The 144,179-nt window shown below is 40.8% G+C and overlaps 2 protein-coding genes and 1 long non-coding RNA gene across 5 annotated transcripts; 1 reads left to right on the forward strand and 2 right to left on the reverse strand.

Annotated features, from left to right (window-relative positions):
• Nucleotides 1-1,896: 1,896 nt before the first annotated feature.
• Nucleotides 1,897-3,304, forward strand: LOC306891060 (general transcription factor II-I repeat domain-containing protein 2-like; the record flags this gene model as incomplete). Its single annotated transcript, XM_079451043.1, has 2 exons — nt 1,897-3,216; nt 3,269-3,304. 2 exons carry the CDS (start codon nt 1,897-1,899, stop codon nt 3,302-3,304), a joined length of 1,356 nt encoding a protein of 451 aa, XP_079307169.1.
• Nucleotides 3,305-29,065: 25,761 nt separating this feature from the next.
• On the reverse strand, nt 29,066-88,540 carry smtnb (smoothelin b). 3 transcript variants are annotated; one of them, XM_079451285.1, is made up of 11 exons: nt 88,318-88,540; nt 70,228-70,301; nt 65,923-66,096; nt 59,001-59,076; nt 46,192-46,365; nt 43,120-43,182; nt 42,967-43,030; nt 42,124-42,246; nt 41,921-42,041; nt 41,488-41,639; nt 29,066-30,448 (listed from the first exon to the last, which is right to left on the reverse strand). In XM_079451285.1, the coding sequence occupies exons 1-11, from the start codon at nt 88,535-88,537 to the stop codon at nt 30,286-30,288; spliced, it is 1,404 nt and encodes a 467-aa protein (XP_079307411.1). In that variant the 5' UTR covers nt 88,538-88,540; the 3' UTR covers nt 29,066-30,285. The 3 variants fall into 3 exon arrangements, with proteins under 3 accessions (XP_079307411.1, XP_079307410.1, XP_079307412.1); XM_079451284.1 differs by having other exon boundaries at nt 42,124-42,255; XM_079451286.1 differs by lacking the exon at nt 29,066-30,448 and adding an exon at nt 32,340-32,500 and having other exon boundaries at nt 42,124-42,255.
• A 33,326-nt stretch (nt 88,541-121,866) lies between these two features.
• On the reverse strand, nt 121,867-127,931 carry LOC306891265. The gene is made up of 5 exons (XR_013786336.1): nt 127,801-127,931; nt 127,000-127,100; nt 124,852-124,907; nt 123,562-123,700; nt 121,867-122,480 (listed from the first exon to the last, which is right to left on the reverse strand). It is a non-coding gene; the product is annotated as an uncharacterized lncRNA (long non-coding RNA).
• Between the last annotated feature and the right edge of the window lie 16,248 nt (nt 127,932-144,179).

Raw genomic sequence — 144,179 nt, forward strand, 5'->3', positions numbered from 1 at the left:
AGGGTGCCCTGCTGGTTGTATGAGCATCCAATGACGTAGGCTGTTGGCATGCCTTGGCATACATTCTCTTCAAAGTACCTGTGACAGGTGGATTCTTGCAGCTGGGTGTCCTCTGTCTCCACCATTGTGGTTGGTGTATCATCAGAGCAGCTTTGACATGCAGCAAGTCCATTGCCCAGTGCAGACCTGTGATTTTGAGCATACCGTTCCTCAATATTGCGTCCTTGGAGGGCCATCAACCAGGTGGCTATGCGTGCATTGGTGACGACCCCATCGCTGATGCGTTGACTATTGAGGAATGTGACAGGCTGGTGGCAGGTCTCTATGATCACCTTCACCATTACTGGATTGCCCATACAGTGCAAAGCAGTGCCTTTTGCCTCTCTGAATACTTAAGCTCGGGTGTTATCATGTTTTTCTCTATACACATCATACCACTCTGCCTTTGCCCTCGAGCAGAGGCCAAGATGTTCTGTTTGGAATAACGGCATCACTTCTCCTAAACCAGCTTGGGATTCTTGCTAGGGGGCAAAGGGAGGGGGTGTCACGTTTTAATATATACTCTGTGATGGAGGAAAGAGCGCCTTCTCCCTGCACGATGCTTGTGATGCATTCTGAACGTCAATAAAATATATAATACCTTGCAAGGTAACTCATCCTCTCTGTGTGTTGCATTTGTCTAAATGTATCAAACTCACCATGATTAAGGAATAAGAAAATTCCATGACATGTGTTAATGGGTTGAACCTAAGGTGTCATTTTAATGACCAGAGAAGTTTACTTCATCAACATATCACAGAGAATTCCCTGATGGCTCATGCAGATTCGGTCTTCTAGAAACTAAAAGTAAAACACGACGGATTAAAACCAAAACAATAACAAAACGAAATTATAGAGATATCAGAGGGAAAAGAGAGAGTTTCATTACTTGGCTCAGCTGGTTGTCAACACTAGGGTGATGACAGGGCCTACATGTAGGGGCGCTATGGTTTCATATGGCCTAGGGAGACAGCTGAGCTCAAACAACAGGGACGCTAAACAGTTTAAAATAAAAAGGAAGGGAGCGTTCCTTCTCTGTCTGCATATAGCAACTCATTAGGGCCGTCCCTTATTCAAATAGGCCTGGTAATGAAGTGAGGGCTCTCAAGTGGGTCCCAGTAACGCAGGTCCAACTCTCCAGCCTTTCTGGACACACAGTTTTACTCCTGTGTGTCACAATCTGTGGCCTGTATCACAAATTCCGTTTGGGTTATTTCCCAGGTAAGTTTGCGTTTAGTTTGAGCATGCTCCGAGTTTTTCAGGCTCAAGAAGGTGGGTTGGTTTTGAGCGTGTTTCATCACCATGGTAACTAAGGCCAACCTGCTCCGAAGCAGGATTTATTCTGGGTTGGAAATCGCAAAGTAAAACTGGACCAATCAGCTTTGAGAAAGTGATGTATATCTGATGCCGTGAAGCCACTAACCTTGTGTCTCTCGCTCCAATTAAAAAAAAAGAATTCAAAGCAAATGATTATCACTTTAAAGCAGGGGTGTCAAACATACGGCCCGCGGGCCGGAACCGGCCCCCAAGGAGGTTCGATCAGGCCCGCAGGATAATTTGAAAGTGGAAAAAATGCATAAAAGACATGGAATTAATATTTTTAATTCGCTGCAATTCATGGATTATCCGCTAAGGGGCGCACTCTTTCCATCAGAGTAGAAGACAAGCCGCATCACTGAGACAGACTGAAAACAGCAGACGGTATCAATGTGCTTGTTACGACGTTGTTAATACCTCGGTCTCTACCTCTCCGCCACACCCTCATTAGCCAAAATGTCGTTATCCAAACGGAGAAAAGTAGATAAGGAGTGTAGAATTTTCAAAGAAAAATGGACCACGTCCTATTTATTTACAGAGATGTACGAAAAACCTTTGTGCTTGGTGTGTTTGCAACAAGTTTCGGTATTGAAGGAATATAATATTCGACGCCACTACGAGACTCATCACAGCGAAACATATGACGGCTTGCAAGGACAACTGAGAAGAGATAAGATTAACGAATTGCTGGCGGGTCTGAGGAAACAGCAGTCAACTTTCATCAAGAGCCGAGAAGTCAGTGAAGCAGCGGTAAAAGCCAGCTACCTAATTGCTAGCGAAATAGTATTAGCATCGAAGCCGTATTCCGATGGTGACTTGATTAAACGATGCATGATGAAGGCGGCTGAACTTGTATGTCCCGAGAAGCGACAAGCTTTTGCCAATATTAGCCTGACGAGGAATACTATAGCAGAGAGGATTTCGGAACTATCAGCAGATTTAGACAGTCAATTGAAACAGAGAGTCAAGTCATTTATTGCATTTTCCGTGGCAATTGACGAGAGCACTGACATCACAGACGTGGCCCAACTGGCCATATTTATTCGAGGAGTTGATAAGACATTGACTGTTACTGAAGAGTTTCTTGAGTTGGTGCCAATGATGGACACCACAACAGCCGAGGACATTTTCGGCTCTGTCGTTGCTGCATTGGACAGAGTTGGAGTTGACTGGTCCCGCGCTGTCAGCCTGGCTACAGACGGTGCGCCATCCATGGTCGGAAAGAAAGCAGGTGTCGCGACAAAGTTCAAAGACAAAGTACAAGCCCTTAATGGAGGAGATCGTTTCTGGACATTTCACTGTATTTTGCACCAGGAGGCATTGTGTTGCAAGTCGCTGAAAATGGACCACGTCATGGAGGTGGTTGTTCGCACTGTAAATTTCATCCGGTCCAGAGGTCTGAACCATCGTCAGTTTGACAAACTTCTCAGCGACAGCAACATTACCCACAGCCTGCCATACCACACTGAAGTGAGATGGTTAAGCCGAGGCGCTGTGCTGAGGCATTTCTTTGATCTACGAGAGGAAATCGGACAGTTCATGGAGAAAAAAGGAAAACCGGTGTTTGAATTACAATCTCAGGAATGGCTACGGGACCTTGCATTCTTGGTTGATATTACTGAACACTTGAACAATCTGAACAAAATGTTGCAAGGCCGCAAAAAAGTTGTCACACAGTTTTCTGACAACATACATGCATTTAAGTTGAAGCTGACTTTGTGGGAGATGCAACTGGCAAATGGCAACCCTGCTCATTTCCCCTGTCTGAGAGATGTGTGTGTGACCAGACCTGATGCGGACATGAAACGGTACAAAGACAAAATTGCAGGACTACTGCGGGAGTTTGAGAAACGTTTTCAGGTATTTGGTGAACTTGAGACAGAATTTTCAGTTTTTCGCTCACCTTTCACAGTTAAAGCTTCTGATCTGCCGGTCGAAATTCAGCTAGAGATAATTGATTTGCAGTGTGATGCAGATTTGAAGGGCAAATTTTCCTCTGTAGGTCTGGACAGATTTTATCAGTATCTACTACCAGGGTACCCCAAATTAACAGCCCTGGCTGCTAAAATTTTGTGCATGTTTGGGACAACCTACCTTTGTGAACAAATTTTCTCAGTGATGAATATCAATAAAACAAAAATGCGTTCAAGGCTCACAAACAAGCACTTAAATGTCATTCTGAAAGTGACAGCTAGTCAGGACATGACACCTGGTGTTGATGCACTTGTACAGGCCAAAAGATGCCAAGTTTCAGGAACAAATACAAGTCCAGACTAGACTAACACCTTTAAAATGTTGCCTTAGTTACAATGTTACAAAAGTTGTGTGATGGAATTCTACTGTTCATACTGTTCAACTCCATAAATTTTCAGTATGTTGTCATGATTCTGCTGCATCATGTCATGTTTCTCTTGATTTAGTGGCAGGATCATGACAGAACCTCATGTTAAATGTGGAGAGAGACATTATTGTTCTTATGGCCTTCCATACTCTCTCCGGTCTCGTCATTGTTCCCATCCTCTTGTTACCTCGTTATTGATTAATGCCTACACCTGTTTCCCTCTTGATTTGCTCCCTTATTTAATGCCCTTGTGTCTTCTGTCTTGTGCTGGTTCATTGTGGTTTGTGTGGTGAGTTCCTGTTGTGTCAGTTTAGTTATTTGTAGTTTATTTAAGTCTTGTTTATGTGTAGTTAGTTTTAGTCCAGTTCTGTCTTGTCATTATGTTCCCATGTTTTGTTATGTTACCCCCACGTGGGTCTTTGTTTTATGATTTATTAAATATATGTTAACCCCTTACCCGCACCTTGTCTGCACCTGGGTCCTCTCTCCGTGTCTCACCACTCGAGAATCATGACATATGTATTGTATGTGTATGTATGTTTCATGTATGAAGTTTACAGATTTACAGGACAGGCGAACACTTTCTTCATTACACATTTAAAATCACTCTCCTTAGTTTGTAAGGTGTACGCAGGGATTACATTTAGATTTTATATGCGTATGTGTAAGTGGTTTAAAAATTCCTTTCTTTAAAAGTCTCATTTAATCTTAAAGTGCATTACTGTATTTTTCAGTATCAATTAAAGTTTTGTGCCTTTGTACAATCAGTGGGATCAGTTGCAATGCATATTTGTGAATGATAAAAGTAAATTGCACATTTGTCTAAGGAAATATGAGGTGTTTCATGAAATGTTTTGTAAAAGGATAGTTCATTAAATTTCAATATTTTCCTAATGTTCTTGTGCTTCTTTTCACCAAAACAAAGGAAAGACATGATATTTTGGTTATTTATAGCAGAGTATGGTATAATTTTAATGGTCCGGCCCACTTGACATCTCCCTAGGCCGTATGTGGCCCACGATGCGAAATGAGTTTGACACCCCTGCTTTAAAGTGTTTATTTGTTTTGTATATTTAAATGTATTGTTTATAAATGGTATGGAAAGCCTTTTAAATTAATGAAGTATACATATTATCTTATTTTAAATGTGTTCTGAGTTGATTCTCGTGAGAAGTCAATAAAACTGATGATGCTTTCCATGTTCCATGCGACTGGCTGTTTGCCGCATGTCACACTTTCAGGTGCATGCGCCTCACAAACTCTGGATCAAACCAGAGTTTATAGAGAATGTTTATACCAAGGGTTGTGCTACAGCATAACTCGATCTAAACCAGGTTGGGTTTGTCTGGGTTAAGTCAAGTCAAAACTTACTCTGCAACTCAGTGTTAGATCACCTCGCTTCATGAGACAGGCCACTGGAAGTTTTACATAAATAATCAAAAAATGTAACTGTAAAGGTTTGCCCAGAAAAAGCAAGCTATACAGTAATCGTTGGTATGGATGTTCTGATTATTCAATAAATTTCAGTGTCTGCGTGTGAAAACATTAGGGGCTCCATTTCACATCTATCTCTTTATAGTGGCGTAACTTAATTTTTTTTTATGGAAAAGCTAAGGTTCCCTGTTTAAAAACAGCATATTCAGGATACACAGCTCCTTGGGCAAGAATTCATCCTCTGTTCAGATCACACGCCCCTGCAGTGGCCCCACCGCCTGAAGGAAACCAGCGCACGGATCACTCGTTTGATATATTACTTTGCAACCGTTTCAATTTAAGGTGATCCACAGGCCGGCTGCACAGGTGGCTGCGGCTGACTTCCTTTCCAGGGGGGGTATGTGGCAGGGGGGGGGTTCAGCGAGGTCTGCAGCGGGAGAGAGAGCTGAAAGACGAGTGGTGAGTAATTGGCAATCACCTGTGTCTCATTTCAGTAAGTGGCGTTGGGGAGCAAAAAAAAATGGTGAGAGAGAGAGAGAGAGAGAGAGACTTGACTTTTACCGCTCTTTTATTTACAGTCACATTTACATAATAAACATGAATTAAATATTAAAGGAAAAAGAAAAAGGAAAAAAAGAGACTTAAAATAGTTGGCAACGCATCAGAAAAGTGTAGCTTTACTGAAGTTTGACTCTGAGACAAGAACTTACAAACAACCGTCATAATCTATCTCACAAATACATTGGTTTATACACCATTTGAATCTAAACCCATCCAAATCATCAATGGACTTGTAAAAAGCGTACTCTATATTAATGCGGGATTTTATCAATCCCCTAAAAACCAAGACAACATCTGTTAATCCTGAGCCCAGTAGTTTCCTTTTTCGTGACAACCAAATTGCTAATTTTGCTTGCCCAAATAAAAAATTAATTAAGACATGAGCTAGCATCCTGGTCTTTCTGTATTAAGGTCCATAAATGAAAAGGATAGGCGTAAAAACCTCCCCCAGCGTTTGACAGTATCCTTCCATTTGAAGCAAGAAAAGCTGAAGTCTTAAACAATTGAGAAAAAGGTGAAACACTGTCTCTTGCGACCCACAAAAAGGGCAGCCCTCCCCTACCTGTGGATCAAGGTGTGCTCTGTGTCTGTTTGTGGCAATTATACCGTGCACGATCCTCCACTGAAGGTCTCCGGACCTTTTCTCAAAGGGAGGTTTGTACTGGGTCCTCCAGCAACCTTTAGGGGAAGCACCTGAGCCAAAAATGTCCTGCCACTTGGACTCCCTCAGGTTTTCAAGCTTTCGAAAATAAGTCACTTTGATACACAGAACATAGAGAACCTTTTTTTCCGTGTCACTCAAAAAGCCTAGCTGAGGTGTTGTGAAAGAGAGCAGTCCACCTTCCATTTCCTGCCATTCTCCCGTATCAGCTGAAAGAGTCAGTTCTGGAAAAGCTGTATTATCCACCTCCGATGCCTGTAGAGATAGTCTATAGTCCTCTGGAAAGAAATCTCTTATTTGAGTTATCAGTCTCTCTGCTACTCGAACTGACCTCATTCCCAGTTTTAAGGCTAAGGCCTCTGCAGGTATCCATCCACCTTCAGACATTAAGTGTCCAACTTTGGTGATACTTCCAGACCACAAGGTTTCTCTGAGGGAATCCGATTTTAAAATGTCCAAGTCCAATGAGGGGTTAAAAAACAACGGTTCTTCCTTCAACCAAAATCTCTGTACACCATTGGCTTCTCTAGAGATCTTAAAACATGACCATGTTTTTAGCATTGACCTATAGAAGGATGTTAATCCTGTTAGGTTCATCTTAATTATGTTCAAGAGAAAAAGGTGACGGTCCAGCCACATGTTGCCTGCTCTCCTTAAAAGGGCACAGGCTACTCCAGACCAACTTACATCCTCCCCATAGAGTAGTCTCTGGGCTGTCTGAAGTCTAAAAGCTCTTACTCTGGATCGGACATCAACAAGTCCTTGCCCTCCTTCCTGAGTGGGCAGATATAGCACTGATGCCCTCAGCCAATGCTGTCCTGACCAGAAGAAGTCCACTAGTTCTTTCTGGATCTTTCCCACCAGGTTCTCCGGAGGCTCCAGGATCATCATCTTGTGCCAAAGGGATGAGGCCACCAAATTGTTGCAGATCAGGACTCTCCCCCTGTAGGACAGCTGGGGTAGCAACCATTTCCAGTGAGACAACCGTGCACACACTTTCTCCACTAGACCCTCCCAGTTCTGTCTCTTAAAATCTTCTGTGCCTAAAAACACCCCTAAATACTTAAAGCCCATTCTCCCCCACTGCAAACCACCCGGAAGTATAGGACGATTAATAACCTCACCACACCACAGAGCATTGCTTTTATTCCAGTTCACTTTAGCTGAGGATGCTTTACTAAAAAGTTCTAGAGCTTCTTTTAAAAAAGTAACATCATTATGACTTTTAACTAACACCGTAACATCATCAGCATATGCAGAGATCTTAATAGGCTCTTGAGGCTCCAGTTCAGTGACCCTTAGGCCTGTTAACTGGCTTCTTAGTTTACACAATAGAGGCTCAATAACAATGCTATAGAGTTGCCCTGACAGAGGACAACCTTGCCTAATTCCTCTGTGAACCTTAACAGGAACACTTAGCCCACCAGCTATTTTAATCATACATGTGGCCTCATTGTAAAGAAGCTTGATCATAGAAATAAAGTTGTCCCCAAAGCCAAAAGCCTTTAAGGTTTCAAAAAGAAAGCAATGATCAACACGATCAAAAGCATTTTCCTGGTCTAAGGACAAGAACCCAAGATTAAAATTATTATCGGAAGCAAAGTCATAAACATCTCGCACTAAATGTAAATTGTCTATAAAAGACCTTCCCTTTACACAGTAAGATTGATCCTTGTGAATAATTGTATGTAATCCATTATTAAGCCTATTTGACAAACATTTAGACAGAATCTTGTACTTGGAACACAAAATTGCCACAGGCCTCCAATTCTTTAACAGGGTTAAATCCCCTTTTTTTGGTAACAGGGTTAAAACAGCCCGTTGACAACTCACGGGAAGGAAACCTGTGCCAATGCACTCTTTAAGCACCTCAAAAAAATCTAGTCCTAATATAGTCCAAATTTTTTTATAGAATTCAGAGGACAGTCCGTCTATTCCTGGTGCTTTTCCTGAAGAAAGACCCTCCACAGCAGCAGTAACCTCTTGAAACGTGAGGTCAGTTTCCAGAGGGTTTTTGTAGGTTGACGTTAAAATGGGAATATCCTGTAGCAGTTCATTTCTGCATTTTTCATCAACAGTTTCAGCAGCAAACAACTTTGAATAAAAGTCTACAGCAAGCCTGCGCATCACCACCGGATCGGAAGTGTTTTGACCACCATTGTCTTTCAAACAGTACATCTGCTTTTCTTGTCCCACTTTCCACTCCAGATTGAAAAAAAAAGATGATGGACCGTCCATGTCTTTTAGTGTTAAAAAACGACTCCTTATGAGAGCACCTTTAACTTTCTCATTTAAAACATGACTCAACTGATTCTTTTTCTCAGTCCACAGTTCTTGTAGATTTCCAGTGTCACTGATGGTCATAATCTTCTCAATATCATTTATTTCTTTTTCAAGTAACTCTAATGTCTTTTTTAAAACAAAGGAGGAGTGATTTGCATATTGTTGACAGAATATTCTTGTGTGCACTTTCCCAATTTCCCACCATTGGGTTACACTTTCATACTGACACTTTTCGCTCTTCCAAGTTTCCCAGAAAGACTTAAAACTCTCACAGAAATGTTTATCTTCATTAAAATGCCAGTAATAACTCTTATGAGTCCTTTTCATTAATGTGCACTCAACTGTGATGAATTTGTGGTCAGAAAAAGATGTTGGGATGATAGCTGTATGCACCACCCTGTTGTTCATATTGTTTGATGTATAGAATCTGTCCAACCGTGCTCCAGAAACCCTTCCATTACTACATTTCACCCAAGTGTACTGCTGTGTTGATGGGTTGTGTTCTCTCCACACGTCTGAAAACTTGAGATTTTTTATAACACTGGCCAGACAAGAAGCTGACCGCATGTGAGGTTCTTCACCATTCCTATCACATGTGAAATCTAAAGTGCAGTTCCAATCACCTCCAGCTATGATAGAATCCCCATTGTGCTGCTGCTTTAAAAATTCCTCTAGTTTTGCAAAAAGTTGTAATCTGTCTGCACCGATATTAGGAGCATAGATATTTACAAACAAAAAAGACATATGATAGATTTCAGCTCTAACAGCTACCAGTCTCCCTGGTTCTATTTCAGTTTTCATTAAAATTTTAGCTTTAAGAGCCGGGGAGAAAAGTACAGCCACACCAGCACTAAAAAGGGTCCCGTGACTAAGCACTCGCTCCCCTTCCCACCACAAGCCCCAATCCTTTTCATTACAAAAACTGCTGTGGGTCTCTTGTAAAAATACCACATTCAAATGCTTTATCTTAATAAACTCTGACAATAAGTTCCTCTTTCTTCCATCCCTCAACCCATTTATGTTTAGGGAACCCACACGTAAGACTTCCATAAAGGAGAGAGAGAGAAAAAGGAAACAGTAAAGAAGGAAAAAGGCCACTTAAGCATTATTATTACTTAGTTTTCCCCCTTGCATTAACCATCTTTTTGCCTGACCTTATAGTAGTCAAGTGCTTTTTTAGACGAAAGCGCTTTTGTTGCGACAGTTCAGTATTGTTGCTTCTTTTCCTAGCCACCATTACAGAAGAGACAAATTTTTCAATATCAGGAAAATGAGCACTTATCTCAACACCAGCTTTTCCTTTCGTTTTATCAAGAAAATAGTTAATTTGCTCAAGGGTGTATAGATCATTGTCAGCCATTTTTCCACCATCAGACCATTGTTCATCATCATCTCTTAATCCATCTTCAGTGTACTGTGACAAATCCTCCATTTCATCAACCATATTTTCCTGTGAGCCACCAGCATTTTCTATATCACTGTCCGCACACGCATCATCAACTTTATTCTGAACTTCATATTCCTCAGCCTCATCACTTTCACTCACAGCTGCCTCAATAGCAATACTGCATCCAGGTATCTCCACATCGCCAGTATTAACATTAATATCACTCACCTCCTTCTGTCCCTTCGTTTCATCTGTATCTCCTTTACTCCCTTCTTTAGATCTCGGTGTTACACTTTTGTCGGTTCGCAATGTGGATGCTTGTTGGTCGTCTTTGTGGCATGCAAAGCGTTTATGGCCCAATTCTCCGCAATCAAAGCACCTCATGCCATCAGTACTAGCGTACACCATGAAGGAGTTATCTCCGTGAGTGACACGGAAAGACACTTCCAATGTTCGATCAGGGGAACTCAAAAACATGTAAACCTGCCGTCTAAAAGAAAGAACATGTTTTAGCGCGGCATTTTTACAACCGAGCGGAATTTTTTTTACAGGGCTTGCGATCTTACCAAACCTCTAAAGCTCTTTTAGTATGGCTTCGTTGCAAACAAATGATGGTACATTTGAGATAGTGACTTTAGTTGACGGAGCAGATAGCGGGGTTACCGGTACGAACGTTTCTTTTACCCATATTCCCCTCACAGTCAGTTCATTAACCAGAGAGTCAGAGTTTAAAAATACAACCACGGCTTTGTTCATTCGTGAGGCCGAAACGATGTTGTCAAAGCCAACTTTTTGTCCGATGACGAGAAGCATGAGAGAGAGAGAGAGAAGGCACAAAAGTGATTTGTGAAAAAGTAAGGGTTCTTTTTCCACACTGGGTATACCGTAAAAAACAACTTTAAAATCTCAGGCTTTGTGAGAGTAATTGATATTGTGTTATTTGTCCATGAAATGGCAGACAATTCAAATAGACAACATTTACATTTACTCTGAGTTCCAAAGGAAACCAAATGTAGATATTTTCCTTTAAAGCAAATTGAGGAACATATGTAAAAATGTTTTATTTGACTGGCCAATGGTACAATTTTGGTTTACAAAATGTGGTTTCAATGTGAGTTAAAAATTGTATTTGATGTCCACAGTGTTCTGAGATCGAGGTATCTAGATTAGTTCATTGATCAGTGATTAGGCCTTTAAAGACGAGTCCTATAAGAACCACACCTGATGGTAAACACACCTTATTGGCATACACAGGGATCAAATCCAGTGTGTCGCAATCTGTGGCCTGTATCACAAATTCCGTTTGGGTTATTTCCCAGGTAAGTTTGCGTTTAGTTTGAGCATACTCCGAGTTTTTCGGGCTCAAGAAGGTGGGTTGGTTTTGAGCGTGTTTCATCACCATGGTAACTAAGGCCAACCTGCTCCGAAGCAGGATTTATTTTGGGTTAGAAATCGCAAAGTAAAACTGGACCAATCAGCTTTCCGAAAGTGATGTATATCTGATGCCATGAAGCCACTCACCTCGTGTCTCTCGCTCCAAATAAAAAAAAAGAATTCAAAGCGAATGATTATCACTTTAAGGTGTTTATTTGTTTTGTATATTTAAATGTATTGTTTATAATTCAAAACACGTTTATATCATTTTTATATGAGTTGATAATTCATAATTAATATTAAACATACCATTTAAATTGATAAAAATATATTCGTATAAAAACAAACTTTAATATAGAAAGCATTTTAAATTAATGAAGTATACATATTATCTTATTTTAAATGTGTTCTCAGTTGATTCTCGTGAGAAGTCAATAAAACTGATGATGCTTTCCATGTTCCATGTGACTGGCTGTTTGCCGCCTGTGTCACACTTTCAGGTGCATGCGCCTCACAAACTCTGGATTAAACCAGAGTTTAAAGAGAATGTTTATACCGAGGGTTGTGCTACAGCATAACTCGATCTAAACCAGGTTGGGTTTGTCTGGTTTAGTCAAGTCAAAACTTACTCTGCAACTCAGTGTTAGATCACCTCGCTTCACGAGACAGGCCACTGGACGTGTTCTTCAGTTGTGGAAGTTTTACATAAATAATCAAAAAATTTAACTGTAAAGGTTTGCCCAGAAAAAGCAAGCTTTACAGTAATCGTTGGTATGGATGTTCTGATTATTCAATAAATTTCAGTGTCTGCGTGTGAAAACATTAGGGGCTCCATTTCACATCCATCATTTTATAGTGGCGTAACTGAATTTTTTTTATAGAAAAGTTAAGGTTCCCTGTTTAAAAACAGCATATTCAGGATACGCTGTTTTTAAACAGGGAACCTTAGCTTTTTAAGTTTTGTTTGAAAGCATGGTAGCTGGTTTAAGCTGGTTATGAGCTGGTTCTGCAGCAGGAGTTTGTGGCTAAGGACCAGCATATGCTAGTTTAAACCAGCTCAAACCAGCCACCATGCTTCAAAAGACATCTAACCACCATATGCTGTTTTTCAACAGGGAATATACTGTATAAACTACTTTCTGTAGCTCTCAATGAGACTTCTGCACCTGTTAACAGGTAGTTTGGCCCACTCTTCCTGAGCAAACTGCTCCAGCTGTCTCAGGTGTGATGGGTGCCTTCTCCAGACTGCAAGTTTCAGCTATTTCCATAGATCTTCGATAGGATTCAGATCAGGACTTATAGAAGGCCACTACAGAATACCATTCTTGGGGGATTTCTGCTGTGTGTTTTGGGTCATAATCCTGTTGGAGGACCCATGCCCTGTGACTGAGACAGAACTTTCTGACACTGGCCAGTATGTTTCGCTCCAGAATGCCTTGACAGTCTTGTGTTTATAGTCTTGAATTTGAGCAAATTCCTGTTCAGCATGGGGCACACAATGATACCATACAGTACAGTGACTACTTTTCTGTATTTAAATAGACTGAATTACTGATTACATGTTGGATACATGTGTAGTACTAATTAAATAAACTCATTGGTTTGAAATATCTCTATAGTCCAATGATGTAGTATCTTTTCTAAGGGGTACCAACAAATGTGTTCAGGCCATTTTAGAATATATGTGTATAATATGCAATAATTCATTTCTTTCCACAACTTCTTTGCTTAATTCTATGCAATCCTTCAGGAGGAATGAAGCATTTTTCAATGAGCTGTAAGGGTACCAACAAATTTGAGCACGTCTGTATATATATAACATAATTCTTATAACATATAGTATAATCTAGTCCTGCGACACCTCTGGTGTAGTGCAATCTCTGTCCTTTATTTTGCAGTCTTTCACTATAACACAGAGTATTATTTTATCAGATATATTCACATGTTTTACGGAATGAATTTAAAAAGCCTGATATGTTTATTTTTTTGTAGCAATATGAGGTCTTGAAAAAAGTTTTTTTCTTCAGGCTTCTGATGGGAAGCAAATCAAAGTTTATTTGACTGGTCACACGTACATGACATTTTCTTGTTTGTATCCTGTGTCCTGTGATTGGACTGTGTCACTGTCACTCATCACACTCTTTTGTTATTGGTTGTGTGTCAGTTGAAGTAAGAGAGAATCACAGTTCTATCTTCAAACTCACAAAACCTCTTGACTGAGTAAAGATGAAGACTACAGTCACTGTCCTCCTTATCATCCAGCTCTATGGACTCGCCTCATGTGCCATTAAACAGCATTACAATATAAATCAGATGAAGATATGGGATCGAGCACTAAATCACTGCAGAACCTTCTATCATGACCTGTCCACCTTCACCGATGAGATTGAAAATCAGCAGTTTTTAAAAGAAGTAGTCAATCAAACCTCTCATAACTGGGTTGGACTCTACAAGAAATCTGGAAGCTGGACATGGACAACAGGTGAGGTTGCAACACAAATCAACTGGGATACTGGAGAACCAGATTATGATAACTGTGGTATATTACACAAAGAGAGTAAGAAACTGCATGATAATCACTGCTTGAAAATTCACACCTTCTTCTGTATGAAGATATTTGATATTGTCGTGGTTCAGCACTCTGAAAGCTGGGGGGGAGCTCTAGATTACTGTAGACATCATCATGACGATCTGGCATCTCTGAGCTCAAACAGAAGCATGACTGATGCTCTCAGTGAGATCACAGGAGCTCAAACACAATATGTGTGGATTGGTCTGCGCTTTCTAGCAGGTGGATGGTTCTGGATCAGTGGAGATGATCTTATCTTCAATGTCTGGTCTTCAGCTGGACAGCCTCAATGTCCTGACCAAAACCAACGCTGTGCAGCTCTGGACAAGAACACACAGACCTGGAAACCCAGAGACTGTGAGGAGAAACTTAACTTTCTATGTTTTAGCTTTTTGTAGATGCTACATCACCTGTACAGCGGTCTGGAGCCCTAGATTGTGACTGTAATGAATATGATAGCAGTTGGGAATGGGGGTTGACATGGCTGGTTTCAGTACATTATGAAATTTTTCACATTTGTTGCAGTTTTAGTTGCTTATTTTCTAAATGTATTTAAATTCTTACATAGAAATAAATAAAAATTCGCAAATTGTTGTCAAAGAATGACCTGGAAATGATAATTCATGCTTTCATATCAACAAGACTTGACTACTGTAACTCTCTGTTTACCTGTCTGAATATGTCGGCTTTGAACAAACTGCAAATTGTTCAAAATTCTGCTGCTAGACTTTTAACAGGTGCCCCTCAAAGGTCTTATATCACTCCAGTCTTGTCGGCTCTCCATTGGCTCCCTGTAAAATTCAGGATCGACTTTAAGATTTTAGTGCTGACTTTCAGGGCCTTAAACGGTCAGGCCCCACAGTATATCCGAGACCTTTTGAAGCCGTATTTCCCTAGCCGGACTCTTCGGTCCTCTGACCATTATTTGCTTGCAGTCCCTAAGACTCGTTATAAGACCCGAGGGGACCGGTCTTTCCAGTCTGTTGCTCCCAGACTGTGGAATGCCCTGCCCCTGTCCATGCGTCTGGCTGACTCTGTTGTCTCTTTTAAAAAGGATCTGAAAACTTGTTTATTTAGGAAAGCTTTTGGTTGATGGGTTCTCACTAGCGTCCCTTTCTTTTGATATATGTATATGCATTTTATACTGTTTGTTCTACCTATTCTGTTGTACAGCACTTTGTGATTCTATCTGTGAAAAGCGCTTTATAAATAAATTTTACTTACTTACTTACTTACTTACTAAATAGTAAAGAATATGTTGGATTGGATTCAATTTATTGTCATTACACACATACAAGTACAGTGCAACGAAATGTGTTTCTAAACTTAAATCAGTAAATTGAATACATTGTGGAAGACTATTAATGGAAAAGATCATCACAAGTGTGTGTGTACCAAGATTGTTTGTGAAAGTTTGACCAAATAATAAAGAAAACACCAATTTATGGGGAAATGTAAAGTAGGTTGAGGGATCTCAAAGGCGCTACGCACCGGTTGACTATGTCTCCCTCCGGTTAGTCTCCCTCAGGTAAGTCAAAACTTTAACCATAGTCTGTGCTCCTGAACTGCTATAAATGTTACTGTTTCCAAATATATAGAGACCGTATGTGTCCCCCGAATTATACTACAAAGTAAATATTTTGGCAAAAGTCAGAGAAAAAATCTGATCGTGATTAAACCTGAAGACAATGTAATAAACAACCAAAACCAATTCATAAAGTTCGGCCTACTTAATATTAGATCACTAAATTCAAAGGCAGTTATTGTAAATGAAATGATCACGGACAACAGTTTTGATATACTCTGTCTTACCGAGACCTGGCTTAAACCAAATGATTATTTCGGTCTAAATGAGTGTACCCCACCAAGCTACTGTTATATGCATGAGCCACGTCCGGTTGGTCGGGTCGGCGGCGTTGCTACAATATTTAGAAACTTTCTTACTGTAACTCAGAGAACAGAGCATAAATTTAAATCATTCAAAGTGCTTGCGTTCAACATAATTACTCCTAACAAAAGTAAAAAAACATTGCTTTCTTTTACATTGGCTACGGTGTATAGACCCCCTGGTCCCTGATTTTCTGAAAGAGTTTGCAGACTCCCTATCGGACCTATTGGTTAACGTTGATAAAGTACTAATTGTCGGAGATTTTAATATCCACGTAGATAGCGCTAACGATGCATTAGCACTGGCGTTTACAGTACTACTGTCACGCTGTCGTGCCGGAGAGAGACAGACGAGAATCCAGGTATGCGAAAACGGGTAACTTTTAATAAATTAAACACAGACTGGTACACGTACATGGAGACATTCAATAACCGACAAAGGGAAAACAGAAACACAGAGTATAAATAGTCTTTGGTGATGAAACTGATGGCTGGCAGGTGCGGGAAACGACGTGATTACAAACGACGAACAGGTGCGGGATTGTGAAATTAAGTCCATGGGGAAAAACAGGCAGGGAAACGGACGGAGTGTTACAGTACACCCCCCTCCCCAAAGGCGCGTCCTCGCGCCAACGAAACACCAGGGAGGGGGGGTGGGCAGCTGATAGACTCGTGCGGGACATACAGACTAGGACGGGACGGGGAGTCTCTCAGCTGGCTTCCCCCTGGCTTGGGGTCAGGAGGCTTGGACTCGGGCTGTGGGTCAGGAGGCTTGGGCTGTGGGTCCGGATGCTTGGGCTCGGGCTGAGGGTCCGGAGGCTTGGGCTCGGGCTGAGGGTCCGGAGGCTTGGGCTCGGGCTGTGGGTCCGGAGGCTTGGGCTCGGGCTGTGGGTCCGGAGGCTTGGGCTCGGGCTGTGGGTCCGGAGGCTTGGGCTCGGGCTGTGGGTCCGGAGGCTTGGGCTCGGGCTGTGGGTCCGGAGGCTTGGGCTCGGGCTGTGGGTCCGGAGGCTTGGGCTCGGGCTGTGGGTCCGGAGGCTTGGGCTCGGGCTGTGGGTCCGGAGGCTTGGGCTCGGGCTGTGGGTCCGGAGGCTTGGGCTCGGGCTGTGGGTCCGGAGGCTTGGGCTCGGGCTGAGGGTCCGGAGGCTTGGGCTCGGGCTGTGGGTCCGGAGGCTTGGGCTCGGGCTGAGGGTCCGGAGGCTTGGGCTCGGGCTGAGGGTCCGGAGGCTTGGGTTCGGGCTGTGGGTCCGGAGGCTTGGGCTCGGGCTGACGGTCCGGAGGCTTGGGCTCGGGCTGAGGGTCCGGAGGCTTGGGCTCGGGCTGTGGGTCCGGAGGCGTGGGCTCGGGCTATGGGTCCGGAGGCTTGGGCTCGGGCTATGGGTCCGGAGGCTTGGGCTCGGGCTGTGGGTCCGGAGGCTCGGGCTCGGGCTGTGGGTCCGGAGGCTCGGGCTCGGGCTGTGGGTCCGGAGGCTTGGGTTCGGGCTGTGGGTCCGGAGGCTTGGGTTCGGGCTGTGGGTCCGAAGGCTTGGGCTCGGGCTGAGGGTCCGGAGGCTTGGGCTCGGGCTGAGGGTCCGGAGGCTTGGGCTCGGGCTGTGGGTCCGGAGGCTTGGGCTCGGGCTGTGGGTCCGGAGGCTTGGGCTCTGGGCTATCCCGGGCCATGGAACGACTGGCGGGTCCCGGGCTCCCCGGATAGGTAATGTGCACCCCCCCAAAAAACATTTGGGTTGGCCCCTGGGGTTTCTTGGGCTCTGGAAAGCACTCAGGGACGGGCACGGAGGCCTGGTGAGGCTCGGGGACGGGCACAGAGGCCTGGTGAGGCTCGGGGACGGGCACGGAGGCCTGGTGAGGCTCGGAGACGGGCACGGAGGCCTGGTGAGGCTCGGAGACGGGCAAGGAGGCCTGGTGAGGCTCGGAGACGGGCACGGAGGCCTGGTGAGGCTCGGAGACGGGCACGGAGGCCTGGTGAGGCTCGGAGACGGGCACGGAGGCCTGGTGAGGCTCGGAGACGGGCACGGAGGCCTGGTGAGGCTCGGAGACGGGCACGGAGGCCTGGTGAGGCTCGGAGACGGGCACGGAGGCCTGGTGAGGCTCGGAGACGGGCACGGAGGCCTGGTGAGGCTCGGAGACGGGCACGGAGGCCCTTCGGGGCGCAGGCACGGGAGTGCTTCGGGGCGCAGGCACGGGAGTGCTTCGGGGCGCAGGCACGGGAGTGCTTCGGGGCGCAGGCACGGGAGTGCATCGGGGCGCTGGCACGGGAGTGCTCCGGGGCGCTGGCACGGGAGTGCTTCGGGGCGCAGGCACGGGAGTGCTTCGGGGCGCTGGCACGGGAGTGCATCGGGGCGCAGGCACGGGAGTGCTTCGGGGCGCAGGCACGGGAGTGCTTCGGGGCGCAGGCACGGGAGTGCATCGGGGCGCTGGCACGGGGGTGCATCGGGGCGCTGGCACGGGGGTGCATCGGGGCGCTGGCTCGGAACACCAGAGGGAATCAAACTCCCGGAGTGCCTCTGGTGCAATCAGGACCGGTAGTTGTGCCTGGGAAGGCCGGGGATTTTGACCCTCATGGCTTTCCATATTCCGCTGCGGCGGAATCCCGGGAGCGCACTCGTGCTGCTTGCGCTGTTGTGCCCGCCGACGTGGATGGCGCCGACGGGGCTTCGTGGAGGAGTGGAGCGCGTTCCCGGAGTGAGTCAGAACAACCCCCCCGCGGATGACCGGTACCGGACGCGAACCGCCCAAGCCACCGTCCAGCTCCCCAACGCGGTCCACGGATTCCTCCCCCGGGAGAACCTGATTGATCAACTCCTCCAGGGGAAGGTCGTCCGCGTACGGGAGCAGAACGGCGGCGAGCAGGTCGTCGTCCAGACCGGTCAAAAACACACGGTTAAGTGTGGGATTGTCCCAACCCACCCGGTAACACACCTCAACAAACTCCTCCACGTACCTCTCCAGTGGCCGTCCGTCTTGAAGAAGACCCACGAGCTGGTCCACTGGAGAGATGTAGATGTAATCCATTTTGGTGGTCGGTTATTCTGTCACGCTGTCGTGCCGGAGAGAGACAGACGAGAATCCAGGTATGCGAAAACGGGTAACTTTTAATAAATTAAACACAGACTGGTACACGTACATGGAGACATTCAATAACCGACAAAGGGAAAACAGAAACACAGAGTATAAATAGTCTTTGGTGATGAAACTGATGGCTGGCAGGTGCGGGAAACGACGTGATTACAAACGACGAACAGGTGCGGGATTGTGAAATTAAGTCCATGGGGAAAAACAGGCAGGGAAACGGACGGAGTGTTACAACTACTACAATCTTTTGGGGTAATACAACACATTAAAGGACCCACTCATCGATTTAATCATACACTAGACCTGATTATATCTCACAGAGCCGATCTAACCAATATAGATATCATGCCTCAAAGCGACGATGTCACCGATCACTATCTTATAACGGGTACTTTGCGCACGTCAGGAATGAGCCCTTTAACTCGTTATCGACAGGGTAGAACAATTACCTCCGCTACTAAAGATAGTTTCGCAAAGAGCTTGCCAGATCTGACTCCTTTAATAACCATACCAATAAATAAAGAATCGCTCGATGACATGACCAGCAAATTGGGCACTATTTTCTCTAATACATTAGAAGCTGTCGCACCTACGAAGTCAAAAAAGATTAATGAGAAAAATATTGCACCATGGTACAATAGCACCACTCGCGCCCTTAAAAGAGAAACTTGCAAACTAGAGCGCAAATGGATAAAATCGCAATTAGAGGTCTTTAAAATGGCGTGGAAAGAGAGTGCAAATTGTTATATAAAGGCACTAAAAGCAGCAAAGGCTGAGCACCTTCGTAACCTTATAGAAACCAACAAAAACAATCCAAATCCACAATTTTTATTTAGCACAGTCGCTAAATTAACAAATAAACAGACTCCACCTGACCTGGCTATTCCGCCGCACCTCAGTAGCAATTAATTCATTATATTTTTACCAGAGAAAATAGTAAAAACTCAACCTCCAAATCTGTCCTATGAATGAGCACCAACCATCGCTCCAAAAGAAAGGCTACAGCGTTTTTTACCGATGAAACAGGAAGATTTAATTAAACTTATTGCAACATCTAAACCTACAACTTGCTTCTTAGACCCCATACCAACTAAATTATTAAAAGAGTTACTACCTGTTGAAATTGAGCCCATTTATAACATTATCAACTCGTCAATTAATCTTGGCCATGTCCCAGGACCCTTTAAGATGGCCGTCATTAAGCCTCTAATCAAGAAACCAAACTTAGATCCAAATGAACTTGGAAACTATAGACCGATTTCAAATCTCCCATACCTGTCTAAAATTCTAGAAAAAGTAGTGTGCACTCAATTGTGCTCTTTCTTACAAAATAACGACATACACGGAAAATTTCAGTCAGGCTTTAGACCGCATCATAGCACTGAAACTGCGCTCGTTAAAATTACAAACGACCTGCTAATAGCATCAGATAAAGGTGACATCTCACTCCTAGTCCTGCTTGACCTTAGTGCTGCGTTCGATACCGTAGACCATAACATACTTCTAGATCGCTTACACAATTATACCTGTATTGAGGGACAGGCACTACAATGGTTCAGATCTTACTTGTCAGCAGCGGCGGCGCCAGGGGGGGTCTTGGGGGGTCTCTAGACCCTTCCAAAAAACGCCTCGACCCCCCATTTGACCCCCCTTCCTGATTAGAAAATATTTAATATATATATTAAAATCTATATATATGGGATAAAGATTTAAAAATGGTTCTCTTCAAACTACGCAGAACAATAATAATATAAACATAAGAATCACTGCGACGCCCCATGAACGTTGCTGCCGCTGCGCCTTACGTCATTGCGTTCAAGGCGCTGTCGCGAGCCCGCAAGTGCTGCTACGCGCTTAATATATTGAAGCTAAAAATGGATCGCTTCGTCATACCAAAAAAGAAATTTAAAGCAGACGGAAATAGTGAATATATTGCAGTGGAGGGCGAGCCATGCTTGATACTAGATTTTGAAACAGAGGACACCGAGGAATTGGAGGAATCGGAGGTGGGACCGGAGCAACTTGCAGCCCCCGAGGCGGAGGAGACAGGTGAGCGGATGCAAAAAAATGCCGCCTCATCGAGCGCTACAGCGGGCACGGATGGTGGGAATCCTGACGGCGGAGTGGATTTGGCGGGGGATTTAAGCCAAGGCCCAGCTGAGAAACCAAGACAGCCTCAACTTAAATCCTACCCGCGTCGTTCTTTTGGATCGCAGGGGCAGCTAGCATCCAGGGGTTTTAGTTACTCGTGGTTCAAACAGTACCAGTGGCTTGAATATTCTGTGTCAAAAGACGCGGCTTTTTGTTTTGCCTGTCGTCATTTTTTTCACAGTGTGCATGGATCTGGTGGTCACTCAGAAAAGTGCTTCACACAGGAAGGGTTTAAAAACTGGAGAAAAGGAGCAGAGAAACTGGCGCAACATAACGCCAGCGCTTCTCACAAAGTGGCAATGGAAGGGTGGTGTGAATTTAAGGAGAGAGAGAAAAACGGATCGAGGATTTGTACTCATCTCCATGACGAAGGACATAAGAAAATTGTTAAAGAAAACAGGATCTACATGCGAGCAGTTGTTGAGTCACTGCGCTTTACAGCGTGTCAAACCATTGGTCAGAGAGGCCACCGAGAGAATGAACAGTCCACCAACAGAGGTAATTTCCTTGAAATGTTACATCTGCTGGGGAAGTTTGATAGCACTGTATCCAAAAAATTATCTAGTGGGCCAGGTAATGCAAAATATGTCCATCATGACATTCAGAACGAGTTAATTGATATAATGGCCTGCATTTTGAGAGAACAGGTTAGTAACGAAGTTAAACTAGGGGAGCACTTTACCTTAATGGTGGATGAAACAAAAGATGTGAGCAAAAAAGAGCAGATATCTGTTGTTCTGCGCTACATACACAATGATGACATTCATGAAGAGTTTCTTGATTTTGTCCCAGCTGATGGTTTGGATGCAGAGTCTTTACTTGTGACAGTGAAAGGGGCATTGGCTAAATTCAATATAGACAAAAATGCATGCGTTGGACAATGTTACGATGGGGCATCTGTAATGTCTGGCTGCAACAATGGTGTTCAGGAAAAATTTCGCAGAGAAGTCCCACATGCAGTGTACATCCACTGCCATGCACACAGATTAAACCTGGTTTTAGTTGACTGTGTCCATAATGTAAAACCAGTTGCTGACTGCTTTGCCACAGTTCAGCTACTTTACAACTTTTTTTCTGGTTCAGTAACTCACAAAGTGTTCATGGAGAAACAAACAGAACTTGAGCCCACTAAAAGAGCTGTGGAATTAAAACGTCTGTCAGATACCAGATGGGCATGTCAGTACTATAGTCTTTGGGCAATAAAGCAAACCCTCCCTAGCATCTTAGCCACACTAGAGGAAGTCAGCAATCAAACAAATAGCCATAGAGCTATTGAGGCTAGATCACTAAATGGCTTGATTGATGCACAGTTTGTTTTGCAAATCTACATGCTGGAGAAGATATTTGGGCTCACAAAAACTTTATCTGACCAACTACAGGCCACAGATTTAGATTTGGCATCCGCCATTGATCTGGTCTTTGCACTGGTTGACACACTCCAAGAAGAACACAGTGGTGAAACTTGGACCCATCTGTGGCAGGGCGCAAGTGACATGTGTGAGAGAGTGGGCATTGACATGCAGCGCCAACAGGCAAAAAGAAAAATAATACAGCCCTCCCACCTGCAGCAGTTTCATGTCAGCAATAGCCACACAAGGAAAAAGATACTGCAAACACCAGAAGACTACAAAATCCACTGTTTTTTCCCAGTACTTGACCGTTTAATCAGTGAATTGAATAGGCGCTTCTCTGCTGACAGTTGCCACGTTATGAAAGGAGTTGCAGCTATCAATCCCAAACACAAGACCTTCCTGCACAAAGATGCCCTTCAACCCATGGCTAGGCACTATGGCATATTAGAAGACAACCTTTCAGCAGAACTACATCAACTGAAACGCCTCATTGACAGAAAAAAACAAAATGGGGTCTCTCTCAACACCACACATGACTTGCTGATTCTATTGAGGCCATACAAGGAGGCTTTCATTGATTTATACAAACTTGTGTGCATCTCCATTACACTGCCTGTATCAACAGCTGCTTGTGAGAGGAGCTTTTCCTGCTTACGGCGTTTAAAAACCTACCTCAGAAACAAAAGTGGCGATGTCCGAACCAGTAATCTTGCTGTGTTGGCAATCAGCTCAAGAAGAACAAAAGAGATGGATGTTGATGTTGTTATTGATCGCTTTGCAGCCAATCATAACAACAGGCGAATTATTCTCTTTTAAGTGGTGAGTACACTCCTTACATTATATTTTAACAGGTTTAAATTGCACTGTATTTAATGTGTTTAATGTGTTTGCATTCAATTGTTGCAGAAAACCACACCTGTGGAGCATTGAGAAAAGAGAGGAGGAGACTGGACAAAAGAGGAGCCGAGAAGAAGACAGGAGGGGAAGCAAAGCAAGAGGAGGAGACTGGAGAGTAAGGGGAGCAGAGAAAAGGACAGGAGGAGACTGGAGAGTAAGGGGAGCAGAGAAAAGGACAGGAGGAGACTGGAGAGTAAGAGGAGCAAAAGAGGACAGGAGGAGACTAGAGAGTAAGAGGTGCAGAGAAGAGGACAGGAGGAGACTAGAGAGTAAGAGGAGCAAAAGAGGACAGGAGGAGACTAGAGAGTAAGAGAAGCAGAAGAAGACAGGAGGAGACTGGAGAGTAAGAGCAGCAGAGAAGATGCCAGAGTATGAGAATATATCCTATTTTGTAAATATGTTTTCTGTCATGGGTGTGGCTATGGCAAGTTCGAGCATATTGTTTGCAAACTGCAATTGATTTATTTAATTAAAAACAAGGTAGTTGATATGCTGTGTTGTTTTATTTGTTTAGTAGCAGTAATAAGCAGTTATTAGCCATGGCCACTGTATTTTTTGTTAGTTTTCATGAGACCCCCCTTCAAATGACCAGGACCCCCCATTGACCCCCCAATCAAGATTGTCTGGAGCCGCCGCTGCTTGTCAGACAGACATCAATTTGTCCATTTAAATGGGGAATCATCAAATCTAACACAAGTAAATTATGGATTACCTACGGGATCGGTTCTGGAACCCGTGCTGTTCTCCATATACATGCTGCCCCTCGGAAACATTATTGAAAAACATGGAATTAGCTTCCATTGCTATGCAGATGATACTCAGCTATATATCTCATCAAGACCAGATGATTCCTCCCAGCTATCCAAATTGGCAGAGTGAATTGAAGATATAAAACATTGAATGACCTGTAATTTCCTTCTTTTAAATTCTAATAAAACAGAAATATTACATATCGGACCGAAGACACGCAACCCAAATATTTCTGATTATAAACTGCAAATTGAAGGATGTACTGTTACTCCAACAAATACAGTAAAAGATCTAGGCGTTATATTAGACAGCAACCTGTCATTTCAAAATCACATCTCAAATGTCACAAAAACAGCCTTTTTCCACCTAAGAAATGTTCTATGTGTTGCTGACGCAGAGAAGCTTATTCATGCATTTATGACCTCAAGACTTGACTACTGTAATGGGCTACTTAATGGTTGTCCTGCATCATCAATAAACAAACTACAGTTAGTTCAGAATGCAGCTGCCAGAGTTCTAACCAGGTCCAGAAAATAAGATCACATAACCCCAATTTTATCAACCCTTCACTGGCTACCCATTAGCTTTAAAGTTATTTTAATCACTTATAAAGCCTTAAAGGGTTTATCACACTACAACCCATCACGCTCTCTAAGATCTCAAAACTCAGGACTTTTGATAATACCTAGAATAACTAAATCCACCAAAGGGGGTCAGCTTTCTCAAACGTAGCACCTAAACTCTGGAATAGCCTTCCTGATATTATTCGAGGATCAGACACACTTGCCCAATTTAAATCTAGATTATAGATGCATCTTTTCAGCCAAGCATTCACTTAATGCAACATATGCTAAATAAACCGCCAGGAGATGCTGACATTAGATATTGTGGGTCAGCTGTGGCCTGGTGGTTAGAGAGTTGGGCTTGTGATCAGAAGGTTGCCAGTTCTAATCTCAGTGCCAGGAGGTCATGACTGAAGTGCCCTTGAGCAAGGCACCTTACCCCTGATTGCTCTGCAGTAATGTGTCACTGTAAAAAAAAAAAAAAAATACTTGTAAGTCGCTTTGGATAAAAGCGTCTGCCAAATGAATAAATGTTAAAATGTAAATATTATTTACTAGAATAATTGAATTTATTATATAAAACACCATGTAGCGTGTTTTACCCTTTTTTGGGTTTTAATTTTTTCCCCTGTAAAGCTGCTTTTGAACAATGCAAATTGTGAAAAGCGCTATATAAATAAAGTTGAATTGAATTGAGGGATAGTATGGCTCCTGTGTAATTTTGTGGGTTTGATTTCGAGGTGGTCCCCATTGACTGAATAGCTGCCACACCTCTCTATCATGAAACATGGCCGGTGCCGTGAGTGATAGTTGGAATCAGCTGTGCACACATCGGTCCTGCATATCTCACAGAGGAGATCGGGAGCTTAAGAGGACGAGTGGCAGTTGACGAGAGAGGACCGGGCCCGAACATGGGTTAAGTTTGTGTTTATGTTTTGTGTCACGGTAGTCTACCGTGAGGTGGCTGCCGGTCCTTTAATTCTGTGTTACTGTTTATTTGAGTTGATTGAAGTTACGCCGGTTCCAGCCCTTTCCTTCCCTTTTACGGGGGACGCAGGTTACACAAACATTCTATCTGTTAATATTTGACATTAATGACACTAACATGAATGAATCTGCATGCTGAAAAACTACAGTATATTGCTCATTGTTGTTAACTAATGTTAACAATACAAAGTGTTTTAAAGTTTGAAGTGTTCGGATTACAAATAAATAATTTATTATGAATTATTTTCAATATTTCCATTATTTTCCATATTTTGAAAATTCCAAACAGTGAAATAGGCACTGCATTTACGCAAATGACTTACATAGCATTATCCTTTACATTTATACATAGGTTACTGCAATCCCTTGGGATCAAACCCACAACCTTGCATTGTTAACGCAATGCTCTTACTACTGAGCTACAGGAAAGCTTAGGTAAGGCAACATCATTAGCATCAGGCAATCGGTCCAGAAATAACAATATTTGCACTTGACCTTCACTTCGGTCATACTTTGTGATTAGCTGCTGCCTTCTTCCCCTCTTCCAAATTTGCTAGTCTGAGTAACACATATTTGCATTTTAGTCAAGTTTGCCACAAAGACATATTACAGCACAACAGAGTGCTGCCGTTGGTGAAATCACAGAAACAGAGAATACTACATTCACCAGAGCCATGGACTTTTAATGTGTGCATTTTCTTTAATCAAAAGCAAGAAGCATATTCCTATTGTATTACTTTGTTTCAAATATATATACAGGAGCACTCAAATGCCAATTACTTGCCCTAGCCATTCTATACAAATGTGGAACACCTGGAACAGCAACTTGGCAACACAAAGTTTGAGGTATAAAGAGATAAAGCAACACTTAAAAGTTGTTTTGGCATACATCACAGAAAAAAGTGAAAACGTTTGAAAACTTGAGCAATACTTAAAGAGGTATTCTGTGAAGTTAAAATAGAGATTTGCATACTTGGCAACTCAGCCCACCCACCCCGCCACTGCTGGCAAGTATTTGGTTGAACAGTTTGTTGTTTGCCCTTCATAATGGATGTAATAAAACAACGTGAATTTGAGACTTGTTTATTAATGATATCACAAACAAGTTTGACTAGATGAATGATTCAACTACGGCTATGGGGCGTAAATCAAATTTTACAGTAGGGGACACAAATAATAGTCAAACTTTTACTTACTATGACATAAAGCGAGAATATGCGTTAGGTTCATAGGTTTATCATGCAGACTTGCAGTCATATTAAAACCTGAATTAACGTCTCGGTTACGTATGTAACCTCGGTTCCCTGATGGAGGGAACGAGACGTTGTGTGGAGACTGACAGAAGAATGGGCTTTAACTACATTCTGTCAGTCTCGACACAACGTAGAGAGACCGACAGAAAAGGAACGTCTCGGTTACGTATGTAACCTCGGTTCCCTGATAGAGGGAACGAGACGTTGTGTTGAGACTGACAGAACTCCATTTTGTCAGTCTCGACACAATGTCGAGAGACAGACAGAAAGGAAACTGTCACATACTGAGTGAACACCTTATACATTTCGATTTACATACTTTTTTGTCTCGGTTGTCAAGACAGGAAACAAGTATGAAACATTATTAAGACGTTTACGTCCTATGTTATCCTTTTCAGTTGCTCAGATGTTGATAAATTCCTTAGTTTTTTCACGTATTGACTATTGCAATGGTCTTCTTGCTGGAGTATCAAAAAACTCCATTAACAAATTACAATATGTGCAAAACTCAGCTGCTAGAACTTTATCTGGGGCCAGGTTTTGTGATCATATAGAGTTTCTACACTGGCTCCCTGTAAGACAACGTATTGATTTTAAAATCCTTATGTTAACACTTAAGGCTTTGCATGACCTGGCTCCGCAGTACCTGTCTGACCTGTAATTGCAGTACACACCATGTCGAAATTCCCCATGTAGTGCACTGCCTCCACCAACAAACTATGTGCAAAGATGTACTATGTTCATGTTCTTGTACCCCAACAGTCATTATCAGATGCTTAAATTCTGTGTTGTACTTGTTGATGAATTGCCTGAGGTTCAGTCAACTGAATCTTTAGCTTATCCGCCGCGCTGCACAAAATAGATACTGAGAAAATAACCCTTTCCAAATGAATGAAAGCTGTGCACCCCAAAGGGGTCTGAAATTTGGTAAATATAGTGCCAAAGTCATGAAAATATCACCGGTATGTGTGACTGTGTGTGACACAGGACCTGAATGGTTAGCAGTAAATGGGGATACATTTTGTTTGGTAACTAACATTCTTCCTAAGTATCTAAGTATGTTCATTTGTGTTCAGCAGTAAATGATGACAGAAAAACATTTTTGGGAGAACTTTTGCTTCACGTCTGAGTCTTTTCATGTAGTGTATTATTTAAATGAATTCAAAGTTATAAAAATAAATTAAATCAGTGTACAATATCTTAATGGGGATAACCTAATGAAGCCTGTATTGGAAATCAAACCTGCCAGCCTGGGAATACACCTTGCAAGCTTTGAGTTTTAAGTCTGGCTCTCTAACCATTAGGCCACAACTCTCCTTGACCTTATGCATCAATTTTAACCTAGTAAGTGGACAGGAGTAATGAAATGCAATTGCTCAATATGTTAAAATTATTCACTATTAACATCCTTTAACTGCTGGAAATTGTAAGTTGTGCAATTTGGAGATATTTGGTAACACTTTAGTATAGGGACCAATTCTCACTATTAACTAGTTGTTTATTATCTTGGCTATTATTGGTATATTGGCTGTTTATTAGTACGTATAAAGCATTTATTCTGCATTACCATATTCTACATCCCTAATCCTACCCAATACCTAAACCTAACAACTATCTTACTAACTATAAATAAGTGGTAGTAAATGGTTTGTTAATAGCAAGAATTGGACCTTAAAATAAGGTGTGACCAGATGTTTAACAATAAATATAATTTATATATAAGTATATATATAAGTTAAATATAAGTATTTAACATGTAAATACTTACAGCCTTAAATCCGTTTAATTATTACGATAAAAATTAAGATTTAATAACAAAGTTAATAATAAAATTACGTTGCTGAGGTTAATTTACACCTAATAACTGAACTTAGTTATGGACATAGGTGTCAAGACTCAGGTTTGACTTACCATTTCCAATCACGCTCTCTCGCTTTCACGCACCTTTTCCTTATTTTCTCATTACCTTCCTTTGCTTTATATACTCCTTCAACTGTCCTCTGTACCAACTGTAGTTCGGTAAAAGGCGGATTCGGTATTCATATGTCGCGTCAGAACTACCACACAACCAGAGAAGCTGCAGGCGAAGTGGCATCGTTTTTTCTCTCTAAATATTTTTGGGGGGAGGACCCACTCACATTTGCCCATGGGTAGACCAGATCTGAATTCAGTCATCAATCATAATAAAATATCAGTCAATAAACAAGTTTTTTTATTTAAAAAAAGAAAAAGAAACATGTGTTATGGATGTGACCAAAAAATAAGACATCGTTTTTGTGACATGACAAACTTTGTAGGATTTTTTGTGAATTAAAATGCAGAAACCTGAAGCAGTTATACCCAACAAATGTAGAAGGGATGTCTCGTCATAGAACATAAATGAGTAAATCATTTTATTTTCACGTGCCCATTTATGAGGAATATGTACCATGCACCACAACACAGTCTCATGGGAATTTGTGACATTGTCACAAACTGTAATCTATTCATTCGTGTTTACTGACACGAATTTCCCCCTTTTTTCGTGTCAGCACAACTTCTTTTGAGTCACCCGTGCTGGGTGCTGGGACTTTCAATCTAATGTATTTTAATACGCTGTATCTTTCATATGTATAAATATAAATCAATACAATCTGATGGGAATTCATACCTATTTTACAAGGTGGCTCATTTGTGTGAATTCCTATTTTCTACGATCTCATCGGTATCTTTTGTTTTGATTGGACTTTCCCCTGTGACGTTAGGTTTATGTGCGGGTTAGGGGAACCATTTATCAGTGTTTTTCCACCTTGTGATTTTAGCAAAATTAGCATTTGCAGTTGTGATTTTAGGGTTTGTGGTGAAGTAAGGTGTTGGTTAGCCACATCCTAAAATATGTACGACATATTTTGATTTCAGGTTATGAATATAGAAATGTAAATACACACACAGTCTGTGTATTGAAAGTTGTGCTGAGGAACACAAAAAGAAAGTCGTGCTGAGCGACATTAAAAAAGGTTGTGCTCGTTGACATGAAAAATGGGGATATTTGGGTCCACGAACATGAATTAAAAGATTCCAAAATTTTGTATGTATGCCACGCACTGCCATGAGACTGGGTTGACCATTATGGATGTGACAATCTGGACCGGACTATGAAAAATCATGCACTACAAATAAAACAAATGCTTTAAAAACATGAAGAGATATATCACATGGGTATTTCAACTACCAAATGTTAACATCTGTGGTATCACTACAGTAAGTAACCTTTGGAAAAGCTTTATTTTTTTATTTTAAGGTTGACATTTGACATGGAATTGACAATTTACAGATGACAATATGATCTGAATTAGTATATTTTTATTTTTCATTGAACATTTTTAAATAGAAGTGAGGTGTCTCCTTACAAATTCATCAGAAATGCTGCATCAGAAGTCAGTGTTCTGCTGAGCCCGGGCCTTTGTCATCTCATATTTCCGTAGATGATTGACCAGTGACTGCACATAGGTAAAAACGCATTTGGAGTCTGGTTTCTTACCCATTATCATCATGTCCTCAACCTCCAGTAAAGGCATACAGTTAGCATAGGCCCTAATTTCAAAACAGATAGAGGAAGAAGAATTAAAATAAATTGTGAAACAGTTTATGGGAATTGCATCTGGCATCAGAAGTATGTTTTGAAATCAATATCATGATCATGTCATGGTTCTCGAGTGGTGAGACAAAGATAGAGGACCCAGGTGCAGTACATTTTACATTTATTCATTTTGGCAGACGCTTTTATCAAAGCGACTTTCAAGTAGTTTTTTTACAGTGATACATTACTGCAGAGCAATCAGGGGTAAGGTGCCTTGCTCAAGGGCACTTCAGTCATGACCTGCTGGCCCTGAGATTAGAACCAGCAACCTTTTGATCACAAGCCCAACACTCTAACCACCAGGCCACAGCTGACAGATGGTGACAGATTGGATGTATGTTGTAGTATTTGTGTGCTCAATACACTTCCCCCAGGATTTACGTAACAACATTTATTAGTCGCTTATTGGACAATTCTCCAAAAGAAGCATGCCAGACGTTAATCCAGCGAGAGCGAGAGAAAGAGCACGCCCACACTTAAGCGAGAGAAAATGTATTTGTGTAGGGGGAAAATGCAAGTATTGACTGAAAAAAGTGGCGTAGCACACTTAGCAGGGTTGAACGTACATAAACAACGACCAGGGAAACGTCTCGGAGGGAACGAGACATTGTGTCAAGACTAACAGAAGGGGGTTTGATTTGAGAACCTATTGTCCCCGATTCTACTTTGAAAAGACCAATGAGGCACGCGAGACTGCACCCCGTACATACGTGCCCATTAATTCACCTTTTGGGGCTGAGGAACTTGAGAGGCACTCTCTTTTGCTGATGCGGGCCGGCACAGCGCTCGTGGCATGATGGACACAACGTCTCGTTCCCGAGGTTATATACGTAACGGAGATGTTCCCTTTCTGTCGGCCTCTCGACGTTGTGTCAAGACTGACAGAATGTGGTTCCTGTCGAAAACGCCACGCAACAGTTACTTTGACAACAGTCACTTTGACAACAGTTACCCCCCTAAATCTGAGGTAAGGGTCAGAAAAATCAAACAACTGCGATCATCATATCATGCCACATGCATTGTAATAGTTAGATCAGCCACCCAACAAGAGCGTGCAACTGAAGTCTCATTAAGAGTGGCATGGGTCTTAGGAAAGCACAAGAAACCATTCTCTGACTTGGAGATTGTTAATGAATGCATGAATGAAATAGTAATTGTTCTGTTTGAGTGAACTCATAAAGATGACGTCATACAAAAAATAAACCAAATATCTTTGTCTGACTCCACTGCTGGAAAGCAAACTGAAGTCATGGCTGATGATTTGCTTGATCAAATTAAGTCTGCAATAAAATCCACAAATCCGATTTGGATGAATCCACAGACAACACAGACAACGCACAACTTCTGGTGTTTGTTAGATTTTTTGATGAAGAGAATGTAGAATTCTGTGAAGACACACAAGAGGGGATAATATTTATGAAGCACTGATGCAGATGTCGAGAGACAGAGAGATAGATCTGAAGCATGTTATTTCCATTGCTACAGATGGAGCTCCTTGTATGACTGGAAGAGAGAGAAGATTAGTGGCAAGCTTGAGAGCTCATCACCCTGACCTCATTGCATATCATTGCATTATTCATCAGATGGTTTTGTATGCCAGTCTTGAAGAAAAGTATGCAGAGGTAATGACAACAGTAATGAGACTTGTGAACTTTTTGAGGGCATCGTCTGCTCTGCAGCATCGCTTGTTGCGCTCATTCCTTACAGAGGTGAATGCAGAATTTGATGATTTGCTTCTCCACAACAATGTCCAGTGGCTTAATAAAGGCAAGGTACTGGAGCTCTTCTGGACATTACAGAAGGAGTTGGAAACCTTTGTTGAAAAAACAAAACTGAAGCCCTGAAAATTCGGGCAAACCTTGCACTGCAGGAGTCTCTCTGTGACCCTACCACCTTCTGGACTAAGATGGTCTCTGCAGCAGGTTTCCCTTTCTTGCAGAAGATGGCCCTTCAAATTCTCACTATGTTTCCCTCAACATACTGTTGTCAGTCTGCCCTTTTCAACCCTGAATATGGTGAAAAACAAATACAGGAACAACCTCAGTAATGAACACTTACATCAGTGCCTCCGCCTGGCCCTCACACCTTTTATGCCAAAGTTAAAAGAACTGGTGGCACAAAAAAGGTGTCACTTTTCACACTAATAATGCCAGACCACATCACCTTTTTTACATAATTGAACAGATTTACCGCCTTTTGTGTTAGAGTTCTCTTTTTAGATTTTGACCATCACTTTTCCGGACCCTGAACGTACGGAAAATTTGGTGAGTGGACCGTTTCTAATTGGGTGGACTTAGGTTTCTAATTGGGTACCCCTGCCCTAGGATGACGTAAACGTTGGTAAGTCATGAAATTGAAATATTTCAGTGTGAAATATAACAGTCTGCATAGTGATGGGTTCAGTTATGGTGTTCACGTGCACGTTAAGTTGCTTGGGCTCAGAACCAGGGTCTGCAGGTGATTGTGTGCGATCAGCGCACCGCTGTCCTGCCTTGCGTGCTCGCATAAGATTATCAACCTCTAAAGTGAGTTCAATGAATTGCTCCATGATTTTACCATCATCACGACAAGCTAGATCCGTCTGTAACTCATGAGTTAGTCCTCTCCTGAAGCAAGTCTTCAAAGTGTCACTCACCCAGTTGGTATGAGCCGCTAGTGTAGGGAATGCCAGAGCGTATTCGGCTGCCGTCTTGCTCCTGTGTAAGCTCCAATAACCGTTCGCCAGCTCCCTTTCCATCACTGGGATGATCGAACACTTCTTTAAACTGCTGCAGAAAATAATCATATGTAGGAAATATAGTTCCATCATTATTCCACACAGCTGTAATCCATTCCAGCGCCCTTCCCTTGCATAGAGAGCAAACTAGAGCGATCTTACTCGTATCAGTGGAGTACATAGTGGGTCGCTGATTAATGAAGGAGGAACCTTGGAGAATGAAACCTTAACAGTTCGTAGGATCGCCATCAAACTTCTCTGGCAGAGAGAGACATGGATTCATCTGTGGTGGTGTGCCAACCACGTGGATAATGGTGGCTGGGGCAGGTGGTGAAGACGCCGTGGGCACATGTAAATGAATACCTTGTAGCCCGTTTACCAGTTCCTTCGGGAGACTGAGAGGCGGTTGAGCTGGTGTTGGTGGGCAGCCAGTTGATTGGCTTGAACTGACATAGACGCACATAGGTGAGAGAAAGCAGCTGGATCTAGTGATGGCGAAGTCTTCTGTAATGATTCAACAGGCTGACAGGGATCCATTTGCATGATTTATTAAGAATAGTCGTACAGGCAGGGTCAGACGGGGTAAACATGTGTAACAGGAGTAGACAGACTCGTAAACAGTAGGCAGGCAGAGATCACTCAGAGAACAATGTAACAGACAAGAGTCAGAGGCGGGCAGCAACAGGTCAATAATGAATATCAGACGGGATAATTAACAGACAGTCAGACTAGTAGATAACACAGTCAGACTAGTAGTAATCAAGTAATAGGTAATAGGTAATAGGAAATGTAATTAGTCAGTATTCAGGAGAGGGCTCCCTCCGATGGTCAGAGGTGGGAATAGCGGAGCTCGTCTCTGTTTCAAATTCTACAATAAAGACTACTTCACATGTTGTTCTTGTCCGTAGGTTTATTTCATTATTTTATCAGAAATTAAGCGAATACAGCTGTGCCAGAGTTTCTCGCATTATTAAAGCAATTTAAGCTATGAACAATCCCTTGCCAAAATTAGAGCCTTGAAATCATTATAAATTAAAAAACTAATCATTATTGCAATATCTATGAGAATAGATTCAACTGAAATGAGAATGTCCCTCCGCGGCCACCGTAGGTGGCAATGCCTAATACCAACAAAAAAACCAACAACTGAAAATCACAATAATTATATATTGTGTCTCAACGTTACAGCCAAGGGAAGGATACACAGGATCACACTGTTTACAGCTAAACATTAGAATACAAATCATGAAATGAGAAGTTAGGAAAGGGGGAAGGAGAAGGACAATTTTTATTTAAGCAAGTAATACTGAATTGAGGAATCTTGCATAGTCCCTAATACACTATTATTTATTAGTATTTTAGTATATGTCTGTAATCCAGAAAGGAGCTTGGATGCAGGACTGTTAGATGACTAAGACTTTTTTATTTTTTATTTATTTAATATAATCAACAATTTGATAAATTGTGAAGACTAGTTTCAATTAACTTAACAGAAAGATATGTAAATAAATTATATTTGTTTTCCTAAAAGAACCAATACTTAGCATGAACTAACAAGGTACAATACTTCAGCAACATTAAATGTAATTAACTTTAGTTTCTTTAAAATAATTAACTTCAATTCTTTAAAAAGGTGTTAGCTAATAAATAAACTAATGCCAGTTAATGAGAGTTGCAGGAAATTTTGGATGGCAGGTTAGGCCAGTACGGCGTAGCACCTGGTGCTCCTCTTCCCTGACCTTGCACAGGACCTGTGCAATGAGGCTCACTGGGGGGGAAGGTGTACTTCCGATTGTCCCGTGCGCTAGGGCATCCATGCCGAGGGGGGCCTCGGTCAGGGAGTTCCATAGCGGTTAAAGGGTGGTGTCCAGAGGAGACTAACAGGTCCACCTGTGCCTGCTTGAACTGCACCTAAATGAGCTGCACTGTGCGGGGGTGAAGCCGCCACTCTCTGCGGGGCGTCGACTGACGAGAGAGTGCATCGGCTGTCTGCTTCAGGTCGCCCGGTATGTGTGTGGCTAACATAGACTGAGTCACCTGCTGACTCCAAAGAAGGAGGCGTCAGGCGAGTTGTGATAACTGCCGTGAGCGGATACCGCCCTGGCAGTTGATATACGCCACACCAGTCATGCTGTCCGACCGGTCATGCTGCTTAGCCGTGCTGTCATGGAGACAGAGTCGAGTTCCATGCCGAGATGGATCCATCCTGTGTGTACACAACAGATCTTGCGAGTGTGCCAGTCGTCAAGATAGTGGAGTATGCGCACGCCCTGCTCCCTGATATGCCCATCCCTCGAAACAAACCGCAGGAACGGTCGATGACGAGGGAGGATTGAGACATGAAAGTATGTGTCCTTCAGGTCGATCGCCATGAACCAATACTGATGTGCTTCCCTCGTGCAACATCTTGGCCTGGTGGACCTGCAGGATGACCAAAGGGTGAATAGCCGAGGAAGCCTGACCTGCAGTATTGTAAGCTTTCGACACTAGGGATGCCGAAACCTTACAAGCCTTGGAGGGGAGCCTTGGTCAATCTCTCCAGGTGGCAGCCGTCTGCGGGCACAAATGCACCGCGATGGCATGTTCCACCTGGGGCACATCGACGTAGACCCTAGCTACCCCGTCTTCGAGGGAAGTGAAGGCAACCAAGCTAGTCTGACATGCACACACCGAAAAGGGGGCGTTTTTCAGATCCTATTAAACTGTTCATGCACTTCCGGTAAAAATAGCACCAGGGCAACAAGGCATAGCGTATTCAACCGCGAGCGTTGGGGGAGGGGCGGTGCGTTGTACTGCAGCCCAATACTCATGGCGGCCTGGGAGAGCATGGTTTACATCTCAACGTCCGCTTTATCTTGAGCTCAACCTCCCAGGGGAGGGTGCTCTAAGAAAACATCGGGGACAGATGCCAAGAGGTCGCCTTCCGATGCTGCAGGCAACATATCATCTTCACACACAGTTTCCGAATGCTTGGCTGAGGACGGGTAGGACCGCCTTTTGAGCAACAGTCAGATGAGCGAGTCGGGGATTGAACGGTCCGCAAGCCGGGGGTGACGGATTGAGGCTCACGATTATCCCCATATCACCCTCGCTGCTCGCCGTAGCAGACAAGGTGGTGGCTGATTCCTGAAAGAACGTCTGGATCGCCAATCACCCACAGTGCGGGCATTATGTATCCAAGAACGCCACCTCAACGTGCCCAAGGCCCAGAGACTTGAGGCAGGTCATGTCCATCCCCCACCTCGATGAGTGCGTTTCACCCACGAGCACAGTGGGACATGCTGCGCTGAAGAAATTTGCTCTTTTAGAAAAAAAACACACACTCTGGTTTACTGCCGAGATCGGCATGCAAATTTAATTCGCCAATTTAATTCTCCCATTCTGTTGATACAACGTCGGGAGACAGACAGAAAGGGAACCTCAGTTTACTCCTCGTTGCTATTCATTCTCACAACACATGCACACATCCCATAACCACATAACCTAGGGGCAGAACACAGGACATGCAGGATATAACATCTTCTCCCCCCAGTTTTTAGAACTAAATAAACTTCATGTATAGGAACCAAGTAGTTCCAAGAGATGGTTAACATCAGAGCATGAAAGTCACTAACAAAGTCCTTCAGATTATGTTCCGAGATTCAGCTCGGACCAGCAAACCCTCCGATGGTACCGACTATGGCACATCCTGGTCATTCTGGTTATCAGCAATATCTGGCCGAAGGGGCCACCCTACTGCTGGGAGAGATAGTTGTGGGACCTTCCTGACAGGGGAACCTTGCAAATGCCCAGAAGCCTGGGTTGTGGTGTGCTGAGTAGCTCTGTAATGAACCACCATGTACCCCTGGACCATGTGTGCACGAATGCCATTCTTGAGACTCTGATTGAACCTTTCAACCCCGCTATTTGCCTGGGGATGGTAAAATGCAGCTCAGATATGCTTCTCCCTGGCATGAATTTGAGTTGATAGTCATACTGCCTCAGATGCTCACTCCATCTGTGCAGATGCAAGGCCTCATGTCCTAGAGCTTGATTTTCCGTACGGAGGGTGAAACATCAACCATGCATGCGAGGGCCTCACGTTCACCCACAGAGTAGCGCTGTTCCGTGGGGTCTAAGCTCTGGAGCTTAGGCGAATGCTATTGATTTCTACACCCCATCCTGCGACAGCTATGCTCCCAGGCCCTCTTGCTTTAGTTACTGGCTTAGTGGCACTGTGGCTTGGGAGTACTGAGCCAGGAACCAGAGGTAATAGGCCGTCATGCCCAGGAACGAGGCCACTTGGGAGGCAGAACTGGGCTCTGGGATCCTATGTATCGCCTGGATGTTTTGCAAATGTGCATTTCTCTCCATTTTGCTTGAGGTTACGCGCCATTAGAGCATTGGTTACCCTGCTGAGACGGTCGTTCTGGGTCTGCTTGTTCAACGCACGAAGTCATCCCGATATATTGCCACTCCAGGAATGCCAGCGAAGATTGTGTTCATCACCTTTTGAAAACATCTGGGGCAGAGTTTAGACCAAACGGCATGCTTGTATAACGAAATACCACAGCATGAGTGAGTAACGCAGTAAGGTCTCTGCTAGATGGGTGGAGAGGCACTTGGAGAAAACCTTGGCGCAGAACCAGTTGCGTAAACAACGTAGAACCGTAAAAGTGAGCTGTCAGTTCCTCGACTGGGTAAGGGGTACTTCTCAGGGGTTACCGCCTTATTTACAGAGTGCATACACATACTCATATCACTCCCAATTTATTTTTCGCAAAGACCAGGTTAGAGATCCAGGGAGATCCATTGATTGGCTCGATAATCCCCTTGTCCTGCATCACTTCAAGCTCTGCTGTAACTACCTCCCACAGAGCTAGGGGATTTCTGTGCAGTGTTTGTATGACTGTCAGCACACTGGGGTCAACAAAGGGCCTGTGGGTAAAAGTGCTGAGGCAGCCAAGTCCAATAGTCATTGGGAGTGTTGGCCGCTATAATGGCTTCATCATACAGTATGTCCATTGGATTGGACAGACGAAGAGGGACTCTGTAATAGTGGGTTCCCCTGAGGGTTCTTCATCGGGTGGGCTGCACACACGAGACATGGATCCTGGGCAGTATGATATTTGAAAATGGAATCTGTAAAATAGCATCACCCATTGGGCCAAGGGGGTTCAGACATTTGGCTTTGCTCTAACCAGTGCCACCATTCTTCAAGGGTGAGTTTGAGGGCCAACAATTAATTTCGGCTTGCTGTCTGTGAGGGGATTGACAATGGTACTGAAGTCCTTAATCAATCTACAGTAAAAGCAGTGTTGGGCAGTAGCGTCGCTACAAGTAGTATTTTTCTGAATCATATAGCTTTTCAGTAGCGAAGCTCTTTCGTTGATCAAGTAGTGCGGTAGCGTCCACACAAGCTAAATTTACATATTCCCAAACATTTCTGAAGAACAAGCTCAAATCGGAACACAACTGCTAAGGATCACCGATCCTGGATCAGTAAGAAAGCCACCACCATACATGGACCGGCCGGTGACTTCTTCGTGTTTTACGGCAAACAGCTTTTTGGTGCATACCACCCCCTCCTGCTCCGGATGGTGACATCACAAAATTTTAATTTTAATTATACAGTTTGTCCTACAAATGTACCCGTCTAAATTGAGCATACCCACGCAAACACAGGTGCGTACGCATATGATCACACAATAACGTTTTTTTGTCTGTTTGTTTTTGTTGCCAAATTGGTTTGGAACAGTTATAATAAACAATTATAATTGTTTATTGAATAAACTATTGAACTGAACATGGATATAACACTAATTACACTGGGACTGTTTTGACTGTCAACTTTGTGGTGTAGAAGAATAAAAAACAAATTTTCAAGTCCTCTGGTTTTGGAAATAATTTAAAAGTTGCCTTATTTGTTTGTTATCTGATGCTGGGAAAATGTCTGACAATCTGTTTGAACGAAAGTTTTATTGATTACTGAGATAGCATTGATTTGGAATGAAGTTCATTCATTCATTCATTCATTCATTCAGTTAAATTAAAAAAAAGATTTAAAAAAAGCTTTGATGTAGTAAACTCCTTTTGCCATGTTGCTGTAGCTTAGCTTGCTACATTTCCCAGGGGGGTAGCTTCAGTGCAGTGAAGCCTTATTTAATGTAGAGTAACTGGTAGCTTAGCATTTTTCAAGTAGCTTGCCCAACACGGAGTAAAAGTTTGCAAACCCAAGGAAGCGTTGGAGTTCTTTAATGGTGTTTGGGATGGGCCAGGTTCAAACTGCGGTCACTTTCACCCTCGTCCATTGAAATCCCTTCTTGGGAGATGTTATACCAAAGGAATTGCATGGAGGCCTGGTGAAAGCTGTTTTTCTCTGCTTTTAAGAAGAGTTTATGTTCCCACAGACGCTGGAGGACCTCTGCAACTTGATTGTGTTCTTGGGGATCTGCTGGGGGACTTCAACGTGCACATGGGCGATGATGGAGACACATGGAGAGGCTTTAATTGGGAAGAACGGCCTCCCTGATCTAAACCAGAGTGGTTGTTTGTTGTTGGACTTCTGTGCTAGTCATGGATTGTCTATAACAAACACCATGTTCGAACATAGGGATGCTCATAAGTGTACTTGGTACCAGAGCACCCTTGGCCAAAGGTCAATGATCGATTTTACAATAATTTCATCTGATCTGAGGCCGTATGTTTTGGACACTCGGGTGAAGAGAGAGGCGGAGCTGTCAACTGATCACCATCTGGTGGTGAGTTGGGTCAGGGGTGGGGGAAGATTCTGGACAGACCTGGTAAGCCCAAACGGGTAGTGCAGGGAAATGAGGGAACGTCTGGAGGAGGCCCCTGTCCGACAGACTTTCAACTCACACCTCCGGCGGAGTATGTGCATCCCTGTGGAGGCATTGAACCCGAGTGGATAATGTTCAAAGTTTCCATTGCTGAAGCTGCGGCGAGGAGCTGTGGTCTTAGGGTCTTAGGTGCCTCAAGGGGCAGTAACCCACGAACACCGTGGTGGACACCGGTGGTCAGGGAAGCCGTCCGACTGAAGGAGTTGTTCTGGGATATGTTATCACAGAGGACTCCGGAGGCAGTTGCAGAGTATCGAAGGGCCCGAGGGGCTACAGCCGGGTGTGGGAGAAAGACGTTCGGTCAGCACCAAGGTGCTTCTGGAAAACTGTTAGCCACATCAGGAGGGGGAAGCGGGGAACCATCCAAGCTGTGTACAGTAAGGATGGGACACTGTTGAACTGAGGAGATAACTGAGGAGGCGGTGGAAGGAGCACTTTGAGGAATCCGACTTATACGCCCTCTATGATAGAGGCAGAGCTGGAGGATGATGGGGGATCGTTGTCAATTTTCCAGGTGTTCCTAAGTCCCTGGGATTGATGAGATTCGTCCGGAAATGCTCAAGGCCCTAGGTGTGGAGGGGCTGTCTTACCAGGTGCTTGTAATGGCCAGTGGGAGTGAAGGAAGCCGTCTTCAATTAATTTCCTCTACGAATCCGCACTAGATTATAGGTGCTGCGGCGGTCCAGTTTGGTAAATACCAAGGCTCCTCTCAGCTGTTACAAGGCGGATGGGACGAGGGGAAGTGAGAAGCGAAACTTCACAATGATGGGGTTGAGAGCTCAGAAGTCAATGCAAGGCCGCAAACCCCAGTCCTTCTTGGCCACGAAGAAGGAGCAAGAAACAGCAGGAGAACGAAAAGGGCAAATGTTACCTTGCTTAAGGGCTTTGGAAATATACTCCTTCATGGCCTTCTGTTCGGAGAGTGAGAGAGAAAAGATTTTCCCATGGGGCACTGACAGAAGAGATCCCGGACCTGGTAATATTCCCTTGGAACGTTGGCTGATAGCTTTTCTGGGGTACTTTCAATGGTGGTGGCGCCAATTTCAACCGGTGTTGGCACATTAGATCGTAGCGTAGCCAGGGTTTGGAAAAATGACAGTGAGAAATGAGAAGTCATTAAGACTTTTCTGCTTATTGTTTTTAAGATGTATAAGTAGAAACACTTTTAACCATTGCATATTTTATGCAATAACTTTGTGTTGCTGCACTCTTTTCCTATTGCGTTTTAGACTTTGTTGCCTGGTTTGAATACACTCTGAGTCTCTTTGGGTAAAAGCATCTATTGTACATGTAAAAAAAAACGGAAGCGTATTAAGGCAAATTCAAATTTTTTGTCTGTAATCAACAGCATGCCACAGGGTGGTAGATATATTTCTCATTGTAAAAACAGGATTGGAAACACATGTGCAGAAATGTCTGTAAATTAAACTATACTCACTCTGCTGTGCTAAAGGCCACCTCAAAGTTCTGTCTACGGTTACTGGGACTAAGGCTGGTGTAGTCAAAGGCCTCTGGAAAGAAGTTGTGCACTAGAGCACAGAATGCCATGCCATCACTCCAGCTAGATGAGAAGTTCTGAATGTCCACATTCTTCATGATGTGTGGGAGACGAAGACAAGCAACAGGCATGTTATTGTATAAATATAGAATTTCTTAAAAGGACAGTTCACCCAAAAGTGTCACGTTTGTGTTAAAATCAATGCATTTAAAGGCATTGTTTGGGTTTGGCTATGCAATTTGCAAGTTCCAATGACAATTTTTGTAATTGAGATACTTTTCACTTTGGATTATGCCATGTTTTTGTCAGAGAATAATAATAAATCATAAAGATCATTAAGGTTTGGAGGATTTGATTCTCCAGTAATGCTTACCTCATAGCAATACGTCTTGGATCTGCACCAGTCTAGAAGCATCTGTTTGATGGAGTTTGCACTGGGGACACCATAGCTTGTGGAACGCTGCACCTTGTTTACTTTTGTATTTCCAGAGTTGCTACGTGAACATGACAAAACAGTGAAAAGGTAGTACTGACAACTTAATGTGACCAAATCTTATTAGAAAACCTTGGGCTTACCTTACAGCGTCTTTCTGAAACGTCTCAGCGATGGCCTTTTGTGCATGGGCTGCAGATGTCTTGGGTAGAGTCTGAGCCCTTATTAGCTGAGTTCGTTCTGCCTGTCTGTCAAGAGTTGATGTCCTATTTTCACTATAAGAGTCATTACACTGACAAATGTTATTCTCATGGTCAAAATCACTAGCTGTACTACAAAATACATTTTAAACACAAAAACATATCTCCCAACAAAGCGGTTTTCAATTACTTTAATTATGTATATTCTAAAAGCCAAACATGAAAAATATTAAAAAGCATTCAAATCCCTTTTTAAACCCCATTTTATTTCATATGACAGACACGTGTAAAAAATTTAAGGGAAAGCTAACAGGAATCGGTGCAAGGTGCATCACATGACATAGCAAAATGCAACAGCACAGGGCATTGAATAGGGAAACTAACAAGGGATAATTACACTAGGCAGGTTTGGGGGAACGAAACACTGGTGGGAAGCTAAACAATGAAACGAGAGGGTGGGGCCAAGAGACAAGACAGGAGAATGCATGGCCATCATAAACAAACTATTACAATGCGCTTCAACACAAAACACATGGGGCAGTCATGACCTTGCCACAAGGCTAGAATATCAAAACAAGAAGAGACAGGATCATATCACCCTCCAGGAATTGAAGAAGGTGATTGACAAGCTTAACTTAAACATTCTATTCTAGTCATATCTTTTATCAGAGATTAGTTTTTCTCTTTAGAAGAATATACAACTAAAATATAAAACTCAATTGTAAATTAAATCAATTTGCAATTAGTTATAAAAAGGTTGTCTGGAAAATACTTCCATACACTCACCTTCCAATCTTTTTAGTTGATGTGCTGCTGGAGTAACAGTAGGACTTCGTTTTCACTGTGCCTTCTGATTAGGAAAAAAACAGAAAACAGTGGTTTTAATATGGGGACTGATATATTATTATAGAAAATAACACTTTGAGTGCATAAACCTACTGTCTGACTTTTGAACATAGCTGACTTCCATTATAGTGCTTTGGGAAGTCCTGACAGGGTCATCTAAAAAAAAGACAAACCATGTTACTTTGGCTATAGTTTAGAGCATAGATGCTCTGAGAGTTCAATGTAATAGTGAATTCAAAATGTTTTGGTCAATTTGTAATGTATTATTATTCCATTTTATTTTCGTGTAATTACTTCTGGCTTCGCTACTGTTACTTGCCCTCTGTGCTTTGCACTTCTGCTTTTATGCTTTATCTCATTTAATCACCAGTAGTTCAGCCCAGACTAAACAATTAGGTACCAAAAGTAAAGAATCTTGGAATCACTTCAAAACTTTTGGAATACTAAGCAACCAGTAATTTTTGGGATAGTGGTCTAGCAACCTATTGCTCGTCCTGGCTACCGGTTTAAAACTATGCTTTAGCTCAGTGGTTAGAGCATAGCACTAGCAATGCCAAGGTTGTATGTTCTATTCCACGGGATTGCACATACTTAGAATTTGTATTTGGATAAAAGTGTCTGCCAAATGTGTAAGCCCATATCAGATTCAGGTCACTGATGCTTGCCTACAGGACTATCACTGGTGCTGCACTGGCATACTTTCACACACTCCTACCACCCCATCAAGTACCTGGCATTCAGCAAATGAGCTGCGCCTTGTATTGCTTTCTCATTAGGGCAGTAAATTGCTTTCCCGCTCATTCTCACAACTTCCTGGTGGAACATTCTTCCTAACTCGGTCCGGTCAACCACATCTCTCACAACCTTCAAAAAACGACTTTAAACCCATATCTACTTTGAATACTTGACAGACAAATTAAAAGCACTAACCCTCTCTTTCTCTAAACAGAAGTGGTCTAGCTTTTGTTGAAACTAGTAACTTTGTATTAGCACCTATTGTACTATTGCTCTTGTATGACATATCGCTTATTGCTCCTTGAATTCTTTGTAAGTCGCTTCGTATAAAAGCTTCTGCTAAATAACTTAATGTAAATGTGTCAAACAGGCTAAGGCACTCCCCTCAGAAAGCAGCTGAGCCAAACATAATAAGAATTAGAAATATTCATAGCAGGGCTAACTTGCATACTATTTTCCTCAAGCAATGATTGTTGATGTAAACAAGGAACTGTCCAACATCCTGACTCAACATAAGTCTGTGAATTGGATCATCATAAAGTAAGGAAAAAGCAGTCAGTGCTCCTAAAAAGTGATTTTAATTAACTTTTTAAAAAGCTTGGAAAGCTGAAAGGTTCAGTCAATCCAACATTTATTATTGAATCCTGTCACTGCGGCGCTCTAGCCAGTGAGATGCCTATTAGCATAAAAGGATACGAAAAGAAGTACGGAGTAGGAAGTATGTTTTTACCACATGGAGAAGCTTTCTGACCAATGCTGTCTTGCTTTTTTCCCTCATTTGAGGAACCTGAGGTTCTTAAACTCAAATGTAAGTACTCTAGTTAGTACTTTATTTGTATATATGATGTTGAGGAATGTTTATGTAAATATGGGATAAGTAAATGTGTTAATAGAGGCACTAAGTTTATCTGTTTGTTTGATGCAAAGGTTTCAGCTTACAGCTAGAAGCTCAACTATTGATAGGACCTTGACCAAAAAAAGATTAACAGTCTTCGTTTTGTCCACAACATATTTTTGCCATTTGTGGTTCATTCACAAACTACAGTTCACATTACTGACAGTTACTTGGAAACTCAGATGTGGCCTCATCAACAAGGCACCAAAGTTCTGTTTCATCTTGCTTCTACGTCACTTAAGACTGAACCTTGAGTAATCAAAGACACTGCTACAAAAGTTTGAACCGAACTGTTTGATATTTCCCATGCAACTGAGTGACCCTAAGTACTTTGAAAGTTACTGACTGTATGTTAATTTGGGTTGTAATACACGTGGCTCATTGAAATGTGAAACTCGCTGGTCCCTTAATTATGTAGCATCAAAAACATAATTTTAAAAGCAGGTCTTACAAACAGATTAAAATATGAGCTTGGTATCCTTGACGCTGCATTATTTTGGCATAATAATTTCCTTTCAGTGACTTGGAGACAGTTATTCATGCATTTATCTCCTCAATGCTTGATAACTGCAATGGCTTGTATGCTGGAATGCTCATCGCACTCAGGACTACAGTTGGTACAAACCCTGCAGCTTGATTTTTGACTGGTACAAAAAAGCGGGACCTCATTTCACCCATCAGAGCTTCCCTCCAATGGCTTCTGGTGAAGCAAAGAATTGCGTTTAAGGTCTTAACATTTGTTTTTAAAGCTTTACTTGGACTTGCTCCTTCATATACAGTATATATCAGAACTTTCAAGTTTTTATCCACCTCAGAGATCTCTCAGATCTTCAGACCAGCTATTGTTGAATGTCCTGAAATCTTGTTTGAAATCAATGGGTGACAGGTCTTTTTCAGTCTATGCTCCTAAACTCTGGAATACATTTCCGGTAATGATCAGAGCCTCTCCTACATTAACGTTTTTTAAACAATCTTTTAAGACAGTTCTTTTTTCCCATGCTTATTGATAAGTAGCTTTTTATTTATCTCTGTACTAGGAGGTTATAGTTTGCATTGTAAAATTAATTTTTGTAAAATATCATGTAATGTATGTTGTATGATTGTTTTTACTTTAACTACTCCTTGTTTAAATCCTATTTATCCTTATGCAACCACTTTGTTCATGTAATTTATGAAATGTCACATAAATCTCGGGTTAAATTTGGAGTGCCACAGGGATCCATTTTAATGGACCATCATATTTTTCACATTACATGCTTCCCTTAGGAGACATTATCGGAAAACATAAATTAAATTTCTATGCAGATGATACCTAGTTTTACATTTCCTCAAAACTGGGTGATACCGCCCAGTTTTCAAAGCTAACAGACTGTGTTAATGATATTTATATATATTATTATTCTTAAACTGTTAAGTGTCTGTGTTTAACTGGGCAGATGGCAGTGAATGTGCTTGGGTAACTTGGTTTATATAGCAGTCAAACTGTCACGGCAAGGGTGAATGTACTGACACATTTTACAAGAATGCTGTGGTACCTGACTGGGAAAGACAGTTGCTGATCTGACGAATGGTGGAGCAACCTGCAGTTCTGTCAATCTTCTTAATAACTACTTCACTGGTATCTCCACTCATTCGAACTTTCTGAACTTTTTGCTCCCTCTGCTGTCTGAGCTCTTGCAGATGGAGATTTCGCTCTTTCTCTCTCTGATCTGCAGACAAAATTAATGAAGGACATCAGAATAGAAACATGAAGAATAGAAAAGATATTGGGATAAAGGTGGAGAAGGTAAGATTTCTGGTCTTATTTATGAGAAGGCTCGCTTGAGCTGATAGCTGTCGTGATTGCTGATAGCGAACCAGCCGAGTTTGATTATGTGCTCCGGCTTCTCCCGAACTTTGTTAATTAAACATAATTTTTTATGACACCACAGGACATGATACTGGTAAATTTCCACGTCCTTGGACTGAGGATTACATATACAACCATGCAGAACCAGGGTGTGATTTGCTGGGGGATCCCCCCTTCTTGCCTTTATATCTGTGCATCTGCTCTAATATATTTATCCCCTGTGGGGACAAAATGTATCCCAGTACCACCGTTATGATTTGATATTTAACAAATAAACTATATAAAATACAGATGTTTTTTAAAGTATAAACAAAAAGTGTTGAAAACAACGATAAAATAAGAATTAGATTTTCACTGTCAGCAACTTGTAGATAACAGTAGGTCACATCAAGATTCTAGAATCCAGGCAGAGCTTTCCATAGTGTCACAAAGTGCCAAACTCTGAAATTTGATTGACCACAAACTGTTGTCATGATGATGCAGTAAGCTTTTTCCCATAGAAACTAATGTAGGGCCCAATTTATAATTTTGCAGAAAAGGAAATTATTTTAGTTTTAACAGCTGGTTACCAATGTGTAAGCGTGATGTAATTAATATTTTCCTCCATATTGGTAATAATTGGGTTTGACTCAGGGCCGGCGCTAGCCATTTTGGTGCCCTAAGCATAATTCCATTATGATGACCCTCCCTCCTCTTAAAGGTGCAAACTTTTCTTCAGTAAACAGAATAGCAAAAAAAAAAACTATCAATGTTTAACAGTAAAAACTCAATTCAGATTGCAAGCTGCACCGAAATTAAAGTTACTCGCCCCGCTCGGCACGGGCTTCAAACCGACGTCGGTCCGAATGGGAGACGAGCGCTCTAACGAGGAGGCTAAAGCGTCTTTGTTGGATGAGTAGTGAGGTTTTCACACTGCATAGCTCTTCACTAGCTGGCCTCCGTTACACAAGTTCGACACACATTACGATCAGTAGCAGCACATCATGCGCATTTCCCGAATTTAATTTGATTTAACATGGACTTACCTGCAAGTGATGCACGGGCATCATCTCGCAGTTTCTTCTTTTTTTTCTCTGATCCTGACTCCTGCTGTCTTTTCGGGTCCATTTCCAAATAAGTTGCCTAGGCTACCGTCTGTCAAACTGCGTCAGGCGCACGCGTGATCAACCGGCACTGCCGTGCGGACCGTACATGGGCGGGTGGTGGTGTGGATGGGGTGATATGGGATTGTTCGGCCGTTTTTTTTTACATATACATGGCTAAAATATGTCTGCCTAATAATTTTTCTATAGCCTAATGAAATAATATTAGATTAAAAGGCTATTTTTGGTGCCCCCTCAGCACTTGATTCGCATGGTGGGAGCGGTGGCGCTGGTTTGACTGCAAATTAAAGAAAGCTTAAAATGCAGTGGCGGCTGATGGGGAAATTATCTGAGGCTGAGGTACAAACAGAGATTTATCACCATTAAACTCTTCTTTTTGCTAAATATGCTCCTGTGCATGGATAAAGACGTGATGATGTTGTATATTTCTGACAAAAATGCTTGTCAAAGTTGAAAATTATTAGAACAAAGTCCACATTGGGCCTCCTTAATCAATCTAATGTAGAAACGAGCACAGATTCGTGCTTAGAAATCATCTTACTACAGGGTTTATGTGCGATTCATCAAACATTTGTATGCCGCCAATCTCATCGAATGATCACCCCTTGATAAATGCGGCGGGTGAAATCGATTGTAATTTATATCACACCCCTATAAAGGTAGGCGCATAAACTCTAGATTTTGTAAAACTTTTCAGATTTAGAAATTTAATTAAGTTTAACTAAATTATTCTGACATCAGTCTTTGAGTTACATTCATGTGTTAATGTAAAAACTAATGTAGACGCATATTACTGATAATTTTAGCAGCACAATTATAGAATAGTATTTATTGTTTTTATACAGTTTTCTTCATTGGTGCAAACAGTTTAACATCTTGGTTATGTATGTAACCTCGGTTCCCTGATGGAGGGAACGAGACGTTATGTCGAGCTTGACAGAATGGGGTTTGACTTGAGAACCTATCATCTCTGATAATACTTCTGAAAAGGCCAATGAACTTGGCGAATTGGACGGTGTGCCCATTCGGTCACCTTTTTGGGCTGAGGAAACTGAGAGGCACTCTCTTTCGCTGCAGCGGGCCAGTCCAGCACCTGTGGCATGATGGACACAATGTCTCGTTCCGTCCATCATGGAACCGAGGTTACATATGTAACCAAGACGTTCCCTTTCTGTTGGTCTCTCGACGTTGTGTCAAGACTGACAGAATGGGGTTCCTATTGAAAATGGCACTTTGGTGTGTCACCATTTCCAGCGGAACGACACTGACCAGCCGTCAAAATGGATTAATTTGTGTGGTCCCGACGAGAAGGTCTTACTATCATCCGTCCAGGCGGTGGACTTGTTACTCTAGAGGCGAGATGGCCGCCTGACACCATAAGAAGCACTAGGAAGCACTATTCTCTCACCGAGGAAACGTACTAAGACCACTTCCTACCAAAGGGAGGAGTTTTAGTGGAGACCTACATGGTCTCGCCCGCAGGCGACAACTCATGGGAACAATGTGCGGTTGTACCACGAGAGGTGGAGGCCCACCTAGGGGAGGTAATGGGCTGCCAACACGGGAGCCACCTCATGAGGATACATCAGACGGAACCGCCCTGGTTACTACGCGTGGAGCACGTCCGGTTAGAGCTGTATTTATCCAAAGCGACATACATTGCATTATCCTATTCAGTTTACATAGGTATCTGCAATCCCCTGAGATCGAACCCACAACCTTGTGTTGTTAACACCACTGAGCTACAGGGATTGCCCTTTCCACGAGGGGAATCCGCCAGGGGGGAGTGGCGTACTTTCACTTGTCCAGCGGCCAGAAGTGCACAAAGGCATTCATTACAAGGGGACCTCGGTCAGTAAGCGCCAATTCGGGCAATGGGAAGGGGACACGAACAGGACCACCTGTGCCTGCCCCGAACTGTTCCCAACTGGGCTGGCGGGGGGATGTAGTCACCACTCTCTGCGGAGCAAGACCTGTCAAGAGAGCACATCAGCTGTCTGATTTAGGTCGCTCGGGATGAAAGTGTGCAATTTAGTTGTGCATTTTAACTGTGGTAAATTATCTAAGGAGTAGCCTAAAATCTCATGAAAGTTATTTTACACAAAAGCACCTTACCTTAGTTAAGTTAACCTTTTAATTTCAAACAATTAAATGATCATGTAATTAGGCTAGAAAAGAAATACTTTATTAGTGTAATGAAAATAAGAAATCACATCGGAATGTCTATTTTATATTTGTTTAAACGAAAAAAAACCTCAATCATTCTATTTGTCATTATTTCTTTTCAGTTATCAAAAAGGGTAAAGCGTACAGAGACCTTCACCCTATTTAAAAACTTTCACACACAAACTGATACTTGGGATGAAGTCATGGGATTTGATCCTAGCAACCGTTCATGTCCATATTGAAAAATGTCACGTTTTGAGGCAGTGTAATCTAAAGAATAACCTATACAATAATTGATAAATGTATGAATGGAGGGCCCCATTCTATACAAAATGTATCCTTAAATTTGTAGATGAACTTTATCTTTTGTTCCTCAACTGTCACAAATGTACAGTATATGGTATACCAAATGTGACATACTCACACACTGAGAGGTCCCCAAAAATTGGGATGCAGTTGATATGTTTGCTGAATGGGAGATTTTCTCTTCAGTTGTTGTTGTTGTATGGTTCAATATTAATGGCAGGCTTGCTTTTAGTGATAATGACATTGTCACAATCCTGCCTGTAATATCCGGATAATATTTCCCATCATGCACCCCTTCAGCCATCTTGATTATCAACCGCACCTGATCATCTTCACTGCATTTTACACGGCTCTCACTAAATCTTTGGTGTTTCAAGTCTTACGAAACCTTTACCATAACCCACTCCCTAACCTAACTCTAACCATCTAAACTACCTATTATTGTTTAACTTGCCAAAAAACACAGTTGTGTGATCAGGTCAGACTCCAAACACCAAGGATTTAGTCAGAGCCATAAAATTACACAGTCACATCGGAACAGCCCACTCAATAAACTGAAAGGCAACAGCATTTTGAAAAGACAAACTTTATTTTATATATAAACACACGTTACTCAGTTACTGGACAAGCACGGAACTCAGTCTACGTACTTAACAGTTATATTTAATTATCAACCAAATTTGCACTGATATGTAACAGAATAATTCAATTGCTTCTCATATGTACTTCAAACTTCAAGTATTTAAAAAATAAAGTCAGAGAAATGCAGTTTTTTATTGTTGTTGATACAACAATAACCAGCTGTGAAGTATCACAAAACATGGTAATGCTTTAGATTATTTTCTGATATTTAGTGCATTATTACACAGAATTTACAGTGTAACTGTGGGACGCTCCTGCTTACTTCTCCGTCGCTTTTATACTTTTATATTTTATCTCCTTTTATCACCTATTTTTAACTTTCAAATCAGCACAGTGCTCAAACGCTTGTATTACTACAAAAATCTGAATTATCTTATTTGACCAGCCTCCCACTGAAAGCTTACATTCCGGGGAAGAGAAAACACAACTGTCTACACTCAGAGAAAATGCCTTCTCTGGAATCTACTTGCTGAATAAACTGCTGTTGAATGTTCAAACATTCATCAGTGGACAACTCCCAGCAAGAGGAACAAACAGGTTTTCACGTTTGCTTGGGCTTAATACATGGCTGCAAAAAACCTGCAATATAAAAGGAGTGTCAACTTCAGGGACAACTTCAATATTTTCTGCAGTCAGAGGCAACTGTTTCAACAAAATGGCCACCAGCCAAAAACAAACAGGGTTAAAGAGTGCTTAAGGACAATGTCTATTTCTCCCTCAGTCATCCTTCTGCCAATCCACTCAACCAGAATTGCACACACACACCCGAACACAGTATGAATGACCACATGTCTTCACCTCAGCACCTGGTTGGACATGCAGCTGACACGTCACACAATGATAACACCACTCAGTTCATGGACACCATCTCAGCTGAGCCCTGCCCACCGAGCTCAACACAGACTGACTGTGACATATTAGAACTGCTCCAAGATTTAGCACCCAAGGACGACTTCCTGGAAAACAGCCAGGGAAACCAGGACAGCGTATTACAGCCTCTGATAACACCAGAGGTACAGCCCCTCTCACCAGACACGTTATCTCTCTCCCCAGCATCTCCACTTCTGTGCTTCTCAGAGAAAATGGAAAAACTGGTGTATGCTGGAACCAAACTTGCTGGAAGCCCCACAGATATCGACCAAAAAACACCCTCCTCCTGTGAGAGCTCTTCTGCCTCTGCCACAACGCTAGGGCCCACACCCTCCTCCATCTCCTCGAGGTCAACCAAAAACAACTAAAACCAGCTCTAAGTGATATGTGTCGGGTCCCCGCTGTGATAACAGTAACTTTCTCAAATGTTTACAGAACAAGCGTGAATCCAGTGTGCCTGTATCTTTTTCTGCCTGTGCCTGTGCTATCACATGACAGAAAGTCTAAGGCCTTCAATAGTCGTATATCATACCAGACTAATCTGGTGCCCATTGCACGTCAAACCAAGATTGCTATGGGGGCAAAAAGCAAGACTGTTAAGTTGGCACTTTTAAACATCCGCTCACTTAAAAACAAATCACTTCTAGTCAACGACTTAATAACTACATACAACCTGGATTTTATGTTTCTCTCTCAGACTGCAAGTGCAGTGAGTTTGCTTCTTTCTTCTCTGATAAAATCAATAACATTAGAAAGGTGAGCAGCACATCCTTGAGTAGTGCTGGGGTCAGACAGATCACACCACGACCTGAGAAAGTAGTTACAATGTCTGATTTTGAAGAAATTGATGGCAAAAATTTGGAAGAAACCGTTCAACACCTTAAAACATCAACCTGCGCCCTTGACGCACTTCCCACATCTTTTTTCAAAAGTGTGTTGAACTGTTTAGAAGCAGATCTCCTAGATGTGGTAAATGCCTCGCTTCTCTCTGGAAGTTTCCCAAACTCCCTGAAAACTGCTGTTGTCAAACCCGTCCTGAAAAAGAGCAATCTGGATAAGACCATATTAAATAACTATAGACCAATCTCAAATCTTCCCTTCATAGGTAAGATCATTGAAAAAGTTGTCTTCAACCAGCTGAACAAATTCTTAACGGATACTTTGACGATTTTCAATCTGGGTTCTGCCCGCATCACAGCACAGAGACAGCACTCATTAAGATAGTAAACGACATTCACTGATTCAGGCAAATTATCCGTGCTGGTCCTACTCGACCTCAGTGCTGCATTTGACACGGTCGATCACAACATACTTATAGAAAGGCTGGAAAACTGGGTGGGGCTTTCTGGGATAGTCCTAAAATGGTTCAGGTCATACCTTCAAGCAAGAGGTTATTATGTGAGTATAGGTGACCATAAGTCTGAGTGGACATCCATGACATGCGGAGTCCCTCAAGGCTCAATTATTGCGCCTCTCCTATTCAACCTGTACATGCTCCCAATGAGCCAAATAATGAGAAATAACCAAATTGCTTACCACAGCTATTCAGACGACACACAGATATACTTAGCCCTATCGCCTAACGATTATAGCCCCATTGACTACCTGCTCAAATGAATGAAATAAATAGTTGGGTGTGCCAAAACTTTCTTCAGTTAAACAAAGACAAAACTGAAGTCATTGCGTTTGGAAATAAAGATGAAGTTCTCAAGGTGAACGCGTACCTTCACTCTAAAGATCAAACAACAAAAAATCAAGTCAGGAATCTCGGTGTGTCTCTGGAGTCAGACCTTAGCTTCAGTAGTCATGTCAAAGCAATAACTAAATCAGCATACTATCATCTGAAAAATATTGGAAGAATTAGATGCTTTGTTTCCAGTCAAGACTTAGAGAAACGTGCAGATGCAGCTCATACAGAACGCTGCGGCAAGGATTCTGAGCAGAACCAGAAAATATGATCATATCACACCAGTCCTCAGGTCTTTACACTGGCTACCAGTTACATATAGGATAGATTTTAAAGTTGTATTACTGGTATATAAATCGTTCAATGCCCTAGGACCTAAATACATTGCAGATATGCTCATTGAATATAGACCCAAAAGAACACTCAGGTCATTAGGATCGCATCAGCTAGAATTACCAAGGGTTCTCTCCAAGCAAGGAGAGTCTGCATTTAGCTATTATGCGAGTCGCAGCTGGAACCAGCTTCCAGAAGAGATCAGATGTGCTCCCACAGTAGTCACATTCAAATCCAGACTCAAAACACATCTGTTTAACTTTGCATTTAATGAATGTTCAGTGTGCCTCTGACCGTCCGACTGTTTGTGCTGTACTTTATTTTATTTATTTTCTATTCTAAACTATATATTTTATTAAATTTTTTATTCTTAACTGGTTAATTAAATTTTTTCTTATTTCTTCTAAACAATTTTATTTTATTTATTTTCTATTCTAAACTATATATTTTATTAAATTTTTTATTCTTAACTGGTTAAATTTTATTTTTCTTATTTCTTCACTGTTTTATCAAATAGATAAAAACTTGCCTTGCCTTGCCTTGCCTAACTAAATGTAAACAATAAAGTACATGTCTCTACGTAAAGGGGATATAGGCAAAGTTTGGGGTATTTTAAAACTACCATAACGTGGTATGCATAAACTTGCACAATAATCTTAGCGTGAACATACACATTTTTGTAATCACTAATTCCCAGAAATAAGCTGTGGATATAAATTATGTACAGGGTTCTTAATTTTATAATTATAGCAAACATTAAATAAGAGGACATTATGTTGTTACAATTAGCTACACTGTAAATCCTGTTTAATTATGCGGTACATTGCGGACCGTAGTCTACCGTTTTCCAATGTGATCATTACCAGGACTTCGGGACCTGGGGAGTTAATTGGGATAGCCCTCGTTTTTCATTGTCTGGTATTATTTCTATTTTTATGTTCTTGCTCTGTTTGGTTACCACGACTGTACACACACTCCATTGGACGTGTCATGCCGCGTCTTTAACTGACGAAAACATTGTGTCCCTTGACTGTACACAACCTCCACAGATGGGTCACATTGGCTCTTTAACAGTATTGCACGCACATTGTTTTGTCTGATTGGACACCAGGGGCACACAGCTCCTGATGCCATTAAATTCCATTATCTTTGTCCCATATTTTCATTAATAGGCCTATATGTATTGACTTAAACTTGAAAAATTAAATATATAGACTTCTATTGTTATGTAAGTATGAGGTTTAGATTATTTAGTGAACAGGGATCGTTTCAGAAAGGAGGTTTAGTGAAAACTCTGAGGGGCGGTTTCCCAGACAGGGCTTAAGCTAGTCCAAGACTAACTTAAATGTTAGAGGTTTCTTGATAACAACTTTCACTGACACATCTTAAAATATAGTACGATTGTTTTGTCTTAAGCTACACACAATTAAGTTTTTTTTGTAAAGTATGATTTTAAAAACTAAATTTCCTAATTTAACTAAGGCCTAGTCCTGGTATACCCTGAGTATATTAACCCTGAAATGAGGGATGTCAAACCCGAGACAGTAGGGTTTCTCAAGCCTGTTTCAAAAATAGAGGTAATTTACACTAAGAGTCCATAACCATAGTAACTTACTCTGTGAACCTAACCTGGTCGGCAGCAGGTTTTCTTTGGTAAACCCAGAGTTTCTTTAGATCTCCTTCTCCTTTTTACAGTGCAAGTGGTGTGCATCATTCATGGCACACATAGACCATCTCCGTGCCAAAAATGTCATGTGCTTTTATAGAGGATCCTGTAAGTGAAGAGGATGCATTCATTTATAGGGATGTACTTTGATTTCAGGAGAGCAATTAAGGACCTGCGCGGAATTTTGTAATTCTCCTGTGCATTTTTATTCAAACTGAACCATTTTTCTCTACAGTGAACAAGATCACTAGAGGGCCGCGCTGGATGAAGACAGCTGTTTCAGAAGTTCACCTCATCACTGTAACGACATTATCCACACAGACAGTGCTTGACAAGCAGATTACATTTCTTGATAGTTTGTTTTTTGTATATTTGTTGGTAATGTTGTGGTCCTAGTTTTCTATTATTGGTGCTAACTGCTAACAACTTGTACATCATTTCCATGTTCTCATAAGAAAATGAGAATTCTTGTCAAATCAAATTGTTGTATCGGTCTCATATAAGTAACTCCAAATTTGCTGTTATTGGCACACTTTGATTTCCCATTAACAATTTTTTTTAGCTGAAACCAGTAATCTATATATAACGAGAGTGAGTTGGCAAGGTGGCGGGACAACTTAAAGGAACTAAGGCACTGGGGAGCAACACACAACAAATTATCTCTGGCAGACATCTGCAGAGTTGCGGGTTTGGCTACGGCCAACACCCTTGCAAGGTTTTACAAAGCTTGAGTCTTGCATGGTACCAACAGGTGAGACCGGCAGCCGGTAGGGCGGATGCCTGCGAAAGCACCTTACCCCCTTCTCTCACTCCCTTCTTCCCCCTCGGGTGATGAATAGGCATTCCATCCATCACTAAGCACTCATGGCGACGGGCTGTGCGGAGCAGCCCTGCCTCCTGTGGCCGGGTATGAGCTGAGATAACCACGTATAGCTCTAAACGGACCTAGTGCCCCACATGTAGTAACCCCCCAACAGGGTGGTTCTGTCTGATGTATCCTCATAAGATGGTTCCCCTCGTGGCAACCCATGACCTCCTCCAGGTGGACATCCACCTTGCGGCACTTCAGTCTGCACATACCTCCCATTAGGTTAACCTCTGCCGGCGAGACCATGTGGGTGTCTCCACTGTACTCCCCCCTACGGCGGAAGTGGTCTCTGTAGAGCACATCCCCTTTGAGGGAATGGCACTTACCCAGTGACCCTACGGTACCGGACGGCTTCTCGCCATTAGAGAAACTAGGCCTCCGTCTGTGGTGGTCGAGGGCAGGAGCCTCTCATCTTTGCCAAAGCTCTGGGGCGGAGTCCGGCATGCAAATTGAATTTGCCAATTTCATTGGCCTTTTCAAAACTAGTCATAAGATGATAGGTTCATAAGTCAAACCCCATCTGTCGGTTAGACACAACGTCTCGTTCCTTCCATCAGGGAACAGAGGTTACAGACGTAACCGAGACATTTTCTATGGAGGATAAGAAATTACTTAATAAATTGTATAAATAAAGACATTAATAAATGCAGACATATTACTTTTATCACTTCATTTCTGCATATAAACAATTAATTTAAATGTGTGGCCATTCCTAAGCAAATCTGCTCGGCAGTGGCGGTTCTACATTGAATTGCACCCCGGGCGAGACCACATTTGAGCGAAAAGTGTATAACTAAAAATAAAACACACTCAAAATTATGACAAAGCGTCATATTTTTTTATCACTACATAAATGAAAGAGAAAAATTATATTTCTCAATTGCATAAATCCGTTTTTTTTTTGTGCACCTGATGGCTTTGACCTTTTCCTGCCCATTTCCAGTCAGTCACACACCACCTGACTTTCTTCCAAATAACGCACATTTTATCCATAATGCAATGAATACAGGCCTATAGTTCCTGCACATTTTTGTTTTTCTGAATTGTGTGAAATGGCTTATAAAAGACAAGTAATACAAAACGATTATGGCCATGACTCGTTTCCTGAGTGACAGTGTTGGGGGGCGGGGGGGAAATCTGTTGATTGTCTAGTGCCAAATAAACAGAATGTGCAGGAACTATAGGTTTGTATTCATTACATTATGGATAAAATGTGCGTTATTTGGAAGAAAATCGAGGTGGTGTGTGACTGACTTTAGCCCACTAATTGAATTTGCGTCATGGGAGGGGCTTCTGCCGCTCGCTAAATAATAATGATTTCTTTCAAATAACGCACATCTTCGGCGAATACCAGACAGAAAAAAAAAACGACACTAACACTCTTCTCTCAACAGGTAGCAGTCTAGCTTTTGTTGAATCTAGTAACTTTGTATGACATAGGCTATCGCTTATTGCTCCTCGAACTCTTCGTAAGTCGCTTTGGATAAAAGCGCGTCTGCTAAATGACTAAATGTAAATAATTACGGCCCAGAGAAAGCTCCTGATTGGCAGCGCGAATTTTCGCCAAAATTCAGATTTTTCAACTCGTGCGAATCACTTGAACGCTCAATCGCCTCATTCGCGCGAATCGCACCGCAAGTAGGTCATGGCGTCTTTGCATTGACTTAACATGTAAATCACTCGCGCTTAACGCTTCATTCGTGTTCGGTTTGAACACCTAGAGGTGAACGCGCCCCTTTCCCCTTCACACACACGGCACCTTCTCAGCATGCAGGGGCGCCAATTTGCCGATTCTCCACAAAATGAATGAATGATACATAATAGAAAACCGCCCCCCATGTGACATGAAAAAATGCCGCCCGGGCGACTGCCCGGTTCGCCCGTGCCTAAAACCGCTACTGTTGCTCGGAGCAGGGTTCGAACTGGTGATCAGTCTGACTTTGACACCCCAACAGGTGTCCCATACAACATGACTGCTGACATGTCACTCTCATCACTAGAGCAATTGTTTTGATTATTTCTGTTGACTTTATTTAGTTTAATTCATTTATTGATTCATTCACTGATTCATTTGTTTGTTTATTGGTACATTTATATTTTATAATGTAAACTTAAGTTATTGTGAGTACATTAGTAAATCCACTGTATGCAGAGAGGAAAGTGTGCCTCCCTCTCAAGCGCTCTCTGGCGCCATGTTTCTTTTTTAGTCCCCTTGCCATGGTTAATCGTAATATCGGCGCTCCATAGATCATGGCTTGTCGTAGAATGCAAGCGCTTAACTCAAGGTAAGCCTACCCAGAGTTTATAGAACTAACTCAAATAAGTTGTTCTGAAAACCAAAAACTAAAAGTTTCGCATCTCGATGTAGGTCAAATCAGAGTTCACATTTGGTGAACCTACTTATTGAAACGGCCCTAGGTAATTTCAAGAGTATTAAACAAAGTGGTGGAAAATATATATAAATATACATTTAACTGTCTTCTGGCTGCATTATTATTTATAAAATAAGGGCTCTATGGACCCCATTATGGTGTGTGGCAGTTACAAAAACATGTTTAATATTTAATTCATTTAGGGAAATTACCTGGTGTTTTAGCCCTCATGGGACTATTTGGCCAATCACCTTATTCCTGCTTGAAGAGCAATTTAAAAAATAGTGGGCTAAATGCCGTGGTACACATGTGGTCGAAGCATTTTTGCTGATGGTAAATTTTTTGTGCTAAGGGATGTTAGAACAGACATTAGAAACTGTTAAACTGGGTAAAATCACATGCAATCAATCCATTTTCTTCACATTTCGGAAAGGGGAATAATGATTTCTTTAAAACAAAATAGTAGGTAGAGTTATAATTACCTTGTTTTTTCTTCCTGAGTTCTCTTATCGCAGCCCGTATGGTTTTCCTTTCACCAAAATCATTACAATCATCAAGCTGTCAAAGCAAACAATATAAACATTGCACATTTTGGAAATGGTGATAAATTGTATTAAGAAAACTTAATAAATGGCACTAAATTTTTCTGTAACATGACAACACTGTTAATATATTTGACCTATGTCATGTCATTCCCCAGTGGTGCAAAATGCTGTCCCCCCATACATATTGTCACCTTGGAATCATAAGGTTCTATCTGCATTCTAAGTAGTTTTGAGATATTGAGCTTCCAAGGTTTTGCCATTCATATAGCAAAAATTATATGGGAACAAATATCTTCCAGACCCTATATGAAAGTACAGAAACAACATATTCAGAAATTTGCTAGTGGGATTATATAGAACCAGATAGAAGTTTCTAATTCAGAAAAATATTTTTCTGCTTAGATTTAGCAAAACATCAATTCAAGCAATACATTTTCAAGCAACGCTAACAATTGACTTATAATTTTTGTTAAACCATGAAACTAGTGTTTGTGATAATGTGTTGACATGTACAAGAAAAGATACATTTACTTGGTTTTTATTTCATTGATTTCATATTTCAGGACGCACAACTTTTTTTCTTAAATTCAAAAAGCTTTGCTAATTGTTTTGTAAAGTGCAAATTTAAGGTAATGTATACAGTGGGTAATTCAATACCATTAACCATTAAGTCTTTTTAAGTCTAGTTTAGACAGAAAGCCGCTACTGTAATCTGACCGAAACCTAATTCTACAGAAAGTGGGGCAGGTAAATAACTCTCTAGAGATAAGTATGGCTGAAGTAACATGATAATGTTAATTGTTGTAATTAAGATCTTTTCAATTGTTTACTTTTTGGCATTTAGGGCTTAATATTGTAAAAATTTAAAGCATTAAACACATTATGAGAGTGCATGAAAACACAGGAATTGGGAAGCTAGCGCTGCTGGCTAGTGTTCTACATTTACATTTAGTCATTTAGCAGACTGTGGTGAGGAAGGCAGGACGAGAGCCATGACGCGGGGCCGGTGGCGTGAGTGATCAGTGCAAGCAACTGTGCGCGCACCGGTCCCGCATCTTATCACGGAGGAGATTGGGAGCTTAAAAGGATGTTCGGCAGGACTGTTGAGGAGAGAGGACCGGGCCCGGACATGTGTTTAGTTTGTGTATGTTTTATGGCCGGCAGTCGACCGTGAGGTGGCTGTCGGTCAGTTACTTCCGTGTTTATTGTTTATTTAATTAAAGTTTGTGTTTGAATGTTCGCCGATTCCCGCCTCCTTCCTTCCCTTCTAACGAACTTTATTACACAGACGCTTTTATCAAAAGCGACTGATAGAGAGTTCCGGGAGCAACAAGCGATACGTCATACAGGAGCAATTATACAATTGGTGCTAATACAAAGTTACTAGTTTCAATAAAAGCCATACAAATTCCTGTTGCGAGAAAGAGAGTTTTTTTCTTAATTTGTCAGTCAAGTATTCACAGAAGAGAGGGTTTTAAGTAGTTTTTACAAAACTGTAGTTTGAGCTGTCCTCCACGACAAGAGTATCTATAAAACAGTCAACATTGAGGTTTCTTTTAAACATTGTTTTGCGTTGCACTTTTTCCTTAGGTATTACTTACTGAGGAGCCGGGCCACATGATAAAGAAAGCTGATCCTGATCGGTCATCTTGTGTGCAAGCAGATGGGGTGGCACACACTCCTAAGCTAGTGTATCTAATATAGTAAGAAATAATACCTATGTGTGCACAATGTATGTCCCGGTTCCACGTCAATTTAATTATCTATTGTCAATACCAAGAACACACAAAAGTTCTCTCTAAATGTATTAAATACATGGCAACAAAGACAGATAGGGAGTTATTAACCTTGTGAAAATGTTAAAAAGTGTCATTACCAAATTGCTTAAGACAGGGGTGTCAAACTCATTTTAGGGTAAGGGCCGGATGGAGAGAAAAGTGACAATGTGCGGGCCGAATCACCTTTTTTAAACCATATTGCACCAAATTACAAATGAATTAGCAAAAAAACTAGAAAGACATACTGTTCTGTAAAAGGTGCATTTAATAAATCCTCAGAACGATTCAATAACACTCTTATTCCTCTTTGAAAAAACTATTTTGTTTAGGTAAAGGCAATCAAAACCCTTTCCTTTGAATATGAATATTTTTTGTCAGATACTTTTTAAACTAGTAATGACTCTATTTGTGTACAGACGGTCACATTAAATATGAACCATACAAGCTATACAATATAATTCACTAATAGGAAAAACTGCCTTAACATATTTAACAATTAGTACAGTAGTACAACTTCACTTTGGATATGAACATTAAATATATACTAGAAATTTCCTTTAACAACAAAAGATCTAGATCGCATCTGCATTATGATTTTAATTCCTGCTTCCTGACATCTCTTTTCTTCAACCACATCAATCTCATACTGTCATTTAGCTGTCTGTTTGTGAGTCGAGAGCGCAGGTTCGACTTGTTAATGTTCATTACCGATTCTTGACGAATTCTCCCTCTGAAAACGGCTTTGATCCCGCTGCGATTTCGTTGGCAATTAAATAGCGTTACAGCTTCATCAGTCCCTGTTGTTTTTGTGATCATTGACTGCTTTTTTCCGAGGCTAAAGTTAAATTATTGACTTTTCGAAGTTGTCCAGTGTATTTATCATATTTCTCTGCGTGTGTGCCGTTTAATATTCTACTCATTTTGCACAGCCACGGCTTGTGAGCAGATTAAACATACCGGCCTACCGTTGAACTCACAGAAGAAATACGTCTTCTTCCGTCAGTTTTCTTTATTTGGACATTTTAAAATCACTAGTCCTTGCCGCACAACTTAGCCGACTTTGTTTTCGAAATGTAGGCGGCGCTTTAGAATGCGCATGCTTGTTAGGGGTTCCGGCAGAAGCCCAATTAAATGATCAATGATAAAGTAAAAAATTTAATAAAACAAAACATAATATGGCAGCGAAAACCTGATTGTATTAATAAACTTTAAATGAATTAAAATAATAATAAACTTTTATTTCATATTTGTATTATTTTTCAAATCTTCCCTCGGGCCGTATTGGACGCCCTACCGGGCCGGATACGGCCCGCGGGCCGTATGTTTGACACCCCTGGCTTAAGAGTTTTGAATGACCATAATGTTTTTAACCTACTCTCTGCCTCTGCCGGCTATGCCCCCTGCACCAGTACTCACTCCTCGTTTATCATGCTCACTCTCCTACGGATTACACCCGCACCTGAAGCCCATCACTGGACCTCTTTCTATTGTTTGTTGTCCGGCCTAGTTGTCGTTTGTTGTCAGGCCTTAGTCACTAGTGCTGGTCAAGTTGTTACTTACCCGTTTACCTGTGGAATACCTACCTGTTTACCTGTGGAATACATCAAATATACTGAAGATTACTGAAGTGTGTCTTGTCCCGTCTGTGAAGTGTGAAAGACCACTGCATCAATGACCACACCACAGTCACCTGCCGACCCTTTCACCAAATTGGTGGACCTGCTTAAGACACCATAAAAACATACCTCTGTAAAGCGTGGTCCATCCTTTGGTTTCATCATCCAAACTAGGTTTGATGGCAGCAATTATAATGCACGTTATGCAAAAAATGTATATTTCTTTCAACCTTAAAATGTATAAACACATTGTATTACAGCAAAAGCACATGTATTTTAATCTTGTCATCCTCCTAGCCTTTCAATGACTAAAGGAAGCCTTCTGTGCTACACCTATTCTCTTCTACCCAGACCCCGGTCTTCCCTTCCTCGTAGGGGTAGCAGCATTCGGGGAGTCCGCCACGCCTCCATTCATGCACCTATTTCTCCCCCGCAAAAAGTCCTCGGTGAAGCAAAATTACAATATCGGAAGCCAATAAATGCTGGCCATCAAACTGGCACTGCAGGAATGGTGGCATTGGCTGGTGGGAGTTAAAAGCCCATTTTCTGTAATCACAGATCCCCGCAATCTGGAGTACTTCAGAGAAGCTTAACGTCTCAACTCCCGTCAAGCACGTTGGACTTTATTCTTCACCCGGTTCAACTTCCCAGTCACCTATCACCTACAGATGCTCTTTCACGTCACAACAGTGTAGGTCCTGATGTCACCGTACCGGAACCCATGCTCCCTCCAGCTGTCTTCTTGAACCCCATTCTATGGTCTCTTGACGATGAGATTGCAACCAGCAATCACCCTGCTCCACCAGAAGGTACTGAGGGCAAGACCTTTGTTCCACCTGAGCTTCAGGCTGCCCTCATGGACTCAACTCACTCTGTTCCGGGATAAGGCACCCAGCTAGTCAGTAGGTAGAAGGTTAACTCATGCCCTTACCCGTGTCATCTGGCTATTGACTTCATCACAGATTTACCCCTGTCTGACTCCCACACCTGCCTCCTGGTTGCCGTCAGTCGCTTCTCTAAAGTATGCAGACTTGTGCCTTTGAGACCGCTGAAGTCCTTTTCAATTATGTATTCTCTAGTTTTTGGAATTCCGAAGGACATCGTGTCAGACAGGGGCCCTCAGTTCATCTTCTCGAGTCTGGAAAGCCTTTTTCAATTACCTCAATGTGACAGTCAGTCTTACCTCCATCTTGGACCCAGCATTACTCAGAGACTTCCATAAAGCATACCCTGACTGCCCAGCCCTCTTTGCTGCTGCAGTCCTTGTCGGTCAGTTAGGTCCGCAGAATACAGTTTTTATTCTCTAAAATATTGTAAATAGAGAAATACCTTCTTCAAAGTCTGGATGCTTGTCTACCAACTTGTTGGTACTACCAACAAAACAAACTCAGCATGGGGAGAGAAAAGTATGCTTTCTGTAGCTGTACAACCATTATTTTGAGTTTACTTCTGGCCAAGCCAAGAAAATGATTGTGCGTTGTGGGTTATAAAACCCTCTCTACCGTGACACCCAACAAAACATCCAATTTATTAAAACACTTGGGGCAGTACTGCACTGTAAAACGTTTTGAGAAAGTACTGGGTGCGAAAAGCAACCAATAACTATTGTCGAGTCCAGTGCCAGTGGATGTCCTTCTTCAGCTAAACAAGAGAAGCTGGATTTCTCCCGTCCAATGACTACTGTAATCGGAGAAGGCCTGAACACAGTTGATTGCTGGGTATATCGTGGAGGAAATTTTAACTATTTCCACTGTGGACTCACACTCTTGTTGTGTCATAGAGAAAATACAAAGACACAATAATGTAAGTCTACCTCGTAGAAAGACTTTTTTAGCCTACCCGGAGAGAGAATATGCAACGATGGAAGCTAATTTAAAAGCTGCATTGGAAGCTGTAGACTTTCCACTACCACTGCATCTGGACAGCAAACAAAAGTAAAAATATGGGTGTAAAACTTCACTGGATTAACATAGACACTTTGAAGCATAACAAAACTGCTATTTCATTTAGGAGATTGAGAGGCAGACAGACTTTTGATGTATTTGCAGAGTAAGAATAAATTTACTCATTATAGAGACTGCTCATGGCAGGGGGGTAAATCACGAGGGAGGGGGACGTGTCCCCTCTGTCCGAGGGTTGCCCTTCCCAAAATCATTATAACCAGCACTGTTCTTTGTGCATACATATATGTACTGTATGTATACATAAACTAATTCTGTAATTAGAAAAAAATACAAACCTACTCCCCTGCCTCACAGTGGTTTGGCCCACTGCTTGCTTTCCCTGTTCATCTCACCTATGCTCAGTTGGTTTGCGTAGTGGTTGTTGAACTCCAGTAAGAAGGCTGTTCTATTCACGTTAAATTAAATAATTTTCTTTAATGAAGTTGATGCTGATTTATTAATAAATTAGTTGATTACTGATGTATTGTTCCATGAATCTGCTGTGTTAGCAATTAAAACATTAGATGTTTCTTACAAGAAAACGCAAACGTTCCTCAGCTATAAACAGGAGGGTGACAGCTACGAGTTGCTTCTGAAACGGGAAACCGAAATAGCAGAACTACAAATTGAAAAGGGTTAAGAACTTATATTACCAAACTGCAGCACAAAAAAATTGCAGATGGAGATACATCTAAAGGCAGAGATTGAAAGAGCTGGTATCTGTCCTGTAAATTATTTATTTTTATTACAGTGTTTCTGTTTCTTACAATTAAAACAATCAATGCTATGTATGGCTACCGGTATTTTGCCTACCTGTTGTTATTTGCTAAGCTGGCTACACTGTTGGTTCCATTTAAGGCTCTGATAAACAGGATTTGGTAATTGTGGTTCACAGAGGATGTCAGACAGCCAAGGGCATGAGGGGGTGGCTCAACCCTTCAGAATATCCAAAATGATGGCTGAGAAGGGAATCTAACCTAGGCCTCCCACACAATAGCACGTGGCTCTTACCACTGACCTGTACCTAATATGATACATATTAAGTACAGGGCAAAATCTTATACAAGGCAAAATCTACGGAAAAGGGTCTGCTCATTGTGTTTGAAACAGCAGAAATATGCTTAGTAGCAGGACGCTACATTGGGGCTGTGACATGTTCTACACTAGGTTTAGAGGAGAAAAACTTTTATGCCCCCAAAGACTTAGGGAAATAAGTCTTAGTCTGATAGTGTACACCTAAATCTACATACTTTCACTTTTAAAGTTTGGTTTTAGCAGATATTAAAGATTGATATAATTTATTGTTTCCTTGCAGTTGCTCTGAAAGATATGTTTTTTTTTGTGAATGTAAATGACAGGAGCTTCCACCTGGCCTCTCTCTCTTTGTCCGAAAGGTCAGCATATTTTCACAAATTTGGATTTTTTTTTAAAATCTGGCAGCATGTTAGGTCACTGTACATTGTGAAATCCCACATTTGGGATCGCACCGCTCATGCAGTTAGAAGACGAGGGGAATTTTTACCATTTTGTCCAGGATCTCCTCATCCTCAATGTCCTGTAGCTGTTCTGAGGTCAGCTTCACACTTTGAACATCGCTGTTCACAGATGTCATTAAGGAGCCTTTAGGGAACACAGGGATTTTACAGGCCATTTCTCTCCCAGGTTCAACCAAAAGCGAAATGGGATTTGTCTCCATCTGTGTGAGAAAATGGGGAAAAATACAAAGCTTTTTTATAAACGTTAGTAATCTCTTAAAAAGATCATTACTGCATTTTAATCAGGATTGGTCAAGCTTTTCTCAGCCTACAACTACTCATACAGTGAACAACAGTCAAGCTTCATAGTTTGTATTTACCTTGTAGTATTGCTAATTATATAAAAAGCTAACCACGTGGAAACAATTTGGGGTGTAAAATAATGTTGTCCGGAGGGCCTGTGGAAGAACCCAATTGCAGGCAGCAGTGGAGGGTTAACAAAAGATGGATTTATTTAAACACAAAACAAAGACCCACGGTGTGGATAATAACAATAACGCGAACTAGAGCAGAGCAGAGCAAGGCAAGGCAAGGCAAGGCGCATAACAAACGGGCACAGGTCAATAGACATGAGGGCATTAAATAAGGAGATAACAATGGGCAGGAGTGTGAAATGAGACACAGGCTGGAAGCTAATAAGGAAACAAGAGGGGCTGGAGAGAACGCATAGGTAGTGACCGACAATAATAGGTTTCTCTCCACACAAAACACGTGGCTCTGTCATGATCCTGCCACTAGACTAGAAAATCAAGACATAAGGAGGCAGAACCATGATAAATGTATTTATGTAAATGTGCATCAGATAATATGAGAGCAGTAGTCATCTGACACCAAACACCAAAGCACCTCGGTTGTGGTGGAGGAAAGGTAATGATAATGTCAAAAACATGTCATGTGATGTTAGCATTGTGGACTATGTCACAATCAAATCAACAGTCATCCACACCTGTTCCCTCGTCTCCCTCACTTTCATACAAGGCTGGTTTCCCCTTTCCTCATTAGTTTCATCCCCTTTATATACCAAGTATTCTCCCTTGTCTGTTGTCAGACCTTTGTAGTTTAGACCCTACCTAGCCGTGCCGGTAGTATTTTCCCAGTTAGTTAGCCTTTGGGCATACATAGAGCTAGTATTGTTCTGCTTTTGTCCACCCGTGTTCTGCTTTTGTCCACCCGTGTTCTGCTTTTGTCCACCCGTGTTCTGCTTTTGTCCACCCGTGTTCTGCTTTTGTCCACCCGTGTTCTGCTTTTGTCCACCCGTGTTCTGCTTTCGTCCACCCGTGTGTCCACCCGTGTTCTGCTTTTGTCCACCCGTGTTCTGCTTTTGTCCACCCGTGTTCGGATTTCCTAGCAACTGATCAACTCTTCCAGAGTTCTTCTGCCTTGGATTTATGTGGCATTGACTTTGCTACCCTACCATTGGAATTACCCTAATGACTTTGCTTTTCTAGTCCCAGGACTATAGAAGGTAGCTCCTATTTTTGAGTGGGTTGATATATCTATGTCTTGTCATTACTATGATCTGTTGGAATATACTTTATACTTTGAAGAAGCAACATGTGCCGCTTTATGTGGGACTGAAACGAAGGCACTACAAATTTAAGAACTGTTTTGGATTTATTCATGTTTTGGATTTATTCATGTTTAGTACCTCTTGGGCAAGCGGAGCGAGGTATGTGTCTATGTTATCTTTGTCACGTGTTATTCATGGAGAGCTGATTGTTTATATCCTTTATTTAATCATTTATGCAGTCTTAGTCACTGTAAATGCGTATTTTGTTTGATTATGTACATATTTGTTGTATTTATATAGTTTCACGGTGCCACATGGTGCTATACATTGCTAAACGCTACAACAACGTTTAAGCAACGTTCAAGGGGCTCATTACGAGCAAAAAAAAGGTTTATATACCCGTCGGAACTCTCTGTGTCAAGTTAGTGAGGCCAAGGGGCTGCTACAATGTTTTTACATTTACAACACACAGTTCTTTTTACTGCATTTCCACCCATCCAACCAACTCGTTTCAAACGTATAAAATATTAATCTGTTGAGACGCCGCCGAGATTTGTTTTTCTTTGCCTGAAACTTTTAGATAATTCCGAAATTGGTTGACAGTAACGAAGTTACGTCGTTAAATTTACTGATTACTTATGACTTTAACTTGATTACATTTGAAAGAAAAATATTATACTTTTTAATCAACTACATTTCTAAAAAGTTCCAAAAGTTAAAAATCGCTTCCTGTGTGTGCAATTTTTCTGGCTTGCAATCTGCCAGGACCTTTCACTGTTGCAAAGTTCTTTAGTTTTTCTAAGCTCTAAACTTTCATGTCACACGGCAGAGTTTACCTGCTCTCTCTGTTCCCTCACAAACATGCACGCTTATCCAGGGAGAAGAATTAATCCGCATAGGTGAATCTACCACCTTTCAAATAGACCTTATCTAATATACCTAAAAGGTACTGAGACAGGATCAAGATTTTTATACAGTGGTAGTATAATATGACATTTCATAAAAGAGCATAATCCATACTGCTGATATTATTTTAATTTGTTTGATTTAGCTGATATGTGCAGTATATTTGTCTATTATTTTATTGATATTGTTAAAGACATTTAGTAGCTATGCCATTTGTATATTAAGCCTGTTTTTCCACCACTGAATGAAAATATAATTGCGACTTTTTGTTTCTCAGTTATTACTTTGTTTTGCAACAATTCACACTTCATAACACCCAATTTTCATCTCACATCTCTGAGAAAAAAATCCTTATTGCAAGCTTATGTCACATCATTTTGAAAAAAAATACTGACTTGATTTGATTACAAAAAGAAGGAAAACTATAGTTAGATTATCATCACTACAAACCGCCAATATAAAAGGATAATAATAGCTAATAAAATTGCTTTATTATATTCACACAATTGTATCCATGTATTCAATTTTACATACTATACTTCCTATTGAATTTGTTTTCTCTAATTAAATGTCAATGTTTATTCGATTACCACGGTGTCTGATAATACATTTGTATTAGAATTATAAATACAGAAATACTATAACGAAACACTGATATGATTGTGAAATACCACAACAAAACGTTCAATCACTTCATTTACTGCCATCTCCCCCTCAGGTTGTTCGAAAGCTGTATGAGTTTATTTCTTCTGCACAAGAAGATATTTGAAGACTGTGCGTAACCAAAACATGTATTGTCCTTTTTTTCTTTTTAACATAATTGAAAAGCAATGGGGACCAGAAACAGTTTGATTTCCAATATTGTTGAAAATATATTGTTTTGTGTACATCAGAAGAAAGAAACTCATACATGTTTGGAACAAATTGAGGGAGAATAAATAATGACGGTTAATGATGGAAGATTTGCTTCCCTTTATATTCCCTTGTCTCTCTTGCCCCGTGTCAGACCGTTGTAGTTTATTAAACACTTTGCACTAACTGACGCTTGTCCCAGCCGTGTCCCAGCCCTTTCCTTCTCTGTCACGCAGTTGCTAGCTGGCATCCAGGACCTCCAAGCTGTTGACACCCAGACATCTCTCCCCCAGTGGTTCTATACCTCTCAGGTCGGGTCCAGACCTTTTCCTGCGGACATTGTGGTGACTCGTCCATGTGGTGTCTCTTTTGGACCGTTTTGTTTTGCTTTTGTTTGGACTTTTAATCAACTTTACAATTTTTGCCTGCAATTGAGTCTCTGCCTCTGTGAGTCAAGACAGAATTGTCTTTTGTCTGCTGTGTGTTTTGTTTTGAATTTTTGTGAAATGTGATAAACTTTTGATTTTAACCTGCATTTTAATTCATATTTTTGCCATGCCAGGCATATGCACATAGTAAAAAAGACCATGCGCTTATTATGAGGGAAGCTTTTCTTCATCAGAGCTGCTTCTACGTTGGCAGGGCCCCGATGAAACCGAGAAAGTATTGTTTGTAGTTGGATGTTTCTATAAAATAGATATGCTAAAGCTACAAGCTACTTATTTCACCATGCATAAATCATAATCAATTGACATATCATTATTAGTCTCTGAATATATCTGTATTTTCAGCTTGTTTACACTGCAAAAAAATAATACTTTACAAAGTTTAAACTGTTTTTTCACAGATTTTTTAAGTGTTTTTGAAATAGTCAAAAAATATCAACTAACTGCGAATTTACAAGAAAACATGAGAATTTTTTGAACATGAGAAAAACAACAGCAATTTATAGTTATGTAAGTTTTTAAACACCAATTTAAATATGAGAAACAGTATATGTTAGTCATGACAGATTCTGAAATACCTTCACAGTAGATCCAGAAGACCGGTTTGATCTGGAGATTTCAAATGGTGTGGTTCTTAATCCAAGAGTCAACTCTGAGAAAACAGAGGAAAACAACAAAATAAGATGGAGAAATAGAAACATCATGGCACAACTACAAATATTTACAGAAATATTTTGTGTAAATATCTGTAACCCAGTTGAACTTTAATCATTAGTATGTTTGAATAAATAATTTAATAGTTTAATAAATAGATTTTGAGGTTATAAAAGAAAAAGTTTATAATAATTTACCAGCAATGAAGTTATGATTTTGCTGTATAAGAAAAATGCATATTTTATACATTTAAAAGGTTAAATATTTTTTTGTTAATAATATTTGTGAAGATGCCTTAATAATGCCTGTAAAAATTGGAAGAAAGAGGTACAGAAATGTTTTGTGAATTAATTTTATTTCTGAAAGTTTTGTAATGAGCCAATCACGGTTGAGGTCAAAGGAGAGGGAGCCCCGTTAAAAATTTCACCGTAAAAAACAGTAAGTAACTGGCAGCACAGTTGCCAGCAAGATACTGTTAATTAACGGTCTCTTGCTGTTGCTGAAAAGGTGATTACTGCTTTTTCAAAAACGGCATAAAGCTGTTATTTTCTACATTAACAGTAAAATACTGTCAAAAGCATTAAACAGTTGGTTAACGTTTATTCTCAAGTGGTTCTTAAAAGGCTAGAAATTATTTATTTTCACTTTTTATAATCCCTTTAGCAGTCTTGCTGTTTTGTACAGTATATAAATTTGTCCATTAAAAGTTTAACCTTAAAAGTTTCACACAAATAATGCATCGTCACTTCAAAACATGCATCTTTATTATTTAAACATTTCTTAAAAGCTTGAAAGACATTTAAAACAAAAGTAACAATAAAATGCAGCCATTTAAATAAAATTAATTGTTTAAAGTGCAGTTATTGTAAACAGCAAAACAAATAACAAAATATTCTCAAAATTAGGGGCTGTGGAAGAATAAGTGAATGGTCAAATAAATATGCCACAAATTCAGTATTTTATATGAGTACCTTTCAACATCACCTGAACATCAGTGAACACAAAGAACCACAAAATATTCTCCAAATTAGTAGAACATGTAAATAAAACTAAACAAATGACTTAAAGTGACTACGAATTAAAGGATTACAATTTATGGTCTTCAAAACTGAACACCTGAAAAAATTTGGAAACTAACACACATCATGTTTGTGTTTGTTGTGTATGGAATGTGTGTAGTGTAAAGGATAGGGTTCACTTATATAAAGTCCCACTCAAAGTCCATCAGTTTCTTCAGTAAACTGGCAACACGGGTGTTGACTGTTTTCTTTTTCTGGGGGACCTTTCCAGTCCGCTTGAGATGACTCGTCCACCCTTGGTGCCTTTTTCGGGATTAATCCCAATGAACCGCCTTTAAAAAATTTGAACATTCAGCTTTAGTGGGTAATAAAGGATACTCACTCAGATTATGTAAATACTAGGGCTGGGAATTTAACGCGTTAATTTGATTAATTAATCCCTCGGGAAAATAACGCGTTAATATTTTTAACGCAATTAACGCGCCCCGCCCTGCCCCGCCCTTCAACAGACCTGTACACTTTTTAGAATTGCAGCCTTCTAGTAACAAAACCATCAAGATGCAAAACGAAAAGGACGAAGAACTGCATGGCTTGCTGAATGGCCATTTTAAGTACAAACGAGATCTCAATGGAGCCATTGACAAAAGCAAAGTCATTTGCGTTATCTGTGGCAAGGAATTTGCCTATCATCGAAGCAGTTCAAGCTTGAAATACCACCTAAACTCGAAGCATGTTTTAGCGAGCTTGGCGGTCACCTCACCCCTGGCTGCGACAGTTAGCAAGCTCCGCCAAACCACGCTTCCTGAGACGAGTCGCCAAAAATTAAGTAAGTCTACATCACAATCGTTAACAAATGCGATAGCTAAGTGGATTGCAATGGACTGTAGGCCTATTAATGTTGTGGAGGACAAGGGGCTTATGGATGCATTTCGAATTGCTTCCTCCGATACAACCTACACACCACCGTCAAGAGGTACAGTACTTTCGAGAATAAATCAGCTGTACGACACAGAAAAAAAAACTAAACGGGACAATTTAGCTCAAGCTAAATATGTGGCTCTAACTGGAGATCACTGGACGTCAATCAGCAATCATAACTATCTAGGTGTTACTGCGCACGTCATCGATTGTGACTGGAAACTTAAATCATTCGCGTTAACCGTGCTGAAGTCAGTCACACGGCACTATTCTGATGCATGTGCCGAACAGTTTCTAACAGTGGCCGACGACTGGGGCGTTTGAGAAAATGTGACAACCATCGGAACTGACAGCGCACGCAACATGGTCCCAGCGGCAAGAAAGCTTCCGTATCATCACATGCCGTGCGCTGCCCATATACTACAGAGAACCATTACGGTTTGTCTCTCTGACAGTGGATTCACTGACACATTGACAAAGTGTCGGAAGATTATTGGACATTTTAAGCATAGTCCTGCTAATACAGAAGAACTTCATCAAAACCAAACAGCATTGGATCAGAAGAGAGAGCAGCTGATACAAGACGTTTCAACGAGGTGGAACTCATCACTCGACATGATCACCCGTCTCTTACGAAATGAAGAGGCTGTTAAGACTACTCTGGCCCAACAGAAACACAAGTTAGTCATGCTGACTGCATCGGAGTGGGATAAACTGCACAAGTTACAGAGCCTTCTTGAACCATGCAAGTGAGTAACGTTACATCAGAACCATGTTATATTGTTGTGTTTTGCATGTTGTCATAGACTATGAAATAGAATGTCATGCTTAAATGCTCTTACTGAGAAATACAAACCAAAAATATTTGTAAAAGATTAAGATTTTTAAAAGCTTCATAAAATTAACATATGAAAAAAATGGAAAGGATTTTACAGTAATCATCCTTTATAACTGATGCTAAATAAACTAAATGCATTACACTTATTTATGGTTCATGTTTATCTTCTACTTCAGGTGTGTCACTGAACTCCTTGGGGGTGAGGCTTATGTCTCCTGCTCTGTAGTGCTTCCTGCATTCTGCCACCTTCAGCATGTAATGAGGGTCTCTGATGAAGATCCAGCCTATCTGGCAAGGTTCAAGACTGCCTTCAGCAAAGATCTTGCCGAACGCCAAGCTGACATGAATGGTGAATGGCTAAAACTTGCTTCAGCACTTGACCCACGTTTCAAGGACTTTAAGTGCCTATCAAGAGGAGAGAGAGAGCAGGTATGGTCTACCCTTGAGAAAATACTACAAGAAGGAGGACTCCGCGCAGATACTCCACAACCCTGTGAGAAACATGAGCCAGCTAAGAAGAAGAAGAGAATCCTCCTGCTGGGTTCAGACTCTGATTCAGAGGAAGAAAATTACCATAGCAATGCTTTACACCGTTACAGAGCTGAGCCCAGTATTGCAATGGATGAGTGTCCTCTAGAGTGGTGGTCAGCTCATGCAGGAGCTCATGCTGCACTGTCTTCCATAGCTTGCAAATATTTGGCCACTCCTGCAACCACAGTTCCATGCGAAAGACTTTTCTCCCTGGCTGGCACTGTTGTGCAGAATAAAAGGGCATCTTTAAACTCAGAAAATGTTAACAAGCTAGTCTGTCTTAGCAACTGGTTAAAAGAGAAATAAGAATTAAGGGGAAGTTTTTGTTATTTGTTACATTTTGACCATTGTAGCATAAGGGACAGGCTTCTGTTCAATAATGCCATGTCCATTGAAATGTAATTTATAAGATTGTGTTCAGTTACAAACAAAATTGTCATGGTCATTAGCCTAGAGACATTGGTTTGTTTTCACAATTATTAAAAATGTCATGACCATTGTAATCTAATTAATAGGTTGGTGTTCATTCAGTGGTAAGAATTTCAAGATTTTTGTAGCCTGAGTTATAGGCTTCTATTCAATAATAAATGGTAAAAAAATTAGCTAGTTGTAAAGTCTGTATGTATGTGCGATTAATTAGATTAATTAATCGCCATAGCATGTAATTAATTAGATTAAAAATTTTAATCATTTGACAGCACTAGTAAATACAGAAGTAAATTCTTAAATTAGCAACACAGCCCTTTTATTTTAGGTGTAGATAATGTTGCATTTTAACATCTTTTTAGGAGTTTCACAGCTATTGCTGTGAATCCTCATGTAATTCACATAGGCTACTGGAGTATTACACAGATGTCCACATAACTGGAAACATGGAAACATGCTGGAAAGTCAAACTGTACAGTACTAAAAAGGCATAAAAACAACTGCAAAATTTGCACGAAAATGAAATGTCCCTTAGCCTTATGGATTGGTCAAAATAACAATACAATGCAAACCAACCACACTAAAAGTTAAAATACAAATTATTCATAAGTATAGCAAGCTATTCTTAAAAACACAAATATTCTTTATTCTATCACCAAACTTTTCAACAACTTAAATAGATGCAATCCAAAACACAAGCAACTTAAAACATCCACAACACTAGTAAAAGAAAAAAAAAACGTTTGGAATAGAGTTATGTACCAATTAGAAAGGTAGTCACATTTGCAAGCAAAACGACACGTTGCGGAATTAATTAAAAGATAGCAAGCTAATATTAGCAAATAAGCTGTAGCGTGATATAAATACATCGAGGTGTTTTTGTTGCAGACCTTCTCGAAGGCTTATCCATGCAAAAGAGCATATAGTATATCATGTATTAGTTTGATAAAAAGTTTTACAAAACTCAACCTGTAATCAGAAAATATCTTTTTCGAAGTTCAACTCCGCTTCACAATATCGTCGGCGCACGTTATCACTGAAATTGCAATTGCAAACTTATATTTAGTCTATAATGAGCAAAGCAAACTGGCACTCACCTGATAACAAGGAGAATGTAGAACATGACCTTCCACGTGCTTGCTGCTGTTTCCTATTTCTAAAAATACTGTATATACCTGTTTTTTGTCATTTGTGCAATAAATACGGTGAAATTATTTAAAAGTTTGTTTACGTCATTCTAATCTCCATGAAAAAACATTAAGTGCCTGTTTTTAGATATAACAGGATTATACTGTTGAAATTTTGACGTAAAATAACAGCAATTTTTAACAGTGAGGAAGAGGATCGCGAGACACAAGAGACGCGTGGGTTTTGTCTGATAAGAAAAACGTGGTTAAGATGAATATAACGAATGCACCCGTTTTAGTGAAAGTGTTCAACCAGGACTCTAATAATCACTTTAATGGTGATATTTATGTCGGTGCGAGTGGCATACTCTGCACATGAAGACTGAAATGAGTGCTTAGCGTTTTGCATAGACTTTGCTAACAAGCTAGCGGCCAGCTATCTCGAGTGGTTAAGCCTGTGTGGAACTGTGAGAGTGACGATGAGCAAAGACCCTGAGAAGCTGGATAGTGTTCAGTGCCGCTGCTAGCCATTTTGGTGCCCTAAGCATAATTCCGTTATGATGCCGCCGTATTTCGTATTTCAAATTTAAACTAGACTTGCCGGCTATTTTATTTTCTTGGCCCCTACATTGTTTGTATGTGAATTTAAAGGCCTTTGTGATATGAAAAGCGAGTTTATCGATACCTGTTTACTTTGACACACTTTTTCTAACTAACTCTGGTATATTTTTTATAAAACCGTTGTGGTTACTGTCTCTTTTGATATTTTAAGTTGATCAAGGGAAATTTTTTTGGGGTGAACTTTGAAAGTGTTTATATTATAAGTACTTGAAAGACATTTCATTTTCGTTGAAGGTGAATACTGCTTAAATAGTGATTTAGAGGGGGAAAGTATTTCATTCTAGGAGTTAATAATTACACACACACACAGGTTGAATACGAAGACATTTATTTGTGAAATTCACATATTTGTGTTAAAGGAAATTTAAAGAACTCAGGATAGCTACCTCTCATTATAGTGAAACACGCTAGAGAGGCGCTACATATCTAACATTATTGGAGTGATATTTAATGACTAGATTGCCTTCTATGCAACTTCGTCAACCTCGCTTCGTTTGGTCACATCAAAAGGTGTCCCTGTAGCCTCAAAGCTGGATACTTATAGCATATTATTTAAACTGGCACAACATCAGGGATAACATTATTGCTTAAGTAAGCATTGTGCACAGCGCCTTCTGCTATGTTTAGAATGGAATACTGGTGTGCTGCATACTGGAAAACATACACTGTAGGCTATATTGCCCACATCTCTGCTACTGGTAATACCTCACTTCAGGGATTGTTTCCTGAGAGTTTGTATCCAAAATGAGAAAGGAGCTCAATTTAAAAAGGAATCAATAAAAAAATGTCATAGCTCTTACACATACATTTATGTACAGAGACACACCGTATATACAGTAGGTGTATTCCATATTCAGATATTGACTATAAACAGAAATGCAGGGGGATATTGTATTCTGTATTTTCACAAAAAAATTCACTTAAATTAGGTACTCAAGAATTATCAGATTAATTATATTTTTACTTATTTTGAACATAAATTAACCTTATTCTTTTCTTTCATAAATCAAATCAGAGACTTTTGAGCTAGCAGACCACACTGTTTTCAGAGCGGATTGATCCATTCACTCTGGTAAGAAAAAAGAGGGGGTCTCAGAATTTACATGAACAATTACTCGTGTGCAAACGCCACAATCAAAGACGATTACTGCGACCCGGACCTAGAATATTTTATGCCATAATGCAGACCCTTCTACTTGCTTTAAGGATACAGATTGGGACATTTTTGCAGAGGGTGCAGACCTGGAGGAACACACATCAGCCATTGTTTCATACTTACATTTTTGTGCTGAGAACAGTGGCGCAAAAAGTGGGTATGCGCTATATGCGGCGCATGGGGGCGCCGCACCATGGGGGGCGCCAACGCGATGGTTTAAAATGTGAAATAATAAAAGTTATATACATTTTTAAAAAATTTATATAAGTTAGTGTATATATAAAAAGTTATTTACATTTAAGAGGACTAACAGGCTAGGCGGCACCGGTGCCCTCATAAGATTCCATCATATAATTTATTTAGACATAGAAGGGTAATATCGCGAGTGGGCGGGGCGCCGTGAGTTACGTTAAGTACGCAGTAACATTAGTGAGTTGTCGTTGAAATTTGAATTTGAAAAAGATGGATAAACCAAAAAAGCTGTCAGGGGCTAAAAATAGAAAAAGATGGAAAAAGGAGACGTCCTGTCAAGGGATGCGACAGCAGCTAAATACGTGGATGGTGAAAGGCAACAGGTAGGATTCAAAATGTGACGTCTATTCTTGCAAATACAATATTCATGTTAACAGACTAATGTTAGCTAGTGAGCTTGCTGAGCAACCGACCGTGGAATCATGAATAGATTTGCTACCAAAGTTGGAGGCTTGCAAATATAAATATTGACTGGCAAGTGTTTGCTAACTTAATGCAAAATAATGTTGCTGCTGATATCTACATTTATATTTTGGTTAAACCCTATTGCATGACATATCTAAATTTTATGAAAGTAAAATAAGAACTGGTAAATATAAGGTAACATGCACAATAAATGACTAGAAGCTGGAAAACATTCCCCCCCTAACACTGAGTAGTTGCGCCCCTGGCTGAGAATGTGTCTCAGCACATGTGTCAGTGATTGTCATGTTCCACCATACTCCCTGTCTGCCATATTTTATTATATGACAGCACCACCTAGTGGTCTAAAGTAACTAACAATTCTCCTTGTTCTAATTGCCTTTACCTATGTGTTTTTAGACATGCTTTTCAAATTGTGATCATCTGACATGTCTAAAATATTTCCTTGGTGGCCATTGTGGGGGTCGGCCATTTTCATTTTTGTCGTAAAATGTTTTTTACGGCCATTTTGAATTAAAAAAAGCTACATTTTTAAACTTCTCCTAGACGGTTTGCCCGTTTTGCACGAAATTTGGTATGCACTATCTAGATACACTGCAGTTAAAAAGTTAGTAGAACTCTTTTGATAGACCAATCTGCTCTAGTAAAGCGCATCTACGAATGTGACAACGATGCTGCATCTTCGCCAAACTTTTGTGTATCGACACAAAACTTGGAACATGTCATCGCAGTCATGATCTGGGGTAACATACACAGCGCCACCTATTGGTCCAGAGATATAGAAAAATGGCTATTTTTGCTGAAAACCTTTGAAAACTTGGTGTAAAATCATAAGAGTTGTCTAGTTTGAAGAGTGGTCGAGTCAAAAGATACCCAATATTTCTCATTCGTCCATTGTGGGGGTTGCCCATTTAGAATTTTGTCTTAAATGCTGTTTTTTACGAACGCAATAAAATATCGCTAAAAACTTAGCATGTTTCATCAAGGTCAAGTTCTGAGTTGTAAAGTTATAGGCCAACACCCCTAGTGGTCAAGATATATAATAGAATTTAGCAAAATTCTTATAAAATATGAAGACATTAATATAATGGTATTTCAATTAACATTAGTATATTTGTTGCCTCAAGCAGAGTAATTTGAAATCAGAGTTGTCATATTGCATCATTCTTCCTTTCCGCCATATTGAATTATAAAGAAAAAATACTTTTTGAACTCCTCCTACATGGCACATACTCAACACGGATTAAGCGCGGACATCCAAGTTCGACACATACGCAGTAAATTTGTGTGTGTGCTCTACCAGACCGTCAGAGGGCAGCGTTTTTGTCGTGTAATTCACAGGTCCACTGCAAATTAATGATAGAGTAAGTCATTCACCATTGCAAAGGATTATTGGTACTTCCCTGCCCACCCTTCAAGAACAGTATACATCCAGAGTGAGGAAAAGGGCTCAGAAAATCACTCTGGATCCCTCACATCCAAGTTACCCCATCTTTGAACTTTTGCCATTTGCCGGCACTTCAGAGCCGCATATACCAGGACAGTCAGGCACAAGAACAGTTTCTTCCCCCAGGCAATCTACCTCATGAACAGTTAAATGTTCCCCACTTATGCAATAAAAATGTGCAATATCCTTATATTTATTTGTTACCCCTCCATCCTAGTACATCCCTGCATCTTACTCACACCTATTCCATTATCATTTCTAGAACAATTGTTTATCCACTTATTTATTTGCATATTTTTTGTCTGTGTGTTGTTGTCTCTGTATACCGGAAACCTATGTCACTAAAACAAATTCCTTGTATGCGCAAGCATACTTGGCAATAAAGCTCTTTTTGATACTGATTCTTCGACAATGACACACTGCACACTTTCTGTGTGTGTATCGACCCCCTAGCGGACTAGTGCACTTTTCTCGTGCATGCGCTGTTGTACACATCCGCGTGGTCTAAAAAAATGGGTTGTGCACGGATGGGGTGTGCAGACTTCTAATGACGAAAATTGTGGCACGAGTCAACGGACGAACCATACAAAGGGTCATGTGGCTGTATCTTCGCAACACTTTTGTGTATTGACATGAAACGTGGTATGCATCATCACTGGCACATTTTGTCTGCCTCCTAAACATTTGGAAAACATAGAAGTAAATGGCAGCCCACAAAATCGTACATGGGAAAGTTGTGAAATTTGGCACACACATAGAGGACAGTCTGAACTAACAAAAAATGGATTTGATGCTGTATTTTCGCCAAACTTTTGTGTATCGACACGAAACTTGGTACATGTAATCGCAGTCACAACTTCAGGTAAAAGAGAATGTTTCGGCAAAGCATTTGTCCTGAGATATAGAAAAATGGCAATTTCTGTTGATCACCTATGAAAACTTGGTGTAAAATCATAAGAGTGACCTAGTTTGACTCCTTGAGGTATGAGAAGTCAAACTATAACCAATGTTCCTCATTTTTCCATTGTGGGCAGATATTTTGAATATTGAAACGCTGTTTTTACGAAGGTTTCGCTACGAAACTTGGGATGGTTCTGAGAGGACTTTTAAAGTTATAGGCCCTAGTTTTCCAGAGATATAATAACATTTATCAAAATGCTTATAACATGTGAAGCTTTTATCATAATGATATTCGATTTAAATTTGTATATTTGTTGGCTCAAGCTGAGTGGTTTGATATCAGAGTTGTCCAGAGGTGGGTAGAGTAACCAAAACCTTTACTAAAGTAAAAGTCACTATTTAAAAAATTACTTGAGTAAAAGTTCAAAAGTATGCAATGAAAAAACTACTCAAGTAGTTTTCTACAAGCATTTACAATGCTTTCATTTATACTCAGCATTTCCTAAGATGATCTAGAACATCTGCAGTGCTCACTTATATGAAACTGATGTTAGACAAAACTCATGTTTTCTGATATTGTGTTACATGTTTGTGTTTTGAAAAGCTCTTACTTGTAAACATACATTAAAGAGTAAGCCACATGCCCATCAAAAAACGTTCCTCCTTCTGTTCTTCCTGTATATTTCTGCAAGCCCACGTCTGTGTCTAACAGGTCGCGCACATGTTGCTGTGTCTGACAAACAGGTTGCGTGGGCGCATGCATGTGGCAGTCATTTATCATTGTTAGCAAACAATATGACGCATTTGCAGTTTTGCTTGGATAGAAATAGATTCATATTAACTTCATCCAACGTTCTTTGTGTTTTGTGTGTTCTTAAGTTTCCTGCGACATGGAGTGGGTATCCCACCTCTTCAGATGATTTAGATTGCGCTGCGAACTGAACAAATCATTTGAACTGATTTGTGAACCTATTCAGATGGTTTTGCCCATTGTTCAATTAATGCTTTCAAAAGCCAATCACTTGGGAATGTCCCAGTGAAAAGAGATGACAACCTTGAAATAAACAACGCTGTAACGAAGATCTATAAAAGGAAGGAAGGAGGTGGGAACCGGCAAATGTAAAACAACATTTCATTAAATAAACAAACAATAAAACGCAAGTAAAATTGCCCTCAGCTGCCTGACGGTCGACTGCCGGCCGTACAAACATAATAAAACATAATGTCCAGGCCTGGTACTCTCTCGTACTTCCCTGTTGCCTACGAATGTGATGAGGAAGATGCCAAAGTGGATTTGCGGCTGTATCTTCTCCAAACTTTAGTGTATCGACATAAAACTTGATCCATGTCATCGCAGTCATGACCTGAGGTAAACTACACAATTCCTAACTGCCAGACTTGATTTTTCAAAATGTGATCATCTGACATGTCCAAAATATTTCCCTTTGTCTGTGGTTGGGCTTGACCCCGTAATTGCTGCTTGCCACAATATTTTGTAATTATTCCTCTGAATGTTGCTGTCTGTGTATAATGTCTACTAGTCTTGTACGCTGTCACACTGTATGTTACCTGCTAATCTGAAGAGCTGCTTAACTGTTTTTTGTTGTTCTTAACAAATTACCATAAAGTTCTATTCGATTCTATTCTATTGTAGATTGACTTAACAGGGCAAAACAGCACAACAGTGCAAAAAACAGATGGGGATTTACGAACAAGGCGCACATTAAAAACACAAGCACAATATCTCATTCCCATAATGACCAACACAATCTTGAAAAAGTTGCGCAAATTAGCGTAGGGTAGTAATGCTGATAATCAGCAGGCCGGGTGGATCACTTGATATAAATTAACATTGTGATTAATTGAGGGTGGGTTCCAGGTGGATAAGATGAATTATTAATGATGAAAATTTCAACACCATTTAAAATGTAATCGTGTTTAAGATCTAATTTTCGCCAGGCACTGTACAGTGTTTAGTCAAACTGTGTGTTGTGAGGGGAATCGCATCACGTTGTCACTCTCCCCTGCACTGAATGAATGAATCCATGAGTATTAAATAAAGTACAATGGCTGTTTATCTGTTTTTAACCATACCTGTCAACATTTGGTTTACAGAATGTGGAAGACCTTGCATCCAAATTTGCAGTCGCCTTCCGGAAGAAAATGGAAGACATACAAGACCACTGATAATCTCCCTCGGTCTGGAGCTCCACGCAAGATCTCACCCTGTGGGCTCAAAATGATCACAAGAACGGTGAGCAAAAATCCCAGAACCACACGGGGGACCTAGTGAATGACCTGCAGAAAGCTGGGACCAAAGTAACAAAGGCTACAATCAGTAACACACAACGCCGACTCAAATCCTAAAGTGCCAGACGTGTCCTCCTGCTTAAGCCAGTACATGTCCGTGCCCGTCTAAAGTTTGCTAGAGAGCATTTGGATGATCCAGAAGAGGATTGGGAGAATGTCAGATGGTAAAATGAAACCAAAATAGAACTTTATACACCATAGCTACTGTGAAGCATGGGGGTGGAAACATCATGCTTTGGGGCTGTTTTTTTGCAAAGGGACTAGGACAACTGATCCGTGTAAAGGAAAGAATGAATGGGGCCATGTATCGTGAGATTTTGAGTCTTACAGCATGACAATGATCCAAAACACACCGCCTGGGCAACGAAGGACTGGCTTCGTAAGAAGCATTTCAAGGTCCTGGAGTGGCCTAGCCAGTCTCCAGATCTCAACCCCATAGAAAATCTTTGGAGGGAGTTGAAAATCTGTGTTGGCCAACGACAGGCCCAAAACATCACTGCATAGAGGAATGGGTCAAACTACCAGCAACAGTGTGTAAAAACCTTGTGGAGACTTACAGAAAACGTTTGACCTCTGTCATTGCCAACGAAGCGTATATAACAAAGTATTGAGATGAACTTTTGTTATTGACCAAATACTTAATTTCCACCATAATTTGCAAATAAATTCTTTAAAAATCAGACAATGTCATTTTCTGGATGATTTTTCCTCATTCTGTCTCTCATAGTTGAAGTGTACCTATGATTAACATAAATTACAGGCCTCTCTCATCTTTTTAAGTGAGAGAACTTGCACAATTGGTGGCTGACTAAATACTTTTTTGCCCCACTGTATCTCATCAAGACCAGATGATTCCTCCCAGCTATCCAAATTGGCAGAGTGCATCGAAGATATAAAACATTGGATGACTTGTAATTTCCTTTTTTCAATTCTAATGAAACAGATAAAAAACGTATTGGACCAAAAACACGTACAGTTTACGTACTGTAATGCACTTCTTAGTGGTTGTCCTGCATCATCAATAAACAAACTACAGTTAGTTCAGAATGCAGAATTCTAACCAGGTCCAGAAAATACGATCACATAACCCCAATGTTATCAATCCTTCACATTAAGTATCATATTTACTTTAAAGTTCTTTTAATCACTTATAAAGCCTTAAACATTTTAGCCCCTACCTACATAACAGAGCTTCTATCACACTACAAACCATCACGCTCTCTAAGATCTCAAAACTCAGGACTTTTGATAACACCTAGAATAACTAAATCCACCAAAGGGGTTCGAGCTTTCTCATACGTAGCACCTAAACTCTGGAATAGCCTTCTCATCACTATTCGAGGATGAGACACACTCGCCTAATTTAAATCTAGATTAAAGACACATCTGTTCAGCCAAGCATTCACTTACTGCAAAATATGCTAAAAAAAACACCGGGAGAATGCATTTATTAGATATTATTTACTAGAATAATATAACTTGTTATATAACACCATGTTCTGTGTTTTACCCTTTTTGTGTTTTAAAGTTTCTATTTTCCCCTGTAAAGCTGCTTTGGAACAATGCACATTGTGAAAAGCGCTATATAAACAGAATTGAAAGGCTCGATTTGTGGAAAATTATGTTGAAGTTCATTGTTTAAGTTTCATAGAATGAGCTTCATTTGTGTTATAAGAACATTTAGCTCACGAGTTATTAGTCCGGGAATCTGTGACTAAAGACAAATGTTTATATACGGAGCTAGTCTGAAACTCTGCCAGCAGGACATGAAACATGAAGTGTGTATCCGAACTCATAAAATGTTTCGCGAGAGAACGCTAAAGTTTTGCGAGACAACGCAAAAGCTTTAAAAAATATTTTTCTCATCTACAGAAACCCATCATCATTTTTTTCTACTCATCAGAAATGATGTTTCTATAGCCTTTCAAAGTAAAAAAAATTGTATTTTTCCAATAGCTACAGTAAAAGAAATCCATATATGGTGTGCATAGTGTGGGAAGTCCCATACAGAAAACCATCTTCATTTTTTTTTCAACTTCTAAGAAATAATGTTTCTTAGTCCATTAGAGTGGAAAAATATTTTTTCCAAAACGCAACAAATTGCTTTCCAAAACCATACCATTAAAATACATGGGTATTATATTAAAACCATATGGTTTGCCTAAAGTAGCCTAATCAATACACAAAGAAAAAATGTTTAATACATTTTTACCACTTTTTAACTCTGTCAATTTACCTAAGACTACAGTAGACAAACTACGTAACTGCATAAACCGTTTTATTTGCATGGCAATGGTGTAAGGGGCATTCAAATAATTTAAAGTTACAGGAGACATTGTTCACAACATAGCATCCTAATGCAAACATTCGTAGAAAAAGTGCATAAATTACGAAAAAACTGCATATACTAAACGAAAGACAAGAAATATGTTATTGGCGAGACACACAATCATCTACGTTTTAAATAAAGCTATAAAGCGGCGATCCTGGAATATACCGTAAACCACGAAATATGCGCGCATACGAATCTAAACGCGGCTGACTTGACCGTGTATTTTCAAACCGCGGCTGGCTTGCAGAAATATACATTTGAAGAACAGAAGGAAGAAAATCTGTTGATGGGCGTGTGGTTCACTGTTTACTCTATGTTTACAAGTAAGAGCTTTTCACAACACACACATGTGTGACACAACATGAGAAAACATGAATTTGGTCTAAAATCAGTTTGTAGCCTATTTCTTTGAAGAGAGCACTGCCGATGCTCTAGATCAGGGGTGTCAAACTCATTTTAGGGTAAGGGCCGGATGGAGAGAAAAGTGACAATGTGCGGGCCGAATCACCTTTTTTAAACCATATTGCACCAAATTACAAATGAATTAGCAAAAAAACTAGAAAGACATACTGTTCTGTAAAAGGTACATTTAATAAATCCTCAGAACGGTTCAATAACACTCTTATTCCTCTTTGAAAAAACTATTTTGTTTAGGTAAAGGCAATCAAAACCCTTTCCTTTGAATATGAATATTTTTTGTCAGATACTTTTTAAACTAGTAATGACAAAAATGCAACAGACTCTATTTGTGTACAGACGGTCACATTAAATATGAACCATACAAGCTATACAATATAATTCACTAATAGGAAAAACTGCCTTAACATATTTAACAATTAGTACAGTAGTACAACTTCACTTTGGATATGAACATTAAATATATACTAGAAATTCCCTTTAACAACAAAAGATCTAGATCGCATCTGCATTATGATTTTAATTCCTGACATCTCTTTTCTTCAACCACATCAATCTCATGATGTTATTTAGCTGTCTGTTTGTGAGTCGAGAGCGCAGGTTGGACTTAATGTTAATGTTCATTACCGATTCTTGATGAATTCTCCCTCTGAAAACGACTTTGATCCCGCTGCGATTTCGTTGGCGATCAAATAGCGTTACAGCTTCATCAGTCTCTGTTCTTTTTGTGAACATTGACTGATTTTTTCCGAGGCTAAAGTTAAATTATTGACTTTTCGAAGTTGTCCAGTGTATTTATCATATTTCTCTGCGTGTGTGCCGTTTAATATTGTACTCGTTTTGCACAGCCACGGCTTGTGAGCAGATTAAACATACCGGCCTACCGTTGAACTCACAGAAGAAATACGTCTTCTTCCGTCAGTTTTCTTTATTTGGACATTTTAAAATCACTAGTCCTTGCCGCACAACTTAGCCGACTTTGTTTTCGAAATGTAGGCGGCGCTTTAGAATGCGCATGCTTGTTAGGGGTTCCGGCAGAAGCCCAATTAAATGATCAATGATAAAATAAAAAATTTAATAAAACAAAACATAATATGGCAGCGAAAACCTGATTGTATTAATAAACTTTAAATTAATTAAAATAATAATAAACTTTTATTTCATATTTGTATTATTTTTCAAATCTTCCCTCGGGCCGTATTGGACGCCTTATCGGGCCGGATACGGCCCGCGGGCCGTATGTTTGACACCCCTGCTCTAGATCATCTTAGGAAAATCTCTGAGTTTAGTCAAATGCATTGTAAACGCAAAACTCTGTAGGTTCACTTTAGTTTGACATGGTCTATTATTCTAAGTGGTAGTTGTGTAGGCTTGATATTGAGTTTAGATATAATTTACAGAAATGCTCGTTTCTTCTGTGCTTGTCTATTCTTTATTCTCTGTGTGTAGCCTATATTGCAAAGATATCTGCTTATGATAATGATAATAATAATAAAAATGTAAATATAATATTAAAATATTGGCGTTCATATTAATTTTCTGAATAGTAGGCCATATATAATTAGAACTAAGTAGCTACTTGGTATTTTTTTCATTGCATACTTTTTACTTTTAAATTAAAATTAATTTTAAATCGTGACTTTTACTTTTACTTAAGTAACAATTTCTCTAGTTAGGCCATTTGTACTTTAACTTGAGTAAAGATTTTGGCTACTCTGCAAACAGGTATCTTTAATGGGCTTTTTAGTGTGCAACATTATTTTTAGCAACTGTTAATGAGTAGTTATGGATACAGAGACATACTGCATTTAGTTGTTGTTAATGACTAGTAAATAAGTAATACGAAACTCATTGTTACTTACTTTAAACATGTCCGTTTGCTGTTAACTACCGATTAGATAATTTTTCTTCCTTATTAGTTATCAGTAATGACTGCAGTGTAAATGCAGCACTAACCATTTGTTCTGCATTTGTCCCTGCCTAACTACCTTTTAAGTATGAAACAGTATTATAAAGTGTTACCTACTTTTCATGACCTGCCTTAGAAACCGAAGTCTCTACTTCCACGGGTTACAGAATAAATGTGAACAACAAACAATAAAGAAGCATAATTATAAATAGAAAAGGCTCTTAATAAAAAACAAGCTGGAGATTAAGCAGCTGGAAAAAGTTATGTCAGTATGTGAACTAGTAGTCACCTCTGGCATGCATAACCCGTCTCTAACCAACAGGCCATCAAATAGTCCTGTTATAGAACAGAGCAGGAAAGATTGTATTTGTACTTTGTCACATTCCTTTCCTTCACAGTGCAATACAGGGCATTACCCATTTACTTAACCTTCCTCAAACCATTGACACACAAGAATCTAGGCATTACAGAATACTTTATTTTTATCAATGACTTTATTTAAGTGCTCTCTAAGTGAAACTTGCTTTAAAAAGGGTTAAAATGGAAAATAGATAAGTTATTGCAATGTCACCTGTCAATGTATCTTTATACCTGTATCTTAGTCATTCAATAAGGCTTCTTTAGTGGACAAAGATAACATGTCCAGATAACACAATGAAACTAAAGGTGTTCCTACATGTTCAGCATCACAGACAAGTGCTGTATATGCTGAATTAAAACAATGCAAATAAATACATCTTGTGGAAGTATAAGAGAAAGACAGGTTTAAAGAAATCAGGTTTTACCTATGATAATCATAGTATATATATTGTTTATATTTTATTACTGAACATTATTAAAAAGTACTAGCCATTGCAACACGTGCTGTCAATTAGTTGTCACATATATGTACATTTGCTCGTACCTGATCAGTTTCAGTGCGAGATCTCTAATTTAGATCAAAACCTGCCAATGCCAATGATCACAGAATAAAGTTGAGTTACATTCATGGTGAATGCAGGGACTAATTCACATATTCATGGCTCTGCCTAAACTAAATAAGGCAAAGATAAAATTATCTACTACAGTGGGACTTTAAAACATAGTAGAATGTATTAAGTAGACTCTCAAAATGAAGTGTAACTACATTGATGCATTTGCATCTAATTGTTTTGCAGTAATGGCAACTGCAATGTAGTTTTGTGTCTCTTGTGTTCTGCATTCACCCATTTACATTATTACAAAACAGTTTCATCTTAAATATTGCATATAACACAGGCAATGTTTATTTTGTGACCATTTTATTGTAAATATTCTCAGTGCACCAATTTTTATCAAACAAAGTATAGCATGTCTCATGTATAAAATAATTTAGGTCAGTTCAATATGCCAGAGAATAATTTGTTTACCTGTTCTCTGTGGAATAGCAGCAGCAATAATTTGAGGGGTTGTGTTTACAGCTATAGAGGATGGTGACACTGAAGAACGTGAAGTTGTGTTTCTCCCATCTTTGATCTCAATGCTGAGAAACGTCTTCATGTTGAATCTGGGTTCACACAGGATATCCTGAAGATGCTTTTCCCTCAGGGGTCTGCAGTTCTTCTGTGGCAGTACATGCCTGCCTGACATTTTCAATGCAACCATGTGAGCCACCTACTACTGTATTTGATTGGTTGGAGAAAAGCTTGGGATGAACCAATACATTTTTATTGACATTCATCTCTATCTTTGGGATAGAGGAGGAGGAGCAGGACAAGGTGTCCTGGGACCTGTCTGCAGACAATGTTGATGCTGCAGATGTGTTTATAGAAGGAAAAGAACCATGCATACATTCATAGAAGGTTCTGTAAACCTAATCGTCCTGTCATAAATTCGGACGAATGACAAGACCAGAAAATAGAGATTGTCACATTATCAATGTGGTAAGCAACTAAGATTTCATTTATGATTTTGTTCTTGCTTAATAGGGTCATATGCAGAATGTGTTTTTGGAAGAAGACAAGAAAGACAGTTTAAAGCATAACACTGGTCTAAGGCCCTTAGCATATTATTATGGCCGTATTAGGGCATAAACAAGAGAAAGATCTTGGAAAAGAGCCCATTGACTCTGGGGGAAGGGGTGCTACTTGGAAAGTATAACCAAACAAGTTTAACAAGAGTGAACTATATTAGGTATAGTTATTAGGTGTACTGTCATGTGTAGCGGCTAGAAACGTACTCCTATTTATACTTGCATGCAAGGTATGTAGGAATATATGCAAACAATTCCAATAAATGTTTAGGAAACTAACATGAATACATTCTAATTTTATATTACAATGAATAATAAAAATGTAAATGCAATGGTTCTCAAACCACATTAATGTTAATGTTGTAAACATTTTAACATTAAAAATTACGGAAACTTCTGACCTCATCTTTAAGTGCAGCAACCTTCAAAGTGCAATCTGTGTATTCTTAACATTGACATTAAAATACAGTGACTTTTGACCTGAGCAATTTACAGAACAGAACTGACTTAAGTGCACAGTACAGTATCTTTTCATATGTATTAAAACATATAAACAAAAGAAATACAAGAACACGTTTTAAGTACAATCTGTGCCATATTCTAAAACATTTGACATTAAAATAAAATAAAGGGCCTCTGACCTCAGCATTTGACAAAACAGAACTGAGTTAAGCTCTTCAAGAGCCCAACAGCTGGATGCTTATCCAGGAAATGAAGAAGTCTGTGTTTGACTACCAAGTTGTTCTCAGTTAAACTGCCCACCAAGCAAGAGTGATGAGACAAAGAAAACAAACAAAAATTAAAATGCACAATCTTACATAAATCCTTACAAGAACACCTTCAACACACTACGCTGTATACTCTTAAAACATTTCACAATTAAATAAAACGCACTTAATTCGAATCACAACATTTGACAAGAAAGAACTGACTTCAGTGCACAGTGCATCTTAATATGTATTAAAACATTTTACCATAAAATTGTTTATTTAATAGAACTTCTGAACTGCAGCCATTTAACAATTAAACATTCAGAACAATCTCACAGTTTTATCAAGCTCAGTACACAACAAGATGGCCATTTACGAGTGTTAGGCTGGCATAGTAACAAACTCAGAAGTTTGTTTTTGAGTGTCATTAATCTGGAGGAAGGCTTTGGGCGCAGTGTGTCAAGTCCCACAAAAAGTCTTTGATACAACTCAAATGTTTTGCAGAGTTGTGGTGGATACTGCAGGTTTAGAGCATATGTCATCCCCAGAAGCAGGCAACATGCTCTGGCCAAGATCAGTAAGCACTGGGATTCCCTCAATGATAATGCCTACTGCATCTGGTTCACGGCAGACATATATCTGCATATTGTGCATTTTCAAGTCCTCGTGGACACTGCTCTCCTTTTTTTCCTGGATAAGACATTAACAGAACAATAAGTGGAAACTGAGAACAACAACAACGAAAGCCTTCAGTAGATTCACACAATACTTACATATTAGTCAGAGATGAGCTCTTGCCCACTCTCTCCCATGTATTCAATGAGGCATCTTAGAGTCACGTCTCTCTTCACCACAGAGGTATTTAGATCCTATAGTTGGTAAATTAATAATGAAAAACTGAATCTTGCAGGCAATATAACTACAAACATACAATGTCATTATCAGTGTGGGTCTACCTATTCAACAGAGCTTATAAATATATTTAAATAAATTTTGACACATCTGGGGACTGGGCAACCAATTCCATTCTTCTCCAGCTATATGTCCTGGCCATCATGTCATTTATGCTTTTGCCGTCCCTTTTCTTGCTGGCTTCTATTAGGTCAAGCCTCACATTCTCAAGGCTGCTGTCTGTTTCACCAGAAGGGTGCTGAGGCAGGTAAATTCACTTCTGCCCTCTTTGTTTTTTTATGTTTTTAGCGGGATTTCTGACATCTCCCATCTTGTATTTGGGTGGGTGATGTCAGTAGGGTGCCATCTCTTAAATAAATCTCATTACTTTGACTCAAAGCCACCTCAGTGTTACGTGAGGGAAATACAGCAGGCCATGGATTTTGCCTTTCAGAATCACAGTATCATCTGAGCCGTCAGACTGTGTCACAGACTCGGATAAAGAGTACACACTGGAGGTATCAGGGGTGCTTTCCTGGGGAACAAGGGTCAGTGTTAGGTTTAGCGGTACATGTACCACTTTCAGTGTGTCTTAATCTTTGAGTTCTTTGCGTCGTTAGGGTTAAAAAGTCATCAAAGTCTCCATCTTTGTACTGAAGACTGATTTCTGGGGTGATGGCAAATTGTTCTTACATTTACATTTATTCATTTGGCAGACGCTTTTATCCAAAGCTACTTACAAGTAGTTTTTTATTTTTATTTTTTTACCTCGTGATTACTACAGAGCAATCAGGGGTAAGGTGCCTTGCTCAAGGGCACTTCAGTCATGACCTGCTGGCACTGAGATTCAAACCGGCAACCTTCTGATCACAAGCCTCTAACCACCAGGCCACGGCTGACTCCTGATTCTTTAATGGCTGCAACCAATTCATCCACAGTTGAGGGTATGCCACTGTTGAGTGTAAGTTTTTTGACCTTGTGATCAATGAGGACCCGGACTCTGACTGTTGGTTCCATGTCTTGAAAGAAAGAAGAAACAAATGTTATACAAAGTCACACTCAACACTGGAGACAGATGTGGCGCTTTAATGTCACCATGAGCTTTCCTGCAACAATATAGGCTGACAGGGGACATACATCATAAGATTTTGTTGTTCAACAAGAGTTATGTGATCTGCCTTCTCCAGATGAAATCCACGATAGTGTTCATCATACATGAGTGTTTTACAATAAAATGCACCTTTTCCCCAAAAAGAGCAATTTAAACCATCTCTGCAAAATCAGGCAGTACAACCATAGGCCTCGATCATACCTTTTGAGTACCTTGTTCCATGGAAGGTGACTGTATCAACCAGCTGTACTTGAGACTGACAAGGAAACAGATGCTTGATTTATTCCTGAACATTTACATGCAGGACATCTCATGGCGCTGATGTGACTCTTACAACACTCAGAGCAGGCACAACTTTTGTGGAATGCAGGTGGTGACTTATCATAAGCTGATGCTTTGTGACCAGAGAAAGGACAATGTTCTTAAATTTGCCAGTATGTCTCACAATCTGCTTAAATTGGCTGTGCTTCACTTCAAACCTCATTGTCCAGAAAGTAATCATAGGTCCAAAAGCATTTATTAATGTAGGATAGTGTTCCAAGAAGTGGTGCTTTGGGATTAACCATTCATTTGGAAATACTTCTTTGAATCTGTGTTGGTGTTCGGAAATTTTTGAATCAAGAAAGGCAACACTTTATTTGTTGTGGACTGGGGCAACAACAAGTTCAAATATTTATTTTAAAGACAGTCAGGCTGGATCATTCAAAGCTATTCTGTGTCCAATAATGAATGGCAGCAGTCGAATGAGGGCCCAGTTAATGTGTTGTGTGATGGCACTGTTAAGTTCACTGAAAGTGAAATATTTATTTGAGATAAAAACTCTGAAGCACAGACCCAATTCCAAGGGAACGATGCCTTCAAAAATGTTGTGCAATATATCGGGTGGATAGCTAGTCACACAGAGAAAATAGCTCAGATTTTTAGTTAGTGGGCAAGCCTTTTTTACACCGTAACAGAAGCAAAATGTGTCAAAGCAGGATTTTCTTTAACAGTCAATAAATGAGTGGCATAATTCTCCTTGATCCGAGCAGGGAATGCACCTAACCTCACCTCCTTTCTTTGAAATTCTGATCGCTCTTCAAGACTAAATCTACAAATGAATGGTCCACAAGTCCTGAAATTGAATGTGCCCCAAGTTTATCAGCGACTACAGTAAACACAGAGCCTTTAACATGTTGTCCAACACTGGACATGTAGACACCGTCACGCTCCAAAAAAGCAATGTCTTTCAACAAAGGAGCAAGCACTTCAGCGTAGCCAAATCTTTTAATGTCAGCTGCTTTGCATAAAAGGGCCAAGTATACTGAGTTAAGAGTGGATCGCGATGAATGAGGGATGTTGCCAAAGACCCAGTATACAGCTGTGATTTTATGCTTTTTTCTTGATGTTCCCAGGGGGTTACAAATTTCAAAGTCATCTACATACAGCACAAGTGAAATTCCTAGCTCTTCAGAATAAAAGGAATTCTCTTTAAAGACTGTACCATCACAATATGATCCATATTGAGTAGATGACAACTGGTCCAGTTCTTTACTCAGAACTTTTTCTCTAAGATTTAGATTTACAGATTTGGCCAAAATTAATATTTCATCTTTTTACTTTAACAAATGTTTTCAAAATATTTCAGACAAATATATCAACAGATTAAGTTAAAGCATTTAAAACAAAATGATAAAACAATGATAAAGCGGACTTTAAGTCTAAAGCCTTTTTTTTCACCCTCATTCAAAACAGAATGCAGGAGAGAGCAACACACACCAATACATATTTACGCATTTTAATGATAACATGTTGCAGAGAGAGAAAGTGTACATGCATGCATTACTAACATAATATGTATTGGTATGGATTTCACAATAGTACGCACATGTTTTTCATATGTGTTTGCTTGAACATCCAATACTATAGATGTATATGTGAGCAATGTTTACTTGTGTATGAACGCTTTTATATATGTATTCATCAGTGGTGTGCGGTGGACTTAAAAAATGAGGAGGCAGATTTCTACCCATGTCATTTTTGTTCATCTCTGCACTATTAACAAGTGCGATTGTCAGAAAACCAGTGTCATTTCAGTGTTTATGTGTGAAAAATTCATTTTAATTACTACAAGTTCATTCCAGTATGTACTTCTGATTTTTTTTGTTTTTTATTTTCCCTGTGTGGTGAGGAAGGCGGGACGAGAGCCGTGACGCGGGGCCGGTGGCGTGAGTGATAAGTGCAATCAGCTGTGCGCGCACCGGTCCCGCATCTTATCACGGAGGAGATTGGGAGCTTAAATGGATGTTCGGCAGGACTGTTGACGAGAGAGGACCGGGCCCGAAACTGTGTTTAGTTTGTGTATGTTTTATGGCCGGCAGTCTACCGCGAGGTGGCTGCCGGATTGTTCAGTGTTTATTGTTTATTTAATTAAAGTTTTATTTGAATGTTCGCCGGTTCCCGCCTCCTTCCTTCCCTTCTTACGAACTTTATTACATTGGTGCCGAAACCCGGGAGGAAGGAGGGGCATGCTGTCGAAGAGCCCTCGCTGCCGAGGGGCATCGTGGTGCGGAGGAGTTCGGGCAGCGCGGACAAGGGACGTCCGCCGGCGGCTGCCCGAGGCGGTGGTGCTGGAGCAAGAAAAATCGTCTGGGACGGAGAGCTCGCTGCCGTGCTCCTGGGCCGAGGTGGGATGGCGGCCTTAAGGAGGGAGCGGAGGGGTCGTCGCCGTTGGCCGTGGGCCGGAATCCTGTGTCCAACAACCATGAGGGTGAGGAACAGGAAACGGGGGACCCGCTACTGGCTGCCCTCACGCCGAGGGCCATCGCCAACCGCCAGGAGGCGGAGGAGGATCGGGCCGTCCCCCCGACGTCCAGCACCACCGCATTGCACCGCGAGGAAGAGCCTCTCGGCTGGGCTGAGGACCGAGTGACAGCGTGTCAGGGAACCGGACAATTTTTTTTCTTTTCCTCTCTCCCCTCTCTCGTCCCTGTCGCTCCGGGGGCTCCCGTCTCCGTTCTTTCGTCTCGCCGGTGCATACCCCCAGGCGCTGCCGACTCCGAGACTGGCTCCCCAGGGGGGGGAGTAGGTACAGTCTCGGGGGTGCCCCCCGGCCTGTAAGGGGTGATGGGGGTATGTGGTGAGGAAGGCGGGACGAGAGCCGTGGCGCGGGGCCGGTGGCGTGAGTGATAAGTGCAATCAGCTGTGCGCGCACCGGTCCCGCATCTTATCACGGAGGAGATTGGGAGCTTAAATGGATGTTCGGCAGGACTGTTGACGAGAGAGGACCGGGCCCGAAACTGTGTTTAGTTTGTGTATGTTTTATGGCCGGCAGTCTACCGCGAGGTGGCTGCCGGATTGTTCAGTGTTTATTGTTTATTTAATTAAAGTTTTAAAGTTTAAATGTTCGCCGGTTCCCGCCTCCTTCCTTCCCTTCTTACGAACTTTATTACACCCTGCTTTGGGAAAAGGTACATCAACACCACCTTCATCTTTTTCTGGAACATTTGGGATTTCCTATATAAGAATAACATCATTACCAATACCATCAATTTAATTATTAGCAGTCCCAGAAATACTCAAAGCATTTAAGAGATCACATCAAATAGATGTGACTTACTTTAGCCTTGCTGCTATCCTGAGCAAGCCTGATCACAAGCAAAAGTTTTTGAACAAATCTGAACCACGTAATATTCTGTCAACAATCGATAATTCCCCTGCCTCCGCCATCTCCGACATGAATCCTAAACTCTGATTAATACAACTAATAAAAAAATGTAATAACGTTCAATCTAATTTAGCGCCCGCAGTTTAAAATGTATAACGAAGACAAGCAGGAAGGCGGGATCTCGCTGATGAGTTAATCCAATCATAGCCCGTTGGAGGCATTGCCTCCTCTCACGTGACTTTTCTCCATTCTTTTCAATTACCCCCACTCAAACTCACGGCACGCTTTAGCAGGTATATGTAAAGTCAATGAGCTTAGAGGAGGCAAGAGAAACGCTGCCTCCCTTTGGAATTCTTTCGAGCGGGGTCGCTGTTTCACACTGTTGTACACGCTGATTTATCTCATATTTAGCTAAATACATTATATGCGCTGTCCTATTTTATTTCTGAACTGTTAATAATATTCTCATTCGATTATTTTCGAGGGGGAGGGGAGACACTGCCTCCCTTGCCTCCTTGGAGGAAACGCCCCTGGTATTCATAAGCGCAGTTTGATTTAAACCCTATACGGCGCCTCATATCCTCGCTTGAGCCACTCACTCGCTCTGTTTGGTTTCATTACAGTGTGCTCCTTAGCACTGGGAGCTCTCTCTGCTGTCCATAAGGTGCCTCTGCGCACCAGCCATTTCTAACCCATCCTCCAGTATTTGGGCCATGCCTTCTAATTTGCATACACTCCTCTTCCTCAAATGCCCAATCCTCAAACCTTAATCCTAAATGGCTAAATGATTAAATCCACTGAAAGTAAATTCTACACAATTTTTCTTTTGCAAGTTTTTCCACTCAGGTTTTTTTAAGTAAATGTAATACTTGTTAAATTAAGTAAAATTAACAAAAGTAAATATATTTTTGCCTTTTAACATTGTTGAGTAGATTTTACTTATGTACCTGATGTAATATATCAATATATGTCGGGAATTGTGGAAGAGAACCCAAGTGCAGGCAGCGAAACAGGGATGAAGGGGTTAACAAAGGGACTTTAATAATAACAGAAAACAAAAACCCACGAGGGGGTAACAAAACAGGGTACACAAACTGAAGACTACCACTTACAAAACACCTAGACTAAACGAAGACTCAAACCGACTAGACTAACAATAACTCCAAGACATGGCATGAGGCATGAAACAAGAAAAGCATACCAGTACAACGAACGAGCACAAGACAATAGACAAGAGGGCATTAAATAGGGGAACAAACACAGGATAATTACTAAGGGGCAGGTGAAGGTAATGAAACACTAATGGGAAGGCTAACGAGACAAAAGGCGGGAAACACTGACGAGACACGAGAAAGCACATGGCATGTCAGAATCAAAACAAAGCCATGTCTTTCTCACACAAAACCTAAGGCTATGCCATGACTCCGCTGCAAGACCAAGAATAAACATGACATGATAGCGGAATCATGACATAAGCCCCCCTTAAATGAACACCTCCAGGTGTTCATCAAGGGGTAGACTGACAAGACAGGGCAGACTGGGACAACGACAAGACAAAACATGGAAAACAAAATCAACGGCAGACAAGCATAAATTACAAAGGGGTTGGGGTGACATAATAAAAATAACAAACAAGGGAGGGGGGGAGGGGGAACAAAAGAGTCCGTGGGAGGCAGTCCAAAGGGTGTGGGACATGGGGAAACAGCTTTTGTCCCTGGGGCTCGGAAACGCGGAGTCTCAGGGGACTTAGGAGACACCCTGGGGGGCGGCGCTCTAGGAGTCGCCGGCTGAGGAACAGGACTTGACGCCGGCTGGAAGGCCGGCTGAGGAACAGGACTTGACGCCGGCTGGAAGGCCGGCTGAGGAACAGGACTTGACGCCGGCTGGAAGGCCGGGCTGAGGAACAGGACTTGACGCCGGCTGGACGGCCGGGCTGAGGAACAGAACTTGACGCCGGCTGGACGGCCGGGCTGAGGAACAGAACTTGACGCCGGCTGGACGGCCGGGCTGAGGAACAGGACTTGACGCCGGCTGGACGGCCGGGCTGAGGAACAGGACTTGACGCCGGCTGGACGGCCGGGCTGAGGAACAGGACTTGACGCCGGCTGGACGGCCGGGCTGAGGAACAGGACTTGACGCCGGCTGGACGGCCGGGCTGAGGAACAGGACTTGACGCCGGCTGGACGGCCGGGCTGAGGAACAGGACTTGACGCCGGCTGGACGGCCGGGCTGAGGAACAGGACTTGACGCCGGCTGGACGGCTGGGCTGAGGAACAGGACTTGACGCCGGCTGGACGGCTGGGCTGAGGAACAGGACTTGACGCCGGCTGGACGGCTGGGCTGAGGAACAGGACTTGACGCCGGCTGGACGGCTGGGCTGAGGAACAGGACTTGACGCCGGCTGGACGGCTGGGCTGAGGAACAGGACTTGACGCCGGCTGGACGGCTGGGCTGAGGAACAGGACTTGACGCCGGCTGGACGGCTGGGCTGAGGAACAGGACTTGACGCCGGCTGGACGGCTGGGCTGAGGAACAGGACTTGACGCCGGCTGGACGGCTGGGCTGAGGTACAGGACTTGACGCCGGCTGGGCTGAGGAACAGGACTTGACGCCGGCTGGACGGCTGGGCTGAGGAACAGGACTTGACGCCGGCTGGACGGCTGGGCTGAGGAACAGGACTTGACGCCGGCTGGACGGCTGGGCTGAGGAACAGGACTTGACGCCGGCTGGGGTGCAGACGGGACCACTGGACTTGACGGGACCACCGGACTTGACGGGACCACCGGACTTGACGGGACCACCGGACTTGACGGGACCACCGGACTTGACGGGACCACCGGACTTGACGGGACCACCGGACTTGGGACATCAGGAGGCCCGCTAGACGATCGGGCCCTCCTGCTCAGACGGCGCCCCCCCAAAAAATATTTGGGCTGAGTCCCGGTCTTCTCCTCCGGCTGGAGCTTCGGGCTGGACAATACACCCCTCCTCGGCTTCCCTTTCTTTGACCGCCTCACGGTGGGTGTAGCCGGCTGCGGAGAAGCGGTGGGGAGCTCGACTAGCTCCGTGCTAGAGTCGAAGGCAGCAGAGGGTGGGGAGAGGCACACGGCCCCGATTTGCAAAACCCGACCCTCAGGGGCCGAGTCCAAGAGGGCCGTGGAGTTGAGATGGTTAGAGACCCTGGGCGAATCCCGATCATAAATCCAGCTGACCAGATCTGTGAAACCCAGGGGTCTCAGCCTCCTCATCTCCGGCTGGGAGATTGGCTCTGCAAGGCAGCGGTTGAATATCGCCTTCAATTCCTCCTCAGAGAAGCAGCCTCGCTTGGCGGTTGCCAGGAAGTGGTCGGCGAAGTCCCAAATCCTGGAGCTTCCCTGGCGGAGGTCAAAGAGGAGGTGCGCCTCCTTGACACGGTCTCCCGGGTCCATACTGCCTGCTGGGTTCAGTTGTGGCTCGTTCGTTCTGTCGGGAATTGTGGAAGAGAACCCAAGTGCAGGCAGCGAAACAGGGATGAAGGGGTTAACAAAGGGACTTTAATAATAACAGAAAACAAAAACCCACGAGGGGGTAACAAAACAGGGTACACAAACTGAAGACTACCACTTACAAAACTACAAAAACACCTAGACTAAACGAACACTCAAACCGACTAGACTAACAATAACTCCAAGACATGGCATGAGGCATGAAACAAGAAAAGCATACCAGTACAACGAACAAGCACAAGACAATAGACAAGAGGGCATTAAATAGGGGAACAAACACAGGATAATTACTAAGGGGCAGGTGAAGGTAATGAAACACTAATGGGAAGGCTAACGAGACAAAAGGCGGGAAACACTGACGAGACACGAGAAAGCACATGGCATGTCAGAATCAAAACAAAGCCATGTCTTTCTCACACAAAACCTAAGGCTATGCCATGACTCCGCTTCAAGACCAAGAATAAACATGACATGATAGCGGAATCATGACAGATATAATTAAGTAAATTTTATTTCTCTTTTAATTGAATTTTACTGGTTTTGTTTAGTGTTGTTAATTATTTTAAGTCAAATAAAATAAGTCACTGTGACAACAAATCTGCTATCAAGATTTATTTATTGAAAGCTTATTTTTACCAAATAACACGCCGTTACAGAAATTGAAGATCTTTAAGATCCATAACAATCCTTAAAATCAATGCATATAGACATTTGAACAGGTCAAGCAAGCATATGTGTGCAAATAAAACTTTTGCTCACATATTGTAAGAATCTACACTTTTGCAAAGACTGGGCAGAATCTTAATTTGAATAACAAATTGGGATATTACCAGACTGCTATTACACATTAAACCTGCCTACCAAGCACACTCAGCAAGTCAATGGCCAAATGCAAATTTCAATGTAATTTAAACTAACAAAAAACATCCATTATAGAAAAGACTCTAGAACCCTTTTTCTAATAAAGCATGTAAAATGTACATACAGCCAATATACTGTGAATTTAAACATGAACATTTGTAAACATTTGAATGGTAACAATACATCTGCATGCTCCAGCAGTTTGGTTAACAAGACAGATTAATTCCTATAAAAAACATCAAAAAGTACATTTCACACATTTCAAGCGTGCAGCTTGGTTTTCAATGACTGTACTTTAGGAAAAAGCTTAAGTCCATCGACATCCAGAAACAGTTTCTGAAAAATACACTCAAAAGTGTATTTCAGATTTGACGGATACTGTAGATTGAAGGCATAAATCATCAGAAGAGCACAAGCTTTTGCAGTATTTTCACACTGTGTTAGGACCTTGCTTCCTTCTAGAGCAATTGACATGACTGGCTCATCTCCGTTTCCATTGGCAAGAATTGTCATGACATCCTGAGTGAAGTCTTCTTGATTGCCAACCTTGCAATCCAGGAGGATGAGGGGAAAGAAGAACATTTAAATGTTAAATTCATAACAGGAATTGGGAACCATTGCCATAGAAGGGTTGGAATGATAGTAAATTAATAAAATATGAACCTCTTTAAATCTGTATCTTCAAACTGCTTATGTGGCAGGAAATGTATAGCTTAAAGGTATAGTTCACCTAAACATGGACATTTGCTGTTTATTTATTCACTCTCAGTTCTCCAAGACATTGGTGTTTCTTCAGTAGAACAGTTAAGAATTTTTTATTTTGCTATAAATGCTCCTAGGTGGTCCATGCTATGGATATTCTTTGGTGCTGCATCTTTGAAAGTCCAAAACCGAGATCTCTGTTCTCTGAGGGTGAGCAAATGAACAGCAATTAGTTTTTGGGTTAAATTTACCCATTAATATGTCTGGGACTTACATTGCTGTCTTTGAATAGGTTGTCTGGCACCTCTCCGAGATATACAATGAGACTGCGGATTACTGCATCTCGTCTCGTCTCAATACGGTTTTCCTGTGAAGAGATTTGTAATACACATTATCGAAAGATACTTTGGATCAAAGTATATTTGATCCAAACAACCCTTATTGTTTAGTCGAAAAAGCCTTTTCCAAAAAAATTATAGTTTTAAAATATATAACTGATTCAAGATGTTTGAGTAACTTCGGTAAGTAAAATAGACAGAGTGTGGAGGAATGGATGTGTTTATATTTATGATAAAAGAACAATGTTTACCCGAGGAAAGCAGACAGAATAGCAGATACTGAACTAAGGACAACGTTCCCTATTCCTAAAAGATTGTAATTCTATTTCAGGCTTAAAAGTGGACTTTATGGCATTTTGCAAATCATGCTGTTTTCTAAATAAATATCAGTGCATTAACCTGTTGATAGTCCCTGCCTCCTCCTTCCAAAAAGGCATGTATGTAAAGAAACAAAGATATTTAACTATGTTTAAAACTGACCTCAAAACTATTCAACAAACGCAAAAAAAGATCAGATTTGTTTAATAATACACAAATTATAGCAGCCTATACAAAAGCAAAATAAAACTATGATTGCCTTGGACCCGTTTCAGAAAGCAGGGTAAGTGCAAACTCAGTGTAAGTTAACCCCAGAAAACGGGATACTCTGGTTTTTCAGTTTCAGAACGCGAGGTATATCAAACCCGCGACCGCGAGGTAAGTCAAGCCCGTTTCAGTAACCATAGTAACCTACTCTGTGAACCTAACCTGGTCGGCAGCAGGTTTTATTTCACTAACCCGAGGTTTGTTATAATCTCTGCCCCTTTTAGAAGAGCGAGCGGTGTTGAAATTGCCTTCACCGTTTGTTTTTTCATTCGTTTTCCAGACATTACAGACATTAAAATGGCATGTCCGTTTATTCAGGAACCCGTAAATGAGGAAGCTGCATTCATTCAGAGAGAGTTAAATTTACGTCGGGAGAGAATATATGGTAAAGCCCGTTTGGATGTTTTATCATATCCGGAGGATTCTTTATTTGAGCGATACAGTTTTTCTTTACAGTCCATTAAATATATCCACAATCTGCTTCATCCTTACATCACAAACCTCACTCGTCGGGGTCGCGCTCTGACATCTGAGCAGTTTCTCTGTACGGCTTTACGTTTCTTTGCTAATGGTAGCTTTCTATATAACACCGGGGATGCAGAACACGTTAGCATGGCAACTGTATGCAGAGCAGTAAGAAAAGTGTGCATCGCTCTCAAGCACTTTTTATACATTTATGTTAAGTTTCCTGTGAGAGCCATCAAAGAGGAGTTTCATAGGATTGCAGGTGAATGGTGAACGTCTTTCTGAATTAGGCTGATCAAATAAATGTAGTCTTGCTGCCACCTCTAATAATTCAAATACCCTTAAGGATTTCCCATTGTGATTGGGTGCACATTTAAAAGGTCCCACTCGCCCCGTTCTGCGTGGGCTTCGAACAGATGTCGGTCCGAATGGGAGACGGGCGCTCTAGCGAGGAGGCTAAAGACTGAAGTCTCTAGCATCTGTCGCTAGAGCGTCTCTGTTGGTCGGGGAGTGAGGCTTACACACTGCACAGCTCTTCACTAGCTTGCACCCGTTACCCCTACATGACAAAAATCGTAGGTATATATGTTTATATATACATACATACATATATATATATATATATATATAGTGCCTCCAATTCCACTGGCGAGAAATAAATGGAGCGCTTATTGTCACGTGGCGTTGCCATGGTGAATCGTGTTATCTTCGCTCAATTGATGATGGCTTTTTAAAGCGTAGAGTGAAGTTACTCAGAGTGGATTGAACTCATTGAAACCAGCTGTTCTGAAACAGAATACTCAGAGTAGCGATTATCTACATTTACATTTACATTTATTCATTTGGCAGACGCTTTTATCCAAAGCAACTTACAAGTAGTTTTATACAGTGGCACATTACTGCAGAGCAATCAGGGGTAAGGTGCCTTGCTCAAGGGCCCTTCAGTCATGACCTGCTGGCACTGAGATTAGAACCGGCAACCTTCTGATCACAAGCCCAACGCTCTAACCATTAGGCCACAGCTGACCCCTATCTGAGTAAATCAACTTGAACCTCCTTATTGAAACGGGTCCCTGGTTTACACAGCTACTCGTCACATACCTGAGTCAATACATTGAGTATAGGCTGTATCGTGAGTCCTGCAACACCTCCCTTAGCTTTCATAAGCTCCAAGGACACTCAACAAGGACACTCTGTGTATGGACAAAGAATTGAGTGGTTTTGCGTGCTGTGCCAGTGTTTCAGTCTCTAATGTTTCAGGAGTTCTGCTCTTTTTAATGCAGTAAAGGCACATTCCTTGCATAACCACATACTGAACAAAGTTAAGTCATACTTAAAAGTTTGATTAATTTACTGTACCCCAATGTGGACTGAAGACAAAAATGAATTGTGTTTGGTCCCTTTCAAGTGATCTGGAACAAGTATAACACACTGGACAGGATCCAGATATAATCTGCTGTTAAGGAAACATAAAAAGAAGTAATTAGTAAACTGTAAAATACTATCTATAAACCAAATATTCATATTTGAATTCACATCACTGAAACAAACAAGGCTAAACAAAAGAATCGGTGAATTTTACGTTAATTACAGCACCCAGAATGAGATTACACATACAAACATTATTAAACAAAACCGAAATCTATAATGACATGTTTAAATCCGGCGCACTATTTTTAACATCATACCCGAAAAGCGATTATAACCGCCATTTTAAGCATCATGCCTCGCGCCACTCGCGTCTGGTGTAGATGTGGTCTTGTATGACTGTCGAAATACTCGTCACGTATATCACGGGTCAAGTCAGACGTTTAAAGGTTTTAGACGTTTTCATGAATACATTTTTAATGTCATATATCACGTGTCAAATCACATATTCAAGGTTACACTTTACATATTACTTAAAAGGTTTAAGATGTCGTGTAACGTTATAACGGTTATATCGTAAGAATCCCTACACGACTATACAGCATACGTATATCGAATAACATCTAATCGAACAAAACATAACACGGGTAAAGAAATAAACAAATTCACTTTATTGTGTCTTTATTTAAAACTAGATTGTGAGATGTCGTAGGATGTTTTACTAACGTTAGAATAAAGATCACCGAAGACTCCAAACATTCCAAATGTTCTTTGATCTTCTTTTTTTTGCGCATGCAGAGATTGCTTGGACTCGGGCTAAATTTTACTTGATTTTTCTAAATTCCCACACGTACGTTATTAATTCATGTACATTTGTCAAAGAATCACAAGGAAAATTTATTTGACTGTTGGGTTTCTAATATTTACAAGTTTAAATTCAGTACATATGTAGATTTTACTGAATAATCAAAAGTTTTTACTTCAACAAAATTATTCTTTGCAAAAATTACATATTTTTTGTTTTATTTACAAAGCCATAAAATCATTTTTTACAGTGTGCCCAATCCTCAAATTCCCAATCCTAAACCCCTAAATCCTACATGGCTGAATGATTTAATGCCCAATCCTACATACAAAATTCCCCAAGATAAATACCAAATGCCCAATCCTATATCTTTCAAATTTAGACTTTCAGTTTTGGTTTAAGACTTTTAGTTTTAGACTATTAGTTTACAAACTGACCAAATAATCCCTCCATATCATGGTGCTTGCAAAACTGACAAACTTAACGTTACTGTCTGAAACCGGGTGATGATTTTACATTTTATAGTGCAATAAGTGCGTGCCCATTCGTCTAAAATCTAACTTTATGCAATGTAAATAGTTACTTACATGTGTTGCACTTTGTATAAAGCCATTAAAAAATCCACAAAAATCCGAATGGCACTGGTCCGGTGCAGGTGACAATGAGCAACGGTCTCGTTGTTCTGCTGCAGCACGTGGGCGGGTTGTGCCTTTTACTTTGGATATAAACACTGAAATAAAGTTATGTAAAGGCAATTTATTGTGAAGTTTAGTAAACTAAATTTTTTGATAGCTAATATTAAGTTACCAAAACATTTAAATTTTTTACATATGTTAAAAATTAATTAAAAAAGAAAAGGGAATACATTTATTGAAAGAAATATACTGTTTAAAATAAATTTAGTTTTTCCTTAGTTACATGATTTTTACGTAATTATTGTAGAACAGTGTTGCTCCAGAACCACCACTTCGAGCAGCCGCTGGCAGACGTCTCTCGTACGCACTGCCCGAACTATCAGCCACCGCGAGGCAACTCGGCGGCGAGGACAGTCCAACAGCATGTCTCTCCTTCCGCCCAGGTTTCGGCACCACTGTAGAAAGATTCAATAAGAGGAAGGGGGAGTCAGGAACCGGCGAATGTTAAACAAGCTTTTATTTAAATAAACAAACAATAAAACAAACTCCCTCAATGTCGACTGCCGGCCATACAAACATAATAAAACACACCATAAACTCCAGGCCTGATCCTCACTGACGGTCCGGTCGCTCGTCCTCTTATGCTCCCGATCTCCTCCGTGATACGAGATGAGAATTCAAAAAATAAATTACTGATAATCTTTGCAGCGCAATTATGGTATGATGTTTATTTGTAAATGTTTTTACAATAATCTTCATTTAGGTGAAAAAAAAATTCTGTGGAGTTGGAGACAGATATGTTTCTAAAGAGGATAAGGGTTTAAGATATAATGCTGTTAATCTTGCATTTCAGCACACGCAGTTTTATGTTTGCTTTATTTATTTTTCTCACTTTCAGATCTGTCGGAGACAAGTACCAGCGGTCTTCAGCGTCCAAAAACCTGCTTGGAGTCTGCCACACAAAGCCAGGCAACCTCGAGCTGTGACCTAGTGGACGTCTTTCACAAACACCCACGCACAAATAAACAGGGCACAAATAAAAAAAAGCATGTGTGTGGTCTGTTTTCATTAGAATTTGTCAAACAAACCGATTTGGAATCTAAAGACACTAAACACATTTTGTTTTACTTTTATTTGTCATTGTTCCTTTTCAGTTATCAAAAGGGTAAAGCGTACCCTGACCTTCATCTTATCACACAACTTGCCTACATGAGCTGAGACCTGTCGTGAGATTTGATCCTAGCAACCGTTCACGTCCATATTAATAAATTCCAAGTTTTGCATGGAAGCAAACCTAACGTCCCGGTTACGTATGTAACCTCTGTTCCCTGATGGAGGGAACAAGACGTTGTGTCGAAGCCGACAGATGGGGTTCGCCCTTGAGAACCAATCGTCTCTGACTATTTTGAAAAGGCCAATGAAATTGGCGAATGAAATTTGCATGCCGGGCTCCGCCCCCGGATATCCGGGTATAAAAGGGGAGCCGGCGTGCTCATTCATTCACCTTTTGTGCTGAGGAGCCTGAGAGCATCTCGTGACTGCTGCAGCGGACGGCTATTGTCGTGGCAAGAAGGACACAACGTCTTGTTCCCTCCATCAGGGAACAGAGGTTACATACGTAACCGGGACGTTCCCTTTCTGTCGGTCTCTCGACGTTGTGTCGAAGCCGACAGATGGGGTTCCTATGGAAAACGCCACGGCACTAGCCGCGTCACAATCTCTAGCGAAGCGACGTTGACCGGCCTGGGCGAGCCACACGTGAGCGCTATCGCGAAATTTGTAACCTTCCAGTGGGCAGGCAGGGGCTCCCAGAGCTTTTGGCAAAGATGAGTAGCCCCTGCCCTCTGCCAACTCAGACGGCCCCATTGGCGAGGGCCATCCAGTCGTAGGGCTACTGGGTAAGCGCTGTTCCTTCAATGAGGACGTGCGCTACGGAGACCACTTCCCACCCTAGGGGGGAATACAGTGGAGACACCAACATGGTCTCACCAAATAGGGGAGAACTCATGGGAGGTATGTGCGGAATGCCGCAAGGTGGATGTCCACCTGGGGAGGTCATGGGTTGCCACGCGGGGAACCATCTCATGACGACATCTCAGACGGAACCACCCTAGTGGGGGGTTACTACGTGTGGGGCACTAGGTCCGGTTAGAGCTATATGTAATAACTCAGCTTGATACCCGGCCATAGGCGGCAGGGCTGCTCCGCCGAGCCCGCCGCCCTGAGTGCTATTGATGGATGGACGGACTGCCTATTCTTCACCCTTGGGGAAAGAAGGGAGGCAGCCCATAGCGCACTGGTCCACCTCAGAAGGGGAATGGCGCTATGCGCAGGCGTACGCCCCACGACTGCTGGTCTCACCTGCTGGCAAGACTCGAGCTGCCGACTCCCCACGGAGGTTGTAAGCCTCTGCGAGGTATAGCGTAGCCCAACCCGCAGCTCTACAGATGTCTGCCAGAGAGGCGCACTAAGCCGATGCCCACGAGGAGGTCACACCCCGAGCGGAGTGTACCGTCACTCAAATGGGCACGGGCTAGGATCGGCACGCCGTAGTGACGGCGTGTGCGACCCAGCGCTACAACTCTCCTCGGATACAGCACTCCCGTTGCTGACCTCCATAACAGACAAGAGCTGCTCAGGGCCTTGAAGCCCTCAGTGTGGTTCGAGTAGAGGCGCAATGCGCTTACTGGACACCCCACGTACAGGTTGGGTCTTTCTCCCGGTGTGGGAGCGCCTGCAAGTTCACCACCTAGTCCCAAAGGGGGGCGGCGGAACTTTGGGCACGTAAGTCGGCCGGGGTCTCAGGATCACGTGAGAGTCACCGGGCCTGAAATTTGGCAATCGGTGGACACGGAATGCTTGCAGGTGCCTCACCCTCTGGATGGACTCGAGCCCCAGCAGGAGAGCCAACCCCCCTCGCAGAACGAGGAAGGGGCTCTAGGCAGGGCCCGAAAAAAGGGGACCCAAAGGTCCACCTTAAGGTCCCAAGAGGGTACGGGGCGCGGACGAGGCCTTAGCCCCTCGCGCCCTAGAGGAACCTAATAATCAGGTCATGCCGCCCCAGAGGCTCACCAGCAACTGGTACGTGATAACCGCGACAGCGGGTACCCACGTTCCAATGTGGAAGGGGAGATTACTCCCCAGCCTCTCCTGCAATAGGACAGCACGTTCCTGAGCGAGCAATTCCGCGGGTCTTCTCCTCGAGAAGAGCACCAGGACGAGAAGGGGCGCCACTTAAAGGCATCCAGCCTTGTGGGCATGGCCCTTGCCTGAGTGACAGTCTCCACCACTGAGGGGGGTAGGTCATCCAGGAACTCCTCGTCCCATCCAGGAGCCAGACCCAGAGGTCCGGCTCGAACGCCACAACGTGTCCATCCCCTGCGAGTAGGCCCTTCGCCAGGGGATTTGGCCAGGGGGAGTTGTCGTCAGGAGTATTAGCTCCGAGGACCAAGTGTAGTTGGGCCCGTAAGGCGCAACTAGCAGCACTTGATACTCCCTTCCCAGACCTTGCACAGGACCTGCGCAATGAAGCTCACTGGGGGGAAGCGTAGTTCCGCTTGTCCCGCGGCCAACTGCGCGCTAGGGGCTCCGTGTCGAGGGGGGAGCCTCGACCAGGGAGTGCCCAGCGGCACTGGGGGGTGTTCAGGGAGGCAACAGGTCCACCTGTGCCCGCCCAAACCACACCCAAGCCGGCCGCAGTGGTGGAGTCGTCACTTCGCACGAGGCGTCAACTGACGAGAGAGCGCTTGGCTGTCTGGTTCAGGACATCCGGTGGTCATGTGACCTGCAGGGGCTTTGCCACCTGCTGTCTCCACTGGAGGCTGCGCGCTAGGGCCTCCGTGTCGAGGGGGTCCTCGTCCAAGGAATGCCCAGCGGTACTGGGTGGTGTTCAGGGAGGCGACAGGTCCCCCTGTGCCCGCCCAAACCACACCCAGGCCAGCCCGCAGGGGTGGAGTCATCACTTCCCACGGGGTGTCAACTGACGAGAGAGCGCTTGGCTGTCTGGTTCAGGACACCCGGTGGGCATGTGACCTGCAGGGGCTTTGCCACCTGCTGTCTCCACGGGAGGAGGCGTTTTGGGCGAGTTGCGATGACTGCAGCGAGCGAGTGCCACCCTGAGGTTTAGTACGCTACGCCGGTCGTGCTGTCCGGGCCAGTATGCTGGCTCTGCACGAGAGGCCGGAGCCTCATCAGTGCAAGCAGGACAGCTAGCAACTTGAAGGCAGTGATCTGCCAACGCAGGCGGGGGCCCGTCCAGCGACCCGACACTGCGCGCCCATTGCACACCGCACCCGCACCCCGTAGGGAGGCGTCTGTCGTTCCACGACCGGCCTCAAGACCTGCTCGGGGTTAGGATGCGACGGCAGCAGGTGTAATGACGATACGCCTACTGCCGGTGCGCCACGCTCTCCAGGGAACTCATCTCTGTAGTCAGTGCTGTCGCGGTCCCATGTGCGTCAACCCGAGGGGGACAGGCCACCCCCGAGGACACCATGCCCAGGAGCCTCTGAAACTGATTTCAGGGGACCGCTGGCTGCTGCCTGAAAGTTCAAGCAGCTCAGCACTGATTGTGCGTGCTCGTGAGCGAGCACGCCGTCATGGAGACAGTGTTGAGTTCTCTACCAGGAAAAGGGGGAGCTCCGCGCCAGGGAGAGCTGCTCTCTTTTTCCCGGCTGACCCGTTTACTGACATGCCAGCCCCTCGACAGTGCCGAGGGAACTGTACATGAGAGTATGCGGTCAGTTGTCATGAACCACTCCTGGCGTCTGACAGACACCAGGACGCGCTTCTGCGCCTCCCGAACGGCACCCTTGCAAGGTGCTGCTCAAGGTATGCAGCGACCCCTGGTTTTGGGGATGATGAAGTGCGGCTGTCGAAGCCACTGGACATCTCGGCCGAGGGGACGGTTCGATCGCCTTCGCCAGAGGGGTGGCAGCCCCGGCCTGGAGCACAGGAACATCCCTGCCTCTGCTGAGGTAAGAGGATGCCTGAAGTCCGGCGGAGGTCTGGCGAGCTGGATCGAATGCCGAGACGGACCACACTCCCAGCCACCGTGATGGTTTGAAATGCTAACCAAGCACCCAGAGACCTCACAGGGGGGGCTGCGATCTACTTCATCAACCCGCGGGGGTTGGTTCAATGACTAGCAGTGCTGTTCTCCCCGGGGGGAACGGCTCCGCTAAATCACCTGCCAGGCGATGGCGCAGCTCGACGCACCGTCGAAGCGAGAGTGCTGAGGGCTGCTTTATACTCGTCATTGCGTGCCGCCACGACGCAACGTCGAGTTGCCGAACACCATCTTTCAGAGGGTGAGAGCGGCTGCAAGTGGGACCCAGAGAGAGACCTCTCCTTGTGAGAAGGCGGGCACTAGGCCCCCGAAGGGGCCCAGAAGGTGTTTGGGACGCGGCAGGGACCGCCCCAGTCCGACCATCCAGCAACCCAGGCTGGGTCGGGCCCGATGGTTCAATCTCTCTAGGTGGTCCTTCTCTTGACGTCCTCCTCCGGGGGGCCACCTGCGGGGGCACCAGAACCGGAGTCGACGCTGGAGAAGGCCAGGGCTGCTGGGGGCAGACCACGTGCGAGACCTCGACGGCCGAAAGGCGGCCGGGTCACAGCAGGCCGGTCTGTTTCTACACTGTCAAAAGGCTGCTGGAGCAGTCCTTGACAGCGCCACCAATCAGCCGACCTTGCGAGAGGGGAGTCGGGAAAGTGGTCTTTCTCGACATCGCCCCCCTGCGCAAGATTGGGTCCGAGGCATCTTTCCGGGCCACTGATGTGGACATCGTCCGACCCAGCCTGCGCTGCCACCGCGGTCCCCGGAGGGCCAGTCGGCGGCGGCACTACTTGGGTCGGTCTTACCCCGTGGGGCTCTCTTTAGCGCCCTGGCCTGCAGGAAGGCCATGCGTAAGAGTGGAGGCAGCTTGGTCCACGGCACTGCCAGCCTCAACACCAGAGATGTTGAGACCTTACATGCCCTGGACGGTGAGTCTAGGTCAAGCCCCCCAGGTGGCCGCCGTCTGCGGATACCCGCGACTGCATGCTCCACCCAGGGTGCATTGACATAGTCCCTAGCTGCCTCCCCGCCCCGAGGGAAGAGAGGGCGATAGAGTCAGCTAGACGGAAGCGCGCCGAAAGGGACGCTCCAGGTCTTACTGAACTCCTTATGCAGCTCGGTAAAACTTGGCACTTGAGCCGGGCCCAATGTGCGAGTACCCAGCCGCGAGCACCAGGGCTGCACCGCAACCCGACGCTCACGGCGGTCCGAGCGAGCATGGCTGACATCTTGACGTCTGCTCTCACCTGTGCTCGACCTCCCGAGGGAGGGAGCTTCAGGGAATCGCCAGAGTCTGATGCCAGCAGGTCGCGCTCCGATGTTGCAAGAGACACCTCATCTCCACGGCTCGTGTCCGAGCGCGTGGCTGAGGAATAAGATGGCTTAGGACCATCCTTGGGGACCTGCTAAACAAGCGAGACGGGGCGCGAGCGGTCCGCGAGCCGACCGGCTGACGGATTAACGCTCACGATAATCCCCACATCACCCTCGCTGCTCGCCGCCGCTGACGGCAGGGCCGTAGCCGCTGCGGTCACAGAACGGGAAGCAAACGAGGTGGTGGCTTGCTCTTGACAGAACGTAGCCAACGTGACGCAACGTCTGAATAGCCGTCCGCCCGCAGTGACGCAACGTCTGACTAGCCATCCGCGCGCAGTGACGCAACGTCTGAATAGCCATCCGCGCGCCGTGCGGGCAGGACGAATCCACGAGGCTGCCACAGTGATCGGACCCCCGAACACTTGCGGCAACCACCGTGTCCGTCCCCGTCCTCGATGAGTGTACTGCACCCAAGAGATCAGCGGGCAATGCCACGCTGAGGAAATTGCTCTTTTAGAAAAATACCTCAGGAACTGCCAGGACGCCCAGGGGAATCTCCGCTGCACCGCGTCGTAGAAATCGGCAATTCGAAGAATGTCAACAGATGCGAAGGCTCCGAAGAACAAAAGGTGAATGAATGAGCACGCCGGCTCCCCTTTTATACCCGGATATCCGGGGGCGGAGCCCGGCATGCAAATTTCATTCGCCAATTTCATTGGCCTTTTCAAAATAGTCAGAGACGATTGGTTCTCAAGGGCGAACCCCATCTGTCGGCTTCGACACAACGTCGAGAGACCGACAGAAAGGGAAGCACAGTTTTCTGGTGTACCATCGTTTAACAAATGAGGACCAATGTCGGTGTAGTCCAAAACATTACACATTTAACTATTGAACAGTGAAGAATCTAGTACTAGTACTGCATAAATGTTATTTGTAATGCCACTTCATGACTGTAACTGAGATTGCCAATTAAGATTTCTTTAAAAGTTTAATTCCAAGTCGAGTTTGTCAAGAAAAAATGGCTCAATCTTATACATTTTTATTAAAAAATAAAAAAGGCCTAATGTAATGAGATTCAATAGAAGGGAAGGAAGGAGATGGGAACCAGCGAACATAAACTGACTTTTAACACCACAACATAAAATCCAGGCCTGGTCCTCTCTCACTGACAGTCCGGTCGTCCGTCCTTTTATATGCTCCACAATCTCCTCCGCTTTTTACCGCACGCCATCATCGCCATGGAGAAGTATGAAGAGCAGTCTGCCTGTGTTGATGCCCACTGAAAGGTTGTTTTCAATGACATGGATGGCAGCCAATGAATTCACTATGACAAACTCAAAGTACTTATGTTTAACAATCTGAACAACTACCAGGTAAGCTCAAATTTATGTATCTTCAAAAAAAATGTCGTACAAGACGGGTGATTCTAGGTTTTCAATGTTAAGGGGCTCAGCCTCCAATGAGGATATATATAAATAAATAATACATAGCCACTCTATTAGCACCACATATTGTTTACATTACTAAAATAAATAATTCAGAAAGAATATGCGATTAAAGACAAGTTATTTGAATTAATATCACATTAATCGATCAATCTGCAACATTTATAATTCAAAGTGACAACAGCTGTCACAAATCCACATAATAAATGTCACAACTGCTTCGGAACTCAGAACAATTAATAACACAGCAGCCGCACCAGGCTGAACTACAGTTTTATCTACAGTCTATCTGCCCGTCGTCGTCTTTCCGGAGCTCTCGAAACTAGCATTAGCTCTCAATAACTTGGTGCAGAAAAATAAAACAGCACATCATCATGAATGACACATATCTGTGCGCAACAACATCATCATGCTTGTTTTGTAAAGTATGCCGTCATTGGTGTAAAAATTATTTTATTTTGCTAGAGGTAAAGTAAACAACTAGTTAACAGTGTGACGAGGGGTGAACGCAGACAAAACGTTTTACAGTGAATGGGAAAGGGTCTTGTATTGCTCCCGGATCATATTATGTAAACTGCATTTATAAGAAAATAATGGCAAAGATACAGATGTCACCTTGTACTCTGCTTATGACGTTCAATCCCCTCTGTGCTGCTATGAACTGACGAATGCGCTAAATAACGTAGCCTGCTGCCGTTTTCATAATAAGAGTTTTAGAGGGGACTATAAAGTGATCTCGAATACTTGTACAGACTTGTGAACTCCCTCAGCAAAACGATCCCTCAAATGGTGAGAGTCTCGCGCATGCGCATTGATGAATCCTTAGAAAATACTCTTCTGTAATATATCTGTCCAGAAAATATCAAACTAAATATAACAAAATAATTTACAATTCACTTTTGTTCAGGTGCGCTTAGAAGGAAAAAACGCTTTTTTACGTTGTTACAAATACTTGAGTAATCAGTGTAAAAGCAACAAACTTTATCTTAATCAATACACACACAACATAAACACCGCTGTAGTTTTTACCCAAGATTTTCAAATTCACACATCAACTAACTTTTTTATGTAGAAAGACTTTAGTTTGTAAAAATTATTTTTTTCAATTTTTCTTGGGGTGTCAATGATGGAGAAAATGCAACCCATAATGGTCATGTACAAGCACACCCAAGACAGATGCAAGTATCTTAAAGAGCTCCAGTATTTTTTTTCCCATATGCCAGAATATGTTCCTAACAACACCCTCACATCCTTATGGGTTCAGAAGCATTATTTCGCCGTGAGAAGGACTCTGAGAAACTCTGCCTCCGTTTCTGCAAAAGGGTCTTGAACGGACTCCTTCGGCTAAGGCTAAATGATATGGTTAAAATAAACATAAATTAAAAAGGACATTGCTATGACCATTAATGCAAATTTCAGTGAGGAAAATAAGTATTTGAACACCCTGCTACTTTACAAGTTCTCCCACTTTGAAATTCATGGAGGGGTCTGAAATTGTCATCGTAGGTGCATGTCCACTGTGAGAGACATAATCTAAAAAAGAAAATCCAGAAATCACAATGTATGATTTTTAACTATTTATTTGTATGATACAGCTGCAAATAAGTATTTGAACACCTGTCTATCAGCTAGAATTCTGACCCTCAAAGACCTGTTAGTCTGCCTTTAAAATGTCCACCTCCACTCCATTTATTATCCTAAATTAGATGCACCTGTTTGAGGGCATTAGCTGCATAAAGACACCTGTCCACCCCATACAATCAGTAAGAATCCAACTACTAACATGGCCAAGACCAAAGAGCTGTCCAAAGACACTAGAGACAAAATTGTACACCTCCACAAAGCTGGAAAGGGCTACGGGGAAATTGCCAAGCAGCTTAGTGAAAAACGATCCACTGTTGGAGCAATCATTAGAAAATGGAAGAAGCTAAACATGACTGTCAATCTCCCTCGGACTGGGGCTCCATGCAAGATCTCACCTTGTGGGGTCTCAATAATCCTAAGAAAGGTGAGAAATCAGCCCAGAACTACACGGGAGTAGCTAGTCAATGACCTGAAAAGAGCTGGGACCACCGTTTCCAAGGTTACTGTTGGTAATACATTAATGTATGGCCATGTATTGCGAGATTTTGGGGAACAACCTCCTTCCCTCAGTTAGAGCATTGAAGATGGGTCTAGGCTGGGTCTTCCAACATGACAATGACCCGAAGCACACAGCCAGGATAACCAAGGAGTGGCTCTGTAAGAAGCATATCAAGGTTCTGGCGTGTCCTAGCCAGTCTCCAGACCTAAACCCTATAGAGAATCTTTGGAGGCAGCTCAAACTCAGTGTTTCTCAGCGACAGGCCAGAAACCTGACTGATCTAGAGAAGATCTGTTTGGAGGAGTGGACCAAAATCGTTTGACCTCTGTAATTGCAAACAAAGGCTACTGTATCAAATATTAACATTGATTTTCTCAGGTGTTCAAATACTTATTTGCAGCTGTATCATACAAATAAATAGTTAAAAATCATACATTGTGATTTCGGGATTTTCTTTTCAGATTATGTCTCTCACAGCGGACATGCACCTACGATGACAATTTCAGACCCCTCCATGATTTCTAAGTGGGAGAACTTGCAAAATAGCAGGGTGTTCAAATACTTATTTTCCTCACTGTAAATCTAATTCTCAAATTAGTGGGGATGATAATTTTGCACAGCAGTTTTTATAAAAAAAATACATATCTATATATAAATATTAGGGCTGCAGGATATATCGAAATATCGCAAGAGCGTGCGATATCTGAATCATTTAATAATAGGCTACTTGAATTAAAACGTTGCAGAAGGTCAAAGTTTTAGTTTGACGCATATAGCAAAGAATTGCTTGACGTTGAAAAGAGTTAAGTGCAATAAATTGTAGTCTCGTCTTGCTGTCTGACTCACAACTGAAGCGCATGCACAACAACCTGCATCTCGCACAGTGTCTCTTCAGTTCTGCCCCACATGTGCAAAGCGCGTGCATACACACAGAAAAAGCGCACGAACAACAAGTTGATCCGTCTTTTGCATCTCCTCATATTTGAACAGACACATACACACAGAATTATGTAAATAGTATCCATCTCAACGGTCATTCACGTAAATGCAGTCGGTTATGTTTTAAATGAAAGTAAACATCAGATTTCTTTCTCAGCTGTGTATCATTATACAAACACATGCTGCTGAATATGTCACTAATGTTAAACAAACAACAAAACGGGTATATAACAAAGATTAATCTAAATTGAATTCATACAGAGAACACAATGCAGTGTTATTTTACACTTAATTATTACATTTCTATACCTGAATAGTACTGTTCATTTTATCTACGCTTGTAAAAAAATTTTTTTCCTTTTCTTTGTATGTTCACACCTATGGTTCACACTGATGTTAGAATTACATTTTCTGATTTGTGACACTACTTTTTATTTAATGCTAAAACACTGCTGGTCATTTTCAGAAGTTAAACTGTAAAACATTTCACTGTAAAATTACAGTAAAATACTGGCAGCTTGGTTGCCAGCCAATTACTTTTACAGAATACCGTAAACAACTTTTACAGTACTGCACTGTATATACCACATAATTTTACGGAATTATACCTTGCTGTTGTCTACAGCAAAAAAAAAATGTACAGGGAAAACATTATACTTTGAACTTGAAACTAGAAAACCAACAACATTCTCTGGGTTAGAAAACATTTATTTTAAAAGCAACATCCAGACACTGGCCTTATGTAAACACATTTGGCTGAAACGCTAGCTGTTTTTTTAAAACATTTAGTTGAACACTTAACACTTTATAATATATTAATCTTGTCAAGACAAGGTTAATTCAGTCTAAAATATATGAATGGCAAATATGCTAATGACTTGCCTCTGAACAAACTCAAGGATGCATGCTGCCTCTTCCTGTTAATGTAACTTGAAATTATAGAAGGAGGCAAACAGAGCTGCCAGGCCGGTGATGAAGGTGGGTTGGCTCCTTCACAAACAACTTGACCCTCCAAACTAAACATCCAGCGCTGGTTGCTCAGAGACTAGCATTTATGTAATAAATTTAAAAAAGAGTGACCTGCCAAATAAAATCTGTTTTATATTTCTCATACCATCACCAATCTATGCCTGAAAAAGTCATACAATATTGGAACAACACCCCACTGCAAAAATGCTTTTCTTGGTTACTATTTTGTCTTGTAAAAGTTTAAATAGACAGCACCATGATCAATAGAACCAAACCATAAAAGAGATATGCGATTATTCAACCAATCTAATTTATTTGTACTTTCATTTGCTTGAAGGAAAACACCATCTAACTTCTCTTTGAAGTGTGCAAGGAGTAGTTTTATGACCATGGCATCCACATCATTTTCACCTCTGGAGAGAATGCTTCGAATGTCATCGTTGGTTGGTTTGCTTTATGATTTGTCCACACTCCTGAATAGACAATTCCAAACATCTGAGCACTTTTTTGTCAGTAAACTATTCAAAATGTCCATATATATGCCTCTGTGTGAAGAGATATGGCCATTTAGTTTTGATATCTGCAATTGTAGGGGATGGGGTTGCATTGATCATGTGACGCTGAAGCCAATAGGTTCCCTCCATGAGCTTGCAAACGTCTCCTCTCTCTGCTCCAGAGATTCCTTCATGAAGATGCATTTCTCCTTCATCTTCTGACATTTCACTTCACTACAGACTGTCATAACTTTCACCAAGTGGAAGAGCAGGCTGCCATCTTGTACAACCAGTGGCGGTTCTACATTGAATTGCACCCCGGACGAGACCACCTTTGAGCGCCCCCCCCCCCCCCCGGAAAAATTTATGAATAAAAATAAAACACACACACAAAATTATGACAAACAGTCATTTTTTTATAACAACATAGGTGAAAGAGAAAATTATATTTCTCAATTGCACAAATCCGTTTTTTGTGCACCTGATGGCTTTGGCCTTTTCCTGTCCATCTCTGTTTATTTGGCACTCGACAATCAACAGATTTCCCATTCCCCCCAACTCACGAAACAAGTCACAGCCATAATCGTTTTTTTTGTATTACTTATTTTTTATTAGCCATTTCACCCAATTAAGAAAAACAAAAATGTGCAGGAACTATAGGTTTGTATTCATTGCATTATAGATAAAATGTGCGTTATTTGAAAGAAAGTCGAGGTGGTGTGTGACTGACTTTAGCCCACTAATTGAATTCGCGTCATGGGAGGGGCTTCTGCCGCTCGCTTCTTCCAAATAACCATCTTCAGCGAATACCTGACAGACAAATAAAAATAAAAAAAATAAAACGCTGACTAACACACTTCTCTCAACAGGTAGCGGTCTCGCTTTTGTTTAACTTATTGCTCCTTGAACTCTTTGTAAGTCGCTTTGGATAAAAGCGTATGCTAAATGACTAAATGTAAATAATCATGGCCCAGCAAGAGAAAGCTCCTGATTAGCAGCGTGAATTTTCGCCAAAGTTCAGATTTTCGAATCGCAAGAATCACACGAACGCTCAATCGCCTCATTCGCGCGAATCGCACCCTAAGTAGGTCATCGTGTCTTTGCATTGTCTTAACATGTAAATCACTCGCGCTTAACGCTTCATTCATGTTCGGTGTGAACACCCAGAGGTGAACTATCCCCTGCGCGCCCCTCCCCTTTCCCCTTCACACACACGGCACCTCTCAGCATGCAGGGGCGCCAATTTGCCGATTCCCCGCACAGTGAATGAATGATAGATAATAGAAAACCGCTTTGCGTTCGCAGCGGCCCTGAGTTTTCTTTTACTGCTCGTGCCGCCCCCCATGTGACATGAAAAAATGCCGCCCCGGGCGTCTGCCCGGTTCGCCCGTGCCTAAAACCGCCACTGTGTACAACCATACGAGTCAGTGGTACTTCATTTTCTAGTAGTTCCGGTGTCACTTCTTTGGCTCCTACACTGTTAGACATTTCAAAGGGTTTTTACAGTAAGTGTAATTGAGATTTACAGTAATTAAACACTACTGTAACTACACTGTAAACCCTAATGTTGTATGTACTTAAACAATCAAGTGAGGTTGACTAAACATTACTTAAAATTTTCCATTTTGGGCCTGTCATTTAAAAATATGAGTTAATTCAACTGTATGTACCTTCAAGATGCATAAACTTAAACTTTCAAGTGTTCTAAGCTCAAAATCATGATTAGTCCTCAAAAATAACCCCTCAAAATAGGTCATTTTCACAAACGCAGTCTTCTTGACTAAAATTTTAACACCTTGTGCAACGTTTAAGTGCAAGGTCTTTTGTCTTATTTTAATCAGAAATTAAATGGTTTAAATTACAATTATTGACCATAAAGTTAATACGTTTACTTATTTTTATTTAGGAAAAAAACTTTCAAAGTTTATAAATGAACTTTAAAACATAAAAAGGTAAAAGTGTTTTTCTGGCACTGACTTGCAAAGTTTTCAACCAAAAGCCTTTTTATACATTTGTGTATAATATTGATACAGGCAATAACACGCATAGGCCTACATGCCACATGCTGAAATACGCGAAGAGTTCCTCACAAGTCTCGGCGCAAATCTCATTAAAACTCACCATAATCGTCTCATCTTGTCGGTATGGTTTTGTTCATTTCTTTATTTTCATTTGAAGACGGACAGCATGAAATTATTTTAAATCGGGGAAATTTCATTGATTTTGATCGTGCAAATACGGTTGAAGCTAACCTTGTTTGTATGTGTTAGCGACCACTCATTCAGTGTTTTAGGTTTATTTCAAACGGCTCACTCCGTTCTAACGTTTTAACTTTAAAGTGATTGCCATGCGGAGTTCTGTTCTGCCTAGCAACAAGAAAACGATTGCACTGATTGGTGGATTGTATAATTTGTCCTCTTGGCCTCATCTGTTCTGTTGCTGCTGACACCCCACTTCCAGCAAGTCAAGACTTTACGACGGCATATGTGATATCTTCGGTAAGCAATTTTATTTATATATATATATATATATATATATATATATATATATAAAGTTAGGTTTTGCGATTTTAAAGAGTGAAAAAAAAGTTTAAACCCTTGAGGCACGTTTCTATAATAAAAGACAACGCAGCCCAGTCAAACTTGCTAGCATTACGTCAGCCACCAATTAACTTTACGATATAGATTTGTGACGGTGACGCTATGATAACTGATATATCAAATGGTTCTTTGTTTGATTTAAAATTCTGAAACATATTAGTTAATACACTTAATTACACCCCAGCAAACACAGAACGTTCCCCTAACTTTCCTATATGGTTCCCATTTGGTTATTTTTTTGGGAACCATAGGGGAACGTTCCCAGAACGTTCCCTACGGGTTATTTTTTATGTAACCAAAAGAGAACCTTTAGAGAACGTTCTCTAAAGGTTCGCTCTTGGTTACATAAAAATAACCTAAAAATAACCTAATGGGAACGTTCTCTAAAGGTTCGCTCTTGGTTACATAAAAATAACCTAAAAATAACCTAATGGGAACGTTCTCTAAAGGTTCGCTCTTGGTTACATAAAAATAACCTAAAAATAACCTAATGGGAACGTTCTCTAAAGGTTCGCATTTGGTTACATAAGAATAACCTAAAAATAACATAATGGGAACGTTCTCTAAAGGTTCGCTCTTGGTTACATAAAAATAACCTAAAAATAACCTAATGGGAACGTTCTCTAAAGGTTCGCTCTTGGTTACATAAAAATAACCTAAAAATAACCTAATGGGAACGTTCTCTAAAGGTTCGCTCTTGGTTACATAAAAATAACCTAAAAATAACCTAATGGGAACGTTCTCTAAAGGTTCGCATTTGGTTACATAAGAATAACCTAAAAATAACATAATGGGAACGTTCTCTACAGGTTCGCTTTTGGTTACATAACAATAACCTAAAAATAACCTTATGGGAACGTTCTCTAAAGGTTCGCTTTTGGTTACAAAACAATAACCTAAAAAGAACCTAACGGGAACGTTAAAAGCATTAAAGCATAACACTATATGACCTTTTATCATATTACAGCAGGGGACGCTCACACACAATGTTTGTTTGAGCACGTACCATTTTTCTGGAAAGCCTCCAACACTGAATTCAGGAAGAAACTGAATCATCAGGTAATGTGTACAATTGAATCACTTTCAAACAGTTACATGCACTATAAATAGGAAAGGACTTGAACAGACATCACTTCACAAAACACGTGCAAGCATAATGTTTATTGTTTTTACCAATAATTGAGAAAGTTACAGTGCTGATTCAAATTCCTTTAAATCAAGTTATTGTAACATGAGTGGAATAAAATGTAACAGTACATAGACTATATAGTATATAGTACCAAATACTGCCCTGTCTCTGTAATACACATTGGGGACCAAATAATAAACTGTTTAATATCCATTTGTATTATGTATACAGATCGTGATGAGATGGCATGAATTTCTGGACAGCAGAATAGTTGAATCGCTGTCACAGTTTGAAAACTCAAACCAAAACTGAGGTTTCTTTATCGTTTGAAAAGCTGCTTTAATTATGATGAGAGAAAGATATTTATAGAGAGTACATTTTTGTCTATTGATTATGGGAACATTGTTTATATGTATGCAGCCTCTTACCTATTAAGGCATATACTTACCATGCGGCATTACTTTTTGTGTGTGCTGCAGATTCACGCTCTCATCATTGTATATAATATGAATCTGTTTCATGTTCATCTTAAAATTTTAGGAGGAAAGTTCACATATATATATATATTTATTTATTAGAAAAATAAGAAGGTAATTTGCCCAGAAGTGTTTAATCTTTTAACTTTGTACACAAATAGTTATTGCACCATATCTAAGTCGTATTTACACTTAAAATTTCCAAAAGTGTCCTCAGAATTTGGTAAATGTGCTTTTTCATTCTATGCCCTATTGGCCACGTAATGATTTGCAAAGGGTATTTACATTTGTGTCCTTTCTATTGTCATGCACTTTTAAATGTATTACATTTTGTATCCTGTTTTAAAAGATTCCTTTAAAACAAAGTCTTAAGTGTTTATCTTGATTTACTTGTTATTAGTTTTTGGTAGGGAGTATTATTTGTCTTTGTTTTGTGTGAAACTTTGTTTGCCACTGTCTTGACCCAGAAGAAAGAGACTGTGAAGTCTCAATAGGATTTTGAATCCTGGTTAAAAAAATCTTTAAATCACTTTGTCTTCCTAAACTTGTCATTGAAAAATCTTTAACAAATGAAAGAATTTTATAAAAGTTTAAAAACTATAATACTGTAATAATAAACGTTAATATTTAAATAAAACAACACATATTTTTCAAATAATAGTAATAACAAGGGTTATTATTATACAAACCTATGATATCAATATATCATTATGATAGAGAACCCAGGAACTTTGCATTCTGCATGATGTTGCAGTGTCACAATGGTTAAATCAATGTCATGAATTGTGCAAACACTGTACATATGTCTAAATTTAAGAATCAGAAAAAACGCAACAGATTGTATTCGGTCTTTAATAAAGATTGTGATATGCTTTTTTTTGGAAGATTGCCCACCCTACAGCAGCTCGTAAACATAAAAGACAAAGACAAAAGACAAAAATTTACATTTACTCCTTTAAATAATAAATTCATATACTGTATGTATAATATGCACTTTGGGTGTGCAAGCTACATATAATAACATATGGATAGATTTCTGTATTAAATGTAATATTTTGTATACAATAACAAAAATGTATAGGGTTAAGATATACAGGGATTGCTTAAAACAATGGGTTCAAATTAAAAAATAACCCCATGAAGCTGATGTTCTAACATTAATCGGACATCCCAGTGATTCATATGAAAATGTCAACATTTTAGGCAGTTGCATTTGATTCCCAAAACATTATCATCATGGCTATTCACCAATACTCTTCTAAAATCTGAGGTGTCACTGAAGTTGAAAGGCTATACTGACAGAAGACACAGGTAGAGAATATATAGTCCATGGGTGTTGAGGGGATTGTTGACAGGTGTGGGGATTGCAGACACGAAACAGATTCGGGAGCGTAGAGGACCGTGGGTAATAGAGTCCTGGGGCAAACACTGGTAGAAACCGGGATACAGGGTGGCTGTGGAGAAGATGCTTACCACTTAGGGTGTGCTTGTCAGAATGGTAGAGATAAGTGCTAAAGGTCGGTCAGCATTTTTGGGCATTTAAAAGCATTTAAAAATGAATAAATATATAAATACTAATATAGTTATACGATAGGGCAAAAATTAGTGATTTTGCACATGCTAAATTACAATTTCGTTTTGGATGTTTCGTACTAAACTAAGAGCTTTATTCAAAGGTTCATATCAACTTAATAAACATTCACTATATCAACAAAAGTATTGAGATGCTTCTTTTTAATGAACAGTTTCATTTCTGTGACATTGCTGCTGCATATAATGATATTGTAAAGTATGTGCCTCTAATTTTTTAGCAATAGTTTGGAAGGGACTTTTCTATTCCCACATGACATTGATCCTATATAAAAGACAAGGTTCAACTCATCACTCCACATCAGTCACTTGTACACAAAGGTATAGCCATTTTGGACCAGAAAAGATGCTTCTAAAACTGTTACGAAAGAGATGGAAACAAAATTTTATACAAAGGCAGCTGTAGATTCCTGACTGTGTACAAGTCATTGGTGTTGGGTGACGAGTCTTTGGCTCAAAGTTGAATTAAAAGTCACACCAAATGTGCTTTATGCAGACCAGTCAAGTTGTTCTACACTGACTCAATGAACGATGTCTTTTTAAACTATGCATTTCTAGACCCATCCCAAACTGCTGCTTTAAAATTAGAAGTACACAGTTCCCTACAATATCATTATATGCTTTGAGATTTGTTGTCACGGAAATTACTAAAGCAGTCAAACCTGTTCACGAGAAGGGGGTGTCCAAATATGTAAACTATGTGTGTGTGCTTGCTTTCTGTGTCCTCGTAAACTTTATTGCCTAAAAAACATACAAAACTTTAATTAAAAAAAAAAGGTTTTCTGTGATGTTAGGTTTAGGGGTAGGGTTAAGGCTTAGAATATACAGTTTGTATGTCTTGCGTCTATATATAAAGAGTTCTTGTAAACCACAGATGCATGTGAATGTGTATATACCCGAAAATGAAACCAATAATTTCCAAAAATAAAAACATGTCATTCTTACCTCTCAAAATACCAGATGCTGCAACATGTTGTCATACACATTGAAAAGATTTATGTGCTGCGCTTCTCTTTCATCTAGCTTAGGGGACTCACATGAATTGCCATTTACTTGTTGAACAAAGAGATATGTATCCACCTTTCTGAAAAAAAGAAGGAAAAATAATAAAGATGTATAGAAGAATAACAAAAATGTTTCCCAGTCTTTTTACAGGTTCTCTCAGTACTGCACACTTAATCATTTTTGTATTGCCATTTTAACAATTCCAATCTGATTTGACACAATACTGTCATTTTTCTGATGTAAATTACTTAACTTATAAGCGGACTGGATATACAATATGTAAATGTCATTTCAAACTATTAATAAAATCTAGTTATTTATTTTACTAGGAAACATTAGAGAAAGCAGTTTCCCCAATAATGCATTTTATTTTAATCATTATTTTAATCATTTTTTGGCATATAATGAAACTGTGATACAAGGCATTTATTATATAAATGTACATAAAAAAACTTAAACTGAAAGAAAAAAAATTGACTACTGTATATAGAAGAGTAACATAGTCGCGCGCCAGGCCCGCGAGCCTGACTGCGGTCATATAAGCCGAGGTCTGGGCCCACCATGCACGCGCACAGCTGGATTCCATTCTGAGTAGACGGACCGCGTACTGTCAGCTATCCTGAGGTACTTTTTACTTAACCAGTCATTAAATTACTTTATGTAAAAGCCGACTACGAATGTGAATAGAAAGTCAATAAAATAATGTGAATAGAAAGTAAATCAAATACAGTATTTACTTGAAGAAAGTAGTTTAAATCTAGTTGGTATTTATGGACACAGTCAGAGGAATCCGTTATTTTTCAAGTTTTGAAGTGGTTACCAATGATGTACAATTATTATTTTAATCACCTTTCATCTTTTTCTGCCGTAAGGTTAATGACACACTGATACAAGGCATCATTATATAAATGTAAATTGATAAAAAAACGAAAATACACGTTAAACTCCTGTCAGAAGAGTCAAATTCTTAATGTTACTCGAATGCCGAGCCCATGAATCCTGACTGTGAGTTTAACTGAAGTCTGAGGCATGAACTCTGACTCATATACTGAGGTCAAATCGGCCAGTTTTAATATCCTTAATAAGCCCGCTTTATTTGACATTTAACATTAACACTATGTATGAAGTAAAAATAGTCAACTTGGATCGCGAGAAGCCGTTTTGTGTCAAAGTGTTGACTGACACGTTAACGTCATTTAAATATTTTTGTAGGTAAAAGGCTGGACTCACAGGCTTGGCTATGAGCGCGTGAGCTGCCTCCCTCAGACACGTTGACGCGAGTGCACCTAGAAAGAAAGACAGATTCAACTCGTTAAGATGTGTGTGTGCCCATAAAGAAACTATGAATTCGGTCGCCGGTTATTTTCTAGTAGCAATATGACTACATTATAATAATGCGCGAGCACGCAGTACTCATTTGCTTTCGCACAAGCATTCTCAAAAAATCAATACAAAGCATCCCTCAGTGGCCCTTCACTGGCACCTGGCGGCAGACTGAAGAACGGACGAGACAAGGGGGTGCCTGCCACACTTTTCGCCCACGACTCGTCTATATTTGACCAAATCCAAGTAATGACGACCTCGAGTCTAGAATGTTTTTTCGCAGGTTTCATAGCACGGTATATCATATTTACACGTTGCACGATTTACTGATAACTTTGTTATACTTAAAAAAAGACTTCTATGTATCACGCAGAACATTTAAGTTTAAACTGAAGAAACCAAACAGGCACTGTGTAAAATGAACGTGTTTTTTTATTGTTTTGTTTTTGTCCCCATATGAATATTTATCATTTTATAGACCTGTAAAATATTCAACACATTGGATTAAAAAAAATCCTTAATTGGGATCTTTAGACCACTTACAAAATGTAACCAACCCGGGTCCAGATTAACCTCCCGTTTCAGATTTTAAGACTAATTAAGTGTTTGGAGCAAAATATAAAAAAAACTAAACCGGAGCCTTTATTTAATGTATACTGTTAAAATTATTATTATCTTCTTTTCCAGCAACACTTGGTGTCAGAATGTTGTACTGTAAACGATAAATACAAATGTCAATGTGCATTTAATATCTGCCATGTTCATTATTTACACAGCATTTAGTCAAATGTCACTGTTGATACGGAATATACAGTAAATGCGATATGTCTGTTCAAACTCAGTCCTGTTTTCTCTTTTTTTCTGTCAACAGCAGCTAAACAAGACCCAAAGGCTCTTTTAAGAGCCCCTTACCAGAGCATCTTTGGCTTTGTAAGTATACATTTTGACTGTCAGATACCTCCTCTGTATTTGGGTTCAATGTTATAAAGCTTGTAAGTCATCGGTGATATAGACATCATTCTTTATATTTAAACATTCTACAGCTAATATTTGCCAGGTTAATCAGAACACAGCGTTTAGTCATTGATCAAAGATGAGATTGAATATAAATGCGATATGTCTGTTCAAACCCAGTCATGTTTTCTCTTTTTTTCTGTCAACAGCAGCTAAACAAGACCCAAAGGCTCTTTTAAGAGCCCCTTACCAGAGCATCTTTGGCTTTGTAAGTATACATTTTTGTATATTTAAACATTCTACATCAAAATTTGAAGTTTTTGATTGTGTATTATGCAGAAAACCCCTTCCTGTTCTCCTTCTGCATTTCACGCTACAGAAACTCAGTCACGTGATGTCATGTGCAACCATGATGTGATTCTGGATAACAATGCCAGCTTTTTACCTTGCCAATCATATACTGTGTCATATTGCGTTTAGCTTTTGCATATTCATAAAAATATGTCAATAATAATTTCGAATGCCTCTAAAGCTCACATCTCAATTTTAGATCCAATGTGCCTTAATTTAGAAAATTTTGATTAATTTCTTAATTTGATCACATATTAAATAAATAATTTACAACATTTGCCAAAGACTGTACTGTAGTCTTAACAACGGCAAGTTATATTTTATCTACTCTTATATTTTTTAGATTTTCACTGTCCTCTACTGTTGTCTCCACTCCACCGTTGTCTCCACTCCACCGTTGTCTCCCCTCCACTACTGTCTCCACAATTTTCGGACACTTTTTATTGAAAGTAAGTACTATGCTTCGGGTTCACTTAAATGCGCTCTAATCATTTTTATGATTCATGTGGTCATCTTGGTTACATTTGTGATGGGTTAACTGTCTGAAAAAGGCTATGTTCAAAGACTATGACACAAAAAGGTTGTTTTTAACCGTTTAGATTTTTGACACATTAGGAATGATATTTAATATTGAGCAAAAGACCCTAGAATCCCCTTTAGCTAACTTAACACAGAAAGACAAACTTACAATTTATGTTTCTCTTTATAAACATTTACTTTTGTTTATTTAGTTTATGTAAACGTACTCACCAGACAGTGTTATGTGTTCTGAGGACAATCACTGACCATCCCCAGTCAACAGCCAGAGTCTCCAAAGGCTGTCAGCCATAAAAGATGATCCAGACCACGAACTTGCAAAAAATACATACATTGTTATAAATATAAGACATAACATGTCTCTTAAGTTTATAATAAAATCTCAGTTGAGCAGAATAATGAACAAACAAATAAGTGAAAAAGGCTGTGATCGATTATACATCAAATTACAGCAAGCGAGTGAGGGTACAACACTATAAGAAATTATAACTATAACCCTTACGAAATCAACCATAGTTTTTTTGTGGTCAAAAGTGGAGCAACCATGGTTTTTTGGTGCATTGATTACTTTTTTTACAAAAAACATGGTTTTCAAAAGCATGGTTATGTGATCATTGTTTTACTACAGAACCTATAGTTTTTTGGTTTTAACTGTAGTAAAACCATGGTACATTTTCATAAGCGAACGATGTTTGAATAACGGAACTCTACGTTTATTATGAAGCAATAAATTGGAAAACCCGAAATCTTACATGATCACAGTTTACAAGTGGAGGGGGACTCCGATCTTAACAACGTGCTGGCAACATGAACATTGACGTGTTTTTCTTCTTAAAGATCCTGCACTTTCGGAATGTTTGTAACGTTACATTTATAAAACGGCTGAACTTTAATGTATTTTGAATGTTGATTTTTTTAGTTCAACATCGGCACATAGGCTAATAATAAATCCGACCACTAAAAACACTACAGCATTCACAGTAACGTACATTCAAGAACGTAGAAAATGCTTACCTGTCACCGATCAAATATCCGAAAACCACTCTGGAACCCAGGAGCAGTCACGCCAAGCATCAAAACACTGACTTGTGGGTGCGTTTGAGGTTTCTTCTTCGTTGTGTTTTTTGCGCATAACATCTTATGTGCATAGCGCCACCTACTGTACGTTGCTGCTATTGATGGACTAATCGCGACTTTATACCGCCACCCAGTGGAATAATTGTCATACACCAAGACCAAACTACTGTGTGTCCTGATATTGTCCATTCACAGTCTACAAACTTCCAAATGAAAAATCAACAATACCTTCTTCAGGCAACACCAGCAAGTGGAAACCCAATTCATTACTTTTTATGAAATACAATAGCCTAAATACAGACTGCAATCTGTCTCGTTAACCAACCAAAAGCATCTGTCTCTTTGGTGATTATTTTCTTTTTTTTTGTTAAACAAACATGTTCTTTTAAGTATTACCCTTTTATTCGCAGTATAATTTAAGAAATTTGGCACTAAATGACAAAAACTATGTGGACCCTCTTCAAATGATCAGGTTTGGCATTCTTTTTAAATGAATACAAATGAAATTAGAAAATAGGGATTCAAAATAGGGCACTAAAAATAGGGCACAGCAAGCAATAAAATAAGATAAAACTACCAACAAATCAAGACATTTCATTTTTTTGGTTATTTAATCTGCCTTTCTGCACGTGTTGTGATAATTCCAGTCTGTGTTTGTTAAATTACAACACAACTAACCCCCAGGAATGATTGTCACCATTGTTAAGCTGATTCTTGCTGTCTAATAAATTCAGTATTGTATAGCAGTTTTTGAAAACCATATATTCTGTTAGTTGTTCTGACACTATTTTAATCTCGTTAAGCTGTTTTGATTACACAGTGTTCATATCAATAACATAACACACTCAAAAGTAATTTGAAGCAACTTCACAGGGATGACATCACTATCATTTCCTGATTCCACTGGACATTAGTTCTCGTTTCCACAAAAACTATTTTAACACACATGGACAGCCGAAGAAACCCTTACATTAAAATACAAGAGTCAAAAAACAGCTAAATCTGAACACAATAATGATGGTTTGTTGAAATAAAAAAAAAATTCAACAGTAATTGCAGGAGCAAAATTGACATTGAATCGGTGTAATTAATATTGACAAATCAATAATGTTTTACATTGATTAACTGGTTGCTTGCTGTCAGGGAACACTTTGGTGTCACTGGTTCACAGAATGAAACAAAAACGACTATATTACTGAAACACATATCTATAAATATTAAATTTAGAAAATCTGAAAATAATTTTGGAATGGCTTCTTGTTTTTCTCCGCAGCTGTGGACCATTCTAGTTATGGCAAACTTTAGATTTACTCTTTTATTTTTTAAATTGTGAGTGGAGATTTAAAAACAGTTTAGCATAACCATGCATAAAGCAGGCCAATAGAAAGATCCACATAATGGTTTCCTGAGTGTAAAAGAAGATACAGTGTATTGCCCAAACCTACAGAGCAGAGAGATTATTAATAAACCAAATATTAATTAATCATGTGACCACATACATTTGGCCATATAGTGTATTCGCATTATACTCAATATTGCAAAATATTTCCAAACAATATTTGACATGAAATCAAATATTTTGATTTACTGTAGCATGGACTCCAAATCCAGGAGGCAGCGATACACAAGGCAGTGGAAATGTGCCCGAAGGTCACTGGCTGAAAGGATAGTCGGAGAACAATTACAATGCAATCCAATTACACTTCAACAAGGACAAGATCCTATCGACATGATGGAAAGAAATGACCATGACACTGACATGCAAAGTGCTTTTGAGTGTGTAGAGACTGGAGGCAGTGAGCAAAACTGCAGTCCAGGGCATGAGAGTGTGGAATATGGGGTCATTGAAGGAAACTGCAGCTCGGGACAGGAGAGTGGGATTGATGCAGTCAGTGAGGCAAACTGTAGTTCAGGGACTGAAGATGTGGAAATGCCCCCAGCCTCACTTAAAATGTTTCTGCAGGAGTGGAGTATGAAACACCTCATAACACATAATGCAATTGATGACCTTCTGAGAGGACTTCAGAAACATGGACACCCAGAACTGCCTTCAACAGCAAGAACCTTGCTCAGAACCCCAAGACAAATCAAAACATTTACAATGTCAGGGATGCAGTGTGTTCACTTAAACTTAAGAGAGAGCCTAATTGAGCAGCTAAAGCACTACCCAAATGAGATGACTGAACAAGTAAGAACACTGGAAATATCCTTTAACATCGATGGACTGCCTCTTTTCAAAAGCAGCAGGGCACATCTTTGGCCCATTCTCTGTGCTATTCATCTGACACCCACCAGAGTCTTTCCAGTGACACTGACACTTGGTCCTTCCAAACCAACAAATCTGGATTTTGTTGAACAAACTATGATAGATGTTCAGGAACTCCTTGACAATGGTTTAGAGGGAAAACAAGTAAAAATTAGATGTGTTGTCTGTGATGCACCAGCAAGAGCAATGGTAAAAAAGATCAAGCAATATTCTGGCTATTATGGGTGTGACAAATGCACACAGAAGGGCAGATGGGTTTCTGGCCGAGTGACCTACCCAAAGGTGGACAACCTCATCCTACGTAGTGACGACACACATCGTGCTGAAATGATCAGACGGGAGGAAAATGAGTCCATTCCACTGTCTCCTTTTTTGAGGCTGCCGCTGGACATGATAGCACAATTCCCAATTGATTACATGCACCAAGCCTGTTTGGGTGTTATGAGAAAACTCATCACAGAGTGGATTAGAGGAGACAGAAAGGTCCGAATGTCTGCTGGTCAAATAAAAGAGGTGACCCAAAGACTTCTGTCACTCAGGAAAGCTATTCCAAGCTGTTTTCCCAGAAAACCAAGGGGTCTAGAGGACATAGACAGGTGGAAGGCAACCGAACTGCGTCAGTTTGCTGTGTACACTGGCAAGATTGTGCTAAAGGGAATACTGTCTGACCAGCTGTACGACCACTTCATGGCATTCAGTGTTGCCTTGAGCCTTCTTCTTTCACCCAGCTTGGCAGTCGACTACAACAAGTTCAGCACTGAGCTGATGACTTACTTTGTCGCAAAAACAAAAGACCTATATGGCGAGCAATTCATGGTGTACAACATCCATTCAATGATACACCTACCTGCAGAAGCAATTCATTTTGGGAGTCTTGATGCTTGCAGCGCATTCCCATTTGAGAATTTTCTTGGAAAGCTCAAGCGACTCGTGAGGTCAGGAAAACAACCACTTGTTCAAGTGGCCAAGCGGTTGATGGAGATTTCAGTCTCTCCACAGAGTCAAGCTGTGGTGGCCGCAAAGTGCAAATTGTCAAGACCAAACAATGCCTTCATTCTTGGCGAGGGAAAATGTTGTGAGGCCATCGAAGAGAGGGTCGAGTCGGATGAGTCTGGCTCCCCTGTGGTATTGTGCAAAGTGTTCGAAAAATGTGAACCACTTTTCATAGACCCATGTGATTCACGAATAATTGGCTGTTTCAAAGTCCAGTCAAGACAATGCATAGTGAAACTTGTGCAAGAACGACAGTTGACAAGACCTGCCATAATGCTGGAAAAAAACCAGGAGATTGTTTTTTTGTCCATCTTGCATAATATTTGAAATTCCATTATGGCATACCTGGCTACAAATTTCACAATATTGATCATGGCATCCATCATGGCACACCTGGCTACAAATTTTGATCTAATGATACAAAATTCATCATGGCATCCATCATGGCAAACCTGGCTAACAATTTCTATCAAATGATACAAAATTCATCATGTCAATCAGGTAGGCCCAAAAAAAAACTTTGAGCTATTACAAAAAATTATTTAAAGCATATACAAGTTGCTGAGATAGTGTACCTGCACATAGTTAATTGTGTAATCATCTTTCCAGTGTTTTATTGCTAACAAGCTTTGAAGCCATGTTGTCAAATCTCTTCATGCAGTTTACATTACCATCATGGATCTTGGCTAAACAGTTAATCTCTTACGGTAATATGTAGTTCAGATATCTATAGGATGCTCATCTCACTTGTTGTTTTTTCAGATATTTCATACTATTGATGCCTCTGGCAGTGAAGATTTGGTTGCCCCTTAGACCAGTCTCTCTCAAAGAGAGACCAATGGTTTTCAACATGGTTACCTACTGTGACCCATATCATATAAGAGGTTGATGCTCTTGGTCTTTCACTCCATTTTTTTATTGCTCATTTCCCCCTCCATCATCTTCATATATCCAAACAAAATAATCATCAAAGCCATTTTGGCAAAACTCTTTCACTTAAACATGGTGATGAGTGTAAACAAAGACATAATGTACAGTGCTTCATGTTGAAATCGCAATTAGCTATGTTTGGAATGTGTTTTCAATCTTTTTTTAATCAACTGTTAAAGCATTTAATAAATGTGCTGAAAAATGAATAAAAAGTCTCTTTGCAGGTGACAAAGTATGAATTGAATTTTGGAAGATGCTGTCCATGGATGCATTTTTTATGAAACCAATGAAAAGTTATTCACAATCTGGTTTCCCTGACTGTGTGCAGAGTTTTTAAAATGAAACTTTAATATTGAAAATATATGTAAGCAAGACATACTGTAATTGATGTATTTATTTGTCTCTCAACAGATGGAGAAAAAAACTTTTGCGGTTGTGGAATTTGGAGATGACAATTCTATGGAAATTGTCCCAACCACATGGTTGGAGGAAGCCACCGAAGTATGCTTTTGTCTTTAAAAAACCTTAATGAAACATTAACTTACAATACTAAAGATTAACCTTTTTATAGGGAACATTCTGTTACTGGACATTTACCAACACAAGGAAGTTGGTAAAAAAGAATGCAATGCCAGACAAGCAAAAGTGGAGGCGCTACCCCATTAAGAAGATTTGGCTACAAACAGGTAAATGTTATAGTCCTACTACTAAAACAATTTTAGAGAGATTATTTTAAGGTTGTTGCTTTAATGTGCATTGCCTTATAATGAGGGTGTTGTAGGGATCACCGATTTGCCTACTATAATTATACAATTTAGTCTTCCAAAGTGCCTAAAAACACCCTTTAGCCGTAATTATTCATGATAAAAAAGTGCTTCTTGTAGCGTACTGGAGACTCCAGGACCAGCACAATATGCATCACTGGAGTTCTAATTCACTGCACCTGCACCCCGTAATCAAGCATAAATGTAGTATTTAACAACAAGCTATATTTTTCAGACTCATTTGAAAAAGCCCTCCAGAAATGCCAGCGCGCCACAGAGACGTCCAATATTGAAACAGAGGACACATCTATTAAAAAGAGGCCACACAAAAAGCCAAGCAGATTTCACTCTGATAATAATATCTCCTCCGATGGTAAGTGTTTAAATTATTTATGATAAATACTTTTTACAAATACTTTTGTAAATTAACAATTACTGTATTTGAATTGCTTATGTGCTATTTTCATGAGCACAAACCGGACGCCTAGGGTCTCTAGTAAATGCAGCCCAGTACAGCATAAAAGTAAGCATCGTTCTAAACATGAAAGCAGGACAAGATGGCAAGGACAATTGATTACTTTTAAAGTCTTACCATTACCGGTCGCTGCCACAGATTTTTAAATCTTCACTTAAAACGAATTTTTTTAGGCAAGCATTCAAGTGATTTTTTTTACTCTAATGTATGTTTTTTTAACTTTTATTTTATTTTATCTATAAGTTTCTGTGAAGCGCTTTGAGATGCAACGTATAAAAGCCGCTATATAAAATAAAGTTTATTATTATTCATACTGTTAGAGCTGTCAGCAGAACAAGAAAAAGTAATGACTTGTTATATTATATGCATGAAACCCATAGATATCAAATTTATCATAACCTTAACAATGGTGACAATCAACAACCTCTTCAGATAAACATAACTCTGAACATCACACAGCAAAATACACAAAGTTGCACATTTTATGACCCTTGGAAAGTGGTGTACATTTATCTCGCCACAGCAGAAATTTTGGCATTCATAAATTTAAGCTATTTTTCTTAATTCTAACGATTGTTCATAATTTGCTGATATGCTGATTCCTTCTGTCTAAATGATATACATTTTAATTGTTTCTTCTGTGAATACTTGACAGACAAATGAAAAAAAACTAACCCTCTCTTCTCTCAACAGGTAGTGGTCTAGCTTTTGTTGAATAGTAACTCCGTATCAGCACCTATTGTATTATTGCTCTTTTATGACATATCGCTCATTGCTCCCTTAACTCTTTGTAAGTCGCTTTGGGTAAAAAAGTCTGCTAAATGTAAATGTTTTGTCGATAATGTTTTTTATTCTTTGGAATATCTTATTGTCATAATACTGTTGAATTTCACGCGGTAGTATCACAAGATTGGTATGATAAAATGAACACGATGATTGTCACCAATCAGCAGGGACCCTATTGTACACCCGCAGTTCTTATTTTCCGCAGTTTAAATGGTGGATATGCCATGGCCAGAACAAAAAACGTCTCTTAAATGGAATGGGAGATGATTCTCTGATTGGTTTGCTTCACATTTTGCCATCAAAACACATGATTATTTAAGATAATATAGAAAACCCTTTAGACCATGCGCCTGGCACGATAAGATAAGTTTACCCGTCCTTAAAGCAGATTCGGAAACAGCCACTTGCGCTCTTATTCCAGATCTACATTTACCCTGACAATTTTACAAAATACGAAATCTCTAAACGTAAAAAAGCCTTACAAAAAGTCAAATGCACAAAAGAATGTGATGTATGTTAAATGGTGAATTTTGAATGGTTTGATTTATGTCTTTGTCTTTCGAGATTCCATGACCTAAAATTTCATTCATGTGTTTTTTAGATGACAGCGGAGATATTCCAATAAAGAAAAAGAGAATCTCAAAACCTGTTCCACCCAAATGTAAGTTGTTACATGAGTCACGTCAATAATCTTGAATATAAATAATCTTGAATTATCGGTTTTGTCTTTGAAAAGTGTTAAAAATCTATGGATGTCTTTTAAATGTCTGTTTTACGTCTACTTTCAGATCAGCCTTTGCCTAAAACTTTCCCACAAGGCAAGGGTTAGCAAAATATAGATATCTTTTTTATATTGTATGTATGTGCATTTACTGTGTAGCAAAATGTAAGATCTTTTCAAATAGATTTGGGTTGATATATTTTTTCTGTCTCATCCACAGAGCGACAACAAATGACAAGATCACCAGACTTATTCTGTAAGAAGACGTCTTTAAATAGTTTTGATGTTTATCCATACCAGCTCTATCTAAAATAACATATTTTCTAAAGCAGATGAATCTTCACCAGAGTCCTCACTGACAAATGTGTCTCCGCTCCATCAAGGTGTGTAACAAATTTTCATTGAGTTACAATTATTACAATTATTATTAGAAACAAACGTGTGTGCCTGTGAAAACTCAGTTAAAGTCTTTTTAGATGTTTTTTTACATAAAAACAATTCTACATAATATAAGTAACATTCTGTGAAAAGTCTCTTTATATCGTTGATATTGACGGTTTAATGCCATATTAAAGATTGAAATCTGAGTAAAATAAAACGTTGAAATTAAACTTTGATGCCTGTTAATTCGCATTGTAGTTAGAAATTTAAGCCTGCTTTTGATAGACTGTATCACATATAACATTTTGTCTTCATTCCACAACAGTATCAAATCTTCTTTTGAATGAGCCAAAGAACCCAACTGAAGAGGCCACAAAAAGTAAGCTTACGTAGTTGTTTGAGTCAAACATCCATACAGTTTCACACAGGATTTTATTAGATAAGGGAGTGGACCTCTGACCCTCAAGTGGGTCCATTGGCATGTTGTATCTGAAACTTTGCATTACTGGCACTTAAGAATATTGCTTTACTTGGACGAACATCTTGTTTTTTTCTCAATATTAGTCGCTTTGGATAAAAGCAACTGCAAAATGAATAAATGTAAATGTCCCCAGCCTCCCTTGGTGAAAATATGTATATTTAATTGTTAAATGAATTAAAAATGCATGCTTTCAGAGTTGGAAAGTCATCTAATCAAATTAAAATTTTCTGCAAAATGGCTCAACTTTAAAAGCTACAATATTTTCTAATATAATTTGTCCACAGACTATAGCACAAAGGTCCTGCAGAAATTACAGGAGCTGGTTGAAAACCAACAGGACATCCTTGCAATGCAACGCACAATATTGGCTGCTCTGGCGCCTAGTAACATGGCAGATGAGGATATTCTTGATGGACCCTGCCAAACATTAGAGGATTTCACACAGTTGGACAAAATGCTGGAAAACTGCGACAAAAGGACAAAGATGGTAATAAATACAGCAGTTGAAATGTGCCTATTTGAGCATTAAAGATATTCACTTTACAATTTGAAATTTGACAGACTTCTAAATATGTACAGTATTCTAATATTTAAGATACTCTGATTTCAGAGTAATGTAAACAAATCTACTACTGTTCAGTATTTTAAATAGTTATACTGTGTAAATGAATTATCACTGCATTCAAGTCTGCCAAATGCACTGTAATATATATATATATATATCATTCAAACTTTGTTTACAAATGCTTTTGTGTCGGATAGTCGTCACATTGGAATTATAACGTCTGGCATTTCCGTCACATGAGTTATTTACAATATTATTAGATTTTTATATAGCCCAAATTGTGTACATTTTGCGACTGCTTGCATTTACATTTGACATTTAGTCATTTAGCCGACGCTTTTATCCAAAGCGACTTACAAAGAGTTCAGGGAGCAATAAGCGAAATGTCATAAGAGCAATAGTACGTTAGGTGCTGATACGGAGTTACTTTGTATCAGCACCTGTATCCGCATCAGTATTTTTAACGAATGTTAAAAATATTTTCTTAAGATCTTTCTCGTAAGAAGACAATGACAAATTACATGGCCGGTCATAATTACGATTCTGGCTCAATACAATGCGTGTCACTAACAGATTTCGACAGATTCTTATTCGTTTTGTTAACCCAAAATAGGCTAACAGTGTGAAATTATACTAAGTTTGTGAGAACTGTTTAGAAATTGTTTTAATTAATGTTTTGCCAGATAGAACCCTACAATTCCAAGCGGAAAGGGATTTTTTTCGGAATTTGTCTGCACTCAACCTGTTCTAAAAACCCCAATTACAATTTTGAAATGATTTTGATATTTTAAAGATTTGTTCCCCATCTTTGCTATATGAATGTTTAAACTGTTACTCAATATCTCAAAACTGCTCAAAATGCACATATTATAATTCTAATGTGGCAAAGTGTTGTGTTTTTGTTGTTCTAGTTGAATTACGGTCCCTTGGGGGAGCAGATGAAGGTGCCACTGTTCGCAAAATGTTGCGTAAAGTGGCCTCGACTGAAGTGCTGAGTGCCTACAGCCTTAAGGGGCGGAAAGGCAAACTCGCCTTTCAAAGCCTCAGAATTTGCACGATTATAATAAGTACGTGTTCTTTCGTCAATTTACCTGAATCCTCATGTTCATATTGCTTAAATCATGTAGCTAAATTTAACACAGTTATTAGACGCACAGATTACTCCATCCAGATTGTCATTGTGTGAACACCACCCTGATGATACTACAAATTAGGATTCAATTAAATTCATTCATTATTTGTTAATTGTTGGTGAAAAATCTAATGTCTGACATTATATTAACACCTGTAGAAAATATATACAACTTTTTTTTGACTTGGTGTGTGCCAAATCTATTGGGATTAGCCTACAATTGATTTAAATTCGATATAGCATGTCCTAGCAAAACTGTGTTGTTGGAACACTTAAATCCCCTAAATAACTTTCTTAAAATAAATCGTTTTAAAAGCACATGGTATTAAAATTATTCAAATCAAATGTGTTTTCATTTATCAGACTTTTACATTTCAACTGTTTTATTCTATTTCTAGAAGCAACACAAAAGAACTTCAGGAAGTTGAAGGCGATTGATGTGGAAGATCTTATCGCATTAGTCCTGAAATTTGCCCCACACAGGAATTTAAAATGGTAATCCGACAATATCAAAGTATATTGTAAAAAAGTTTTAGTAAAGCTATTAACTACAGGTTAAAATATTTTGACCAGTGAAAGAAATGCATTGTTTTATTTAAAGTTCTGAATACCCTATCCCACAGCGACATCTAGCGGTAAATAAAAAGATAAATGATTGGAATCGGTTTAAAAACTGAACTTTCATGCTAGTAAATCTTTCATTCATTTGTTAGTCTAAATTTTAATTTTCTTTGTTACTTTTGCAGATAACGGTGGTGGCAGACATCCCATTTCCAGAGTTCACACGAGTTCCCAATTTAAAAAGAGGATCGTATTAATTCTATAGTTGTGTGTGTGTATATATACTTGTTTTTGGCATGCAGTGTTTTTGCACGTGTTGATGTTTATTTAGAATTAAATTATATAATATAGTATAATATATCATTAATGTAATAAACCTTTTTTTTCTTTAACTTCTGATTCTGTTTTAAGAAATATTTGTGACTACAATTAAAGACTGGATTAAAACCATGGATTTATGTGATGATTTTTATATAGATATAATTGATGAATTTGTGGTATTAATGTTGCATATATATTGGGAATAAATGAAAGTTGGGAACCTTCCCAGACCATTATTTTTAAGGTTCCCGGAACGTTTTATTGCCGGTAAGAAATCTTTCCTGGAGAACCGAAAGCGAACCTTAAAAAGTAACTTTCCGGCAACCAAAAGCGAACGTTCGGGGAACGTTCTGGGAACCAAAAGCGAACGTTCGGGGAACGTTCAGGGAACCTTCCCAGAACGATATTTTTAGGTTCCCGGAACGTTCCCCGAACGTTCGCTTTTGGTTCCCAGAACGTTCCGCGAACGTTCTATTGCCGTTAAGAAAACTTTCCTGGAGAACCAAAAGCGAACCTTAAAAGTAACGTTCCGGGAACCAAAAGCGAACGTTCGGGGAACGTTCTGGGAACCAAAAGCGAACGTTCGGGGAACGTTCTGGGAACCAAAAATTGTTAGCTGGGACTTGTGCAATCGTGTATTTCTGTGGTAAAGTACATGGCAGCCACTTATGTGATCATTATTGAAAAGGCAACTTATTTCTTATTTTACCAGTGAGGTATATTCGAAGAAGTAGCCTAATCCGTTTTTTTTTAGAGAAAGCACATGGCAGCTTCTTAACTTAAGACCACGTGGGTTAACGTTAGCTTTACAAGGGCTATCTTTGTCAGTGTCAGTTAATTAGCAATATTTTCAGGATAATGTTCTCAAGCTTTGATGTTAAGTTTTATTTTGAATAACATTGTAAGAATTACCATCTGAATTGTAATTTAATTTACTTTTTTTTGCAAAGACTTTGATTTTCAACTTTTGCTGTTACAGGTAACATGAGACAAGAACATGTGGAAATGTAAGTATTGCATTTTTCACCCAGCAAAAAGAGGGGAACTTCTCAAACATTATCGTTTGAAACATGGTGGTCATTCAAAAACTGTACCTTTTCCATGCCTACACAATGACTGTCTTTGTACGTTCAACTCCATTAGTAGTTTAAAAGTTCATCTGGCAAAAATTCATACAAAAACACGATGGGAACTCGATCGGGAAATAGCACCACTTACATTTAATTGTCAGCATTGTGAATTTTCTGAGCCCTGCCCCGAAGCAGATTTTCTGAAGCACTTACATAGTAGACATTTGAGTAAAAATCAAAAGATTCAATGTCCCTACCAACATTGCAAGTTTCAAAGCAGTGTTTACGCAACGTTCAATGCGCACATAAGTAAGAAACATAGTGACCATGACTGGAAAATGCTAAAACCAGAAATAGTTTCTGGCCAAAGTGATGGGAATGAGAGTGAAGGACAAGAACAGATGAGATTGAAACAGATGATTATGAAGGTGAGACTGCTGATTCTCCTGATGTAACTCAATTTGCCTGGCCTTTTTTTAAAGATGCAAAGCCTTCTTCATATTCCGGCAAATTCTATTCAAGAAATTATTCAGCAATTGATTCAGATACATACTTTGTCTCTACCACTGTTGAAAAAAAACATTACAAGTGTCGTGAAGAGGTGTATTCCAGATGCTGACGAGTCCCTTGTTGCAGAGGTTGTAAATTCTGTTTCAGAAAGCAATGTTTTTTCCAATTGCTGTGACTCTGGTGGATGCTTGTCAACAATTAAAAGAAGAAACTCCTATGTTTTAGCTGAGTTTCCTTTGCTTATGCCAGTACAATACATGATTGAAAGGGAAACAAAACCTGTTGTATATGTACCAATCCTACCTATGCTACAGAAAATGTTCAACAAGCCAGAAATTTTGGAAAAAGCACTTTCAGGACCAGAATCAGAACCCAATACCTACAGTTCTTACAATGATGGTCACTACTTCAAAGACAATAGCCTTCTCAACAGTGAAGAATTTAGAATAGCTCTAGGATTCTATGTTGATGAATTTGAGGTAGCCAATCCGTTAGGGACATCCAGAGGTAAACACAAAATGTGTGCAGTTTACTGGGTGTTGGCAAACATACCTGTAAAACATCGATCAATGTTACGTTCTATCCAACTTGGTCTTCTCTGTAATGCTAGTACAGTAAAGGAGTATGGCTACGAAAAAGTCATGCAACCGCTTCTTAAGGACCTTGTTAATTTGGAGCAGACTGGTTTATTCATTGATCAGTTGGGATCAACTGTGAAAGGGACTGTCCTATATGTTTCAGCTGATAACCTTGGTGCTCATTCTATGGCAGGATTCCTTGAGGGTTTTACTGCGGAGAGATTCTGCCGTTTTTGCATGGGAACAAGAACTGAGGTTCAGCACACAGCGGTAGGTTGCAGCAACTTTGAAACTCGCACTAAAGACACTCATGACCGGCATGTTGAGGAGGTAGAGCAGGATCGTTCCTTAAGTAAGCTGTATGGAGTGAAAGGAAGCTGTCCACTCACTGATGCTTTGCAACATTTTCATGCTGTCACTGGCTACCCACCAGATATTTTACATGATCTGCTAGAGGGCATTGTGCCAGCTGAACTCTGTCTCTGCCTTTCAGAGATGATTGGAAAGAAATACATCTCTCTCGAGTCAGTGAACCATGCAGTTAAGAACTTTGCTTACACTTTCTCTGATAAAACTAACAGACCTCAGCAAATTCCAAAGACGTTTGCCACCAAAGGAACAATTGGTGGCAATGGCCACGAGAATTGGACCTTGCTTAGACTTCTGCCTCTTTTAATTGGAGATGATGTCCCAGAAGGAGACACTTCATGGGAAATTTTGATGCTTCTTAAAGATATAGTTGAATTGGCTGTAGCATCAAAACATACAGAAGAATCCATTGATTTCTTGAAGTGTAAAATAATAGAGCACAGAGAACTGCTGCAATCAACATTCCCTGGTTTTAGATTAAAACCAAAGCATCATTTTGTTGAGCATTACCCCCAGCTGATTAAAGCCTTTGGCCCACTGTCTGATCTTTGGACAATGCGTTTTGAGGGAAAGCACAAATTTTTTAAAAAAGTAATTCGGGAATCTCAAAACTTCAGAAATGTAGCCCTCACACTGGCTGTCCAACATCAGAAAATGATGCCATACCATCTGGATTCTAGCTCCTTTTTTGGACCCTCAATTGAAATGGACAAAGTCAAAACTGCATTGGTTTCATCATTTCCTGATCATATTCAGCAGGTGTTCCATCAAACTACACCACAGCTAAAGACAGTGCTGATTGCTTCCTCTGTGAGGGTTGATGGAATTGAATACCGTGCAGATATGGTCATCTCTGCTGGGTCATGCTCTGGTCTCCCAGAATTCAAATTGATTTCACAAATTGTTGCAATGAACTCTGAGATTCTGTTTGTCTGTAAATAAATGGCAGAATGGTATATTGAGCATATTCGGTCATTTGAACTTTGCAGCAGCCATGTTACTTCCCTCTGTGTGATTCAGATGTCAGAGCTCAATGACATTTTCCCTCTCTTATGTTACACTCTAAAAGGCAGAATGGTGGTGACACCTAATCGTTATATCTTGTGCTAAGTGAATGGTATGTTTATGTTTTTCCGTTTCTCTCTATTTTTTACTCTAGTCTTTTGGTTGCAGTGAAGTCCTAAAGTCCAGAGGGTCGTCATTCAAGTTCATATGGTATTTATGGCCATTCCATCTTAAAGGGTTAGTTCACCCAAAAATGAAATTTCTCACCCTCATGTGATTCAAAACCCGTAAATCCTTTGTTCGTCTTCGGGACACAAATTAAGAAATCTGAGTGGGGATTCCCCCCCTCTAAAGACCGCAATAAACTGACACTTTCAAGTCAAGAAAGGTAGTAACGACATTTTTTAAATAGTCCATGTTTCAACATGGGTTCAATCTCAATTTTATGAAGGGATAACTTCAACCACTGGAGTCACATAGACTATTTCAATGATGTCTTTCCTATGTTTCTAGGGCGTGAATGTTTCCGTTGAAGGGGGCTAATCATCTGGAATTTCATTAATTATCTTAATCTGTGTTCCAAAGATGATCAAAAGATTCAATGACTTTGTACTACACAAGGGTGAGAAATTGATGACTGAAATTCTATTTTTGGGTGAAGTAACCAATTCATTACTCACCCTCATGTCAGGCTTTGAGTTTTCCTTGGTGTGTTCACATTTTGGTTAAAATTAATTACTATGTTTTAATGTCTTCTCAAGAGAAAACACTCCTAAGAGTTATACTGACAGAAGGGGACATAAGGAAGGTCTCCCTGGCCATGAAGCCTGATTCAGTTGACAACTTGGTTGTTGCTTTAAAAGAGAGTTTGGGGCTTAATTTCAACTTTTCGCTTCAGTATGAAGATCAGGACTTTGGGAATGCACTTTGCAATCTAACACACATATCAGAGCTTCAAGATAGAGCTACTCTGAAGATTATTCCTATAATTGAACTAGTACCATTGAATCGAGAGGAAGTACTGGATGACTCTGCAAGCACAGCCGACACTGAGATACTTTCTACCTCATCACAGGAAAGGAAAATGCAATGGCCAACAGAATTTGAGATCCCTTCCTTCACAGTTGATGTTGAATACCGCCTGCGACAGGGCAACCTGGCCTACCTCAAGGACAGCACATACCTCAAACTGACCAAAGAACTAAAGCATGACATCCTGGAAAAACTGGCTGAAACCATGTTCAGCTTCAAAGCCTATCCAACAAATGATGACTATTCACAGGTTGCTGCTGCTCTGGTAAATAAGCATCCATGTCTTCGGGAATGTGGTTCATCTACTGGCTGGAGTGGGTGGAAGAACAGACTCAAATTCAAAATGGGGAACTTTAGATCCAAGATGAGAAACATGGGATACCCTGATGTAACCATTAATGGAGGAAGGAGAGGCATGAACAACCCTGAAGGAATCCCGTCAAGAAAACACATAAAGAAACCAAAGAAATGTGAAATCAACTTTCTGCCCAACTTTCCAGAAGGACATAATGATGACAGCCTTGAATCAGTTCGTAAAGAACTTCTCGATGAAATGAAAATGAGAACACCCAGATCGTCCATTCTGGCACAAAAGATGGACCTGACTTTCGCGCTTAGGCGTAAAGAGATTGTACAGTCCGCACCTGCAATCAGTGATGTGCTCGAACGTTGGCCTGCCCTCTTCCGTGAGCCTCAGGTAAATTGTCTTTCTATTTTCAATGCATTTAAAGGACTTTTCACCTAAACGATTTTCTGATTTTGTTACCCCTTATGCAATGTCAGGTTGGCATGATGGTGTTCTTTTGGAGAACACATATGAAGAAAAAAAAACTGAAATGTAGAAATTTATACTAGATCAGTTAATTATTTTTTTCAGGTTTTCTCAAAGGGGTCCACCAAAAAATGAAGAACTGTAGCTGGTACTGGTACTAATGCTACTGACAATACTAGACAAGTACATGGGGGCAACCAACTATTTGTTTACTATCGTAATTGAAAACATGACCTTTTTCTCAAGCAAAAGAAATAAAGTAATGCAGTTTTACAAATATTTAAGCATGAGTAGCCTCTTCATAATTCCCAAAATGTTTATTAGCTTGTAATGCATTTCTGTGTGAAAAGTAATATGATTGTTACCTATATTTGTCTCCCTCCAGGTTTGCATGGAGTTCAACAGAATTTCGGGCCAAAATCTAAAGAAGGAATTCTACGATAACCTGGACAGACACAGCTCGCGATTCATGGACCTTTTTAAAAACAAAAGGGGGACTCCTGGTCAGCATTTGTTGACCTTTTTACAGCAAATAAAGGTCTGTCATTATTTTTCTTATTTAACATAACTTAAAGTTCACCCTAAAATGTTAATTCTGTCATCA

This window comes from Barbatula barbatula (genome assembly GCF_947034865.1).
Source record: "Barbatula barbatula genome assembly, chromosome: 2".
Lineage (NCBI taxonomy): Eukaryota > Metazoa > Chordata > Actinopteri > Cypriniformes > Nemacheilidae > Barbatula > Barbatula barbatula.

What these genes read in the sequence shown, in the direction of transcription:
- smtnb (XM_079451284.1), bottom strand. Translation starts at nt 88,537, where the DNA reads ATGTCAGGCAGGCATGTACTGCCACAGAAGAACTGCAGACCCCTGAGG. An exon ending in ACTCAGGAAGAAAAAACAAG is followed by an intron (nt 46,366 to 59,000) that starts GTAATTATAACT and finishes TTTTGTCTGCAG; the next exon opens with ATCAGAGAGAGAAAGAGCGA. An exon ending in GTGGCCTTTAGCACAGCAGA is followed by an intron (nt 30,449 to 41,487) that starts GTGAGTATAGTT and finishes TTTTGAAATTAG; the next exon opens with GGCCTATGCTAACTGTATGC.